The sequence below is a fragment of the Schistocerca nitens genome, chromosome 6 (assembly GCF_023898315.1).
Source record: "Schistocerca nitens isolate TAMUIC-IGC-003100 chromosome 6, iqSchNite1.1, whole genome shotgun sequence".
Lineage (NCBI taxonomy): Eukaryota > Metazoa > Arthropoda > Insecta > Orthoptera > Acrididae > Schistocerca > Schistocerca nitens.
Genome location: NC_064619.1, coordinates 194206016 through 194350194, shown reverse-complemented (window position 1 = coordinate 194350194; position 144179 = coordinate 194206016).

The following is a 144179-nucleotide window of genomic DNA, read 5'->3' as shown; positions in this document are numbered from 1 at the left end:
TAGGGAAAAAGTCTTTTTAATGCAGTCAGATGCACATACCTTGCATGTAACTGGTCATTTCAGTTGAATAATCCACAGCACGCTTTCTGGGAACTTAAATATTAGGCCGCTATCTCGGATATTTTCTCCCGGATCAAAATTTGCTCTCCTTTGAACTTCCAGGGTTGGGATTCTGTGAGCAGTTAGAACAATTTGTAAATATTCCTACACGACACCCGATAACAGAAATGCCACAAGTGTGCACCATCCTCAGACCCCCGGCTCACTGAATGTCAGAATACATCTTGTGTACATGTACTTCAGACTTCTAAGTGTTATACTACTTCAACACCTTTACTTCGCACGTCCTACTAAATGAGTCAGGATTTGCGTCGATTCGTAAGAAGCGTCGGGTGACTCAGATGGAATGTAACTAACCACAAAAGCTGCAATCTACATACGGAGTCGTAGAATGACGAAGAACTTCGCCTTAGCGGATATACAGCTAGCGCACTATAATCTTCTGTCTATGACAGTTATATTGTTTATGCAGCACGCACAATAGGTCACTGCCGTCACTCAAGCAGGTAAGTTGGCGATATAAACATCGCTGCCACAGCACAGTTCAGCGTGGTTGCGCCAGTAGTACATCGTTTCACACCTACACCGCGAGAAGTTCAAGGAGGAATCGCGATGGTGAAAGTACGAATCATCTTGCTTACATACTTCTCTCTATACGTACATCACAACTGCATACTAAATATACTCTGTAACATAACTGCAGTAACTTTGTGTTGTTCCTGTTGCGGGCATCCACACAACCTAAACTATGAAAGACGAACAGTAATGGAACCTTGGAAGCAACGAAAGATTCTTGCACGTGCAATAAACTTTCCTGTGTTTTGCGGCAGCGAAAACTTCCATCTAGCAAAGTTGTTCGGTTCACACTTACATACTTGAAAACTTATGGATTTCGATAACATTACTATGTAAAATTTTCGGTGTAATAATTTAATATCGACACTTTTGGAAAGCTAATAAATACTACGTAATTGCCGGCCGGAGTGGCCGAGCGGTTCTAGGTGCTACAGTCTGGAACCGGGCGACCGCTACGGTCGCAGGTTCGAATCCTGCCTCGGGCATGGATGTGTGTGATGTCCTTAGGTAAGTTTGGTTTAAGTAGTTCTAAGTTCTAGGGGACTGATGACCTCAGAAGTTCAGTCCCATAGTGCTCAGAGCAATTTGAACTACGTAATTCATTCACGTATGACTCGAGCCAGAATCCTTGAATTGTTAGAACGCAAGTCTTACATTCTTCATAAGAGTAGAAAGTTCTCATAATAGAACTTTCAGAATTTTATTCACGAGAAACTTGATGCGGAGGTTCTAGTGGGGAAGGAAGCATGTAGTTGACATTCGAACGTTCTAGTTCTTATCGTATGCATGTACGAGAAGGTTAAAGATTCAGTTATCTCTCCCTGTCTCTTTTTTATTTGTTTTCAGTCAATGTTCGTCGATAGAAAGCTCGTTGCCTTTCCAGCGGGAGCCAGTTTCCCATCTCCGCATATTTGTCGCAGTTAACATGGTCCATCATTCACTCTACACATGCCAGTCTGCATCATCTTTACATATTTTATATCGATATTAAATAGTTCTGGAAGCCGTAGCAGACATTTTAGCAAGCAAACTCTTCTTCCACCGAAGAATTTTCCTATCTTACTTGTGCTAGATTTACGATGTTTTCAAATTCACCCGTCTGCACTTCCCGCTCTTGGTTTTCATGTTGATACATCGTCAAACCTCTTGTAATACGAGGTTTCAAATGATTACTATTTCATTGTTGCTTATTTCGTCGCTGTCCACGTTTCATAGAATTTAGGAATATTTATTAGAGAAATAATGTTGGTACCGAGTAATGACTGTTACACAAGAAAACTTTTACGACAGTTTTTACTTGCGCTATCTCGAGTGTTTCTGCTTCTCTGACAACAAAGAGCTGCCATGTCTCCTGCTGTATGTTTAAGATGCTACCATCTTCGTCATTGGCCGCCATATCACTTTCGTATTTCTGTTATGCCTGTTTAATACTAATTCCAGTATAAATATTTGTTTGCAAATATCTCTATATCTGTCGTGTTGTGAATATCACATATAAATGACTGATTTGTATTTCGAAGAAACTGTGCTAGAAGATAATACTCAGCTGTCCAGTTTACGATTTTCACCCTATCTTTTACACATGCCTTTTGTACAACAGATTAGGTAGGAGCCGGTTGGAAGATGGAAATGTCACTGGAGGGAAAGTATTGTAAAGAACAGAAATTTGTACTGCAGTTTGCTGAGAACAGAATCAGAAAGTTCGATTGTTATTTATATCTTAAATATTAACTCAGTATGGAGCATGTGAATTTAGCATGTAACCAGTGATACGTAACAAGTTCAAAAAATGGTTACAAAGAGCCGTCACCGAAAACGAAAGAAACTGATAAAGTGAAAATTTAGTTTTGATGTTTGTTCTCAACTCTTTTTTTGCTACTTAATAAATATTCGTTATAGAAAATAAACTTCTTAGTCAAGATCATTAATAACAATCTTTATTCTTGATAACTAGCTTCGGTAAGCGACTCTATGCAAAACAATAATTGTAGTATACGTCATCAGGTACAGTATAAAAGGAAAGACCAGACCAGAAAAACAACATAGGTCGGCTGAGAGGTTATTACATGTGTCTTAAAATGTCAGTAGATGTGCTGTTTCTCATGAATTGGCAGGTACGTAACTTACGCGATAACCTCTCTGTCGAGCCATGTTGCTTTTCTGGACTTTTATATTGTACCTGATATTGTACATGACAATTGGTTTGTGCATAGTCACAATGGGTAAATACTTTTCAAATCTGAAGATTGTAGCAACGATTACTGAGACCGTTTATCCAGTATAAAAGTTGTTATTAGCAATCTTGGGAAAGATGTTTATCTTCTGTAATGTGTAATTACTGATTAGACCTTGCTTTTAAAAGGAGTAAAATAAATAAAATGGCTCTGAGCACTATGGGACTCAACTGCTGAGGTCATTAGTCCCCTAGAACTTAGAACTAGTTAAACCTAACTAACCTAAGGACATCACAAACATCCATGCCCAAGGCAGGATTCGAACCTGCGACCGTAGCGGTCTTGCGGTTCCAGACTGCAGCGCCTTTAACCGCACGGCCACTTCGACCGGCTAAAATAAATAAAAAAACTGCTAAACATCTGTTCACCGAGTTACTCTGCACTCAAGTAATAATTTTTCCCGGTTAGGGTTGAACAGGGTAGGTTACGTAGTCGACAACCATTGCTCTTTCCGTTACTATTCATGCAATCCCAATTGGGTGTATAACACGAGTGCCGTGTTAATAGGCAACAGGCTAAGGAAAGTGTAACTCTGCCCCTGTTTCCCCACTTTCGTATTTATTCGCTTCACTCTGGCGGCCCAGGCGAGCGGTGAGCCGCTGCGATAAATTCGTCGAGCAGCGCGGCACGGCACGGCCGGTGTGTCCCGCCGGGCACAAAATGATAATTTTATTTGGGCGATGCGGTGCTGGCGGCGGCGGCGGGTCGTGCGTTTAACGGTGGTGCCACTTTCATTGTCGACGCGCGCTGCCCGCCAACACCCGCGCACCCTGCGTAATTTACGACCGGGGGCTCCACTCTTCCCTCTCTAATCCCACACTCCGAAACGAGACCACGCACCGGCCGACCAGGTCTTCCTTTTTCGTTTAAACGCGGAGAAAACATATACGTAACCGAGACACTGCCCACAAGCGCAATATACGTGTATATTGTCCGGTGCCGGCGGTACCAACGCATTCACAACACCCCTCGCTGCCCCCTCCAATGAAATGTGGAAAGTGGACAATGCAGGGCAATGACTTGGCGTAGTAGGCTTTGCCTTAAAGCCGGTGCTAAGCGAACTTACGTGGCCTTAATGTCCTCGTAAATCAGTTGCGCCATCTACTATGCGATATTACGACGCCAGAGAGTTAACAATGTGACAGTTATACACCATTGGCAGCACGGTCCTTGATTCAAATGTTGTGGCTGATGAATATCAACCCACCCACACGCACACACGCGCACACACAAACACACACTTTTAGTATCTTCTAGCATGTAAGCATGCAAATTAAAAGTATCGTTTTTACACTAATGCTTGACGCGAGCGTACGTGAACTGGTCTAATAATTAGCCGACAGTCCGAGGGTGACTAGAGCAGTGAAAAGCGAACTTCTGTCACCGTATGTAATGTAATATTTTTTTGTGAAGGCAGGTTGGTTTTATTCAGGATTCCAATACACCATATTATTCCCCACTCTTTCGGCTGCAAAGCCAAATCTTTCAACGTAGTCTTTGTCCAATCCGACGGCCTTACACCAGCTTACTGGGAGAGCCTGTATGTCCGTGTGGTACCACTCTACTGGTCGACGTCGGAGCCAGCTTCTTGCTGCATCAGTAATCTCGTCATCATCCACGTGCTGCTTCTCGCAGAGTGCATCCTTCATTCTGCCAAAGAGATTGAGGTCGGAAGGTGCGAGATCCAGGTTGTAGCGCGGATAAGAAAGAACAGTGCAATGGAGTTTCAAAGCTCTTCTCGGGTGTACAGATTTGTGTGGGGCCTTACGGTGTCATGGAGAAGGAGAAATTTGTTTGCATTTTTCTCTGTAATTGAGATATCCCGTGTTGGTCATGTCTGGTATGTGTCCCACACACACTTGAGCAATATTCTAGGATGGGTCTCACGAGTGTTTTGTATGCAGTCTCCTTTGCTGGCTGAGTGCATATTTCTAATATTCTACTAATGAATCTAGGTCTGCTACCTGTTTTACCTACGGCTGAGGCTGTGTGACTGTCGCACTTCATATTCCATTAAAAGAAAAAAAAGTTTGACCTAGGCGTTTTTATGAGTTCACCGAGTCCATCTGTGAGTCACTGATGTTAGAGAATACTACGTGTTTTCGATTTTTGAAGTGCATAAGTTCACATATATGAACTTTAATCTAGTTTCGGACCCTTGTACCGTTTTGTCATCCTATCATAATCTGTGTAGTTTCTTTCAGGCAGTACTTTATTGTAGAGAACTGCATCGGCTGCGAAAAAACCTAAGGTTTGAACTAATATTGTCTGCAAGGTCATTAATATAAAAGATGGGCAGCAAGGGTCCCAACACATTTCCCAGGGCCACAACGGAATTTACTTCTACAGATGCCGTGGAGTTCTCAAGATTCCTCCCAAAAATTCAGCAATCGGTCACAAATTTGGCTCGATACATAACACAACTGTACTTTCGACAATAAGCATAGATGTGGTATCGAGTCAAATAGTTGTTTTGAAAACCAAGGACTACTGCATATGTTTGACAGCATCGATCCATGGCATTCAGTACATCATGTAAGAAAACTGCGGGTTGGGATTCACGTGATCTGTGTTTACGGAATCCATGCTGACTGGCGTGGAGGTCATTCTGTTCAAATTTCCTCATTATGTCTGAGCCCAGAATATGTTCTAATATCCTCCAATAAATGGATGTCAGGTACAGTGGACGGTAGTTGTGTGGATCATGGATGTCAAGGATAGTTGAACGTAGTTTTGTGGATCACTTCTGTTACCGTAGGTGTTTCTTGACCTTTCTTAGAAGTACTGGGCACGGTTTTTATTTAAGGGTTGGGCGGTAGATTACAACTAAAAGAGGGGCTAACTCAGCCGCGAATTCAGTAGACACCGACCCTTTAATCGGAAGAAGTTTGTCGCGAATGCGAAAGGGGCTCAGGTGTAGAAGCTACAATACGACGGGCGTTTGAAGAATGGCAACAGTCGAGCGAGCAGCGGCGTTGAGGTCATACGGCGGAGGGCGCGTGTCGGCGGCAGGGACAGCAAGCAGCAGCCAGCCGGCGCGGCGGTCTACAAACACGGAGGCGGCGCTGCAGGATGGCTTCGGTAAACAGGCGCGCGTCCGGGCCCGGACCCGGCGACGTAATCGCATCTGGAGCCGTAATCAGCTCACGGCCAGGCCGTTTAGCACCAGTTGCTTCTGCTTGACCCCGCCTCAAGTGACCGGCCGCCGCAGACGCGCTGCCGAAGCGGGGACCGCTTCTGGACGCTCGACAATCGCTTCCACTACCGGCGTCGGCTTCAGCCTTCAACATTTACTTCCCTCAACTACTCCTTCACCGAAGTCCCGTGTCATGGTTCTGGAGCATCATTGCTCATTTTCACGTGGTTGATCGTCAGTCACGGACACCTGCTCGATCACCTACTTTGCTATGTCCCGCGACACATGGCTCTTCCGACGCCTATATAACACATGGTAACGTCATATCAGTATTTAATCACTACCGTTTCATGACCGGTATGACGCACTCAACGTCAGCCGTCTAGTTTTCAGACCTAAGACAAAAGTAAAGATATGAAAACTTGACCTCCACATTCTCAATTAACCATCTAATCACAAAGGCCCTAACTAACATATTACACATTGTATGGTATACACCGACATGTGTTCTGGTGGTTTTTCCTTCGTAGGTCATACTATCTTTTCTCTTCCCTTGGTTAAGGTTCAAATGGTTCAAATGGCTCAAAAGGCTCTAAGCACTATGGGACTTAACATCTGAGGTCACCAGTTCCCTAGAACTTAGAACTACTTAAACTTACCTAACCTAAGGTCATCACACACATCCATGCCCGAGGCAGGATTCGAACCTGCGACCGTAGCGGTCGCGCGGTTTCAGACTGAAGCGCCTAGAACCGCTCGGCCACAACGGTCGGCAAAGGTAAACATGATCCGTAGTAGCCTGTAGTCTGATGTTTATTTAATCGTACGATTAGCTAATTTTGACTAGGCGTCACTATCAAGCACATTTGTAACATCTGTATCCATGTCATTTTCAAATCACTCTTAATTACAAAATGACGGAATATGGCTACTTTTTACTTTTAATTGGGAGTGATTTTCAAATGACATGAAATACGGATGTTATAAATGTGCTTGGCAATGACGATTAGTCTAAATTAACTAATCGCACAATTAAATTAACATCTCATTACAGTCTACTACAGACCATGTTTACGTTTATTAAACAAATATTTGGGGTCAAGATGCGAGTTTCATTGTAAGTGCAGAATACGACCGCCACGTAACGTAAACCTTTGATGCAATATGTATGCATTATTGCAGCGTTCCTGTACTTGTATTATTACAAATAAAACATAGTGGCACAGTATTGATGGCACTTGAAATAAAAACATTCTTATTTGCTCTTAAAACCAGTCACTTCCCTGGTAGTGTATCTAGAACGTAGTTAATGAATGGCTGATTTTGTAGTGTGTCATTTTTTTAGGGCATCGATGATGTGAGTGGCATAATTCTGTGGTGTCAAAATCCTTCTCTATTTACTAGATACAAGTAAGTTATGTACAAGAAGAGATACACAGGGTTTATTATTCTCCTGACATTTGTGAAATTTGACACTTAGAACGTCTGACATCTCCACTCTTCGTTTATCTGCAAAAGAATGTCTGTTGGAAAAACAAAGCTAGTGAAAACTATCTGATAAGGCTTTTTATGGAATTACTCCATTAGCCTACCGGACTTTTCTTTTTTTAAAAAAAAGCAACGATCTCTGGAGAGAAGCATCGACATGAAGAAGAAATATCGGATGTAACACTCCACGTCCCCCACCTCCTATTAAATATCGAAACCTATTCACAATAAACCTTCCCACGGCAGGTGGACAAAAATATTCAGCTCCCTGTTCCACAGGGAGGCTACCACAAGCATAGACTTGGGAGCCTGCACAGTGACAAACAACGGCAGCTTCCAAGCCTTTACGCTAGCGCGGACGACCCTCTAATCTCGGGACGCACGATTAGCAGCAAGTGTAGCGCATGACGTGTCTGTGTGTACAGTGCGCGAGCGCTAGCGTGCAGGGAGCGGGGGCCCTGGCAGTGTCGCGCCAATATTGCCTCTTGCCCAGGGGGCTGTTTAGCGCCCCTATCGCGCTTTGACCGGTAGGCTCGTGCGCTTACGGTCTAACAGCCGCCTACTGACGCCAACACCGGACTGCGTGGTAACCGAACATAACCCGGCGCAATAGGTGCTGGCATCAATATCCTGTTGTATCCCCACCTAGCATGTACTCTACACTACATTTAACTTTTTTCTGTTTCAGGCAGTAAGCTCTTTGTGGCTGACTAGCGTATATTGCGCAGCATATGCCATACACAATACACTTTCAATGCATCTCTTGTTTTCTATATGACTGTTCCCAGTAGGTTACAGCATCTGATTAAAAAGGAACTCTTTATTGCAGCATCAAAATGTATTCAATAAATCTGTTTGTTTTTGGTAATGTTGGACTAGAATGTGTTTACACTTACGCTAGTGTACTCTTTTCTCTAGAGAATGAATGTTTATTTTATTACAGCAATACAGTGATATATTTTTTTCGATGTAGCACTGAAACTACATTCGACAACTATTTGTACTGTGCCATTCCGATGTAACAGTTTTCAAAACTTTTAGGTGTTTTAATATACAGTTTTCCGAGTATTTCACACACGCTAGACCGTTACGGTCACAGGTTCGAATCCTGCCTCGGGCATGGACGTGTGTGATGTCCTTAGGTTAGTTAGGTTTAAGTAATTCTAAGTTCTAGGGAACTGATGACCTCAGACATTAAGTCCCATAATGCCCAGAGCCATTTGAAGCATTTATTTCACACATTTTAATTATGTTCCAACTCACTTTGAACATTTTCTAAAATGTTGGTGAATCACTTTTTTTGGAATATTTTACTGCTTCAATGTTATTTTATCCCAGAACAACACATTGATCACCAATGCAAATATTTAATTTTTTTAATACGAAAGAATGTATTGCGTGAGGATTTCGATACTAACAAAAATTGTAACCAGTGCCGATAGTTCGCTAATAACAGCCACAAGGTATTGGCAGTACTTCTTTATTGCATTACACGTTTCGAACGAAGCCTATCGTCAGATGATTTGGCAGGCATTCCTCTCTTTCATGGGACATTCAGTGGCTTCCAATTACCATCGGTGTACGAGACGAATTTTTTCACGTTCTCTTGCACAGAAAATCACACACAAGAACGAAAATATCAGCATGGTGCACTGGGGAAATACAGGCTGTAGGCGAAACGGCAAATCATTAGCTGTTCGACTGACCAAAGCTTATTTTTTTGTGAGGATCTAACTTCACTTCTCACCCATTCATATTCGAATCTTCTGTTGATTTACTGTGCGCTCACGATTTCTTACGCAAGTTCAGTTTGGCGTAATTAGATATGATTTTATTAAGAGAGCAGGACTCATTAAACTTGATCTTTTTGTCCAACTTAAAATATACTATGCCAAGCTGGGCTACATAGCAGGTAGAGACGTTTCATTTTTCCAAGAGGAGTATCGTGACTAGCCAAATGAAGATAGAGATTAAGACGTCCTGCTTACGCGTCTTTTTTGCATGAGACATCGCGTATTTTAATACTAAGTTGTATTATATTGGGACAGAGGGCTACATTTAATTACTTTTTCACAACAAGAACGTAGATAGCTATGAATTTTGTGAGTTTTTGCAGAAGATTATCTGTATCTACAATACTCCGAAAGCCACCTGACGGTGTGTGATCGAGGATGCCCTGGTAACACTACCTGATCCCTTCCCTATCGAATTCGCAAACGACTCGCGAGAAGAATGACTATTCGTAAACCTCTGTATTAGCTCCGATCTGTCGAAGACGTACGTGGAAGGAAGTAATACGTTCTCCGAATCCTCCCGGAACGTACTCTCTCGGAATTTTAATAGGAAACACACAACGCCTCTCGCCAGCCGTTGTGACCGAGCGGTTCTAGGTACTTCAGTCCGGAACCGCGCGACTGCTACGGTCGCATGTTCGAATCCTGCCTCGGGAATGGATGTGTATGATCTCCTTAGGTTAGTTAGGTTTATAGTTTTACGTAGTTCTAAGTCTACGGGACTGATGACCTCAGATGTTAATTCCCATAGTGCTTAGAGCCATTTGAACCATTTGAAACTGGTACACACAAAATAATAAGTTTACTTCAAAAACTTTCTACAGTCTAAATAAGCTGAAATGATGTTTAGTATCGTCTTGCATTTCAATTTTTAAGAACTGTAGCACTGCATGGCAGCGAATCGTGGATTGACATCAGTAGGAGAGGGAGAAATTAGAAACAGTTTAGGTGAGGTGCTCCAATATGTTAAAAATGAATTGTCAGTATGAAGTAAGGAATCAATAGAAAAGTACGACAAATAAAGAAGTCCTTCAAATACGAAGGACATTGTATGCAACGACACAGCAAACATTGATTCTGAAACAGTGTAGAAAACTTAACACATAGCCTTCGGAGGAGCCTGTAACGATAAACAATCTAATTCCTTATTTGAACTTCCCAGCAGGCAACAGCGATACGGCTCAAGACATAAAATTCCAGTAACTGTTTTGATATTAGTTGTGTTGCATCACACAGATCACTTTTTAGTGCCCCATAAGGCTACACCTGTTTATTCTGCACACTAATCCATTCATCAGGCATTCCCGAATGTCAGAGCCAGAGATTTCTGTTGTATGACCCTGCTGAGCTGCCCCTCCCTACACTTCGCCGCGCCTCGCCTACCTACCAACCCCCTTTCGAGCCTACGGCGCCTCTTTGCGGGCTTTCGCCGCAGCAACAGTAATATTTATATGTAGACCTCTGGGGTCACGGGAAGGGGGGGGGGGGATGGAGGGGAGCGCAGAGCCCAGCTTTGTGATGTCCATTCAATCCCTGGGCAGAGGCCTGGGCAGCCAGCGACCCTCTGGGGGGGATTCCCCCAGCGTTCGACAACTCGCTCGGCTCGCAATATCCTGACGAAAACTTATTCTCGGACCCAACTTCAAAACTGTATTTCTGTCCGTAGCTTTCATCCTCCTTTCCCCCTCCCACTCTTCCTCCCCTCGTCTCCTCCCTTCGGTCCGCTTCTCCTTTTTTAGGTCATGAAGTTTTTCTTTCCTAGTACTATCCCTGCCCCATCCCCCTCACACACTTGCTTGTCTATATTGAAATAGTTTCCGTCGCGATGCTGCTATTTCTTCCGCACGGGAAAGACTAAAAAGGAGGGAGGGGAGGAGAAACTGACACAGCTGCGTCTCAGAGTCGACAGCTAACATTAGATACGCTCTACGGTTCTCATTTATTCACTATCTGCATAAAGCGCCAGAAGGTACTTGTTAATTGGTTCAACACTGCCTGGACGTAATTATTAGGCTACGGTATTGGGAAATCAGACGTTGGAATCGGTTTATGCATTTATTTACTTCATGTTCGGTGGGACCATTGGAGTCGAATGTATTCGGCGGAGTAACGAATCAACACACACTTCGCGCAAGACCGATGTTTTTTTGTTTATTTTTTATATCATGCGAAGGAGAATTGCCACAGTATGCACATATGAGAACATCAACACAGCGACTGGGTCCAAACTACAACGGAGAGCTTACAAGTAGAAAAAAAAGACTGAATGTGTCATGAGAAAGGCACTTAGAGCCAGGGGTTTGTATCTATTTATTTCAATTATGCTAAAAACTTCTTGAAAACATAGTCTGCGGAATGGTGTACATGTTGTTAGAACACTGCTTAATTAAGTGCTCAGAATTCACAGAGCGAAGACCGCTGTTCGTTTTAAATGACCCATCCTACAAAGATTACGTTTTGTTCAGAACCTTATGTTCTTGCGACGACAGTGCTTTCCTCGCCACCAGTGGCCTAAAGAAAATTGGCGAACTGACACAGCAACTGATTCGACTGCCCGTTATTTACCTTAGAATAGGGAATATCTTTTATTAATGTACAAAAATAAAAAAATGGCTCTGAGCACTATGGGATTTAACTTCTGAGGTCATCAGTCCCCTATAACTTAGAACTACTTAAACCAAACTAACCTAAGGACATCACACACATCCACGCCCGAGGCAGGATTCGAACCTGCGACAGTAGCGGTCGCGCGGTTCCAGACTGAAGCGCGTAGAACCGTTCGGCACTCCGTCCGGCCCTGCATTCGGATTACATAACATTCAAAAGGAAGAAAACATAACTACTGCATACCTTTCAAACTGGTTCGACACCCGCTGTGTCGCAAAATCTCACCATCTCCAGTCTGGAAATATTTTTACGACGTACCAATGAACTACAGTGCTTCATTTGCTTTAAAAGCTTAAAAATATCTGCTGCCATTTGTCTGACATAATAAGGAAGGAAATTATGGCAACAATAATAAATTAAAAACTTAACAGTAATTCATTGATAGCATGCATAAAAACAGAAAATCTGTTTCTGCGTAATATGCCTTTATCTGCTTGTAGTCATTGAAAACTAACACATAAAACAGAGTTTTTCAGCTTGAGTTGAAGCACTGACTTTTTTGCATCACCCAAGTAATTGGGTTGGGGTTGTTTTGGGGAAGGAGACCAGACAGCGTGGTCATCGGCCTCATCGGATTAGGGAAGGATGGGGAAGGAAGTCGGTCGTGCCCTTTCAAAGGAACCATCCCGGCATTTGCCTGGAGCGATTTAGGGAAATCACGGAAAACCTAAATCAGGATGGCCGGACGTGGGGTTGAACCGTCGTCCTCCCGAATGCGAGTCCAGTGTCTAACTACAGCGCCACCCCGCTCGGTCACCCAAGTAGTAGTAGTATGAGCTCCGATCACGACACTATTTTTGAACAAAGCTTCAAAAAATTTAAATAAACAGTAGAATACTGGTGATTTTACTTTCCGGTATTCAGCTTCTCATCACTTTTCAAGAACAGCAGCGAATGGTGGAAGGATTAAATTTTCTTTTATTTGCCTAATTAATTTAATATTTTGATTCTATGCGTGTTGAAGCTAAAGAGCTCTAAATTTTTCATTTTTTGTTCGATTTCTTGGTCTCCTGTAGGAAATAATAGAAACAAAAGACCGAAAATCGGTCATCTCAGAAAAAGGTTATTTTGAACGGTTTTAACAGTCGGGCTAAACTGGCGTGGAAACAAACCGCTATAACCGAAAATCGAATGCTTCATTGATAACCAGCATCCATAATTCTTGGTCCAATAATTTGTTTACATAATACTTCCAACGTCCTACGTGTCTCAGGGCCAAAAAGAAAAAGACGAAGATATCTTTCGTGTAGAAATTAGTATAAAAAGTGCAGGATAGTGCGATCATAAACGTAGGGTTTTTTATTTTTTTAGGCAACAGATTTTCCTTAGCCTTTTGTCGTCACGTTTGTAGCTGTCTCACCGTAGAATTACTCGATATCTCGCATACAGTCATCACTAAAACGTTATGTCTCGTTTCAGTTCTTTTATCTAATGATCTGCACGAAAGTACGACGAATAAAGATTATAGTGCGTTACGAAATACCTTGCTTTGTAAACCTAAACTCCCCTCAGGTTCAAAAATGGTTCAAATGGCTCTGAGCACTATGAGACTTAACTTCTAAGGTCGTCAGTCCCCTAGAACTTAGAACTACTTAAACCTAACATAAGGACATCACACACAGCCATGCCCGAGGCAGGCGTAGCGGTCGCGCGGTCCCAGACTTTAGCGTCTAGGACAGCTCGCCCACCTCGGCCGGCCTGCCCTCAGGGATTAGTTCTTAACGCCTGTTCCGAATAGCCGACTGGTGTCTACAAGGCGCTAGGAGGAGCGAACTGCTATCGCGGGTCTTGTGATCAGCATGTCGCGAAGTCCTCGAGCTGCTATTGCCAGAAGATGAGTATCGACAATGTTGCTGCTTCTTTGTTTGTGAAGCCCCTCATTTGACGTCACCAGACTGAGTTAACCTATTTCCCGGCCATCTCCAATCGGAAGAAAACCTGAGGAGGTACCGGGAAACGAACCCATGTCCTTCTCCACAGAACGTAGCGGCGCTAATAGTTTGGTGTTGGAGGCGGAGTGCGTGCTTTTTAAGAGACTAAAATTTTCTCTGCTGCTACTTCCTGTTCCATAATTGTCGACTGCGCTTAACAACATAGTATTATGTAGGAACTCTTTGTATCCTTCTAACGAATAGTTTTGAGTTGTGGGCAACAGCAACTAAATTAATACATATTTGACAAATGCTATTTATGAATCTTTATTTTCAGAAAATCGACCGATTATGTGATATCAGACCTCATCCTCAGGTGTAAGCAAGTCATTAAAACATTAAGCCCATTATCTGGGATTGATGGAGGCATCTATCTTTTCAAAATAAAGAGCTGTTACCCGCAGCAACCTGTGCGTCACAGGTCAATGACAGTTCTTACTGATTTACGTATACCTGAGGATGTGATTTGATATCACGAAACCGATCGTGTTCCTGTAAACGTGAGTTTATATATCGAAACGGTTCGTTTTCAAATATGATTTATACTTTGTTATTAACCTTTCCCTTCTTGTTTTAAAATTTATTCACGTAAACTGTTTCTCGAACGATGACATACATTACCCGTCGTCGGTCCCTAATAGTTTCCTTTGTGTGATCTGACTGAATCGCACACACGATACAACAGCATAATATATAAAATCGACATGTGTAGGTGTAAATCTCCGTGTGCCTCTGCAATCTAACGGAACATTCTATTTTGATGTAATCATCGGTAAAAATATAATAGTTGTAAGAAAAGTTCGACAGAAAATAGTTGAATTTTGGTCCCTTGGTTCACGAAGCCATTGAAAGGAGCACTACGCAACAGTCGTCAATCAAAACTAGAGAAAGTTGGCCAGTCCGTTCCAGAATTGTCATCGCAGTGTTACCATAAGTTAAAAGAGTTTGTTTGTTCGAATTTACCCTGATTTCACAACAGATCACATTTAATGAATAGTAAGGTGATAAAAAAAAGTTGTTATTTTTCAAAGTGTTCAGGAATCAAACATGTTCTTGTTATTAATGCACCCGTCCAAAACCTGTAACAGCACAATTTAGACTCAACTTCCGGCATTCGTAGTTTCCATATGCCGTTCGTTTCTACTGACGGACAACTTTTCAGTCCGCGCGTGCGTGTGCGTGTGCGTGCGCGTGTGCGTGCGCCAACGGTGGCGACGAAAACGCTGTCGTCGCATGAAGCCAATTGTCTGCGCGGTTGCATTGTTTGCCCGAGAGACGCGCGAACGGCAGTCCATTTTAGCGATAGCATCTGACACGTGAAGAACTTGTAAAGGTAGCGTCCAGTCTCCCCACACGTCACCAGCCTCTTTCACTGCGGAACGTTGCATTCATCAATAGATGTGCGTGCTAAACCATCGCAGTAACGAGGTCCATGTTTTCTTTCTCATTATATAGTTTCCGGCATCGATAAATGAGTTGCTGGCGGAAAATATTTGTAGAATCTTCTCAGAGTTCGTAAGTACTTGAAAAATCTAAATTTCAAATTAATATTTTAGCCTCTTTTCAATGATGATGACGATGTTGATGATGATATCGTGTGGCTCTGAGACGTGATGGAATTCTTTCAATTTGACGCCGTTCCGGCGACTTACGTGTCATACCAGAGAAAGGGGACTTAAAGAGTTTAATGTGGAATCCGAAAGACTTTCCATAGCTGAAAACTTCGGTCTGTGTACACATCGGAAGAAATCAACGGGAATCAAGACGGTTTTCATTCTTTTCTGTTACTTTCAGAGGCAGTTCATGGATAAAGAGTTAGTGGCTTTTTCTTAGAACTGCCGCATCTACCAAACAAACAAATTTCGAAAACATTTTTGCAGTCTTTTTTCCGTTATTCCTTCGAAAAAATGTAGGTATCGTTCATGGTTAAACAATAAGTGGTAGTTTCTGTTATACCGTCTGTACATAATAAATTTTGCTGTTATGTCTAGTGAAACAACTCGTGAAAAATGGTAAAAAAACTCATTGGTCACCCAGATGGAAGTACGTCGTGCACAGTGAACGTACACGTGTATCGTAAGCTACGACACACGGCAAGAGGAACATTACTGTCACAGCAGTGCTGTACCAATTGTTATGCCGCTTGTTTGCTGCTCGTTTCTGTCGACATTGTTACTGATATGGCAATGATCGCTTTTCACATTTCCTACATAACGCAGTAATTCAAAAATGGTTCATATGTCTCTAAGCACTATGGGACTTAACATCTGAGGTCATCAGTCCCCTAGACTTAGAACTACTTAAACCTAACTAACCTAAGGACACATCCATGCCCGAGACAGGATTCGAACCTGCGACCGCAGCAGCAGCGCGGTTCCGGACTAAAGCGCCTAGAGCCGCTCGGCAACATGGCCGGACGCAGAAATTCAAACGAAGGCAAATTTTATGAATAAAAATGCTTAAAGAAAGATTTATGTAACAACGAAAAATTTTAGTAAAGTTGCTGTGGCTAACTGACAGCTACCTGTTATTAACAACTAAAATGGTGGTATCGATTTTACCCGGACGGTTTCTCCCATCCCTAGCGCGAAGCAGCTTCTTGCCTTTCAATCTACATTGTAAATACAGGAAAAATTCCTCACGTTTTCATAAAATTGTGAGGGGCAGCATGGGTGCTAATAGATAATGCTAGGATACGAATGTACTGCCTATGATGACGATGGTGGAATCTGCGGGGGTTAAGTACTGCAGGTAGGAAGAGAGACGTCACGGCTCGACGCAACAGGACGGTGAGCCCTTAACGCCACCGAGCAAAGTGGCGCGGGGGAAATCAAATTGTTGTCGGGCCCGCAAGCGATCTCGCGAGACAAATCCAGTAAATCAGAGCGAATACAATGGGTGCGAGAGCGGCACCTGGCACCGCCGCAACCACCTCTCCATCGCTCATCGCCGCCAAGCGACGCGGCGCTGCGAGCGCGCCGAGCGGCCGCCGTGCGAACTACTGCGACACAGTCGCAGGAAAGGTTCTTACGTAGCTTCCGATAGATTGTATGGCCCATACGTCGTACTTTCGACAGCCGTCGCTGTGAACGTTTTTGGAAAAAATGAAGTTTCCGGTAACCATTAACTTACTTTGATCGGTACCGAAATGCAAGATGTTTATGCGTGTTAGATGGCATGTGATTTGTGGAAAACCGACAACTATCATATATTTGTCGAAAATTTTGAGCCACTTTTTTCCAAGAGACTTAGTTACTTGTAAATTAGTCATCAACTATTGGTAAGCTCTGAAGTGGTTTTGAGCTGTGGGTAACGTCTACCAGGTTCATTTCCAGACTGACTGAACGATTTTGTTCAGTGCTGGGTGTTTTATTTCGCTAGTTCATAGAAATGCAGCTTCCTAAGAGTAAGAGCCCCGACAGCAATTTATATTTATATATACATAAACTTCGAAGTACACAGACACTGAATAATATACAAGCACAATTCTGTGCAACCTTAAAATACCTTTTTTTTGTCCTTAGTACCTACTGCTTTTCGATTTGTCTACAGAGTCATCACTGCAACATGATAAAAGGTAAAACGTACATTCTGAAGCACCGAACTGATTTGACCATATCGTTATCGTGGAAAGGTCAGGTGCACGTAGAAACCAAAGCATCAGACGCTGCTAGAAAAAAACGAAAATATACCATGAATCAAAACGGAAATTCGCCGAAAATTGTATACTACACTGAAGCGCCAAATAAACTGGTATAGGCATGCGCATTCAAATACAGAGATACGTAAACAGGCAGAATACGGCGCTGCGGTTGGCAACGCCTATGTAAGACAAAAAGTGTCTGGCGCAGTTGTTAGATCGATTACTGTTGCTACAATGGCAGGTTATCAAGATATAAGTGAGTTTGAACGTGGTGTTATAGTCGACGCACGAGCGATGGGACACAGCATCCCCAAGGTAGCGATGAAGTGGGGATTTTCCAGTAAGGCTATTTCACGCGTGTACCGTGAAAATCAGGAATTTGGCAAAACATCGAATCTCCGATATCGCTGCTGCCGGAAAAAGATCCTGCAAGAACGGGACCAATGACGACCGAAAAGAATCCTTGAACGTGACAGAAGTGCAACCCCTGTCGCTAATTGCTGCAGATTTCAGTGCTAGGCCATTAACAAGTGTCAGCGTGTGAACCATTCAACGAAACATCTCGATATGGGCTTTCGGAACCAAAGGCCCACTCGTATACCCTTGATGACTGTATGACACAAAGCTTTACGCCTCGCCTGTGCCCGTCGAACCGACACTGGACTGCTGATGATTGGAAACATGGTGCCTGGTAGGACGAGTCTCGTTTCAAATTGTATCGTGCGGATGGACGAGTACGGGAACGGAAACAATGTCAGGAATCCATGGACACTGCATGTCAGCTTGGGAATGTACAAGCTGGTGGAGGCTCTGTAATGGCGTGGGACGTGTGTAGTGGGAGTGATATGGGACCCCTGATTTCGCCTAGATACGACTTGGATAGGTGACACGTACGTAAGCATCCTGTCTGATCAACTGCATCCATTCATGCCCATCGTGCATTCCGACGGACTTGGGCACTTCCAGCAGGGCAATGCGACACACTACACGTCCAGAATTACTACAGAGTGGCTCCAGGAACACTGGCCACCGAACTCCGCAGACATGACTACTGTTGAGCATATCTGGGACGCCTTGCAGCGTATTATTCAGATCTTCACACCCTCGTATTCTTAAAGATTTATGGACAGCCCTGCAGGATTCATGGTGTCAGTTCCTTCCAGTACTACTTCAGACATTAGTCGAGTCCATGCTGCGCCGTGTTGTGGCACCTCTGCGTGCTCGGGGGTAAGGGCTGCACGATATTAGCCTGATGTACCAGTTTCTTTGGCTCTTCGCTGTATTAGTCACAGAACAAGATGGTACATTAGTTGAGCAACAGATACTGTATCAGGAACTCGGATCGGTAATAAATTTCCCATCGACACAACAGTGGTTCCCATGAATTTGTTCAGTCGATTGTTTAGTATTCCCTGTCAGGATCAACAAAATGGTTCAAATGGCTCTGAGCACTATGGGACTCAACTGCTGTGGTCATAAGTCCCCTAGAACTTAGAACTACTTAAACCTAACTAACCTAAGGACAGCACACAACACCCAGCCATCACGAGGCAGAGAAAATCCCTGACCCCGCCGGGAATCGAACCCGGGAACCCGGGCGTGGGAAGCGAGAACGCTACCGCACGACCACGAGATGCGGGCTGTCAGGATCATGAACGGTCCTTCGTTGCCTCTTGAACAACAGTGCAACGCCCTATCCTGACGACGATAGGGTGTCAAACATTTCTTACTTATGAGAAGAGAAGTTTGTGGCACAACTTGACTAGAAGAAGGGATCGGTTGGTAGGACATGTTTTGAGGCATCAAGGGATCACAAATTTAGCATTGGAGGGCAGCGTGGAGGGTAAAAATCGTAGAGGGAGACCAAGAGATGAATACACTAAGCAGATTCAGAAGGATGTAGGTTGCAGTAGGTACTGGGAGATGAAGAAGCTTGCACAGGATAGAGTAGCATGGAGAGCTGCATCAAACCAGTCTTAGGACTGAAGACCACAACAACAACATGTTACACATTCATGCAGACCGTAAATGGTTACAAATTTACTCACAGCCGGTTTCCTTTACTTTCTTATTATCTTTTAACCATTTTCGAGCGTAAACAAGGCGAAGAATGTGAAGTGGGAAATAGAAGTAAACATGTAGCGGTGAATATAATGGCGCAGGAATTAGGACGCACCGCGCAAGTAAGTTATTTATGTCGCCGAGACACCTGTTGCAGTATGGCTTCCTCTCAGGAGAACTGCATTCGCTTCGTTTGTTTCTCAAATATTAGAAAAGCGTATCTTCTCAGATGGCCAGTAATAAAGATACAATGTTCAGTTCGAGTAAAAAAGTTGCGACCTTGGAACTTTTTGATGTTAAGTCCAGCCTTTAATTCGACACATTTTCTTGGAGGAGACATTGGTTGCAGAAGCGTGCCTTTTGGTTGTTCAGGTAACGTTCCTGCACAAACATCAGCTAGTATTTATTCTGGAAATAAATGCCACGCAAAGATTTCTTCGTTCGTTGAAGCTAACTCTAGCGGTGACTGTTTCTCTGGAAGTACTCGTGGCACTACCTTGACACGAAGTATGTGAATAACCTACCAATGTATCATCCACGATCCATTAGCTATCAGGTGCAATGGTAAGGCACGTCTTGTCCACCTTGCACTCGAGTGTCACACTGTAACATATGCGCCTGCATAAGGTCCGACAGCCGTGTTGATAGGACCGTTCTCTGTCCGACACCCTTGCTACCAGTAATTCAGTTCAAATGGCTCTGAGCACTATGGGACTCAACTGCTGTGGTCATTAGTCCCCTAGAACTTAGAACTACTTAAACCTAACTAACCTAAGGACATCACAAACATCCATGCCCGAGGCAGGATTCGAACCTGCGACCGTAGCGGTCTTGCGGTTCCAGACTGCAGCGCCTTTAACCGCACGGCCACTTCGGCCGGCTGTAATTCAGTTGCTCGTAGGTGTACAGCTAGGAACTACGCTAGTACTGTGTGCTGAGACCCTAGCTGTTCATGTTGTATATTAATGACCTCGCAGAAAGTATTAATAGCAACCTCAGACTTTTGGCAGGCGACGCAGTTAACTAAATGAAGTACTCGCTGGAAAACGCGGAGCAAATATTCAGTGAGATCTTGATTACATTTCAAAGTGGTGCAACGAGTGGCAACTTGATTTATATGACCAGAAATATAAAACTGAGCACGAAAAATAAAAAAAAACATAGCAACCTGTAATATCAGTAAGTCCCATATGAAATCGATCGACTTATAAAAATACTCAGGTGCAACAGTTTGTAGTGATATGAGATGGAACAATCGCACAAGTTCTGTCGTAGTCAAAGCGGGCAATTGACTTCTATTCATTGGTAGAATACTAGAGGAAAATCCAATCAGGCTGCAACGGAGCCCACATGAAAAACACTCGTCGGGCCCATAGCAAATATGACCAACACAGGATACTGAACGTATACAGAGAAGGGGAATACGAATGAATGGTCACAGCTTTTTTCGACCCGTGGAAGAGTATCACCAAGACGCTGGAATAACTGAACTAGTAGACGCTTGAAGACAGACTTAAGCTATCCCGTGAAAAACTACTTAGAAAGTTTCCAGAACCAACTATAAGGCCGGCCGGTGTGGTCGAGCGGTTCTAGGCGCTTCAGTCTGGAACCGCGCAGCCGCTACGGTCGCAGGTTCAAATCCTGCCTCGGGCATGGATGTGTGTGATGTCCGTAGGTTAGTTAGGTTTAAGTAGTTTTAAGTTCTAGGGGACTGATGACCTCAGATGTTAAGTCGCACAGTGCTCAGAACCATTTGAACCAACTTGAAGTGATTAATTGCCCCCTCGTATCGCTCCCATACGGGTCGCGAATACAAGATTATCTACAGCACGAACATAGGATCTAAGCAATCACTCTTCCCGCTGTCTATGAGTGAATGGAACGGGAGAAAGCCGTAATAATTGGTACAGTGGGACGTACCTTCTGCCCTGCTCTTTACAGTGGCTTGAAGAGTATAGATGTAGGGATACTGAGAACTGTAGATACTGAGAACTATGGATGAAGGTCAAAAGGCAGTAACGAAGGTAAGAGCATATGGAATAAGTTCACATATATAGATGAGTGGCTCGAAGGTTTTGAAATAATAGAACCCAGCATGTTGCCCTCGACGGCGAGTGTTCATCAGGTATGGTCAGGAGTGCCCTAGGGAAGTGTGATTGGATCGCTGTTTTTCTCTACATACATAAATGAATTGGTGGACACGATAGGCACCAATCTGCGGTTGTTTGCTGATGATGGTGTGGCAGCTAGCCCTAAATGTGGAAAAATTTAAGTTAATGCGCATGAATAGGAAGATAACACCTGCCAAGTTCTGATAGAGTATTACAAGTGTCCTGCTTGACACAGTCAAGTTGTTTAAATACCTGGGCGTATCGTTGCAAAGCGATGTGACGCGGGACGAGCATGTGTGAATTGTGGTGGGGAAGGCGAATGATCGACTTCAGTTTATTGGGAGGATTTTAGTAAAGTGTGGTTCACGTGTAAAGGAGATAGCATATAGGACGTGTAACATCCACGAGATAAATTTTTGGCTACAGTGCTACGAGAGGAAATTATGTCTCTAACAGTTATAAACATTATGTACTCGACGTATGAAAAAGCAATGAAAACTTATAAATATTAATTATTTATATAATATTCTATTATGTAATAAGACATATCGATGTGTATCATACAAAGACAATGGTAATTGTAAATTCCTTTTTTGATCTGCGTTTGTCTTCCTTTGTTTTTACCTTTTGTTGGATGGCTTTTGTAGGTTCAGCACGCAAGACGCATATCAAACTGAGGTCTGTTAAGAAATTGTAATCATTTGTTAATTATTACTTGAAAATAGAGTTCATTATTATTATAAACATGAGTGAATAATTATTTGTAACTTTAATTCCTCTCTCAGTAAGCATTATCTGTGTTAATTATTTCTTTCCGCTGCAAGGAGCGCAGCCATTCATGATTTGTATCGCGTTTTTGTGTTTTCCTTAGAAACAAATCAAGTGTTTGCTTGATGAAGGCTAAATAGTGCACAACACGAAAGTATAGTTTCTATAAAGTTTAATAAGCATTTAAAATACTTATTTGCTCTAACAATAGAAAGTCTCTATCAATTGTCTGCCGCCATCTTAACAATTATCACAGCGGCAAATTCAAATTACGCAACTCTGCAGACATAGATGCCGAACGTAATACAAATGTGTAAAAATAAATGTGCACCGGTGGTCCCGAACTCATTTTAATGAAGACGATTCGAATCAGATTGGTTCTTTAAAAACAGTGCTCATAGCACGATCGTTATAACAAACTTTTCTAGCTGATTTATGAAGCCGAAATTAATTACGCACGAGTTGCGAAGAATATTTTTTCAGGTAACATACGTCAGTGTTGTGCACGGCTGATATTCGGTGGTTTTAATGATCATTTTGCTGAAGATAACTGTTTCCATCATAATCCATAGTTGTATAGAATCCCTTGTATGAACTGTGATTTAGTGACACTTACTCAACTTACAGACAACACATTAACACGACGTTAATTTGGAGTTCTTTATCAACTTGATCAAATCTTTAGCCGGGAGAAATATTATTTAGTAATTACTCAGTGTAATAAAATAAGATTATCATTTCCATTTACAAATTAGTTAAATACCAAACCACTGAGAAACCCAGCGAACGCCACAGACGTTATTGTGACCTATTCTTGACTACTGCTCCAGTGTTTGGGATCCGTACCAGGTCGGATTGAAGGAAGACATCGAAGTAATTCAGAGGCTGGCTGCTAAATTTGATACCGGTAGGTTTGAACAGTACGCAAGTTTCACGGAGATTCTGCCGGTACTCAGATGGTATCTCTGGAGGGAAGGCGACGTTCTTTTCGAAAAATACTATTGAGAAAATTTAGAGAACCGATTTCTGCAGCTGACTGCAGAACTATTGTACTGGCGCGAACATACGTTGCACGTAAGAACCACGAAGGTAAGATGCGAGAAATTAGGGCTCATAATGAGGCGTATAGACAGTCGTTTTTCTCTCACTCCGTTTGCAGGTGGAACACGAAAGGAAATGACAAGTAGTAGTACAGGGTACCCTCCACCTCGCACCGCACAATGGCTTGAGGAGAATCGATCTAGATATTATCTTTTATGACACTGTGGGAATATATGCGTGCAGCTCATGTTCGGGGGTATTTCACAACGGAAACGCTCTCAAGTGTTGCAGCTGACGTTTAATGACGTCTAACGAGGAATAATATTATCGCAAAAGGAGGAAAGTGAACGTAGCTCCAGTTCGGTCGTGCGGTAGTTGCAGCGCCCGTGGAGCGCAACACAGCTCGGCACGGCGCGGACACTGCAGTAAAAGCTAACAAGCCCGGCGGGCAGTTATCGCGTGCGGCAGTTACCTGTCCCGAGGCCGAAAGCGTGCAGCGCACGGCGCCAGGGACCGCAAAACCTGCTGCCCAGTGGGTCGGGAGAAAGCGAGCGAGCTACACTCTCCGTCAGCTTCCCGCTGCGCGGTTGAGGACTTGTGTGCTTCCATGGCGAAGGCGGCATCTTTCCGGGCTGCTGTCTGTCCTACTCTTTTCTTTCCTCGTTACCAAAACAGTCTCCGTTGTACATCTGTTATCATCAGCTATCTGCATCGCTGTCCTTGATGCAAAACGCTTCATGTTCTGCTCCAACACGATAACGCACTCCCGCATGCCACTGACGTCAAAAATACGGCAGTGGTTACACGTTCCCAACGGTCATTACGTACCCTCATACTGCTACATTTTTCGACTCTACGTAACAATTTTTGAACGTCTTCGAAAGCTTCAAGATAACATGCCAAAGTGGTGGTGGTTAGTGTTTAACGTCCCGTCGACAGCGAGGTCATTAGAGACGGAGCGCAAGCTCGGGTTAGGGAAGGATTGGGAAGGAAATCGGCCGTGCCCTTTCAAAGGAACCATCCCGGCATTTGCCTGAAACGATTTAGGGAAATCACGGAAAACCTAAATCAGGATGGCTGGAGACGGGATTGAACCGTCGTCCTCCCGAATGCGAGTCCAGTGTGCTACCCACTGCGCCATCTCGCTCTAACATGCCAAAGCCAGAACAATTCTGGAGAACTCTTAGCGAAACGCTACTAACTTCTTGGTAGAGATGCATAATAATTCAAGGTATGTTAACTTCGGCTTGTATAACGAATTATCAGAAACAAAAAATGTGGTGAAACGCTATCAGCAGAAAGGGGTCCCTGCCACTAGGGACTTTGCCCGTACATTACAAGATCTGTGAATTTCAATCCATCTGAAATCCATTCTATTATATGCCACAGAGGAAAAGAAATTAACGTCCCGTAGAGGCTGCTGGAGACGGATCATTATCTGAAGGAGTTCTTCTTCTTCTTCTTCTTCTTCTTGCTGTTCATTCGGACGACTGATTTTATGCAACCCTCAATATTAGTCTATTTTTCGTAATTACTACAACCAGCATTCGTCTAAACCTGCTTACTGCAATGGAGCCTCGCTCTTCCTCTACAATTTCTACTGCCCCCTCCCCCACCCTCTCTACACACACACACTCTTCCCTCCATTACGAAACTGGTGATATCTTGATACCTCAGGATGTGTCCTGACAACCAACACTTTCTTTTAGTTAAGTTCTGCCGTAGGTTTCTTTTCTCTCTAATTCAGCTCAGTACTTCTTTGTCAGTTACCCGATCTACCTATCGAATATTCAAATTAATTCTGTAGTATCACATTTCAAAACCTTATATTCTCGCCTCCAGACGAACACTTTCGAAAGATAATTCCAACCACAATTTTTTATTATGTGTTAACATGTTCTATATTACAGAAAAACTCTTCTTGCTCTTGACAGTGTGACTTTTCTATCCTTTTTACCTGATCTATCATCAGTTATTTTGCTGCGCTAATAGCAAAACTTATCTGTCCCTTTTAGTGACTCATTTTCTAGTGAATTCCCTCAGACGCGCCTGATTTAATACGACTACATTCCATTAACTCTGTTTTACTTTCGTTGCCATTAATCTCATCTTTTCAAGACACTAACTGTTCCGCTCAATTTATCTTCCAGATCGTTCGCTGCCACTAGAAGAATTAAGACGTCATCGGCAAACCTCAAAGTTTTATTTTTCCTTAACCCCAGTTCCTTTTCTACATTTCAGTTTGATTTCCTTTACTTCACGGTCAGTGTAGAGGTTGAATAACATCCGCGGTACACTACATCCACGTCTCACCATCTTCACAGTGGAGAAAGTATGGGAAAGAAAATCGGTCACTCCATTTCAAGGAGCCATCCCAGTAATGACCTTAAGCGCTTTAGGAGAAAAACAAATACAGGATGATACAGTTCTGTGGTATATGAAGTTTAATTGTAGCATCAACTAGCAGATATAAAGGAAAACCTAGCCAAAACGAAATTAAATGGCTCTTTAAATGTCATTTTCCGGTGTTTTTATTGTGCTGTTGAAATATCGGAGTATGAGCCATTGCTACGCATCTACTGACATGTAATATAGTCCATTAAAAAAATAAGTGGAGAACGCCAATGTGTAAAACAAATTTGCGCATACTTACAAGATTCCATCTCATAGTAATGCACAGAAGCAGGTTAAAAATAAAAAAGGCTTGGAGGTGTGTGTCAACCTTGCTAGTAACACATTTAACGGCTGATGTCAATGACACAAGTAACATGATACGTAGTTCTGTGATACTTACATGCAGGCTGAAGTTAGTTAATGTGAGTCAAAGATAACAACTGAAGACGCATGCTTGACTGTGGCAACTAATAGCAGAGTAAAAGTAGTTGCAACGAAAAGCAGAAAATGAATTTATAGTCGCTACGAATCTGTGTGCAACGGCCTTGCAACAGTGGATCCACCGGTTCCCCTCAGATCACCGAAGTTAAGCGCTGTCGGGCGTGGCCGGTGCTTAGATGGGTGACCACCTGGGCTGCCATGCGCTGTTGTCACTATTCGGGGTGTACTCAGCCTCGTGATGCCAACTGAGGAGATACTCTACCGAATAGTATCGGTTTCGGTCATAGAAAAACATCATAACGACCGGGAGAGTGGTGTGCTGACCACACGCCCCTTCTATCCGCATCCTCAGCTGAGGATGACACGGCGGTTGGATGGTCCCGATGGGCCACTTGTGGCCTGATGACAGAGTGCTTTATGAATCGGCGTAACAGAACATTAATGATACTACAAGTCCTGAATGAGTTCAGTGCCGTGAATTTGGCTTCGCAGCACTTTACAAAGGAAGCGAGTTGCAGGACAAGCATCACATTAGCTGTGCTAAGCAGAACTGAAAGCAGAGCGGGATGAATGTGTGTGTGTGTGTGTGTGTGTGTGTGTGTGTGTGTGTGTACGTTCGTTACCATTTTTTGATTGCGAAGTATGCAGTCCATTTATTGCCCTTGTTCGATATCTTCAAGCTGGATCCTTGCTCCGCTGTTCCTCAGGCAGAGGAAGTACTTCTGCAGTGAGAGTGTGGAGTATAAAGACGACCTCGACGACGCCGTAAGGTGGATAATTTTATGGGCACACACCATCAGTGGAGGAGGAGGCGGAGGAGGAGGAAAAGCTGGTTGGTGGCTGCAGGCTGCCGTCAGACGGTACGTAAAAAGAGCAGCCCACGTCGTCGGCTTCCTCTGACAGCCACCTGTGTTGTTTACGAGCCGCGCGCTGGAGCAGCGAGACCGGTTCGCCCCCGCCCGTCACACACACACACACACACACACACACACACACACACACAAGGAAGCCAGGTTCGTCCGAACGGGCGGACACTAAACGGAAATGATGAGCTCACAGGTAATACCCGACGGCTGCTCTGTCTGCCTGACGCGCGCTGCGCCACACACTTTCAGGGAGACGTACAGACGCTGAAGAGAGAGACGTATGGACCGACATTCGTTTTTATCCTGTGCTCCATTAACGCTGATACTACTGCCAGGAAGAGCGAACAGAGCTTTCTCCCGTGTCAGCGCCGAATAAAAGATGTAGATCTGTGTGTCCACTCCTTCCTTTTCGATACCGTTGTTTTCACGCCGTCTGTGTCCGATGACAGGTAAAAATGAGCTTCCTTTTAGCTTCTAGTCAACAAGGAATTGCTTCTTAATGGAGTGCAGCGAGTGGCAGGATTAAGGTAGCGCCTGGGAATAGTAACAAAAGAAAGTACGCGTTGCACCGAGTTCGGTATTCAGTTAAAGAGCCAACACTTCATCTTTTTAGTCATCTATATAAATAACAATTGAATGCTGTTCATTGGCACGTGAACAGTTGAGAGTAGGTGATCCATTTGGCTTTTTTTTACAAAAAAGTTTCATAATACTCTGAATAACGTTTCTAGAGAAAGAAACACTAGAAAAGTTGCCCACAAAAATGGAAAATTCCGGAAAAGTTAAAAGTGTTTTTGTACAGGATTTTTGGATGAACTATCACAACTCACGTATACGAAGATGGATATACATAATTCTTTTTTTTGTTTGTTTCGTTCGTTATGGACCTGGAACTATCCGGAAACAAGTACTGTGAGGGTACAACCCGCAACCTCCTACTACGGTGACGGTGATATGTGGAGAAAGAATGGGGGACGTGGAAGAAGAGGTTGGTTGATTTGGGGCAGGGGACCAAACAGCGAGGTCATCGGTTCCATCGGGCGAGGGAAAGATGGGGAAGGAAATCGTTCGTGCCCTTTCACAGTAATCGTCCCGGCATTTGGCTGAAGCGATTTAGGGAAATCATGGAAAAATCTATATCAGAATGGCCGAACGCGGGTGCTGACCACTGCGCCACCTCGCTTGGTGGAGGAAGCGTTGGACAGACAGGGATGGAGCAAGAGGAGATTAACTCGCATGTGGGGCGAGAGGAGACGAACAGAAAATGGGAAGGGGAGTAGATGGAGAGAGGAAAAATAGAAGATGGACACGAAGAGAGAGGAAGAGGACACGGGCTGGGAAAGGGGGCAGGAGCAGGTGGAAAGAGACTGTCTAACGCTTCCGTACGCGCCCTGATTCCTCTTATCTGCTTACGCGAGATGTTCGTTTGAGACATTAGAATCGTTCTAAATGGCTCTGAGCACTATGCGACTTAACTTCTGAGGCCATCAGTCGCCTAGAACTTAGAACTACTTAAACCTAACCAACCTAAGGACATCACACACATCCATGCCCGAGGGAGGATTCGAACCTGCGACCGTAGCGGTCGCGCGGTTCCAGCCTAGAACCGCTCGGCCACACCGAATTTCAAAAAGAACTGCGTGATTTATTCAACAGTAACAGCTTCACAAACTGAGCCACTCAGTAATCCGTTGTTCCACCTCTTGCCCTTATGAAGCAGTTACTCGGTTTGTCATTGATTGACAGAGTTGTTGGGTGTCCTCCTGAGAGATATCGTGCCCAATTCTGTCCAGTTGTCGTGTTAGATCGTCAAAATACTGAACTGGGTACAGGGTCCCACATATAAGGCTCCTAATATTCTTATTTGGGGATATATCCGGCGACCTTGCTGACCAAGGTGGATTTGGTAAGCAGGAAGACAGGCAGAAGAAACTCTCGCTGGCGGGCATTGACTTTCTGGAATGTAAAGCCCAGGGTGGTTTGCCGTGAAGGGCAACAAAACTAGGCGCAGAATATCGTCGACGTACCTCTGTGCTGTCAGAATGCCGCAGCTGACAACCAAAGGGCTCCTGCTGTGAAACGATATAGCCCCAGACCGACACTCCTGTTTGTCGGGCCGTGTGGAGGGCAACATCGCATCCCACCGCTGTTCGTCTCCGGACACGCCTTCGCTTGTTATCGGGGCTCAGTTCGATGCGGGACTCATCACTGAAGACAATTCTACATACCAAAGATAACTCTGGAGACGCCCCGGACAGCAAGGTATGTCAACCAGATTGTCGCCCACCATACAGCCCGGCAACAGCAATGACGGTCTGCGGGATTGTCATCCGTGGCACGTGAGCGATATTCTACGCCTTGTTCTGTTGCCCTTCGTGGCAAAACCGTCCTGGGCTTACATTTCAGCAAGATAATGCCCGCACTCAGTGACAGTTTGTACAGCTTGTCTTCGTACTTGCCAAACCCTACGTTGGTCTAGCAACGTCGCTGCATCTCTTCCTAATTGAGAACTCTTTGAGCATTATGGGCAGGGCCTTCCAATCAACTTAAGATTTTGATAACTCTATAATGGAGAAAATTTAGTACGATATCCCTCAGGAGGAGGTCCATCAAATTTCTCAATCAGTGCCAAGCCGAATAACAACTGGCAAAAGGGCCAGAGGTGGATCAACGCGTTATTGAGTTGTTCATTCTGTGAAGCTCTTCCTCTTGAATAAATCATCCATTTATTCTGAAATTGTAATCCCTTGTTTGTGTGTACCTCCACATCACATATTTCGATTTCAATCCCATTCGTATAATTCCTTCGTAGTGCCCAATTTTTGTGGTCTTAAAGTTTAGAAATTCTATCTAAGTCATGCTGAGTCGGCATGTAGCTTTTAACATGGTTCAAAATGGTTCAAATGGCTCTGTGCACTATGGGACTTAACATCTGAGGTCATCAGTCACCTAGAACTTAGAATTACTTAAACCTAACTAACCTAAAGACATCACACACTTCCATGCCCGAGGCAGGATTCGAACCTGCGACCGTAGCGGTCGCGCGGTTCCAGACTGAAGCGCCTAGAACCGCTCGGCCACTCTGGCCGGCGCTTTTAACATGGTCTGGTATTTTATGTGACTGGTTTTACTGATGTGACAAGCCTTTTATTCTAGGAGGCTCATCTTTTACATATGGACGTACGGATCGTTGCCGACACATTTCATGTGGAGATCGCTTTACTGTCTGTTTTCTAATGAGAAGGTTGTTTGTTATCCTTCAGAGGAAGATGGACTTAAATCTGTTGAAACCATGGTAAAGGCTAATTGGAAACCACCATTTATTGGAACTGGTTGGTTGTGTAATTCGTCTGGCATACTGTATCTTCCTACAGCCAATGACCCCACTTTCCTGTACACTACCACGTCATGTGCAAACAGTGGCAGTTTCCTGCTTACCCTGTCCGTCAGATCGTTTACGTGTATGGCTTCAGGCAGTGTTGGCTTCGGTCACACAGCTTGAGGCTGTTGCCAATGGGCATCACTGTGGGGGTCCGGATGGGGGTTTGTCGGGGACGGCCAGCTCGTCCCACGCATCCCCTGATCGGACTACGACTGTTGTTGCCCGGGATACTGCCCGCATTGAGGCTGATCCCTCACCTGTGGTAGAGTGGGAGGTCATCTCAAGGTGTGGCAGGGGGCGAAAGACATTCCGGAGGGCTGAACGGAAGGCCTCTCCAGTTTGTCTGACGAACCGGTTTCAGGCTCTGTCTCAGGCTGATACTGACCTTCGGTCTGACACAGCTGCTTGTCCTGTTCCAGAGTTTGCCCCTCAGTCTGCAAGATCCGGGCGGTCGCAGAGGGTGGGCTTACTGGTAGTTGGGAGCTCCAACGTCAGGCGCGTAATGGGGCCCCAGCAAGAGAGGGGAAGAAAACCAATGTGCACTCCGTGTGCATACCGGAGGGAGTCATTCCAGATGTGGAAAGGGTCCTTCCGGATGCCATGAAGGGTACAGGGTGCACCCATCTGCAGGTGGTCGCTCATGTCGGCACCAATGATGTGTGTCGCTATGGATCGGAGGAAATCCTCACTAGCTTCCGGCGGCTATCTGATTTGGTGAAGACTGCCAGTCTCGCTAGCGGGATGAAAGCAGAGCTCACCATCTGCAGCATCGTCGACAGGACTGACTGCGGACCTTTGGTACAGAGCCGAGTGGAGGGTCTGAATCAGAGGCTGAGACGGTTCTGCGACAATGTGGGCTGCAGATTCCTCGACTTGCGCCATAGGGTGGTGGGGTTTCGGGTTCCGCTGGATAGGTCAGGAGTCCACTACACGCAACAAGCGGCTACTCGGGTAGCAGGGGTTGGGCGGTTTTTTAGGTTAGATGGCCTTGGGCAAGTACAAAAAGGGCAACAGCCTCAACGGGTGCGGGGCAAAGTCAGGACATGCGGGGACCAAGCAGCAATCGGTATTGTAATTGTCAACTGTCGAAGCTGCGTTGGTAAAGTACCGGAACTTCAAGCGCTGATAGAAAGCACCGAAGCTGAAATCGTTATAGGTACAGAAAGCTGGCTTAAGCCAGAGATAAATTCTGCCGAAATTTTTACAAAGGTACAGACGGTGTTTAGGAAGGATAGATTGCATGCAACCGGTGGTGGAGTGTTCGTCGCTGTTAGTAGTAGTTTATCCTGTTGTGAAGTAGAAGTGGATAGTTCCTGTGAAATATTATGGGTGGAGGTTACACTCAACAACCGAGCTAGGTTAATAATTGGCTCCTTTTACCGACCTCCTGACTCAGCAGCATTAGTGGCAGAAAAACTGAGAGAAAATTTGGAATACATTTCACATAAATTTTCTCAGCATGTTATAGTCTTAGGTGGAGATTTAAATTTACCAGATATAGACTGGGACATTCAGATGTTTAGGACGGGTGGTAGGGACAGAGCATCGAGTGACATTATACTGAGTGCACTATCCGAAAATTACCTCGAGCAATTAAACAGAGAACCGACTCGTGGAGATAACATCTTGGACCTACTGATAACAAACAGACCCGAACTTTTCGACTGTATGTGCAGAACAGGGAATCAGTGATCATAAGGCCGTTGCAGCATCCCTGAATATGGAAGTTAATAGGAATACAAAAAAAGGGAGGAAGGTTTATCTGTTTAGCAAGAGTAATAGAAGGCAGATTTCAGGCTACCTAACAGATCAAAACGAAAATTTCTGTTCCGACTCTGACAATGTTGAGTGTTTATGGAAAAAGTTTAAACGCAGCCAAAACCTCTCAGACAAACAGAAGCTAAACGATGTCAAAGTTAGCGTAAGGAGGGCTATGCGTGAAGCGTTCAGTGAATTCGAAAGTAAAATTCTATGTACCGACTTGACAGAAAATCCTAGGAAGTTCTGGTCTTACGTTAAATCAGTAAGTGGCTCGAAACAGCATATCCAGACACTCCGGGATGATGATGGCATTGAAACAGAGGATGACACGCGTAAAGCTGAAATACTAAACACCTTTTTCCAAATCTGTTTCACAGAGGAAGACCGCACTGCAGTTCCTTCTCTAAATCCTAGCACAAACGAAAAAATGGCTGACATCGAAATAAGTGTCCAAGGAATAGAAAAGCAACTGGAATCACTCAACAGAGGAAAGTCCACTGGACCTGACGGGATACCAATTCGATTCTACACAGAGTACGCGAAAGAACTTGCCCCCCTTCTAACAGCCGTGTACCGCAAGTCTCTAGAGGAACGGAAGGTTCCAAATGATTGGAAAAGAGCACAGGTAGTCCCAGACTTCAAGAAGGGTCGTCGGGCAGATGCGCAAAACTATAGACCTATATCTCTGACGTCGATATGTTGTAGAATTTTAGAACATGTTTTTTGCTCTCGTATCATGTCGTTTTTGGAAACCCAGATTCTACTATGTAGGAATCAACATGGATTCCGGAAACAGCGATCGTGTGAGACCCAACTCGCTTTATTTGTTCATGAGACCCAGAAAATATTAGATACAGGCTCCCAGGTAGATGCTATTTTTCTTGACTTCCGGAAGCCGCTCGATACAGTTCCGCACTGTCGCCTGATAAACAAAGTAAGAGCCTACGGAATATCAGACCAGCTGTCTGGCTGGATTGAAGAGTTTTTAGCAAACCGAACACAGCATGTTGTTATCAATGGAGAGACGTCTACAGACGTTAAAGAAACCTCTAGCGTACCACAGAGGAGTGTTATCGGACCACTGCTTTTCACAATATACACTCCTGGAAATGGAAAAAAGAACACATTGACACCGGTGTGTCAGACCCACCATACTTGCTCCGGACACTGCGAGAGGGCTGTACAAGCAATGATCACACGCACGGCACAGCGGACACACCAGGAACCGCGGTGTTGGCCGTCGAATGGCGCTAGCTGCACAGCATTTGTGCACCGCCGCCGTCAGTGTCAGCCAGTTTGCCGTGACATACGGAGCTCCATCGCAGTCTTTAACACTGGTAGCATGCCGCGACAGCGTGGACGTGAACCGTATGTGCAGTTGACGGACTTTGAGCGAGGGCGTATAGTGGGCATGCGGGAGGCCGGGTGGACGTACCGCCGAATTGCTCAACACGTGGGGCGTGAGGTCTCCACAGTACATCGATGTTGTCGCCAGTGGTCGGCGGAAGGTGCACATGCCCGTCGACCTGGGACCGGACCGCAGCGACGCACGGATGCACGCCAAGACCGTAGGATCCTACGCAGTGCCGTAGGGGACCGCACCGCCACTTCCCAGCAAATTATGGACACTGTTGCTCCTGGGGTATCGGCGAGGAACATTCGCAACCGTCTCCATGAAGCTGGGCTACGGTCCCGCACACCGTTAGGCCGTCTTCCGCTCACGCCCCAACATCGTGCAGCCCGCCTCCAGTGGTGTCGCGACAGGCGTGAATGGAGGGACGAATGGAGACGTGTCGTCTTCAGCGATGAGAGTCGCTTCTGCCTTGGTGCCAATGATGGTCGTATGCGTGTTTGGCGCCGTGCAGGTGAGCGCCACAATCAGGACTGCATATGACCGAGGCACACAGGGCCAACACCCGGCATCATGGTGTGGGGAGCGATCTCCTACACTGGCTGTACACCACTGGTGATCGTCGAGGGGACACTGAATAGTGCACGGTACATCCAAACCGTCATCGAACCCATCGTTCTACCATTCCTAGACCGTCAAGGGAACTTGCTGTTCCAACAGGACAATGCACGTCCGCTTGTATCCCGTGCCACCCAACGTGCTCTAGAAGGTGTAAGTCAACTATTCTGGCCAGCAAGATCTCCGGATCTGTCCCTCATTGAGCATGTTTGGGACTGGATGAAGCGTCGTCTCACGCGGTCTGCACGTCCAGCACGAACGCTGGTCTAACTGAGGCGCCAGGTGGAAATGGCATGGCAAGCCGTTCCACAGGACTACATCCAGCATCTCTACGATCGTCTCCATGGGAGAATAGCAGCCTGCATTGCTGCGAAAGGTGGATATACACTGTACTAGTGCCGACATTGTGCATGCTCTGTTGCCTGTGTCTATGTGCCTGTGGTTCTGTCAGTGTGATCATGTGATGTATCTGACCCCAGGAATGTGTCAATAAAGTTTCCCCTTCCTGGGACAATGAATTCACGGTGTTCTTATTTCAATTTCCAGGAGTGTATATAAATGACCTAGTAGATAATGTCGAAAGTTCCATTTGGCTTTTCGCGGATGATGCTGTAGTATACAGAGAAGTTGCAGCATTAGAAAATTGTAGCGAAATGCAGGAAGATCTGCAGCGGATAGGCACTTGGTGCAGGGAGTGGCAACTGTCCCTTAACATAGACAAATGTAATGTATTGCGAATACATAGAAAGAAGGATCCTTTCTTGTATGATTATATGATAGCGGAACAAACACTGGTAGCAGTTACTTCTGTAAAATATCTGGGAGTATGCGTGCGGAACGATTTGAAGTGGAATGATCATATAAAATTAATTGTTGGTAAGGCGGGTACCAGGTTGAGATTCGTTGGGAGAGTGCTTAGAAAACGTAGTCCATCAACAAAGGAGGTGGCTTACAAAACACTCGTTCGACCTATACTTGAGTATTGCTCATCAGTGTGGAATCCGTACCAGATCGGGTTGACGGAGGAGATAGAGAAGATCCAAAGAAGAGCGGCGCGTTTCGTCACAGGGTTATTTGGTAACCGTGATAGCGTTACGGAGATGTTTAACAAACTCAAGTGGCAGACTTTGCAAGAGAGGCGCTCTGCATCGCGGTGTAGCTTGCTGTCCAGGTTTCGAGAAGGTGCGTTTCTGGATGAGGTATCGAATATATTGCTTCCCCCTACTTATACCTCCCGAGGAGATCACGAATGTAAAATTAGAGAGATTAGAGCGCGCTCGGAGGCTTTCAGACAGTCGTTCTTCCCGCGAACCATACGCGACTGGAACAGGAAAGGGAGGTAATGACAGTGGCACGTAAAGTGCCCTCCGCCACACACCGTTGGGTGGCTTGCGGAGTATAAATGTAGATGTAGATGTAGATGGACAGGCAGGTAATCAAGGTGAATTCCAGATAAGGATACTGGTAGGTAATTAAGCAGAGGCTGGTGACTACAGAGATGACTCCGTACTTTAGATGGATCGGCGCTCATTGGCTATTGCGAATAAGAAAGTGCCATAACGATTATTAAAACAGTGTGCTGCTTAAGTCGTGGTACTGGCGAGGCAGTACAGACGAGGTGAAGTCTGGCACCCAGGCAGGCGTTAGGCAGCCTAGCAGGTATGTACAACTAGGAGTTTCGCGCCGCCTGGGGGTGCCGGAGGTCACGGGGAGATGCGCTGAGTCCCGGGACGGCGAAAGCAGAAGATGCAGCTTGTGCCGCGACGGGACGTGTGTGACCCGCAGGGGTCGCGGAGAAAGCCGCGCTCGATAATAACAGTGGGTCTGGCCGGCTGTGCTCGGGTGCCGCTAATGAGCAGCGGCTAACTACCGCCAGCCCGGCTCTGCTGGTGGAGAGGAGAGGAGGGGGCCTAGCGAGTAATCAGCGGGGCGCCCGACGCGGGGCGGCGAAGCGCTCGCTGCACCACCTGGCCCAGGCGCCAGTTTCCCCACTTCTGGGTTTATAACAACGAAGTATTTTGTATTCTGGGCATCCGCGGCTGTTGGAAGCCACGATATTAAGAAGAATTCCGCTGACAGCTGGGCAAATTCTTGTGTTGTTCATACCCAACCGGTTTCGCGGCCTAAGACCGTATCATCCGGAGCAACAATCTTAGATCATTTGTATATCAGGTGTTCCGCTCATGATATATAGGGTGTATCAAAAATAATCATTCGACTTCAAAAAATCGTAACTATTATGTTATTTGAGTGCGTATACAACGTACTGAGGAAAAGAGCAAACCCCCGAGTTTTACGTGGTTTCCTCTAGGTAGTAGCAGTGTGAGTCCACTTCAGTTCTAGCAGAAATGGTATCGGGTCAACAGAAAGCGGTTATGTTTTACGTTTTGCGCAGTGCAGGTCAGTAATAACTGTTCATCTTGACTTTCGTACTAGGTATAGTGTGGATCCACCTACGGCACGGAGCATTAGACGATGGCATGAGCCGGCCGTAGTGGCCGTACGGTTCTAGGCGCTACAGTCTGGAGCCGAGCGACCGCTACGGTCGCAGGTTCGAATCCTGCCTCGGGCATGGATGTGTGTGGTGTCCTTAGGTTAGTTACCTTTAATTAGTTCTAAGTTCTAGGCGACTGATTACCTCAGAAGTTAAGTCGCATAGTGCTCAGAGCCATTTGAACCATCGATGGCATGAACAATTCCGAGAAACAGGTTGTTTGTGTAAAGGCAAATCGCCGTGCCGTCCCCGAGTGTCTGACACAGACGTCGAACTTACCCACCACAGTTTCACAAGGAGTCCACAGAAGGCCGATCGCCGTGCAGATCGACAGTTCAAAATGTGCCTCCGATGTCCGGCTGGCGTGCGTTGCGTCGACGTTTACACATGAGACCATACAAAATTCAGCTGCCGGAAGCTCATCGCCAAGGTCACAACAACGTGTGGACTTCTGCAGTTTCGTTCTTGGCACGATGGAGGATGACAGTTTTTTTCCAGGCTTAGGGTTTAGTGACGAGGCAACATTCCATTTGAACGGAAAGGTGAACCGTCATAATGTGAGAATGCAGGGTACGGAACAACCACATAAAGTTGTACTACATGAAAGGGACTCTCCAAAATTTAGTGTGTTTTGTGCAGTTTCAAGGGAAAAGTTGTATGGTCCATTTTTCTTTGCCGGGACCACTGTTACAAGAAGCACGTATTTCGATATGCTTGAGAACTTTTTTCCCCACATTTACAGATTGATTTGAGCGACTTCATTTACCAACAGGATGGGGCACCGCCATACTGGCATCTGGAAGAGCAGGAATTATTAAATCAAAGGGTTACTGAAAGATGGATCGGTCACAGTGGACCGAATGATTCAGTCTTAAATTACTGGCCTCCAAGGTCACGGCACCTGACTGTATGCGATTATTTGTTGTGGGGTCTATAAATGACACTATTTATGTGCCTCCATTACCAACAACAATGAACGAACTGAGACATCGCGTGACAGCAGCTGTGGAACCCGTAACTCAAGACATGCTCGCTGCAGTATGGAAACAATCTGAATACTGCGTTGACATATGCCGTGTATCTCAAATGGGCCATATTTAGACCTTTAAGCAGCGAACGAAAGGCGACAAAGGCGTCATTCACTAATTTCGTAAAAATTGACGGTCAGTGGATCACGTAGTGATAGACCCCTGTTTTGTTTCTCTGCTTCGGTGTTACAAGAGGCCAGCCCTGTGTTATGGAGGGTGGAAGCGGCGCGCACAAGCGTCTTTTACACCATCCCTTTGGAGGTGGTGGCGGCTATTACGAGGGTTAATGCTCTTCTCAAGCTGAGGTGAGTGAGTTCCTTCCGTTTCTGTACTGTTAAGCTTTTTGTCGGTACAAATCTCCTGCCTAAACTTATTTCTCTTTCCTTAACTGTTCTTTGCATATGTCTTTTTGAATAGTGTAATTGAAAATCACACTATTTACCTTACAACTGAGGGACATCGTCAGTGGAAACCTCAGTCGGAATGGATGTTTACTGTCTATTGTTTGAGTATTTGTTTTCCTCGGTTGCAGTGTTTAGGTTATCTATTCGTCTACAAATGAAACTGCCTATTTTACTAGCTTGTGTTTCTCTGTCGCGATGAATGTTTCCATTCCAGAACGTGGAAGTCGTTGAATGTACTCACTCATGAGGATTTGGAGGGGCGAGGGGTTGGTTCACTAAGCTGAGTGTGGAAACTAATCGTCCCTGCAGATGCACTAAATTTCACTAACCTAATCTATGACTGTTCTTTGCTATGTAGGGGGAGAGAGTATGTGTATTTCAGCAGTCGCATCTCCGTTTCTTATTTTTTCTGGGGCAAGATTTGTTCATGATAAAAGCGGTAAGTGGGGCGGGGTGCGATTGGTGATGGTGGTGGGATGATCTTGGGGGAGGAGCGAGGGGAGGGGACAAAACAGCCGCACATGGTGACTGAAGCAGCAGTTGCCTACAAGTTTCCGTGACTTACTGCCACTGTTCGAATTTAACTGCCGTTTCACAACACAGTGCTTCACTTACGAAAAGAAATTAGAAAGACAGTGGAAAGGAGGACAGTGGAGAGCGTCTCCCTTGAAGATCGCACGCCTCGTCCGAAGTCGCGGCGGAAATCCCTTTCGAGGGCCCGACCACGCCCTAGGAAAGTAAGCGCCGCAGGGCGTTGTCCGCGCGAAATGAGAGCACGTCAGATGCGGCGATACAGCGATTGTTTGCCAGCCAGGAAAGGCGCGGGAGCGCGCTTTAACAAACGCCGCCGTACTTTCTATGTGCGGGCAGCAGCGGCGGCGGCGGCGGCCGGGTCGACACGGGTCGCAGTCACGGATTTTTCTCCCTCCGTCCTTTTCCGCGGAGCCAGAGCCCGTGCCTATCTGTCTGCCAACAGCCGAGTAGCTCATAGTTTTCCACTCGACCTAAATTAATTTTCTTACACAGTTTTTCTCACTTGGCACGCAATGATGAGGCATTTCAAGTAACTGAACCGTGAACGATTTCCAACAATAGCTGTAAAACTTGCATGTAGGAACAGCAAGTTTCGTCACTGCCCTAATAGACTAAGACTCCGGGCAGATAAGGTTTAGCACTTAGCATCTTTTCGAGTCACGATGTGTGCAAACACAAGGTGTCCTATTCCAGTCCCAGAAACATTTACGCAGATTGCTGGATATTTTTAATTAGAAAACGGAGGACATCGAAAAAGTTTAAAGAAAGGGAGCTTTTCAGTATAATCATGACATGAGGCCCGGAGTGGAGGGGTCATAGGGGGCGGGACGGTTACCGATACTGCTAGCGGGATTGGATTGTAATCACTTAAATAAAGGGATCTTTCGTTCCGGCGAGATCACCAATTTTCTCCACTGAATTTCAAAATATTTCACCGAGACCCAACTACATAGGGGCAGATGCCCATCGTAATGAACTAAGATACCAGAGCTAGCAAGGAAATACTTAGGTTTTCATTTCTCCTGCGTGTATTCGAGAGTGGAACAGTCGCGAAATAGTTGGAAGTTCCATGCGGTTTTCGCGGATGATGCTGTAGTATACAGAGAAGTTGCAGCATTAGAAAATTGTAGCGAAATGCAGGAAGATCTGCAGCGGATAGGCACTTGGTGCAGGGAGTGGCAACTGACCCTTAACATAGACAAATGTAATGTATTGCGAATACATAGAAAGAAGGATCCTTTATTGTATGATTATATGATAGCGGAACAAACACTGGTAGCAGTTACTTCTGTGAAATATGTGGGAGTATGCGTGCGGAACGATTTGAAGTGGAATGATCATATAAAATTAATTGTTGGTAAGGCGGGTACCAGGTTGAGATTCATTGGGAGAGTCCTTAGAAAATGAAGTCCATCAACAAAGGAGGTGGCTTACAAAACACTCGTTCTACCTATACTTGAGTATTGCTCATCAGTGTGGAATCCGTACCAGGTCGGGTTGATAGAGGCGACAGAGAAGATCCAAAGAAAAGAGACACGTTTCGTCACAGGGTTACTTGGTAAGCGTGATAGCGTTGCGGAGATGTTTAGCAAACTCAAGTGGCAGACTCTGCAAGAGAGGCGCTCTGCATCGCGGTGTAGCTTGCTGTCCAGGTTTCGAGAGGGATCGTTTCTGGATGAGGTATCGAATATATTGCTTCCCCTTCCTTTACGTCCCGAGGAGATCACGAGTGTAAAATTAGAGAGATTCGAGCGGGCACGGAGGCTTTCTGACAGTCGTTCTTCCCGCGAACCATACGCGACTGGAACAGGAAAGGGAGGTAATGACAGTGGCACGTTAAGTGCCCTCCGCCACACACCGTTGGGTGGCTTGCGGAGTGTAAATGTAGATGTAGTATGAAACTGGTTTTCTGCCCACTCTGCCAAACACTTAAGTAATTTGAGGGTAATCATGTAGACGCATGTGGCAGTCTTCTCGTCTGTCCACTTAAGAGACTGACTTTGTTGGCTGTGTAGGTGAAAGTACACGTAACGTAAACCGTTGGGTTACTCAACTACTGGATGGAACATAAAACTGTTTTACTAGTCACTTTTCCGTTAGAGGCGATGTGCTCTTTCTTCTGAGACCAGCGTGACGGCTCGTGTGGGAGATACACAATAACCTACGGAAATGGAATCGCAGTATTTTTGTGGTGTCACCGCTAGACACCACACTTGCTAGGTGGTAACTTAAATCGGCCGCGGTCCTGTAGTACATGTCGGACCCGCGTGTCGCCACTGTGTATTCGCAAACGTAGCGCCACCACAGGGCAGGTGACAAGACACGGACTTGACCTCGCCCCAGTTGTACGGACGACATAGCTTGCGACCACACGTATCACGTCTTCCTCTCATTTGCCGAGAGACATATTAAATAGCCTTCAGCTAGTCCATCGCTACTACCTAGCAAGGCGCCATCTGTATCATTGCTAATTGCTTACTACTATGCAAGAGATGTATTTCAACAAGAAGAACATTATTAAAAGTTAAGTAGATGACAATCTCTCTTCTTTTCTTTATAGTTTTTCATCCAGTCTCCTGTTTCAGAATTTACGCCCGTCTGCGTTAGTTTCGCGTGCACCTAGCCACTCATTGTGTCGAGACCTTAGGGAATCGACACAACAATTTTCAAAAGTGAAAGTCTCGTTAAGTTACAGAAAAGGCTTCAACATGAACCGTGAATCGACAGCTGGAATTTACTGATTACAAATTGGCTTTGACTGACATGACAGATGTGAAACGAAATCTGAAAAATACTCTGAACATTATCAGCGCATTTAAAAGTTGGTCTTCAATAGTGTCGTGATCATTACAAAGCACGAGATATTTTCCTTGAAATGTCGCTAGAACCGTAATTTGTTCTTGGCCTGGAAGTCATAAAAAAACGCACCCTCAAGTCCTACTGGTACTTTACTCCGATGATAATTTACTACTAAAACGTGATGAATTCCCTTCTACTTGCCGGTGTTCTGTAAGGAAACGTCGTTTGTACAGTGCTGTAAACGATGCCGTAGAACGAATGGAGGCAGAGTAATGAAAGAGAGACCTCCGGGAGCAGTTGAAGAACGGTTTCCCGAACACTGAACGGTTATCATGAATTATTAATACCTCCACCTCTCTTCTTCCGTCTCTGTGTCCCTCTTTCTCTCGCCGGCTGTTGCGGAGGTGCAGCCACCTCGCCGGAGAACGTATCATTTCACCGCTAATGTGTTTGCGCTCGGCGAGAGCGTGGCAGACCCGGTGAAAGGAAATAAAACGAGCCCTGCTGTAGTACCGCCGGACTGGAAATTGCGCCGAGTTCGCCACCTCGGGCTACGGTTTACAGTTTTCATAGTCCGCTGGATTTGCGAGCGTACACAAGATAAAGCTTGACGGTTCTGTTCAATCTGAGGATTTTCCGGCCATAGCGAAGGCCCGAAAAGATTTATGAAGGGCAAGGGGGACAGGGGGGGGGGGAGGGAGGGATGCAAGCTTTGCTGTCAAATGACATCTTCTTCTGTACATTCTAGGTAAAGATATCGATCGTAATAGACATTTCTACGGGGTAGGCTGCTATACATTTATCGCGACAAGAAAACTGATTTAAAAAATCGTAATAACTTTCTTATAGGCGAATAGCATACGGAATTGTGGCAATTTCTTCCTTATCATGGTTATTTTGTGCTAATTTATCGTGGTGGTGGGCTATTTCGTAACAAATATGCTGTAACTCATATTTTGAGGAAGCTTCTATTCTCTTCCTGTCTAAACTACTTATCGTCCATGTTTCACTTCCATACATGGCTACGTTCCACATAAATACTTTCAGAATAGAGTTCCCGACACTTAACTCTATACTCGATGTTAGCAAATTTCTCTTGTTCAGAAACGCCTTCCTTGCCATAGCCAGTTTACATTTTACATCCTCTCTACTTCGACAATCATCAGTCATTTTGCTCCCCAAATAGCAAAACTCATCTACTACTTTAAGTGTCCCATTTCATAATCTAATTCCCTCAGCATCAACTGATTTAATTCGACTTCATTCCATTATCCTCGTTTTGCTTTTGCTGATGTTCATCTTGTATCCTCCTTTCAATACACTGTCCAATCCGTTCAACTCCTCTACCAGGTTCTTTGCTGTCTCTGACATAACTCACGTACCTGAATCTAATCGTAAGTGGTTTACTACGACTATTCGGACACTACTTGTGAGTGGTGTTTGTAGTTAAGCTAAATTTAACTCACTCATTATGCTGAAACCGTAGCGTCTACGGGTTGATATCTGTTCAGTCCAAGGATTTTTATCAGTCACTTATCATTTCAAGCGTCCGATCTCTATCTTAAGTGTATTGTCTTAAGGTATCGTACGCTGTTACAGACTTCGATGACACGTTTAATAAACGCCAGTGCATACCAGGTTCGTAACAGAAAAAAAGAGTAATAATTTAGGGAATTAACGACAAAGATTCTACTAATGATAGTAACTGAGTAAGTCTAGTGAGTGACCGTGAATGATTATCTCCTGAATTATTATTCTAGTAGCAATCTTTTCCCGTGATTTCCCTCAATCGCTTCACTCTAATGCCGGGATAGTTCCTTTGAAAGAGCACGGCCGATATCCTTCCACATCTTTCCCTAATTCGAGCTTTTGTTCCGTCTCTAATGATCTAGTTGTCGATTGAACATTGAACAATAATCTCCTTCTCCTCCTCTATTAGCAATCTCACATCTTTCCGTAGTTTTCTTCATCATCTCCTCATTTACCACAAAAATTCCTACATTTTCATCCTCCTCATGGAAGTAGTAATGTATTAAGAACATTCGGCTATAACTTTCTGCATTGTTTGTTAAAATAACTGCATACTGTATGCATAGGCTCTTATGTTCTTTGTACATTTACACTTGAATATTCGATATCTATCCACGCGTATAATCGACTGTGTTGTATTTGTTCATCTTTGAAGGATGCGACGTGGTTTCCTCTGAAGGCATGCTGGAGATTTAGAAATGAGGAATATCGAGATATGATTATAAGTAAATGCCCGCATCTCGTGGTCGTGCGGTAGCGTTCTCGCTTCCCACGCCCGGGTTCCCGGGTTCGATTCCCGGCGGGGTCAGGGATTTTCTCTGCCTCGTGATGGCTGGGTGTTGTGTGCTGTCCTTAGGTTAGTTAGGTTTAAGTAGTTCTAAGTTCTAGGGGACTTATGACCGTAGCAGTTGAGTCCCATAGTGCTCAGAGCCATTTTTGATTATAAGTAATGTATGTAATACAGCATTTAATGAAGAAAAGGCGGAGAAGAGACTTGATTATATATATATATATATATATATATATATATATATATATATATATCGTATCAGTGGGTGACTTTTTCGATTATAAACTGTATTCTATGGTGTGATAAATTTCAAGAAATCAATTACCTTAATGACTGAGGACTAGCTGTTTACAGCCGATGAATTTTTGCATGGAGCTAGACAGCAGAAACCACGGAGCTTCTACATGGCGTCAAGGAAAACAGCTCGTAGGAATGTTCTGAATAGCGGATGGAACGAATGCAGGTCTGTGCGAATTCAAGCGGTGTCTACGTTGAAAGTGAGCACCTCCAACAGTTTCTGGTAGATTCGAACATTTGAGGCGTCAGTATCATGTATGTGTCTGAAATAATTTTCTACTTTCATGATTAATAACAGTCCTTTGAAGCTCTAAATGCCTTGGAATTACTGTCTGGATTTACACGTGACGTAAAACTGTTTTCAGATCTTATTGTCTTGCTCTAAGCGAACTGAAACCAATTACTTTAAGGTCAGTTGAACGTCTCGTAATTTCTCGTGTAGAGAAGTCGGCAATAAAGTAGGGTACAATTCCTTTTGGCGGACTCGCTCTTATATGATAAACTGGATTTTCCCGTAAATCTGGGCGGCGCTGACGCAGGGCCCCAGTGAAGCCCGCCGGCACCGGCGAATCCCACCACCCGCGGCCGATGCGGGAAGAAGAGCAGCCGTTCAATATGGCGGTGCTAATATTTCCTGGAATATTGGAAGCGCCGTTGGCCGTGCCGTGCTGCGAACGTAGCAAAAATAAAGGAAAGGGGGAAGACGTTAAGCGAAAGAGATGTCCGAGGGGGAACTAGAGGAAATTTGCAAGCTCTTGGCTCCACCCACACCGCCTGAGGATATTTGGAATCCTAACCGGGCTTATGTCACCGCCAACGGACGGCGAAGAAGATGGGGCGCTTAAGAAATATTAAAATCCATTTTGGAATGTAATTAGAAACAACGAAAAGTTTTTTAAAAAGTACAAGTCCGCAGGCGAGAGAAATATTGTCTGGACGACGGGGGACCCTAACGAGACAACCTCCTCCCGCCCCCTCCCCGTGAAAACTCTTAATTTATTCTCCTTAAACGTGAATAATTATGTGTGGGAAAAGGTACGGCCTTCCGTCAGCAAAAATAACGACCCCCGGCAGTAATTCCACCACTATTTTGTTATTTATCATATGGTAATACGTAAACAAAGACTACAAGACTGCTGCATGTCAACATTTAAACACACCTCTCCAACATAAAACAGCACAAATGACAACAGCTATATTCTGGTATCAAGGTCTTTTATGTATTTTAGCACATCACTCGTCGCTGTCACGAAATCTTCGAGAGGACCTTTGTAAGCACGTGCGGGGCATGTTAATACAAAAAATGGCTCTGAGCACTATGGAACTTAACTTCTGAGGTCATCAGTCCCCTAGAACTTTGAACTACTTAAACCTAACTAACCTAAGGACAACACACACATCCATGCCCGAGGCAGGATTCGAACCTGCGACCGTAGCTGTCGCGCGGTTCCAGACTGAAGCGCCTACAACCACTCGGCCACACCGGCCGGCTTATCGCTGCGTGCTTTAACTTGCGTCGAAGGGAGGAATCAATCATAAACAGGTTTGTAGCACATTCTGCAACAGGGATCGAATCCTCGTCTGACCATTCACCTTTAACTTTGTTCCATGGTTCGCTTAAAACAGCTGGGGTGGAGGGAAACGCACCATTATTGTCCAGTTCGATCAAGTTCTTTCTGTGAATGGGGCCTAAAACCTCCATTACTTATAACCAAGAATAGATTGTAAAAGACTTTTTCAGCCGTATATTAGATGGCTCCTCCTTGTCTTCTACACTTCGGGATAGGATGGAGGAATGAACCAGCACAAAAGAAGCGTAGAGACATATGAGTGGGATCAATGAAGCTATAATAATTTCAGATACAGGTTTTCGTTCCCTTTCCTAACTTAATTTGGGTATGCAAACATATCCTACAGGCTCCCAGCCATTCCATCGCTTTAGATATGTAAGAATCTCATTACGTTTGAAGACTGTATCAGTTATATGAAAAGGTCTCTACATATCTTGTTACCAACAGACGAAGAAAATAGACTCTCAGGCGTTTCTGGATATGATAACAACAAAAATAAAATATGCTTATTTTCCGAAGAGGTTAGCAGGGTTTATATGTGATCCCTGCAGTCATATGTTTCCTTAGATGATATGGAGGAGGAGGAGATTAACGTTTAACGTCCCGTCGACAACGAGGTCATTAGAGACGCAGCACAGGATCGGATTACGGTAGGATAGGGAAGGAAGTCGGCCGTGCCCTTTCAAAGGAACCATCTCAGCATTTGCCTGGAGTGATTTAGGGAAATCACGGAAAACCTAAATAAGGATGGCCAGAGACGGGTTTGAACCGTCGTCTTCCCGAATGCGAGTCCAGTGGCTAAGCACTGCGCCACCCCGCTAGGTTTAGATGATATGTATGAATGTGCCAGAGAAAAACGCTGACAGAATTAGAAAATTCAACATTGTTATTTGGAGAAATTTCTTTGTGCAGTGATTTTGGTGCATCTGGTACTGTAGTTCAATAGAATTCAGAAGTAAAATGTTAAGTTGGTGTCTGGATTTGAACCCCTATTCTCCAGCTGACAATCCAAGACGACAGAGGACATGGCATGATTCTTAAGGAAGATATATCAGCTAAAGGATGAAAAACAGAACCACCATTACGTATATGTATCAAGCTGATGAGTCTACTGGTTGAACTGCTGAACGAAGAGAATTACGTTTTCTTCTTGTTTCTCGTCAGCAAACTAACAGGAAGATTAAACTAGACGTTATTTGATCTTATCAGTTTTTGAAGGAGAGGATTAGCAGAATTGTTGTTCATTGTCAGGATGCACTGGTGTACCCGGGAAATTCGCGAACTGTGCCGACATGGTCGCTTCTGATAGGTGGCATTTCTTCAGGCCCCTGTCTTTTCGCCATTTCTTCCATCACGCGCTCTGGGGTTTCGGGGTGTAAAACAGTAACCTGTATTCAGAGTTCGAGCGCGAGAGCGATGCCCTCTATTCTGGAATGACACGGTTTCAAATAGCGATTGCACCACAGTATTTAATCTGTAACACCCTTTCCGGAGACAATTGCAGAGCAGTTTAACGATTGTAGTACATTTAACATCAAACTCCAATGCACATTCACTGCGTACGTCATTGAAATGTCACAGACTATGGGACGATCAACCACCAAACCAATAAACGAACTGTGCGGCTGGTCCCGGCGGAGGTTCGAGTCCTCCCTCGGGCATGGATGTGTGTGTTTGTCCTTAGGATAATTTCGGTTAAGTAGTGTGTGAGCTTAGGGACTGATGACCTTAGCAGTTAAGTCCCATAAGATTTCACACACATTTGAAAATTTGAACAATAAACGAAATCTTTATACGAATGCTTTTCAAATGGTTCATCAAATTCAAATTTTCCTCAAGTCCTTCGGCAAAACATGTACTAAAACCAAATGGTTCGTATAGTAAAAAATTATTACTTGAAAGTAACAACGATTGTTGAAAAACATTTTTGTTGGTGGTATTCTGATTTTTTTCTCCACTTTAATTACTAGTTTGTTTGCTTTGTAGAACTCTCGTTTCTTTTGACTGGACCGGCACCTCCAATAACGCTATATCTGTACGAAGCTCATCGTCAAAAGCAATGAAAAGCACACCAACGATAAGTTTTTACGTTTTCCTTCTCATGCATATGTTTTTCATATAAAAATGGAGAAACAAAGTAGCACATGTCATTTGACACTTAAATTCTTTGTGTTATTTTCAAGAAACGCTATGCTCATATTGGTAGAACTGCTGGTTGTAACCGAAGTATCATATTTTCTCTTCCAATTATTGATGACGTTGATTGCAATGTATTTTTAAAAAGAAATTTTATGTTTCAGATGCACGGTCTGAAGAAACACTATCAGTCTTTCGTAAGTATAGATGGTTTTTTTCCGAGACACTGAATTTAATGAAACTGCCTACGTTGCTTAGTATCTTAAATTACTCCTCTTCAATCCTGTGGAAGTTTTTAACACTACATTTCTGAATAATCTAGTACGTTAGTTTTTGTTCTGAAACACCCTTTGATTGACAAACATGGGACTATTATTAATATTAATATGCTGGTATATTATTCGTCTGCTTGACACAGACTGAACCAACAAAGAGGAAAAAACATGGCGTTAAAAAAAGGTATTGGCCTCTGCTGAGCTGTTATTAGTTGCTAATTGCAATTTGAAGCACGTTCTCTGTGGCCACGGAGTAATTAATCAGTTATCACGCTCATTGTGTGGCGGAAGAGGTAGCGCAATGCGGACGCTAGCGCATAACGAAAAAAACAAAAAAGAGAGGGTGACTACCTTTTTTTTTTTTTTTTTCTGGGCATTCAAAATAACAGTAACTGATTCCTGTCCGGAGTTCTCCCTTACTTCTGCTCTGGGTGGAACACGTAGTCCGTGCTCCAGTGCTGGCTTTGACGTCACAGAGCAACTCGTCCCGGATGTCACCCAAGCTTTTTCTCTGTGGCCGATGTGGGTCTGTGTCCTTCTGTCGCCTGCCGGCGTCGAAGTTCTACAATGTTTCGCATCCGTTTTAAAGTGCGTCTATTGCTTGTAGTTCATATTTCGGCGTACATCTTCCGGTGAAGGTACAGCATACACAATGTTCTGTGTAGTTATTTTTAGGTGTGCTATGAAGAAGAGGTAAATTAATCTACAAAATACACTTACACGTCTGCTAGTGGAATAGTAGATGCGTTGGGCCGTATTTCTTTGCCGATCTAGATGATACAATAGTACCGTCATCCCAACCAAAATGAGGTTTTCCGTGGTTTCCCTAAAACATTTCTGCCGAATTCTAAATGGTTCCTTAAAACCACATTGTAAAAGGAAAACAATACTTCATTCCGGCCCTGTGCTCTACAGCTACGTCTTTACTCCAAAGGCCTCCTTACGGTGTGCGCGGAGGGTGCTTCGAGTAACATTGCTACTTCGCCCTTTTCTTGTTCCAGTCGCGAATTGTTCGCGTGGAGAATGATTACTGTCACGTCTCCGTCTGAGCTCGAAACTCTTTAATTTTCCGTTCATGGTATTTTCGCGAGAAATATGTACGAGAAAGCAATGTACCAATTGAATCTTTCAGGAACGTATGCTCCTGAAATGTCAACAGTAAACTGCACCCTGTCGCAGAACGCGTCACTTACAGAATCTGCCACAGGAGCTGACTAACCATTTCCGCTTACTAGATGAACCTGTAACGAAACGCGCTTCTCTTCTTTGGTTCTTCTCTATTTTTTCTGTCCGTTCTACCTTGTACGGATCCCAGACTGACGAATAATGTTCAAGTGCTGTTCTAAGAGGGTTTTGTAAGGTACCTGGTTTGTGAGTAGCCTGAATTTATTGAAGACACTAATAACGAATCTATCAATGAATATCAGTCTGGCATCCTCCTTACTTGCGATTAAGTATGCGGTCGTTACGTAAGCATACACCTAGATATTTAATAGATGCGACTGCTTCCCATGATTTTTCTGCAACGATGTTGCGTAATGCTTACCTTTGCTGATGTAGTGGGTCAATAACCAATTCGTGAACCAAGCGCACATGCTCTGTAGATTTCTGTAAGGAAATAAGCTGTGTGACTTTGCTGCATACAACAATATCGTCAGAGAAAAGCCACATGGAACTTACGACGTCAGTCACCAGGTCATTTACGAAAAGAGTGATCAGAAAGTGTTTGGAAAGCTTGTAACGGTGTTTCACGGTAGGTTGGGCTGAGAAGTAATTGTTACAAAAAATAAATAAATAAAATCGTACGTTGCACCGTTTCCGAGTTAATTGGCACTGAAGTTAGCCAACAAGGGCGTTGCGCACGCAAATTTTCAACTTCCCTACAGAGAAGATTGGGCCAGATGTGGTCGTTTAGTTCCCTAAAACCGAACAAGTGCGGGATACAAAAACTGGATATGAGACGAAGGCTGAGTATTTCTGTCGATCCATCGTGGATACGGGACACGGAAGGAAGGAAGATTAGGTTTAACGTTCCGTAGACATCGAAGTCATTGGAGACGGAGCACAAGCTTTGATTGTGTCGAGGATGGGGAATGACATCGGTCGTGCCCTTTCAAAGGAACCATCCAGGCATTTGTCTGGAGCGATTTAGAGAAATCACGGAAAACCTAAATCTGGATGGCTGGACGTGGGTTTTAATTGTCGTCCTGCCGAATACGACCCAAATGTGCTAACAACTACCCAAACAGGACAGCAGCAGGTCAGATTTTTACTAAAGAAAAATCACCAAACAGCAATATGTTTTTAGAAGCTGTTATTTTATTTACACGGCCAGTTTCACCATATCATTAATGTCATGTTCAGGGCCCTGGGAACTCAAAACTACAGAGATTCAAATCCATCGATGCATGCACAAACGGAGCTATCAATACCTGCGTTCAGTGAAATTCTTTTCCACAGAAAATTCACGGAATCTAGTTATTGATGGCTCCGATCTTGCATGCAATGATGTATCTTATTCTCTATTCTTGGAGTGAACAGGTACCTGAAGATGTCTTTAATGAGATGCTGAAACTAGTCGTGTAAATAAAATAATAGCTTATGGAAACATACGGCTGTATGGTGATTTTTCTTTGGTAAAAGGCTGAGTACGCTCGAGCGCCTTGAGAACACCTGGCACCAACTGTATCTGGCGGGCCGCTTGAATTTCCGCCAGCAACGCCCTGATTTGCTCCCATCAATGGTAATTAATTCGGAAACGGCGCAAAGTATCTCATTTTCCAGCACAATCTACCCTGCAACACCAATACAAGATGTTCAGAACTTTTTCTGAGCACCCCGTATATTGTGAAAAGTAATGGTCCTCTAATACTCAATTGGGGTTAACTCAACGTTACCGCACTCGTTGTTGACCGAGCGAGGTGGCGCAGTAGTTAGCACACTGGACTCGCGTTCTGCAGAATGACGGTTCAAACCCGAGTCCGGCCATCGTGATTTACGTTTCCCGTGATTTCCCTAAATCCACCAGACGAATGGCGGGGTGGATTCTGTGAAAGGGTACGGCTGATTTCGTTCCCCATCCTTTCCTAATCCGAGCTTGTGCTCCGTCTCTAATGACCTCGTTGTCGACGGGACGTTGAACACTAATATTCTACTCCTCCTCATCCTCCTCCTCCTGCACTAGTTGATGTTTCTCTTTGCTGAGAACAACAAGCTGTGTTGCATTTGGTTCAAAAAATGGTTGAAATGGCTCTGAGCACTATGGGGCTTAACATCTGAGGTCATCAGTCCCCTAGACTTAGAACTACTTAAACCTAATTAACCTAAGGACATCACACACATCCATGCCCGAGGCAGGATTCGAACCTGCGACCGTAGCAGCACCGCGGTTCCAGACTGAAGCACCTAGAACCGCTCGGCCACAACGGCCGGCGTTGTTGTATTTGGTAGAAACTCTTTAGACCAGTCACGTGTCTCGTCTGATATTACTTTGGTTGATATGTTTCTTAGAAGGCAGCAGTGTGGAACTATACCGAACTCCGTCGGGAAGTCAGGGACACGGCATCTTCACACGCGGCGGTATCTACTGCTTTCTGGGTCTCGAGGACGAACAAGACCGAGCTGGGTTGCACGCATTCGCTGTTTCCCGAACCCACATTAATTCCTAAAGAGGAGGTTTTTGTTTTCCAGAAACGTCATACTACGCGAGCATAAGAAAATTTTGACACCAGCACAATGGCGGACGCAATAACCTGTGTATCCTCGGAGAGGGAGATGGTCGCAAACCATAACAGCAGGCACACAAGCTGTCGTTACCATGGAAACCGTCGACAACTGTTCCTAACGAGCATGTACCCGCCGAGGTTGGGCGATCGCAACAGACAAGCTGAGGGCGTGGTCGGCCGCCGAGAGTGCTGTTACAGTTCCCGCTGTTGGCAAATGCCAAGGATCACGCCGGCAGGCCCCCAGTGAGTGAATGGGTGGATGGATGCTGTGCACCGGTTTCCAGCAGCAAACCACTGCGGCATCGTCGATGGCAACCGTACTGCCGTAGAAATATTTCAGCAGCAGAAGAAAAGATAGATTTGCTACTCGTACCGTGTGAACACCAGCATTGACGTAATTGTTGCAGATACCAAAGCTAGGTTGTGGGGGACACGACACTGTGCATAGGGTGTATCACTTTAATAGCGAAAAATGACACGGGTGAAGATATAAGATAGTGGAAGCATGTGAAGCAGATTGCAAGCAGATTCAATGGAAAAATACCCAGGGAATTTAAACCATCTACAGAAGAGGTAGCTTACAAAACCCTCGTTCGGCCAATACTTGAATAATGCTTGTAGTGATGGTGTTGGTGTTGGTAGTATATATAGGACGCTCAACAGCGAAGTTATCAGAGATTTTGGTTAAAGAATTGAATATGAAAGTGTTTTGGTGTATGCGGAATTTATGCGCTGAGAAGTACAATATAATTCTCAGCCACACTCCTACTTTCCTCTTCATCTCCGAGTAACTACTGCAATCTACACCCTTCTAAATCTGCTAGTGTATTCATCTCTTGGTCTCCCTCTACCATTTTTACCCTTCACGCTTCCTTCGAATACTAAATTGGTGATCCCTTGATGCTTCAGAACGTGACTTACCAACCTATCCCTTCTTTTAGTCAGTTTAAGCCACAAAGTCCTCTTCTCACCAATTCTATTCAGTATTTCCTCATTAGTTATATGATCTACCCATCTTATCTTCAGCATTCTTCTGCAGCACCACATTTCGAAAGCTTCTATTCGCTTCCTGTCTAAACTACTTATCGTCCATGTTTCACTCCCATACATGGCTACACTCCACACAAGTACTTTCAGAAAAGAGTTCCTGACACAAATCTATACACGATGTTAACAAATCTCTTTTCTTCAGAAACGCTTTCCTTGCCATAGCCAGTTTACACTTTATATCCTCTGTACTTCGAACATCATCAGTTATTTTGCTCCCCAAATAACAGAACTCATCTACTACTTTAAGTGTCTCATTTCCTAATTAATTCCCTCAGCATCACCTGATTTAATTCGACCACGGACCGTTATTCTCTTTTTGCTTTTGTTCAACTGCTTTTTCGGGTCCTTTGCTGTCTCTGACAGTATTACAACGTCATCGGCAAATCTCAAAGTTTTTATTTCTTTTCCATGGATTTTAGCTACTATCCAAATATTTCTTCTGTTTCCTTTACGGCTTGCTCAATATACAAATTGAATAACATCGGAGATACGCTGAAGCCCTGTCTTACTCCCTTCTCAACCACTGCTTCCCTTTCAGGCCCCTCGACTCATAACTGCAGTCTGGTTTCTGTAAAAATTGTAAATAGCTTTTCGCTCCCTTTATTTACCCCTGCCACCTTCAAAATTTGAAAGAGTATATTCCGGTCAACTTTGTCAAAAGATTTCTCTAAGTCTACAGATGCTAGAAACGTAGGTTTTTTTTCTTTAATCTATGTTCTATGATAAGTCGTAGGGTCAATAAGTTAGCTTATAATTAAAATAAACAGACTAATCGCACAATAACTCAAATAATAAAACAGGGAACTGTGCGTGGTTGATCAATGGGGAATACATCAAAATTTTCTATCTAAGAAACTGTTGAGAAGGTCGTAAGTGACAGAAAATCTTAAAGAACAAACGACATTCCTTTCATCATCTTGTAAAAGAGAGGGCAGGTCATCTGGTGAGCCAGTACAAGCCCTCACTGAATTTTGCTCGTTAGTGTGTGATGCGTACCAAATAGGACTAATAGAAGAAAAAGAGTACTGTAGACCCAAAGTAGAGCAGTATGTTTCGTTACAGGATCCTTTAGAGAGCGCGAAAGTGTCACGAAGAGGCTCAACTAGCTGGATTGGCAGACGTTGCAAGAGACGCGATCTGCACCATGGTGTGCTCTGGTGTTGAAGTTCCGAGATCGCACTGATATAGTGCTTCCTTCTACGTACACATCGCGAAAACCTCAAGAAAGTAAAATTCGAGTTCAAACTGAGGCTTAGCAGCAATCGCCCTTTCCGCGAACCATTCGCGACTGGTACAGGAAAAGGGGAAAGTGGCCCAAAGTACGACGCAAAATACCTTTCGGATAGTGACTTTCGGAGTATAGATGTAGATGGAGAAAACTTTCTAGTTAACTTGGATCTGCAAATGAACCGTTTAGGAGACAACTGCGAATTCGTGGTTACGAGCCACCATTTTCTTCAGTGTGAAATACAGTCATAGGTGGTGCACACGTATATGATACGTGTACTACTCTGTAAAGCCCCGTCTTCTTGGGCTCAAATTTGACTCATGACCCATTAACGCCAAATTTCGCCGCAGTGTCCGAACAGGTAAGTGCGTTGTCCGGGGTGGGGGGAATGCGTGAAATTTGCTATTCTCCTCACGCTCTTGACAACGTGTGAATCTGCTAACAGCACGACATCGCCTGCAGCGTCTCTCCTGGGACCAAGTTGTCAACAAGGTACTGTCAAGCTGGTGGTGGTCCTGTAATGGTGTAGGCTATGTTTACACGTAATAGAATGCGAATCTTTGACTCGAAACGGTTATGGCCAACTTCTTGAAGACCATTTGCAACCAGTTATGGGCTTCATGTTGCTATGACAATGCGGCATGTCATCTGACCACAATTGTTCGCGATTGGTTTGAAAAAAATTCTGGACGATTCTAGGGAAAGATTTGGCCACCCAGATCGCCCAACATTTATGGAACATAATCGAAATGTCAGTTCGTACACATCATCCTGTACCAGCAACATTTTCGCCGTTGTGGACGGCTATAGAGATAGTATGGCTAAATGTTAATGCAGGGGACTTCCAACGCCTTAAGTCCAGTCACGTCGAGTTGCTGCACTGTGCAGGGCTAGAAGGGGTCTCACAGGGTGTTTGGAGGTATCCCATGACTTTAGTCACCTCAGTATTCTTCTACTATCGCATACAATGACGTGTGTCAACTTTCGCTATTAACTTTGAATATACATACGGCAGCACGTCCCGTGTGGGGCAGGCATTACACGTGTTGCATGCTAGCTTGCGCCTATCGCCTCTGTTAACCCAGGAAAAACACAGAGGGCGTGCTGCGCCTCGTATAGCGACAGGAGTGTGACAATGCGTTCGCCAGCGAGTGCCGCCATGATAGCAGCAGCACTGCACAAGCGGTTGTAGCACAACCTCTCCCGTTACGTTGCGCCAGCACTAGCCCCCTTCTCCCCCCCCCTCTCATCGTTCGTACGTGAGCTGGTACCTGCACACGTACGGGCCAAATGCCAAGGCCCGGCGAGTCGCGGTTGCAGGCTGGCCGGCGCACCGCGATCGTATCTGGGTGCGAGACACGACTGCGCTTGCTTGCCCGATACAAGTTTTGCAGGGGACCTGGCGCCAGGCTGGTGTATGCTGCAATTCACCCGTCGGTGCGAAACAGATACGTGCGAGCGCCTTTAGTGTTTCTGTTCCGCTATCGAAAAAAAAAATGACTCTCAACACTATGGGACTTAACTGCTGTGCTCATCAGTCCCCTAGAACTTAGAACTACTTAAACCTAACTAACCTAAGGACATCACACACATCCATGCCCCAGGCAGGATTCGAACCTGCGACCGTAGCGCTCGCACGGTTCCAGACTGTAGCGCCTAGAACCGCTCGGCCACGACAGTCGGCTGTTCCGCTATCGGCCAGGCAGAAAAGAACCTACACATTCATAAGAAAGAGAGCATTTTATAAATACTTTTAAACACACCTTGTCTACGAATTCGATTCGCATCTTCGTCGAACAAGAGAACAAGGAAGAGAGCAGTTGAAGAATAACGAACTGTTGGAAGCTGTTTATGAACGAACAGATGATCTTTACAGACGATCAAGTTGTTAAAAACCATTCAAAAGCCAAGATCATACAAAATAGTTTTATTCAAGACAACCTGTTTCAACAGTCTTTACGCCCGGGTTCCCGGGTTCGATTCCCGGCGGGGTCAGGGATTTTCTCTGCCTCGTGATGGCTGGGTGTTGTGTGCTGTACTTAGGTTAGTTAGGTTTAAGTAGTTCTAAGTTCTAGGGGACTTATGACCACAGCAGTTGAGTCCCATAGTGCTCAGAGCCATTTGAACCATTTTCAACAGTCTTTCACACTTTCATAATAACAAAATTCAATCCGGATGATCAAGTGTTGAAACAAGAAATTGAAGCCATTAATTCCAACGCACCAGTAGTCCAACTTATAGCACTACAGGAGTTATTGGTATCACTGTATTCACTGCATGCACGTAAATCATAGACGATACAAAATTCTCGCAGAAGTTGTATACTATAGAGGCAATGATATTCGCACAAGCACAGGTCCCTGCCAGTATTTGGGGGGGACGAGGTGGTGGCGTGAAGTTTCTGATCACAAGACCTCACGCCGATGTCCTGGTTCAAATACCAATCACCTCCACAGTGTCTCATGAAGTGAGGCATGTGACACTGTTATTGGTGCTCCGTCCGTCGGATGGGGACGTTAATCTTAAAGGCAACTTTGGTGCTATTGGCGAGGACTACACTACACTACACTCGGGTAGTATTACAAGTACTGTAATGGAGCATGTTACAAACAAACAGCAATGAACTGATGCCACTTATCCGTGCCTTGTGACTGCAGTTTCGCCTGTCTAGAACTGAAGATAAGGAAGCAAGACACTGTCTATACACCAAACGAATATGTTAAGATAATCCAGGTAACTGAAGTACTATAAGCATTGTTGTGAGTAATCCATGAGCAAAGATTCCAAAACCTTCCTCTTCAGTGTGAAAGGGCCTGCCCCTCTGACAAACAACGGAAGTGGAAAGTAACGACATACAAAATCAACGAATTTCCTTGCTCTGTCAGCAATATCGAGTGATATGGTCACCGATACGTTTCAGTTCCGACAGAAACGGGTACTTTATCATCGACTGTTTGAATGTGTTTGTGAAGATGACACACCAGTAAAACCTCCTAAGGTAATGGGCAATGGGAAATGTGTAGTAGCCATCAATCCCCGTCTTTTTGAAGAACTGATGCTCAAATACGAAACGCTAAGGGATAAAAACATGCTGATTCAGCAAGTTAAGTCTGAGACTCAGATTGGAAGTATAGATGTACTATTCACACTATTCTGAACACGTGTAAGCCAAAATATATGTAGTTTCTCTCTTTCTACCTTAATTTCGGCTACCTTATTCTGAAGTTTCACAACATGGATTACAATGAACTGTACTTAAAACGGCACATAAACAAAATTTTTAACATTTCTTCGCATTTAGTCCAGCCATTGGATTTTAATGATATTGAACAAGGTTTCATATACACACATATTAGATGCACTCAAAATATCAGTATAACAAACTAAATAGTTCAGAGATATGCAAAAAATAATCCCATTTTTGTCATAAGTAAGTTTTGTGGACTTGTGCTGTTTTGGAAGTTAATGGCTTCAGTTAATGAAGAATTTGGGAAATGTTTCTAAAACCAAAGCATATTTCTGGTAAAATAGGACTTACAATTTACAAATACACAGAAAATGGGCCTGATGAAGAAATCGTGCGTCCGGCACAGAGAAATATCTGCCACGAAAACTAAGAGAATAACTTATTTCAATGTTTTCATTGAACAACATCGCCCGATGGATGTGAGCAAACGAATGGGAGGAAGTTTCGTTGACACTCAGGTCTTTAGAGTAGAAGTTAAGATCGACAAGATTGTGGGAGAAACATCAACATTTGTTTGATCTATTATATGTAAACTATGTAAATCGTAAAGCGAAAATGCTTCACAGAGATTGCAATCCCTGTAACCTATTTCTACATACTAATATAGCTGAAGCTTATAAGTTAGAGAAAGGAAGTAGATTGACACGCTTGATATGAATTCGTTGAGAATAAAAATTCCACAATACAATAAAGATGTCAAACGTCGGTAAAGAATGAAATTTCGCTTCAGAAAGACACTTTAAAATCTTCCACTCGTCTGTTTCTCAATCAAGTGACATGTTGCGGAATGTGAAGATACGATACGCATGGAGGGGAATGAAGCTGTAACACCAGCGGAAATAAAGTGATAAAAAATTATCCGCGGGAAGATTGGAAGCCAAGAGATTTACAGTGAAGATGTATTTCGATGGGAGAATTTTATTTCAATAGCTGTTGACTATGGGCCAAAATCAACAGAAACATAGAAATTACGTGTGTCACTGTTAACTCCATCGATTGGTCCTGTAGTGTGAAATGCAATATTAGCTAATTATGGGGATTGTTATGTGGCTAGTCTTAATACGTTGATATCTTGCGAAATAATCTAACGTCCTGTCAGCATCGGCTGACAGCTTAAATTTATTACTGCAGTAAGTTCTGAAGGTTAAATAAAAGTACTGAATGAACAATTAGATAATGTACGCTATTCCTAAATTTCTTCGTAACTATAGTGAACGTTTACCTGGGTATGTTCGACGCTTGTGGCGTCAATTTTTAAGTAGTTACTATAACAGTTTCAGTTCCAAACTGCAACAAATAATAACTGGTTTCGATCACTTAATGCTGGTCTTCAGGTACAGAAATAAAAATGAAACATTTTTATTATTATTAGATCTGATCGAAACTAGTTATTTGTGACAATTTCCAGCTGAGACTGCTACAATAAATTATATATTTTTTAAATTACGCAGCTGCGGCATCTCTCATGACAATATGTCATCCATTATCAAAATTTCTCTTTCGTGATTAGAAACCTGTCAATATCAGAATAATTTGCGAAACACTTGTCTGCTCTAATCGCCATTAACTGGAATTTGTGTTTCTCTGTAATCCCTTTCTTCCATTCTGTTTACTTCTACTTACGAGGTAATTCTTCTTACGAAGTAGACGCATGATGTATTTCTTTGTAATGGAGACTGGCGAAAAATAAAACTCGGTGGGTAGATAACTTTTTTTCTGTTAAAAGGCTTGAAAGTATAATTGCTGCACTGAGAGTTTAAAACCGTGTCGGACCAGCGCACGGTTTTAATTTGTCAGGAAGTTTAATTACAGGATACTCTCTGGTACAGAATAAAAGGTTGATTCGAGAACTGTTTACAAGAGAAAGAGATTACACCATATTATTATTATGATTATGAATAAAGAATTAAACTTAATTTCAATCCATATTTGATGACACACTCGTCCAGAAAGTACGTGGATACCACTGACAGCAACAGAATGCGCTGTGAATTGCTTTATGCACACAGGAATTAATTAAACATTTCTAATGGAAGTGGGCACCATTATAGCGGGCTCAAAGAGAGACGATTTGTGCTTTCATCTAGTTTCCTGTCGTCAAGGAAATTACTACAGATAGAGGATAAAACTGTCGGTGTTCCCATCGAAGCTCCATACGGACAAACACTTTAAACTGTTCGTAGTGTATGGAAAACCTGCCACACCTTTGAAGACGTGACGCCACCAGCAGTCGACCACATGTTCGCCCTGAAGATGGCCCCAGCGATGGGCTGAAACCGGTCGGCATTAAATAAATAAAAAACGCGATTAAGACTGTTTTCTTAATACTGAGTCTATTTAAGAATCACTAGAATGAGAACCGATGCCGCTCTTCTCGAATACGTACTTGGTGGCTTATCTTTGGGTGAGATCTCGAGGTGACAACGTTATTCCATTGAAGAAACGTTAGGAAAGTGTTTTGATATTCTTGTCATCTTCTGGTGCGCGAAGTACATCGGAACTGCACGTTACTCTGCCTTTGAGGTTGGAGAGCGTCATACAGCATTCCAGGCAACATCTCCACTTACTGTCTTACATTTGCATCGAGATTAGGTAGCAGTTTCCTTTCAGAGATCTATGACGACTACGAATCAAGCGTGACCTATTGGAAGCACAAAAGCGAGGCCTTGAGAATTGAACAGACCGCGGTACAGGTTTCCATACAGGGCAACGCTTTCCCGTGTCGGAAAGTGGACGATGTGGCCTCACATGAGCGATCTGCTTCCGTGATACGTACTAAACGAAGAGCGAAGGCCGACTGACTGTGGCGAAACAGTCGAGATACTGACCCTGCGTAATACAGGAATATATTAGCGACAACAGTTGTAAGTACATGTGTATAAAACATGGAATGGTGCCATCTCATTAGCTGTCTTGAAAATCAAGTATAATGGGGTGAAAAACAAGTTGTTCTCTGATTTATAATCTATACAAAAACCGATAAAATTAAAGACCGACAACGTTACTTAACAAATATTGCTGATGTTGTGAAATGCCAGTAGAATTTTACAGTCAATGCGCTACATTAATGAAGCGATAATGGACCATCTCTTCGTTCGTGCTTCTTAAAATGCAGTCTATAGCGAATGCCAATAGATGGTTTACTCTGTCGAGTTCTGGTATCAAACAATATTGTTACTTTTATGCGGAAAATCGATCAGATACCCTTCAATGTAATTCCACGGAGGTTTAATGTCAGTCTGTCCAAGAATGTTCTTTTATTGTCTTAGTTCAAGCCCGACACTAGCTTTGGTAATGAAAAAAATGCTGAATTTCACCTTGATTCGGAGACGGAAGTCCCCCTACAATGGACCGAGCAAGCCAGTTCAAAAATCAAAGCAGAGTAAAGAATTTAGCGACAAAGAAATATAGAAAGCTACACTATGTGACACCCCCAACGAAGATACGTTTTTCATATTAGGTGCGTTGTGCTGCCATCTGCTGCCAGGCGACCTCAGTAGTCATTAGACATCGTGAGAGCACAATAGGGCGCTCCGCGGAACTCACGGACTTCGAAAGTGGTCAGGTAATTGGGTGTCACTTGTGTCATACGTTTGTACGCGAGATTTCCACACTCCTGAACATCCCTAGGTACACTGCTTCCAATGTGATAGTCAAGTGGAAATATGAAGTTACACGTGCAGCGCAAATGCGTACAGGACGACCTCTTCTGTTTACTGACAGAGACCGCCGATAGATGAAGAGGGTCGTAATGTGTAATAGGCAGGCATCTGTCGAGACCATCGCACAGGAATTCCAAACTGCATCAGGATCCACTGCAGGTACTATGATAGTTAAGCGGGAGGTGAGAAAACTTGGATTCTATGGTCGAGCGGCTGCTCACAAGCCACACATCTCGCCGGTAAATGCCAAACGACGCCTCGCTTGGTGTAAGGAGCGTAAACATTGGACGATTGAACAGTGGAAAAACGTTGTGTGGAGTGACGAATCACGGTACACAATGTGGCGATCCCATGGCAGGGTGCAGGTATGGCAAATACCCGGTGAACGTCATCTTCCAGCATGTGTAGTACCAACAGTAAAATTCAGAGGCGGTGGCGTTATGGTGTGGTCGTGTTTTTCATGGAGGGGGCTCGCACCCCTAGTTGTTTTGCGTGGCACTATCACAGCACAGGCCTACATTGATGTTTTAAGCACCTACTTGCTTTCCTCTGTTGAAGAGCAATTCGGGGACGGCGATTACATCTTTCAACACGATCGAGCACTTGTTCATAGCGCACGGCCTGTTGTGGAGTGGTTACACGACGATAACATCCCTGTAATGGACTGACCTGCACAGAGTCCTGACGTGAATCCTATAGCACACCTTTGGGATGTTTTGGAACGCCGACTTCGTGCCAGGCCTCACCTCTCCTCAGTGCAGCAGTCCGTGAAGAATGGGCTCCTATTCCCGAAGACACCTTCCAACACCTGACTGAACGTATGCTTGCGAGAGTGGAAGCTGTCATCAAGGGTAAGGGTGAGCCAACACCATATTTAATTCCAGCATTACCGATGGAGGGCGCCACGAACTTTTAAGTCATTTTCAGCCAGGTGTCCGGATACTGTTGATCAGATAGTGTATATCTGGGAAACTTCGTAAATTCTCTTAGCTGGCTGTGTTTCATAATTTTTTGTAATCAAACTTTTTAGTTTTTTTCCTAAGTAAGTAGTGCAATCAATTCTGGGCATAATCTTACATAATATTCCCAATCGTGTAACGAAAAACGAACGAACTCAAACCTGCAAATACCTAGGTATGATGCTTACGGTTTGTTGAGAGCATACAAGTGCCACAGACCACGAAACTAAAATCTGGTGTCCATGCTTCCCTATTGACAGCTAAAACCGAAAGGAATTAAATGAAAGAAAGAGGTTTAGAAAAAACTCTTGGCCAACAAAATATGAGTTTGACAGTGAATCAGTCAGGCCAACGTATGCAAACTGATGATTATTAAAAATCCACAAAAGCGAACATTGGTAAGCGAACAAGCACTGGCCAGTATCTACTTATTATTGCGTAATGACTGGTGACTTTTGTGTCATCACCTGTAGCTTAATTGTTCTAGATACATACCGATAATTCTTTCCGCAGCAGCGGCAGTGTTATTAACAGAATGACTGTTAATGAAACACAATCGGGACAAATTATTGCGGTTTTATAACTCAGTGAGGAAGAAACTACATCAGCTGAGTTTCATCGATACTTGAGAGAACTTATAATGGCTGTTAGTAGAGTGAAGAGTGTAACGGCGCATTTCAGCAGCAATTAAGCAGCACAAACTGCAAGTAATGTTTAGCGCAACTGCACACTCAACGCTGAGGTTATAGATCGACTAGTCCCGTATGCGCAGGCCAATATCGGTAATAAAAACTTTACGACGTACGTAACAGTATAATAATGAGATGGAACACCATGGCATCTAAGTGCGACAAGTGACTCATCTTAACATGGTGTACGGAATTAGTTCCTTCAGAGTTCTAGATTCCTTATGTGGAATAGAATTACTTGTTGCTTCTATATGTCTTCTGGAAACGGTGCCGAATTAATACAAATCTTACAATTAGTTTGAGAATCTTCGTTAAGTACTTCATTTTCAACAAAATATATGGACTACGCTACCAACATTTCTCTATTAAACAAGCCCTACGTTCAGTAACATGGACACTGTTTTATAGATTCGTACTGACATGGACTTTAACACGAAGAAAAACTAGTACGCCTGCAGCGACTGAGTAGCGCCGCTGCATGTTGGTACTGGTCAGAGAGAGTCACAGCGGCGCTGTCCCTGCTGCAGCACTGTTTCACCGTTCCTGTTAATACATATCGATAAAACAAATACCCCATTAGACTAATTTGGGGCCGCTCCACCGAAAGGTCACGTAAAATTAAAATTCTGGTCTAAAAATAATTTTGTTTGTAAAGAAAAACAAACCAGATGCTTTCCGTCGGGAACAGGCGTCACGTAAAAGATATGATGAGCGATATTTGTGCGGACTGACTTCAGTTACACATTGCAAAAATAAAATTGCAATTATCTGCCGAAACACCAGAGAAAAAGTGCATCACGACTCTTGCGAGGGACAGTATGTCCTTTTGGCGATGCTGGACAAAAACCGTTACTTGCAGCTGTTCTGAATATGAGAGTTTCACAGAGTTAAATCACTGGCATTTAGATACCAAAAATGGGAATTTAATTTCGGAACTAGCCTGTTAATGAAAAGACAGGAAGAAAGAAATGGATGAGAACAAGACGAAATAAGAATTATAAGGAATCATGTGTTTCGTGTCGTGTAAATAGTGAATCTTCTTTTTTCGCCTTTTAGAAGTCACTCAAATCTACAATAAGTGTCACTGGGAACCACGTCTTAGATGGAAAATGATATACGCTACGTTTCGCTTCTAGCTGCGGTGAGTTTATGCGAAATTTAAAACCATCAACAACGGTCACGGTGATGCCGTTTGCTGATGGCTCAAATGGCTCTGAGCACTATGGGACTCAACTTCTGAGGTCATTAGTCCCCTAGAACTTAGAACTAGTTAAACCTAACTAACCTAAGGACATCACAAACATCCATCCCGAGGCAGGATTCGAACCTGCGACCGTAGCGGACTTGCGGTTCCAGACTGCAGCGCCTTTAACCGCACGGCCACTTCTGCCGGCGTTTGCTGATGTCAAATAAACAACTCTTAATCGACAGTGAGGAAAACAGAAATACGAGAAGTATAATTTAGTACCCGACGACGACAAAAAGACAACGCAAAGCGACGTATGCCACAATAGGATGGCTTCTGCAGGAAACCTCATTTAACGAACTTCCACCGTATCATCGTATAGTGTTACCTACAGAAAACGCGCTTACGGGTACGGAGAGGTCCGCTACGCTGAACGCTGAGATCTTCATGAAGTATCTCTGCGGATCCAAAACAGTGCAGCGTTCCGCCGGCTTATAACATCAGCATTGTGTCGCATGCCTGTCATTACGCACGTTTTTTTCCTCTGAGCACCGCACACAAACAACACGCACAACACGCAGACACGCGCGCACACACTGCTTACCGCTCTAATAACAAAGTGGTTCTCGCTTCCGCCGCTCGGCAACCCAGTCGCAGAGAAGCGGGGCGTGGCTCTGGAAGCACGGCATCCGGTGCGCGCGTATCCGGGCGAGTTAAGGCACTTTTGTAGTGAATTCCGCCCAGTCATCGGGAGCAGCTCCGCGGATCGACGGCGGCCCGCGGGTATAAAGCGCTTGTAAAGCCCCGAGTGGTCGCCGGCCGCTTGTTGTTAGTGGGGTACTGCGGCTGGCGCGATGCGATGCTGCTCTGTAATTACCGGGTCGTGTTTGGACGCGCGTCCGCGGCCGCTATTAAATTTTAGTAGCCGGCTCCCGCCATGGGGCTCCCGACGTCCGAAATGCCGCCTGGCCCTACGGTCGGTCTCTTTTTATTACTATTTTGCTTCGCTCGCTACGTTTCGTTTCCGCTGCCGACTGCACCTCCCACTGCAGAGAAACGACAGCAGAACCGTCTTCACCGTCCTGTTTTACTTCTAAGCAACCTACAAGACTGCCTGCCTCGTGTCCCATTCTTACAAGGGAACCTCCCCATCGCACCCACCCTCAGATTTAGTTTAAGTTGGCACAGTGGATAGGCCTTGAAAAACTGAACACAGATCAATCGAGAAAACAGGAAGAAGTTGTGTGGAACTATGAAAAAAATAAGCAAAATATACAAACTCAGTAGTTCATGTGCAAGATAGTTAACAACATGGAGACTGTGAGCTCAGCAGCGCCGTGGTCCCGTGGTTAGCGTGAGTAGCTGCGGAACCAGAGGTCATTGGTTCAAGTCTTCCCTCGAGTGAAAACTTTAATTTTTTATTTTCAGACAATTATTATCTGTCCGTCCGTCCGTCCGTCCGTCCGATGCGAGGTAACTGCGCCGTAGTATCGGGCAAGGCAGAAGAATCTTTTTACCCATTCACCAAGTGTACAAGTCAGGTGGGTCGACAACATATTCATGTCATGTGACGCACATGCCGTCACCAGTGTCTTATAGAATGTATCAGGCGTTTTTTCCTGTGGAGGAATCGGTTGACCTATGACCTAGCGATCAAATGTTTTCGGTTCCCATTGGAAAGGCACGTCATTTCGTCTACTAATCGCATGGTTTTGCGGTGCGGTCGCAAAACACCGACACTAAACTTATTACAGTGAACAGAGACGTCAGTGAACGAACGGACAGATCATAACTTTGCGAAAATAAAGAAAATAAATTTTTCACTCGAGGGAAGATCTGAGCCAACGTCCTCTCGTTCCGCAGCTGCTCACGATAACCACGGGACCACGGCGCTCCTGCGCTGACACTATCCTTGATGTTACCTATCTTGCACATGGACTACTCAGTTTGTATATTTTGCTTTTTTTTTATAGTTCCACACAACCACTTCCTGTTTTCTCGATTGATCTGTGTTCAGTTTTTCAAGGCCTATCCACTGTGCCAACTTATAACTAAATCTGAGGGGGGTGCGATGGGGAGGTTCCCTTGTTAGTTGAGCTCCCTGTAGCGGACAGCGTAACGGGTGGAGTTCCGTGACCGCAAGTACAAGAAAGCAGAATGGACCTTCCTCTGTGGGTGCGATAAGCGAATCCGAAGGGTAAGCGACAGATCCTGTGGCATGCCAGCCAGTCCTTGTGGAGTGTTTAGTTCATCTTCACTCCCGATTCGGTGAACACTGCACAAGCTTCCCCCTCTGGTTTTGACATCCGCTACATACAAATGGGAAGCACGAAATGCTGAGCTACTACACAGAACAAGCGAGAGTAGACGCTTATGGAAGACAGTAACTTCAGCCGTCCGAGGTGGCCGAGAGGTTCTAGGCGCTTCAGTCTGGAAACGCGCGACCGCTACGGTCGCAGGTTCGAATCCTACCTCGGGCATGGATGTGTGTGATGTCCTTAGGTTAGTTAGGTTTAAGTAGGTCTAAGTGCTAGGGCACTGATGACCTCCGAAGTTAAGTCCCATAGCTCTCAGGGCCATCTGAAACAGTAACTTCAGCCCACGGTATAACGAGACTATATGCCCGTGAGAAAGCCATTATCAAGATCCTCTTTAATTATATTGTAAACTGTGTCAGAACTCTCCATTACATTGATTAAATATTACATTGAGTTTTGGAAACAATATAGACAAAGCTATTCTTTGCATTGTGTAAGATTCTTCATTTCTCTACGGAAATAAATAAGCACTCAGATTTCGATAGTAACAATCTGAGGGCAAAACATGGGATCGCGATTCTAAGCATTGTTGTGAGACGAGGTCTGTCTCCGAGAGTAAAATTTCAGTAGTGTTGGTTGAGAGCTTGGAGACAGAAGACGTGTCACGCTGCCCTCACGTCGGTGGTGGCAGATCTTGCCACACTCAAGGAATGATTTCATTTATATGGCCAGAAGAGATTTAGATGGCTTAACTACGCTTGAAGATGGAATTCATGGTAAAATTCGCAAGCATAGCGTGAAGCGCAATACGAGGGTTAGGCTGGTGAATGTTAGTCCGAGTCTGCAACAATCCCATGTTTTGCTTGTCAGTTATAAAAGCCTCCTTATCCTCTAAATAATAATAATTATTCTCTGCATGCAATTCATAAATATGCTGTGGTTATTGCATGTTAACGCAAATTTGAAATTGAAAGCCATTATTGCTACTTAAAAGGTAATTGTCAGGCATTTCGCCATTATTAATACTTGTCAAACTATTATTAGTTATGATGATTTACGAAGTTTTTAAGTAGACTTAGTTTATGAAATCCCTTCTTACAAGCTATTTAGCAGTTAACAGGACCCAAGCAAACACCTTTTTATTAAATTCATTCTTAGTAACAATAAGCTTTAGCTGCTACATGCTGCTGCGAATTGCTGTAAACCACTTGGAAAAAAGACAATCGTCTAAAGAGTTGAGGGCAAGACTTAGGGGCAAAATAGAGACACTGACATACCAGAACACGCCATGTACTCTAATCCAGTAAATTCCGTTGCACAAGCCAGATTCTGTATCACTTGTAAATTCATATTCAAATATGCAGTCAGATAGCTTATCCAAATTTTAGTTTTAAGTTTTTCATGTAACGATCTGTTGAGGGCTTAAATGACCGTGAAACTGATACTCATGCAACATGCGCACAGTGTTATGCAGGTTAGATGCCGATTACTGATAGCTCAGGCTGCTTATCGAGTTCATTTTCACAGACGAACATAGGCTTTATTTGTTTTAGGTATGTTACAATATCATACACCTGATCCCGAAATGTTCTGCAGTTATCTGCTGCTGTATACGTAAAAAACGTGCATGATACAGCAGTATCTGACAATATTTATGATACATATTTCAATAGTTTATGTAAACCATTTCTTCATCAATTGAACGGATTGTGCTCTATGTCAGTCATGCTCCAACGTCCCGAGCTTCCCACCAGATACACACTATCTTATGCTTCTACATGGTATAGGGCAATCAATTGTCTCTGAGAAAGAATCCAAATAATATCGAAACACAATATCGCAGTCTGTAACTAATAGCTAAGAAACCGTATCTGCACGAGCTGAGATTTTTGTATATTTTCTGAATGTAAGAACAGCTACTACGATAACAATGAAATACCTTTCTGATTAATATAGAGGGTGTGTCTAAATTAGTTATACGAAAGTAACCTTTAATTGAGAAAAAGGCAAATAACTTACAGTTATGTTTGATGCAATACTGAATGCAATGTATCTTCAAGTTTTGTCTACAAATGTTCTATGTGGCTAGTTTTCGTAACACGACAAATGTCCCCTGTGTAATCACTTTCCTGTCGAATCCTATGAAGCAAGTCACAATGTATGCTGGAAACTGCCTGTGGCATCCATTGTCGCGGCTCGACGGCGTTTCTCGGAAGCGGGAAAACGATCTCTGTCTTCAATATAAACGTATACACAGAAGTCCATTGGAGTTAAACCAGATGATCATGTTAGCCAAGATATTGTTCCACCATGTCCGGTCCGACTCGGCACATTCATACAGAGATACACGACAACTTCACAATGATAATGTGGTGGCGAGCCATTTTGCTATAAAATAAATGCTGTATACATATCCTGTTGTAACTGACACATTAGATAATATTGTAGCGTGGCTAGGAACGATATTCTGGCTATAGCTGATTCGACAGAATGACATCTTGTTACAACTTACAGTGCAAAAAAAAACATTCACTTTAGGGGACTCCCAAACACTTTCCATTGCGTGACGTGATTTCCACTCACCATTATGCCGATTCATTTTGCCGCCAGCATGGAAGGTCGCTTCGTCATTGAACGCAATTTTGTTAAGAAAATCATCTTTAGTCTACATTTTGTTAAACTTTTCTACACAAAAATAAATTAGTTTTTCTGTGTCACTTTCTCTTAAAGCTTGCAACAGTTCCACTATGTAGGGTTTGAATGACAGGCGTTTCCGTAATACTTCCCGAGCTGTAACACTAGTTCTACGCTGGCACGTCTCCTGGGTTTGATTTGCCGAACTTGTTCAACTGCTGCGTCAGGGACTGCTGGCCGACTCTGACCCGCCCAGTTTCGGTGAAAGGATTGTACCGGTTAGTTTGTCTTTGAGGTGGTGGCTTCTTGTCATATTTAGTCCTGAATTGTCTCTGAACTCTAGTAGTTGATTTGGATTCATGAAACCATAAGCAGCACTGTGCACCTTCTGCACCGTTATGCGACTCCTCGGTAACTGAATAATTCATTCGCTTATGCCACCTAGTGGAAACGTCGGGAACTAACAATGATAGGCGAGAATAAAACTTTAAGATATATTGCATTCAGGGCTGTGTCAAACATTTCTGTAAGTTGTTTGCCTCTTTCACAATTATAGATTAATTTGTACAACCAGTTTATGAACACCCTGTATGTTGGAACGGTTGTAGCTGCAATTGTTATTGTAGCACAGAGATTAGGGAATTACATGCGTTTCGGAGGTTCAGCCGCATCTTCAGGTGATATAGTATATTTGAACAAAGTGTGACAGAAAACGTGGAAATCGGTCGTACGGAGACTAAAGTGACGCACGATGAAGACATCGATAGAATAGTACTAGAGGCAGCTGTAGGGTGTAAAACCTGTAGAGGAAAACAGAGACTGGAATACATACAACAAATAATAACCGAGGATGCAGAATGCAAGCGCCACTCTGGAGTGAAGACGTTAGCGCAGGAGAGGAATTCGTGGCGGTTCGCATCAAACCAATCATAAGACTGAAGACTCAAAAAATGGAATACTCAAGTTTCTACATTGCTTTTTGCTTTAACGGGGGTAAGTGTGAGAGGCTGCTGGCTTTCCCTGCGCGACGTGGCGCTATTGGGCGGTGTGTGCAGAGTCGCGGGGCGGCGCTGTAGGCCGTGCGCCGCTCGGCCAGCTCCCGGGAGGCCTACTACGGGAGTTTGCTCAACTAATCCGGCCATCTAGCACCACCGGCGGAGCGCGGACCGCTGCTGGCGGCGGGGGTGGAGGCGGAGGCGGGGACAGGGGGTGGGCCCGCTCATCCTGCTGACGAAAACTTGCACCTCGCGCCGCCCTTATCTGAGCAGCCCCCGTAATTGTCGTGTTATCTCCCGGCCAGGCGGGCACGCCCTTTTGTTTTCGGGCAAACTCCGGGGCGCCCCGCCCTTCCGCCGTCTTCAGAACCCTTCATCTGCGCCCGGAGACGGCGCGCCGTCCGCAAAGTTTTGAGCGGTCCATCGGACGCGACGGCCTGACCCGGCCTGTTCGCTGGCGCAAGCAAGTATGCGCGACGCCTAGGCTCTTTGAAAATTTCAACAAATCGATTTATTTTGCTAAATGTTCTCTGAGGTATCTACTTTGCCGTAGTGATCATCTCAAGTTCACTAGAGACTCCATTGTCGAGTTACAAGGCGATTTATAAAGAAGTGTCTCCGAAAACCATTCACAACGGGAAAGAAAATAGTCGACACCAAGAGCAGTGTGGTAGTATGTAATTTCAATGAAGGCCTGATAGGCATTGTAGATATTATGAACCTACTCTAACTCGACGTCGGATCAGTCTGTTACAACTTACGCACAAAAGCGAGCGAAAGCGTATCCAACGAACACAGCAGCGCCGGCTGGAGTGGCCGAGCGGTTCTAGGCGCTACAGTCTGGAACTGCACGACCGCTACGGTCGCAGGTTCGAATCCTTCATCGAGCATGGATGTGTGTGATGTTCTTAGGTTAGTTAGATTTCAGTAGTACTAAGTTCTGGGGGACTGATGCCCTCAGAAGTTAAGTCCCATTGTGCTCAGCCATTCCAACCCATTTGAACACAGCAGCGGATGATAGAAGCTGCCAAAGAGACTCACAGGACCATCATGTCCACGAAGAAGATGGAGGAGGACCTCCTTTTGGATCTGGGAGGACTGCTGTATGGTCAAGCGATCGCCGATAGAGGTGAAATGAAATAATAATAATGAGCGTATGGCATTCGTGGCCGGGAGACCCATCGCGGGGCGGTTCGGCCACCGCTCCACAAGTTCTTTAACGACACTACGGCGACTTGCGAGTGAATGAGGATGAAATGATGATGAAAGACACAGAACACCCAGTCATCTCGAGGCAGAGAAATTCCCTGGCCCCGTCGGGAATCAAATCCGGGACCCCATGCGTGGAAAGCGAGAACGGTACCGTAAGACCACGAGCTGCGGACGTGAAATGAAATGATCGTACGGCATTTATTGGCCGGGATATCACCTTCGGGGTTCGGCCGCCGTATTGCAAGTCTTTTTGGTTGACGCCACTTCGGCGACTTGCATGTCAATGATGAAGAAAGATGCACAACACCCAGTACCCTGTCGGGAATCGAACCCAGGCGCCCTTGCGTGGTAGGCGGTAACGTTACCGCTGCGCTACGGAGGCGGACCAAATAGAGGTATTTTTAACGTGACTAAAAAAATGTAAGCCAAACCATCAAAAGCGTTTTTCTCGAAACAGTATTCATCAAACTGTCAGGAAACGTATCTTCGGAAAGGCGAATACGATTCTGATCGGAATTTGATACCGGATTCTAAATTGAATTGTCTATCAGCATACCTAGCCATTTAGCGATATCTTCTACGGTATTTTCTTCGCACACTTTTGTCGAGGTTTTGGGCGAAACAAATCACATTTTTCTCAACAATTCTCCATTTCGTCCGAACTTTATATTTTTTAAATTATTCTACGTATGCTGACAGAAAACATGTTGAAAATGACTTACATAAATTATTTTGCTACACGTCCAATAGGAGGGCCTCGGCAGTTACCGCTGACGACCTACGTTCTGGATGCAAGATGTTCTCCCACCTGTTGCAGTGGTTTCGGGGAGGGTCCGATCTGTACCCAAAAATAATTCCCCAAAATGAAAGGAAGAAAACTATATCGTCAGATTAAACTTTACTTTTTATTTTACTGGAAAAATAAATCACCAGGGTCACCTATTTTTCATGAGTTCAAGGAGGGGTAACCACTTAACATATTCGCGACTGGTCTGAGTCACTCAGAATGGGGCATCTCGACTGCGGTTTGTAACAAATTTCTCGGAAATCATAACTTTCCAGGTGTGAACGCAATAAATGTGTTCGACGTTTCAATTGAAAAGATGAAACCTGGTTTACTTGGCCATAAAAAAATCTTACCATGCAGACATATGAAATATTTTGCTGAATCACGTTTTTATTCCCAAGGGAACTCGGTACACATAGTTCTTACCCATAATTTGCGTGAGTGTGGTGTGTTTTGAAACATTCAAGCATACAAAGAGCAACATCATAGTTTCGACACGTTTTCTCTTTCGGCTTTTACTGGCGTCGGAACACGCTTTGCAGACATGTGTTGGGTGCGCTTTTCTATGATACTTTTTACTATCAGAGTTGTTGTACGAATGTTCATTTAGTTTCTGTCCTTGTGAATGGAGGTCTGGCGGACGATTGGCCGTTCACTTATGTATACAATGAATGTCATCGTAAGGACGGCCGAGGGGGTTTCATTTTCTTACATAATGTTCATTTAAGTGATATTTCACAGGCTCCGCTACATTATATTCTTTTGCAACTTCCCCTTCTGGAACCGACCACTGCTTCTTGCAGGTCATTGAAATCATCGTTAGCATCAAAATTTCCCATGTCAAAATTATTGTAACATCCACCTCTCTTTTGTGTGTACGCAATGGACGCTACCATTGTAAAGATAATGTTAAATTACTGATGCAAGTCCGTCGCCTAGCTATTATTTCACGTTGCGAGATTCTTTTTTCGCCTCTCTGCAGTTATTCTTCCTGTCCGAGCCTTCATACGAGCAGGACGCAGATATCGACTGCTCCATTATTCTCACATATAAACTAACTTACAGGTAAAACAATGTTGAAAGACACACTAAGGAGCACGTCACTCGTAAGGAAGGTAAAATTTTAGTTTTTGTGTACGTAATTTTAGTGCACCGTTGTTCTCTTATGGTTCATTTGGCACTGAGCACTATGGGACTTAACATCTGTGGTCATCAGTCCCCTAGAACTTAGAACTACTTAAACCTAACTAACCTAAGGACATCACACACATCCATGCTCGAGGCAGGATTCGAACCTGCGACCGTAGCGGTCACGCAGTTCCAGACTGAAGCGCCTAGAATCGCACGGCCACACCGGCCGGCTCGTTGTTCTCTCATCGTTACAAATATTGTATGTGTTTAACAATGTTAAGTGCAGGGAAGAAAAGATTTGTTGTGTTGTTCATGATTAGTAACTCCGAGGGCAAATAAGTGAGTTTCAACGCATTGTCCCTAGATAGAAACAGGTCTCCTACTATTTTCACAGATATCGCAATAAGTGAGAAGTCACAAAGTAGGGTATTTGAAAAAGATACTTCTAATACCACAAGACTACACTTTCTACATAAATGAAGACGAAAACTCATTGTGGTCTTTAACTTACGCACGAAAACTAACAGTATACATTGGAGCCAGTTGTAAGCTGTCCGTATATGTTGCTGATAACGGTCTCGAAGTTGCATCTCCCTGTAAGGGCGTGCTGAAAAGCAAATTTTTTTATGTAGAAACCCTTAAATATTTTTAAATAAATCAAACGTTATTAACATCCTACATCTTAATTCTATATGTCTGCGTATTTATTTCTCAACATAGTCACCCTGGCAACAAACACACTACTCAAACGAGAGCACAGTTTGTTGATACCGTCACTGTAGTATGTTTGACTTTGGTGACGGAGCCACAAACTCACCTCTACTTGCTTCGCGTCATCACTATCAAAGTGAAGTCCTCGAAGGTGCGGAAAAAGATGAAAATCGGATGGGGCAAGCGAGATTTTATATATATATATATATATATATATATATATATAATGATCGATGACACTGAAGACAAAGTGACGGATTGTTGCAGATATTGCAGAGCTGGTGTGTTGTTTAGCATTGCCATGGTGAAGGAGAAGGTGATTCACATATAGAAGAACTCTTCGAATTCGGAACTCGATTACAGTACGTTGTTTCTTAAGCAAAGACATCTTACACGCTACAGTGCGGAGCACTGTAGCGGCAGAGGCTGCGCATATGTAGACATGAATACAGATGTAGTATGAAATAACATTTGTTTTATTTGAAAAGGCTTAAGAGCTTTCACATTAAAAATTCGGAGCCATTACTTCGCAGCACGCCTTCGCAGCTCGCTCGTTCATTGCTCATCTGCGTCGAGTTACGGTGCTGGTAACGCAACGACGAAAGGCTCCTCGAGTTCTCCGTTTCAACTAATGCAACTCAGTTACAGATACGCGACATGACTTTCGTCGAGCGTATGTAGCTGTCTCAACGATGTACCGTTTATAAGAGGCGTAGGCATATTACATTGCACCATTGGCCTCCAAGGTCATCGCAAACCACTGTAATTTTTTTATGGGGGGAGGGGGGGGGGCTGTAGAAGACTCTGCCTACGTCTCTCCGCTTCCAGTAACTTTGGGTGAAATGCGACCAGCCGGAATAGCAACGACAGTGCATGCAGTAGCTGTAGAAATGTTCGCAAAAGTTTGGTACGAGCCTGACTATCGTCTGGATCTTTGTCGTGGCTCTTGTGTAAAAGGTAAATGAAAACTTGGATCCTGAGGATCAGTGAGAAAAACATCCTTCGGTGCAAATTCATAATGACAGACAGACATGCTATTTTAGCTATGTTTGTGTACACGTGTCACGCTAAATGTTGAAAATAATATCCCGCACTGGAGCAGTAGACCACTGTGAATGAATATGGCTGATCAAAGTCTAACCGACTAGATACGTGTTTCCACGCAAAGCTTTTTTGTTAGGGTCAGGTAGACGAGTTAAACAGAGGTGAATAGAGCGTGCTACGCCAGTTCTATCTTTTTTCACCTGATAAAGTAAGAAATTACCTTGAAAAATTGCTGGAGTTGGCTTGTGGGAACCAATCCCACTGAGTGCTCTCGGGACCTCGAGAGCGGTAGCAACTGATGCGTATAGCGTAATTCGTTATCACGATCGTAATTAAACAGCCCCACAGAGTAATGAATTTTCGAACACAGCCAATCTTGCCGCGAGGAAAAAAGATCGCTTTTATCCCGAGTTATCACTGATATGAAATTGGCAGCCCGGGCAGCGCGCAGCACGACGTCTTCTACACTTCAACAAATTATTATTGGTCTTGCGAAGTTCTTTGGCCGCCTTCATCTCAGAGACAGACAGACGGAAGAAGATCCAGTTGTTCTCCTTACTTCGGAACTTCCCGCAGAAGTTCTTAAGCGCGTTTTATGAAATTGGTTCCTGAAATATTGGACAAGATGCGATTTATATCTCAGGCACATCCCTCGATGGCACAATTAACTTCGGCGATCGTCAGTTATTACCTCGAGGCTCCAGAAATTCGTACAACCTCTGGCCGGTTTCTCCTCCAATCGCTACCGTTCACGCCGGTCATTATAAGACACATACTGCGGGGTTGCGTAACAATACTTCAACACATTCAACGTAGTTATGAGTCACAAAAAAACCACACACACACACACACACACACACACACACACACACACACGTTTTTCGGAATTAATACATTTTTTTCTGTGGAGGTAACATTTAGAGTAAACCAACAAAATTCGAAATCCGTTGGAATATTAATACCGTAGATAAAATATTTTGTTGAATTCAGAGAAGTCGGAAAAATCATTAGATGAACGTCGGCCGAAGAACCCGAGACAGAAGCCAATAGGCAGTTTGTCAATTAGGGAACTGTTCTACTTCTTTGTCATTGCAATAGAGGCCTTAAAATGATAAATTTCGTATGCAAGGGGGCATAACCAAAAAAGGAAGGGTACTGGAGACCGCCGGCCGGGGTGGCCGTGCGGTTCTAGGCGCTCCAGTCCGGAGCCGCGCTGCTGCTGCGGTCGCAGGTTCGAATCCTGCCTCCGGCATGGGTGTGTGTGATGTCCTTAGGTTAGTTAGGTTCAAGTAGTTCTAAGCTCTAGGGGACTAATGACCACAGCAGTTGACTCCCATAGTGCTCAGTGCCATTTGAACCATTTTTTTGGTACAGGAGACCAAGAAAAATTTCTTTTCAGATGTTTCTCTCTCAATTACGTATTACTTCAAGGAACGGCGATTTTTGTAATTTTCACAGGATACAAGAGCGAATACATCGAATCCTCGCAGAAAATTCCAAGTCGTATACATACCTTAGCGATCAAAGAGGAAGACAACGATAAATAATGCGTTTACTTTCAAAATGAAGCTTTTGCTATTGTTTTCAGAGCCCCCTGCAATAAGGACTCCGCATTTATATAAAAGACGGTTTGGATATTATTGTGTCCTCTGTAAAGGAAAGACCAACACAAGCGCCAACAAAGTCAACATGAACACACTCTGAACGTGAATTTTCAGAGATTTGTGGTATTTCTTCATGTAAGGTCCGTGTATAGTGACTTCTTTAACTTATGGAAAGTGAAATAGTTCTATTAGCGGTAGAGATCTTAAGCCACAGTTCTTTAGTTTATAATAAGACGCCTGTTGCAAAGACATTTCATTCGCATGTAGATACAATGTGTATCAGCAAGAGTCTAATCGGATGACGCACAGACCACAAAACGCTTGAAAAGGAATTCCTGCAGAGAAAGCAGCGCAAGAGAGGTACGGTTCAATTGAATCTGTGACAAGAATCACCATTTTTCGGGGCAACCAACATTCTGGGTCAGCGACTGCAAGAGCTACAGTAAGATTAGTAATATCAATGGACATTCCTCTGTCATTCCAGTTGTAAAGAAAAAACATGTCGACCAGAGTTTTTTGAAAGTGAATAGACCCCTCCACTCTACGCTAGTAATTTTTTTGTGTGTGTAATCCTCGGTACCGTCAGAATAGTACACTCTTCATTGTAGTCTCACCGCTAATAAAGAAGTGCTGATTCTTGCCCATTTGGAAGTTGCCTCGAGAGCCCGTCGCAACTTCGGCGTTTCTACGCTCCGTAAAATGCTCGATTTCCGCGTTCTAGGAAATGATTGAATAGTCTCATTATCTTCGACCCTTTACGCAACGAAAGTAAGTTAAATTAAGGGCATACGTACAACTCAGTGATCACTACAAGAAAGTGACCGGCTTGATTCCCAAGAGTTTGCTTTAACAGTAACTATAGTGTCATATACCGAGATAACATGTAATTATTACAACCGCAGACCAGTATACAACAAACTTTAAATGAAAATATTAAACGATAAATTCTCTCGACTGACTAAAAAAACAGGGTTTTTATTGAGCGAAAACATTAATTTCGAAGCACAGCTTAAGCTTCCAGGATATAGATCATCAGAGAGAGAATACTACGGCAATTTCAAATTGATGAAACGTGTAAAGTTACATGAAGGTTGAACTACTTGATCGTTTACGAAATGTAGGCGTAACTATACTGCTTTCATTTAACATTTACTTTATTTACTAGCTTACGTCGCCAAGGAATTTCGCTGTCACATAATAGTTACCTAGATTTTGATGACGTTTTCAATCGCACTTTTAAGTACTGGTAATGCAAGACAGAGTAATTTCGCGAGCTCGGAAATTAAAGGAAGACAGTTGGTAAAGTGGTAGGAACACGCGAAGAGGGTGCGGTATATACGGGGTAGGCTTGAAATTTGAATGAAATATTCCTCACAACAAAGGGCACTTAGGAGTGGGCGCGTTTCATTTCGGCGAACAAGGCCCCGGCTGGTCGTATGAGCAAAGTTTGGGCCGGCATACGCGTCGGGCCGGGGCGCCCGCTTTTAAAGGCGAACTGGTCTCGGGGCTGTGCGCCATTGCGCCGTCGTCTTTAGCGCGGTTTCAGCAGCCTAGCAAGTAGTCCATCCTCTCCCTGACTTTCGTGCGACCCCCGCCTCCTGCTCTTTCCGACTGGAAAAGCATCCACTTTCTCACACGTCGTCGACACAAGAGAAATAACCGCCTGTCAGTCTTTTAGCGCTTATAAATTGATGGCGCCTGCTGATCCGGCAACCTGCACAACAAGTGCTGCACTCAACAACAAAATATACAGTTTCGTTCTGAGTTTGTGACCATTTTATACGAAAGCTCAAGCGGCAAATTACAGCAGGAGTATCAGAGCTATATTACTGACATACGCTAACCGCTCTTAAAGCTGTTTAAACTAGGAAAACTGAACCTACGATTCATGATTTCTATAGTGATCATTCTTGGCAAAAACAGTGCGTAATTAATGGACATCTTAATAAGATAATTAACCTACTGCCGTTTTATGTGGAAGTTGCTTCAGTGTGTCCTCCGTCATATCTGTATTACTGAACGGTTAAGCCGGGGCAAGGTCGCAATTGCAGGCTGCCTATCAACCGGCTCCGAGGGGCAACTTCATATGATTACTGACCGGATTTAAAAATCTAAAATACTGTCACAATTTACTCATCAAGAGCTACACTCTTCCGTTAACGATTTTACACAGTAAGAGAAGTATTACACTAGAAACTGTGTTTTATTTATTTTATTATCCCTCTTTAGGCATTAAAAATGCAATTGATGTCATTTGTGTACATATACAGTATACATAACTAACAGAAATGGTGTAACATATTGTAGATCATTATTGTCCAATAAGATACAAAAATTTGTCCTTGATGCTGCACAAGGTATATGCATTATATTTACATGTATAAGTTTAATCTAAGTGAACCTCTATTAGTACCGGTACTTAAGATCATCTTTAGTGCACATTATAAACTCGTCTATTGTATAAAAAGCTTTTTCGCTAAGCCATTTCTTTGTGACACTTTTAAACTCATTCAGTGACACATTATGTGCTTCTATTGGCAACTGGGATGTCAATTTGCTGTTTTATACGCGTGTCATGGTGATGGATAGATTGTCGTAGTTTGTGACTGTGTTGGTTTTCTTTCGTGTGTATCAGACAACTTAGTATAAAGAGGGCCGCAACTGTTAGTATGTTTCACAGTACGAAAATTACCCAAACTGTATTCATCTAGTATTTGAGAATGAGGGCGCTCAGCGACTTCCAGCAAACTTCGTATATTATTTCAAACCTATACAAAAGCTGTTTCTCGCTGAAAGTCCCCACAAAATGATGAAAGGAAAAAAAGTCTACCGCTTACCACTTGTTCGTTTTCATGCAGTAAAACTTCAGTATTCAGGACGATGTTTTAATTTATTATTTCTTTACTAATAACTCTACCCGCAACATATTTTGCAGACAGTATCCATAAATATTATTGAATGCACCTGCAAAATTATATCACTACAAGATACATAATTCGGAAGATGTGGCTTTTATACATGGGAGCTCCATTCTTTAGATAATAGGGGTGTGTGTTTAGTGGTATAACAGAGATCAGAAAAATCTACAGGCATAAAGTCTGCCAAAAGTGCACAGGTATTTTACTGCAATTCTATATATAGTCCACAATAATTTCGGGAATACATATGTAGAGTGGACTACAGCTCTCACAGAAGCTCGTTTTGGAATGTTGTCATTGTAACGAAAGTCCTTCAATGTATACTGAATCTTTGATAATTGAGCTCCGTTTCAAAATGCTACTGAAAGGACTAGACAGATTTTATTAATCAATTTTCCGTGAGCATGTGTTAATTACGTTGAAGTTTCAGTTAAACGTTGCAAACGAGTACACAACACATTGATGTAATTACGCAATTTGATATCCACAAGTAAAGTAGAGCAAAGTCTTAACAAGGGAAAATCAGTAACACGAGTGTTTGACGAATGTGCAAAGCAATAAAAATATTGTATGAGACCTTTCTTTTCTCTGAGGGAATGAAGAGGAGTTAGCAGTAACTCTGATAGACGAAACGTTAGAGCTGAATTGTTCATAGAAAGGGAAGTCATCAGAAACAAAATAACTTGAATAGCGAAAGATCAGCAAAGAGAATCAGCTGTAGGTTTATCAAACACACCATCCAGACTTCAAGAAAGAAAGCAACGAGAAACTTCGAGTCGCTCTGGTCCATGCCCAATACAACAAACAAAAGTTACTAAAATGGCTCTGAGCACTATGGGACTCAACTGCTGTGGTCATCAGTCCCCTAGAACTTAGAACTACTTAAACCTAACTAACCTAAGGACATCACACACAGCCATGCCCGAGGCAGGATTCGAACCTGCGACCGTAGCAGTCGCACGGTTCCGGACTGCGCGCCTAGAACCGCGAGACCACCGCGGCCGGCAAAAGTTACTAAATACTACACATGTTATAAAGTATATAACGTAAAACTTAAAGCCATTCAGAAATGAAACTGCTTTTGTCTCCGCAGGAATTGCACAGTTCTGGAATTTTTCACTAGTATTTCAGCAGCAAAATACCTTCTCAGAATTTTAGAGTTACAAAAAATTCTCCCGTGTGGGCTTCGTATGGGACACTAAATTCCCTTATGTAATTTTTTCATCTAATTTACCTTGTTCGTGGCACCCTTTTTGCCAAACGTACGTCACTGTTAAGCCTACATCTCACTGGTGACTATACCGAACTATGTACTTGTCTTATGACTTGTTTATCGTCATCCTATTACTTACTATTAGAAAACACATTTAAATCTGAATTTGCCTTATTTAAACTGCAAGTAATAAAAATATATATGTTTCTCAACAACACTTTGAAGTTTGAAGAGGTGCGACAACAATGAACGATGTTTATTTAAACGAGCCAAGAGTAATTGGTAACGACAGTTAACGAGTAAACAGCCGGACGTGAATCGTCAACAGTCAACATGACATCAGCTCTTTGTTGGAGAAATATAATTTAGATCAAAGTAATTAGGTCCAATTAACCTTCTAAGGGAGTTAAACAGCTACGTGTTTATTTGGAAGGATGGGGAGAAAATATCGGTGACTAGAACGCATCAAAAGCCATTCGATCAAATGCATAAGTTGGAACTGACAGTTAGAGCTGTAACAATTTTTTCAAAATTTGTTAAGAGTAACGAGAAGCTTTCGACTAAAGCAAAATAAATAACTAAATACGATTTTGTCAGAGATTAGCCTTTTTGTGGAATAATGTATGTTAATGTTCTATCTTTAACATTTTGAACATTTTTAAGTGTTTCAACAAGCTCTGTAGTATTTACATGCAATAAATTCAATAATCATACAATAATTTACATTAAACTCAGTATTGTAAGTTTTCTTGTTACCGCATTATGTCCTTCCCCTATTAAAATAGCAGCTGACTGGAGTAAAAACTGGTGTCCCACATCGGGATGTCGTAGAAATTTGCAGTCCTAGCAATGTTTGACGTACAAAGAGTCGTCCTACCTTAGTTAATTTCAAATAAAAAATGGCACATTTTCGAAAGTGTTACTCCTGAGGTGGGGAAAGAGTAACGTTCAGTTTAATATTTCTATCTAACATTTGCAAGCAATAATCTCTAAAGGTTAGCTGCATTCTCATTTCATCGGTGCGTTTGCATTTTAAAAAAACTCTACCACTCCGCAAAAATGTATTATTGGTCCAGCATTCAGGAATCGTTGCATTTTTGAAATAACTTTCTTAACAGCTCTACGAAACCAAAGTAGTAAAGCGTGCCGTTGCATTCTTTGTGACTGTCTGCTATGAGAAATTCTGTTGTCTTTTATTTCGTTCTCCTTTTTTGAAACATGGGTAAGTAGTGTAAGAAATATTTCATTGCATCCGTCTCTTGTGGGTCTGTGGTGAGAGTTGATGAACACGGAGTTGCTTTTGTATTTCAAATATTCGTCAGTTATGAAGACTAGTATCGAGGAAATTTCGCAGGAAAACCAAAAACTACCTAACTATCTTGCAGATAATATGGCGTACAATGGAGGAAAATTTGTATAACATACTTCAAATTGAGACACACGTATCATCATAGAAATCTTCCAGTTTCATTTAATTTGTTCTGCGCACATTTCTAATTACCCTCAATGAGCTTATTTATTTTTTCCCGTTTTTTGCCTATTACAATCTTGCCTGATTTTCTACTTGCATGTAGACATGCCTTTAAATGAAGTCTCTCGATGCTGACAATATAACTGAATTAAATCTACTTTTTAGTAACATCTGAGGAAGCAACTCTACAGAATATCCTGCAAATGTCTAAGCCAATTCGACGGAATTAGTCGCGATTTCAACAAAGTGCAGTCCTCAAATGACGATCAGACACTCAGAATCGCATAGCTACTGCTACCGACGCAAGTGTATAATATCCTTTCGAAACGAGAGTTCGCGTTCACGAGGCAATGAAGAACGTAAGGAGTCTTTAGCGAGCAGACAAACTTCTGAGACAGTTTATATAAATAATGAGATGGATTCACTTAAATAAACTGAAAGTGGAAGTGTAATCGGAAGCCAAGGGATCTGAATGTTGCTGAAGCTGTCTCTCGACTAGAATGTGCTGGTACAAGCTATCATTCGCATTCATGTTCGTTGAAACGTCAAGACTCCACACGTACTGCATATAACACATGAAAAGCATTAGGAGAACTTCACAATAACGGCTGCTTTACTCGAAAATTGCGAGAAACGCAAGATGTGCTTGTTATTTAGTTCCGGACGGTGGTAAAGAAGCACAAATATTTCGTGATCGCTACAACATGAAGTTACTGACTATGTGAGATATGTAACTATACTCAGTGTAAGACGGATAGCAGAAAGACAGCTCTGTGTAGCATGAGAAACTGCGGTCTGTAGTAAGATGTGATCCTTATCTTACAATCTAGGATGTCGACAACGTGACAAACCATCCATTTCGAAAGGTATCTCCCCGTATACGTTGCAGACTAGACGACTTATTTTATATTGGTGCAGCACTAAATTTTCTCACCTGACCAGCAACATAGTGTTAGAATTGACGTAAGAAACATATTGGCTAATGACCAAAACGTTAACACAATCCATGACAAAAAATCATATTTAAAAAAATCAAATTACTACAGATGGTGGTCTATATAACGAAAAAACCAACACTGAAGATAGTTCCTGCGGTCGGACTGAGTACAAATGTTTTACGTCTGTGCTGCACAATGTAAGTCATCAGCGGCCGGATGTACGCTTTCTTATAGCTACATAATGGAACTCCTCGCTGAATTAGATTTCAGGCAAGTCAGAGAGTGGTTTGGAGCTTCTCATGCGTGCAGTGGAAATGTAATACGGATTCCTCATCTCATTCGTCGTTTAGTAGGCAAAAGGATCGACATGAATTACGCTGCATTTGTTTCAGTCAATTTACAAGAAAATCTGAGAAAATGGCTTTACCGCAACATTGTGCAATATTTTGAACCATACCAAAAGTACACCATAGCAACTAATTTCACTGTCGTGTTATTCTCTAACAGTGTCTCGGTGCTGAACTGTCAACATTACGCTGACAATACGCTGGTTTGCGCAGCTCACATGTCAGCCTTGTCTATAGTGCTGATTAAAACTAGCGCCCATGAAATAAAGGGCCGTAGGTTCGAATCGTCTTTTAAGGCAGAGTGTCGACCTCAATCTGCATTTCCTGCTTACTGTTCTGGCCACAAAGGCTGTCTATTATGTCAACGGTTAGCAGTGTGAATAAAAAAAGGAAGTCTGTACACCAGGAGGCAGGGAGTCGCCGCATGGCAATACAACAGAATTCACGGAAACAGTTTTCACACACGACTTTTAACTCCCTGCACCTCGCAATTTGAACCTTTCTCTCAACCGTGTAGAGTACATGAGAAGAAAACCCGTCGGTAATTAACGACGTACAAAGTGGAACGTACAGTGAAACAAGCCAACAGTTTGCTCTTTGCAATTATATTGCAATATGCCAACGCTGGTGAACACACTTTATTACATTTATTAGCTCCTACTGAAACGTTTCTGAACTTCTGTTTATTCAGAAAGTGGCGCATGTACAAATTATGAAGCATGCTGTACAGTAGCGACACCTAGTGCGCCGTACATATCACGACTTTTACTCGTGGTAACAGTTTTGGACCAAACATCTATATCTCTTGGAAACAGATGCGGGCCAAATATAAATGTCACGAGTCACACTCTCGGGAACCTATGTAGGGCCAAGCATAAACATCACAAATCCAATCTAAGCAACAAACTCATGGCAGTTTCAATCGTAGTTTAGTTCTTACTACTAGGGTGCGAGAGGTGGTCGCAACGGTCGCAGGTTCGAATCCTGCCTCGGGAATGGATGTGTGCGATGTCCTTAGTTAGGTTTAAGTAGTTCTAAGTCTAGGGGACTGATGACCTCAGATGTTGAGTCCCATAGTGCTCAGAGCCATTTGAACCATTGTTGGTCGCAATTCGTTATACCTGCGTCACAGGGAAAAAGTGCTAGTGGTTTTATACCTTCGTTTCCGATGAAAACCTTAATAAAACCTTATACAATTTCAAGTGAAGGGCGTTTACATGAAAGTGGTGAGGAAGTCGCGTGATTGTTCAAAAGAGCAAGAGTGCAAAACGGATAATTATAGACGATGATAGTCAAGAGGAAAATGTAATACCTATATATGTATTACGGGTTTGGCAGGAAGCGAAAAAGACACCAGTCATTTCGAATCATTCTGAGACTCGTGGCATAAAAGTATCTGTTTAATATAATGTATGTGAACGCCCAAAATTATTAGGACTGTGTTCTATTATGTTTGATGACTAACTGTGAAAATATTTGCTATGAAAACAAAATCTGTTCGCACATTAGGTAATAGACAACGAAGGGACACCTTGTTACTTTCGACGAAATGAACGTCTACTATGCACCACGCAGTTTGATGGCTGAAGTCAGAAAATCGAATATCCAAACGTATTTGTCTAAAAGATCAGTAGCAGAAACGCCAGTATTTCAAAAAGTAATGGCGCTTAAAAGATTTGGACTAATTTGGAGATTATAATATTTTTGGAATGATGAAACCGCCTACAGCAACGACAAGCTTCGATGGATAAGCTTTAAAATGAAAAATTTAAAGACGTTTACACATCAGATGGAAATGTTAATATAGACGAGTTGGGGTGGGGTTGTTTGGGAGTCGTCGGTCTCATCGGATTAGGGAAGGACGGGGAAGGAAGTCGGCCGTGCCCTTGCAAAGGAACCATCCCGGCATTTGCCTGGAGTGATTTAGGGAAATCACGGAAAACCTAAATCAGGATGGCCGGACGCGGTGTTGAACCGTCGTCCTCCCGAATGCGAGTCCGGTGTGATAGCCACTGCGCCACCTTATAGACGAGTCCTTAATGAAGCAAGAAGGGCGTTTAGCATATGAACAATTTAATCCATTGAGAACAGAGAGATCTGGTTTAAAAATTTAGAAACTACGTGAGGCAAGCGTGAGTTATTGTTACGGTTTCAAAATATACGCTGGCCAAGACAAAAGTGACCGGAATGATACTGTATCAGAGAATGTTATCATGAACTCGTCAAAATCAGTACTGAATAAGTGGTATATTATGTTTCTTGGCAACTGGTACCCCTCCCTGAAACACTTTTTGAAAATTACACCATGAAAACACAGGTAAAATATACCAAACAATATTTTAAAAAATTAGAATAATTTGTCGGTTTTGAGATGTACAGACAAGCGTGGCCTATATATGATGTTAAAAAACATGAAAATGTAGGCAAACATGAAGCCAAAATGCATCCTGGGATACAGCAATGGAATTGGTGGAAGTGATCGAGGAGATCAGATGTTAGCCTGTTTCCCAATTTCGAGAAAATTCCTAAGAGGATGGCAAGGATATTTTTTACGTCGGATACGGCTCTTTCCGATACGTAACATTATCTAGAAAACTAGACATGGGCAAAGAAATGAAGCAATTGTTTATTACCATATAAAAATAGCAAAATAATTTTTAAAAGTCTCCATTACCGGACTACGAAAAGGGTGGAAAACCTACACAACGTGAAACACCTCTTCCACTCAAAGCTCAATAATGGGTCAATTTCCCAAAACATATCGATCTTACGCCTAAAATAAGAGAAAAACACTCAGCAAGAATGAGCCAAGTATGCACTAAGCACGAAGCGAAAAGACGCGGGAATGCACGGAGTGTAAAGTGGATTTACATCCATCTCAGTGCTTCCGAAATTATGATACTATGCAGGACCATTAATTTTTAGAGTTGTCGGTGTTTTGCTTTTAGAAATTCGTGTAAGTCACACCTGAAGACGCCTAACAAGACTGTAGTTTTTATTTAAATACTGTTTACGTACGGGGTAATTCCAATCCTAACGGCGTTATGGTAGAGGATGGGAATCACCAACAACCAATTCGTTATCAAAAACTTCAATGAAACGTAGAAGAACGATGCAATGGAACAAGTCGTAATAGCACGCAGACACAAAGACAAAGAGAGCAGTGTCAGAGATCATAACATCAAAGATGAACGATAGTTTCCTGGTGGTCGAAGGTCGCCTCATGTGCAAAATTTACATTTATGTTCTTAAGTCTTGTTTGGGTATTTGAAAGTACACGATAGTAGAAGCAAAAATGTCTCAGTTAACATAGGGTCCAAAATGCATACCTTAAGAACTACGAGCATTTTTTTATCATCGACACTGTGAAGCAAATATCTTCTACTGCAAGCTCTCTGTTTCCCATATTTTGGGAAGTGATAATATGGACTTTCAACTGTATGGGTTTACGCTGTTAATTACGATACACCCTAGTCAAGTAAACATGAGATGTTAAACGCATACCTTACGAGCTGTGAGCAATTATTGATCTTCGATACTGTGACAAAAATCTCTTCTACTGCAATCTCTTTGCTTTCCATATCTTGGGAAGGGGTAGTATGGGCCAAAAGAAGAAAAAAATAACCAGTAAACACGTGCTCTAAAACGCATACCTTGAAAGTTATGAGTACTTATGCATAAGTAGGGTTGTGTTTCAAAGTAGTGAAGATGAACAAGTGCTTATAGATCTTAAGGTAAGCATTTTAGAACTCTTTTTTATTGAACACTTTTTTCTTGTTTTGCTCCATATTGCCACATCTCAAAATATGGAAAGCAAAAAGCTTTCAGTAGAAAAGCCTTTTTTCACAGTATGGAAGATCAGGCTCTTAAGACATGCGTTTTAGAGCCCATGTTTAGTTGACATTTTTGTTTCAAATTATCATTCCTGTCATATCCATGAATATTGACCATTCCTCCTGGGGAACACCCTTATACTATCTGGAACACAATATATAACACGAATTAAATTAGCGTTGAACGTCCACAAGAGCAGTATATCTACATGACAGGTATCAGCTTGTACTGCGTTTGTCTTACATAACACGCTGGGTGGTTTCGGGTACGTCGTTTCCTAACACATGGGCACGGATTTCGCCAAACAGAGGTATGGCACAGTGTTAATATTGGTGCACAGCAGTCTAATAAGATCGTCCATAGACCATAATGTCTGCTAAACCTGTATATACGGTACTTAAATTTTATATAAATACTACGAAGAAACTTGTTTTGTTAATTAGTTGGCAAGATATTTTTATTCGGCGTGACTAGAATATCGTGCGTACTCAGGTATGCGTCTGCGTCTTTCTAGCTTAAATGAATTTCCGATACAGTGCTTTCTAAATTTGACGTATTTTGTACATGATACCTCTGTGTTCTCCAGGTCATAAGATGGTCGTTGACGACCGAAATTAGCATTCCCGTACAAAATTTTGCGAACCGTAACTGGAATATATATGTAAAAAATAGTTACATATTTTTCGTAATAACTGTTCGCAGCTATTGTCAGATGATGATATTCCATAAAGCTACAGCTCTCTTCGTCAAATTTCCCGGAGTTATGGAAAGATAGAAAGAGAAAGCCATTCGGTAATTGTCACTGATGAAGCAAAAATACGATTATTTCAGCAGAAGATACGAGGGAATTAAAATTGCTAATTGAAGATGTACTGAAACCGAAACGTTACGGGGCAATTAAATTGATATATCGCATAAAGTGTGACTGATTGCAGTGCTTTGTCGTCATTTCTGCTCCTACAGTATTTCTCATGCAACCGCTCGCTACTGTACCTCTCGCATTCCGTAGCGGGTTGGGGCAACGGGTCGGCTACGGTGTTACTGGTATTCTGGGATGCGGTTTAGCGAGCACTCGGCGCTGCTGCTCCGTAAGCAGTGGCAGCAGGCCGCAATGGAACAGCCGAGTCAGCAGAAATCCTGCGGCGTGCCGCAACCGTACGCCGCCCGCTGGAAAACGGGCAAAACGGCCACGGCGAAGCGCAGCGGCTGCAGGGGACCCTGTGCTGCGCCGTGGGACTACAGCACGCAAGTTGCACAGCAAAGCCACCCGGGGAATGTTCGAAACAACACCACCACCTCTCGACTCTACACTTCGCAATCCAACTTACAGTGTGTGGTGGAGAGCACTGCGCACTTCATGTACAACTACCAGACACCTCCTCCCCACCGCCATTCCAGTAGCGTATAGTGCTCTAGAACGCCGATTTCCGCTAATTCTTCACGTGAGCTGTGATCTCCATAGTTTTAGCGTCTTTTCACAAGATAGATATAGGAAGCGATGCTGAGCGAATCGATTAGGCAATGAGACTAAAAGTAGCATATGAATTCAACTATTTAGGTAGCAAAATAGCTGATGACCTAAGTGAAAATGGTTCAATACGCAGACTGACAATAGCGGAAAAACATTTCCAAACACAGAGGAATTTATTGACATTCAATATGAATTGTTTTAGGAAGTATTTTCTGAAAACATTGGTCTGCTGTGTAGCGAAGTGGATCGTGGACGAGAAGCAATCAGACAAGCAGGGAAACAGAAGCATTTTACATGTGGTGCTATAGAAGAATGCTCAAGATCAGATTGGTGGACAGGATAATTAATGAAGACGCACTGAACTGGGAAGAAAATAAATTTGTGGCGCAACTCGCCTGAAACAAATGACAGGTTGTTACTACACATCCTGAAATATCAAGGAGTAATCAATTTGGTAATGAAGGAAAGTATAGTGTGTATAAATTATAGACACGAATGCAGCAGTTTCAAATGCTTGTAACAGTTCTTGTCAGATGAAGAGAGTTGCACAGAAGAGACTAGCATGGAGAACTACATCAAGTTATTCTTCGGATTGAAGACCACCACCACCACCACCACCACCACCACCACCACCACAACAACAACAACAACATGCTGGAGAAAGCAATACACTGCGTGACTGCTCTAGGAACATACGCTGTCGGAATTTGTAACAGTAAACCACATCGTGAAACACTCCGCTGCTCTTACAGTGTGAAAACTGTAATATCATATCATTGGGTTCAAAGCAGTAACTCCATACGTTTTGCTTCCGAGACATTTAGCTCTTAGGACTATTGTCTAAATACTCCCTCGGTCATTGCTCAGCATCATCGACATATCGCTGTGACTGTGTATTACCCGTTTTAGTGCAACCACCTTAAACCAGAGGTTTTTGGCCTGAATGCCATTGCGATTTACTCTGTACGGTCTTACTAAAGGTGCTGCATACTACAAAAATCGTATGGTCGTGCGCTTTTGTGAGTGGTTCGCTCCTGCGACAAATCTGAGGGCAGCAGGTCGAACATAAATGTTCACACCACAGCCCATCAGAATACCAAATATTTGTAACGTCCACTAAAGAATTTCTTATATATAAATCTGTCCTACAATCGTTCTTTAATCAAACAAGCTCTTGAAATTCCACAGAGTTATTGGGAAGTCTCCACACAAGTAAAACGAACTATCCTACGACTGAAAGGGGGTCGCACGAAGAAAAAACTTGGCTTTGCCTGTTAGGAGGAAAGATTCGGTACTTCCTGACACAGTTCAACAAAATTGTCCCTCTGTTTACTTGACGTAAATAATTTGTTGGAAGACGAGTGCCCTAGAGATCTAATAATTAAGATTTTGGCGCAGTTTAAAAAATAAAATTGATCTTTTAAGTGATACCTCGCGGCATTGGTTCTTGCCTTATGAAAATTCTTTTACTACTTTCTCGGCAGCGAAACTATTTTTGATGTCAATTTGTAAACGCTCTGTTATGAAGTACATGATTTGACAGACAGTGAAACATTATTTCCTCGGCCAAATACTGCCATGAAAATTTTTTAATAGCACATTTTGTAACGCCATCATCACTACCCCTATATTTGAGCGTTCGGGTATTTTTTGTTTGTCCTCGATAAGATAACCAGTGAATATATAAATCTCAGGAAGTAAGGTTCCTTGTAACATTTACGGACAGAAATGCATTGATTTATCTTATCGTAAGTGCTCCTGAGATCCAATAGCGAGGAGGATAAGATAAGCAAGAAACGGTACAAATGCCATGTTACTCCCTCCTCTCAGACCTACAGTAGGTAGCTCTGATGTCGATCGTGTACATTACCGCATATATCATAATGCTTCTTTTCCCGTTGAAATGTCACACTCCTGTTCGTATTGATCAAGGCCTTTGATAATTCAGTAGACAGAATTCACGCCGCATGTCATCTTCAGAGTCTCGTAGGAAGGTGTCCACAAAGTCGAAAGTAGCGTCATATTTCAACGTTTCACTTTTTGGAATCCACCTACGCTTTCGTTTGCATTTCGGGAGACAGGTGACGTTAAAACCTTAACTAAAGCTGTCTAAAGCGCGGGTAAGGTAATCAGTAGGGGGTAAAAGCGAGCAGACACCGATCATCTGACACACATGAGTACCGAGTTGTTTTCGGCGCAATGAGGGCTAATACAGATAGAAGTGACTAAGTCGTAAGAGACATGAGCGACATATTTTTTTTATGTTACTGTTACTAACAAAATCGTCTGAGCTGTAAGCATTCCTTAACTCCCTTGTGTCCTCTGTTGTTCGTCAGAGACACGGTATTACAGACCATGTCAATATTTGTTATAGTTATGTGTAAACAAGGTTTTAAATAAACTATGATTTAGATTATCTAGTCTTATTCCATTTTCCCACGAGTGTAGGAGAAAACTACTACGGTATGCTTCAGTTTTGCATCACAGTGCTACTTGTTCTGAACAGCCAACATAAAACAGCAGTCATACGTGTGAAAATAATATTTCAGTGTACTGAACGGAATAGTAAACAAATCTCTACAAAACACTGTGCGTTGTTTACGTTAAACTTCTATCCAGATACGAATGCGTTATCTGAGACGCGCCAAGCGATATTACCGCCGGAAAGGGGGACACTAAATTCCGCAGTTTAGCTATATGAAAGGACTTACTGGTTAAACATTGGTGTAAACAGTCACAATACAAATGCACCACTATATTCTTATACAAGATGAATCAATGTTGTGCTTACCATTTCAGGCGAAATTTCCTTTCCCGGAAGATGATTCTGCGACAGTAGTTGAAGCGTAGAGCACATATCCATGAAGCTTAAAAAGCCTTCTGCGCCTTTTCTTTTTCCTCTCCACTTTCAAAAACTTTTCACGGCTTTCAAGTGATGGCTAAATATATGATAGTAAAATATCACACACCAATATACCGACAGATTGGATGTACGTTTAATGACATAAGCTCGTCACTCGCTACACCAAAACAAAACATCCACGATGAAAGAAACGGAGAAAACAAACACTGGGAAACGGAAGAGTGATAATGCGAAAAGCGGTTTCACGGAACATGAAAACACGGAAACAGAAAAAACAAAAATGTTGTTGACACGTCGTAGTTTTCGCCTGGCGAGAGGAAAGATCGTCGCGGCGTAGGCGGTCAGCGGGAGGTGTGCCTACGTAAGACGTCGCACGGTGTCATCGTCCTGGTCATCACTGCTCGGCGTCGACGGCTACAGCGCCGGAGGCAGTCCAGAAGCTGGCGGCGGCAGCAGCGGCGTCGCGGCGGCGGCCGAGCGTCGACGAGACAGGCCACAAGCTCTCCCACTCTCTCCCTCCGACCGTGCACGAGCGCTGCTCGCAAGCGACTGCTTTGGTCGGCCGGCACAGTCACAGACTCGGCCGCCTGCGGCCCCCACCTCGCGCGCAAAGATCGTGGCTCGCGCAGACATGCCACACACACGCACACATTCGGAGCCGCGGGGGCGCGCGCGGTAAAACAGCTGATCGCCGGCGCTGGGCAGCCAGCGGCGTGCATAAGGGGTGGCTGGCTGCTGCTGCTGCGACGCCGGCGCGGACCGCCGCGGGAGGGGCGGACCGACGGCGCGGCGGGGGGGGGGGGGGGGTGGGGCGGAGGGGTTGCACGCTGCGCAGTCGTCGGGTGGCGCTCTTGATGCGCGGTCGGCGCAGTAGTGTTGTCGCCTGCGTCCAAGCCGCAGTCGGCGTCAGTCTGACAATATCTGAACTGCTCTGCTGTTTCCACGTAGACACCTCTCAATTTAATTTTACTCTCTCTAATTGCGAAATGGAAACTTTCACAGCCGGAACTTTCACTTCTTAAAATATTCCGTGCTATTCTGCCTTGGCCGAATGAATTTCATAGTGAAATCCCGTTATGCTTAGAAAATGTGCAAGGGGCGTCTCTGTGTGTATAAAAGTCCGACTCTCACCCTGATTCATAGCGATGCAAGCTTTGCCAATCGGACCTTCGTAGTAACTGCAGTCCCCTCTGAAGATGTCCTCTGGAGAAGGGGACGAAACATCGAATTTCTCCAATAAATTAATTCGACCAAGGCGTAATATCCTGTAATATTTTAACACGCGTTCACTTTCTCTGTCGCGTCATTCTGCCACCTTCAGAGGATGTTGAGACTCTGCAATTACGAGGAATCGGAAAGAGGTTAAGAGGCGAACATACGGCCTAATCTCAGTGTCAGATATCAACTAAACACACTCTCTATTTTAAAAACTTTCCGAATTACAGGTATGTCCGACATCCAGTGAATGGAACGTTGCAGATCGTTATTTCATGTCTTTCATTATCAATGTTTCTTTGTAGCTCATGTTTCAAAATATCAACTCCAAATTCAACGAATCTTGCAGTTCGTGTTGAGAGATGTGTCACTAGCTGCAATTTGTGTCAACCACACATAATATGTTGCACAAATACTTAAAATGCAAGAGCGTATATTTTCTCCGGACTGCGCACTTTGCCTGAAGACTTCAGTATTTAATCGCACTTGTAAGCAAATGTCATGTAGGACGAGATCCTTGACAATGGTCTTCCATCAACAAGACGGTTGCAGACGATGTTAGTCTCAAAACAGATTTCTTTCGCATAATGTAGCACCTCTTATTGCCAGAGGAAGACCACCACTCCAAAATCCTCCAGGAACAGGTATAATCGCAGACGCAGGTAACGTGCTCCATGAAAACAGTTACTAAACTATTCGCAGTATTTACAACTGTTGCAGAACTTCATAACTGTCCATACTACCTACCATTTTTTAACGTACCCGGTTTTTCGGGAGAAAGTGGACCCTTTATTCACGGCTGTTTGTAAGCATAGTTGTCCACGTAATATGTAGAATATGGTCTGTCTTTGACTTAACAACTTCGTGCATTAGTGTGACTGAACTATGGTGTCTGTTTTACATGCAGAATATGAGTAAAAAGCTGGCAAGTATTATACTTATTTAACTTTTGTTTCGGATAATTAACAACTGACAACAGTAATCATTATGGTTAGCTTGGCTTACAATGGCTGTTGTAAAGTCTTTATTCGAATTTGCGGCAAAATTCGGAAAAAATGTTAAGGTTTTTGTTATATCTCAGCGTGAAATGTGTCTTTCTATTGTCGGTCTCTTAGTCTTATCCCAACTGGAAGAAAGCATTAGAGCTGAACTCTCTAAACGAAGAACGCTGCAAATACCCGGCGTATGTCAATAGAAACCAGTCTAGTAAAATCACACATTAAATAGCGTGATCTGAAGCTCTTTCTTTATGTTGAATATTTCTGCAGTTCGTTACTTTCATGTTTCATGGATCATTTGCACAACAATTCGTAGTGATGTGGAATGAGTCATATTCAATATGAACCATGATGATCCATGCTCTTCAGTACATGCTGTTGCTGGTTCTTTTCCAAGTTCATCATCTCATGGGCAACATGCGATACGAGTAGATAGTAACATCTGTGTTCAGAACCTTTGTTCGCTGATTAGAACTATTCTGTGACAACTGTTGGTTACTCGTGTACAAAAACCAATCATCCTAATTTCTTAAAATGTGCAATAGTTCAAAGAATCTCAAGATCTGTATTTCGTTTCAGACAATTCCATTACTCCTTACGCATACCAATTTTTGAAGATGACTGGGGGCTTTGAGTTTACTTGGAATACAGAAATGCCACCTTACTCTCACTTGCCGATCACAGAAATTGTAGAACTACCAATAACGCGCATTTTGAAGGTTCTGAAGGTAGATCTTTCAATTCATCCTTTAAGTGCATCTATTACGGGTCTTTTGCTACTCTGTACGACATCTATTGTACTACTTTGTACTGTAGTGAAGCTTCAATTTAAAGCCGTTCTTCTCTCTCTTATCATGTCATAGATTTATCCCTTCTCATCTGGACATAATTATAGACTATTGCTTCTATACATTTAAGTTAAAACGTGATTTACTTCTTGGAGTTTATTGCAGTTTATGAAAATGTCACATTTTTACATATATTACTGTGTGTCACGTCACATTTATTCCAGATAATTTCCTAAAAACTCTAGTTTGCACATCAGTTTATTTTTAACAACCGTTTCATCTAGTTTGATTGACTAGTTCAAAGCTCTTCTCTTTCAAAACCGTCTCCTTTACTAGAGACAGACTTATTACAGACACAATTTTAAGCCAATAAATTTTCTGATATATCTATTTAAATGTAAGCTTCCATTGTAAAATCCACAAACAAAATTACGTTGAGACCGAAACAAAATGGAACTGATAACATGAAATTAAATTTAAACACGCTAAAATGATTCTGCAAAACTACATCAGTGAATAAGGAAATTACTTTCACTTAACGTTACGCCTGAAGAAGAAAACTACAATTGTCGGTTATAAAGTCGTAGCACATATTGAAAAGCGCAGCGTGAAAGCAACTGCTTCTGAGTGTGCTCGAGTTTACTTGCAACTGTATACCAAGTTTCAGTGAGACTAAGCAATAGTTGTTGAAATTTTAGCAGAGGGCTGCTTATTGTATAGCCAAATTACTGTCGTGTAATGGGAACGAAAATTTTGTTCACTGAGATGCGATCGCTGCTGAAATGTCTGCAGTCATTAGAAAGTACTGATTTTTATCCCGCAATAAAAAAGTGTCATTTTATTTTCCCTTTCTGTAACAACAGTCATCTGTCCTGACAACATTTATTTTGGGTTGTGCAGAACTTACTGTTTGTTAGCTCTTCGGGTAGTAGGCTTATACCAAGAATGCGGCTATTTTGTAAAATGGTGTCTGTTATGTGATGCAACATGTTTATAAGAAAAACTCTAATGACATTTCGTTTAGTTGCCCTTTACCACTCTTCAGCAGTTGTCTGACTTTTGCAGGAAGATGCCCGGGTACTGAACCTACAGTAACGTCACGTTGCTACTACGATTACATAACGCGTTCTACGCATATTTTATTACCCCTAAATGAAAACATGTAAAGGGTAGTTCCGAAGTTTTGACGTCAGGTTATGCACAAGGCATCATTTTTTGTCATGGAATAACATATTTAAATTTCCTTGGTTCACAAGTTAGCCGTATGAGGGAGGGTCACAATCACAACGCTCCGTGTCTAAATCGCAGTTCTCTTATTCTGCTTCTATGCCTTCAGTGTGAATTACCAGTTATTGTTGCTTGGATGGGAAGTTCTGGATTCCACATGACCTGCGCAAGTGTTTGAGGTCACTGACGATACTATGTGTTAGGATGACACCACAGGCCACTGACGGGACAGTAGTCGTACTTACGAGCTTCGTTTTCCCAACAGGAGATAGCACAACGCAGTAACTTCGTTGTTCTATGTTGACGCTTCCGAGAATCTTGCAGTTTTCATCATGAGCAAGTTAGCGAAGGAGTATGTAATAAAAGCATATTGGATTTAGAAGATGTGACAACAGAAAGATTCACTAACGCACTTCAGACTAGTACGACTGATGTGACATTTGCTATGGACCAAGTTAACGTCATACTCTGGTGGGCTTTGCAGGAGTTCACTTACGCGAATATCACCTTTAGAAGACGCCAGCACTAAGATAGGATACTAGCAGTCTTGTCCAGCGGTTCATTGAAATGGCGTTAATGTCTCTCCTCCTAACTAAAACGTGTCCACACATAACATACACCATTTCACAAAATAGCAGTTTTTCTCGTCTACATCTCCTACTCGAAGTGTTAACAAACACGAAGTTCTATGCAACCTAAAATAAACGTCGATATCGTGGCTTGTGACTCGCTCGTCCACCTTCGCAACTCGGTGTTCGCAGTTATGTTTTCTTTTTTCCCGATGGGTGTCTGGGTGCTATGCGGAATGCAGCAGATACGAGCTGGATTCTAGGTACTGCAAGGGACTTTTCCTTAGTTGGAATACTGGAACAGAATGCACTCAGCATTGTGATGCAGATACTTAAGTGAGCGAGAAGTAGCGGATCCGAGGCCAAGAAAGCCAACAACAGCCGGTAGACCGGTGTGCTTACCCCATGACCGAATGACGCCACTACTAGAGGATGACACGGCCGTAGGTCGGTGCTTTGCTTTGGACTTGCTACCTCTAACGCAGCAGCAGAAAAGTTGCTCATAGATTACAACTGAAACCCTGGGTTCTGGACTGGTGTAGAGCGGTTAGTGCATATAGGGACTAGGAATTAGCTTCAGGAGAAGAGGGAGGGAGGGAGGGAGGGAGGGAGGGAGAGAGGGAGGGAGGGAGAGAGGGAGGGAGGGAGAGAGGGAGGGAGGGACAGAGGGAGGGAGGGACAGAGGGAGGGAGGGACAGAGGGAGGGAGGGAGAGAGGGAGGGAGAGAGGGAGGGAGGGAGAGAGGGAGGGAGAGAGGGAGGGAGGGATGAGAGGGAGGGAGAGAGGGAGGGAGAGAGGGAGGGAGGGAGAGAGGGAGGGAGGGAGGGAGAGAGGGAGGGAGAGAGGGAGGGGGCGGGGGGGGGAGGAGGGAGTTTCATTGTCTTCAAGCGGAATGCCGCTTCCATGACAGTACATTTAGCGCAGCCTTGGCCAACATTATCGGCTTTAGACCCTGAATTGTTTTGGTTGGCATCAGTACTGCTGAGACTGGTGTACTTTCGCATTGAATTTGACAGTTCATATTCACTCACATGAACAGTAAACCTTCAATTTGCAACCAGTTTCATCTGACAATGTGACATTACCATATACCGTGTAGAAAGTAAAATGAGAAAAAAAATGAAATATGGAGAATATATACTTAAGTCTGATGCAGTCCCATGGTACAAAGATGGTAATTAAATTACTGGCATTTGTTGTGCACTGATGGATTCAGAATAGCTGATGACGTCAAATGCGTGAGGATAAAATCTAAGCAGAACCTTTCGTACAGACACAGGAGTAAATGTGTATGATCCAAACAGTTCCTATTATGTACGAAGCTAACCTGGTGTAATTGCCGAAGAAATGCATCTTTATACTAAAACGATTAGATTGTTGGCTACGGCAATCCACACTATACGAAAGTACGGGACCGGAGAAGATAGTAAGATTCAGCACCGCGCTGGAGCGCACAGTGTGGCGGTTGCTGGACTTAAAACAGGTCACTGTATTGTTTGATGTGAATATGGACAATAAATCTCTGCCGGCGACGTCGCCACAATGTCAGTCGTTCTAGAAAAAATTGTCAAGAACAGAAAATGCGGAAATACGAGTTTTCATTCTAGGAAGCGTTCATTACAAAAACACTTCATCTCTTGATGGCAGGAAGTCCTCATCGCTGCGAGGCTCCACCATCAGACTTTTCCCCTCGGCATGTATGGTCACCAGAGCTGATGAGCTAAAGGACTTAGAAAGATTTTGAGGTCACCTGAACTTATCCGCTGGCGAGGGTCGTCAGGGTGACGCCAGTGAGCGATTCTGCAGCCGATGCAGTCTCCGCCAACAGTCTGACATGGTGAGATCGAGCAGCAACTGTGAGATGGTCATAAGCACAATGTAGCCATTTTTATAGATTTTCAACAACCTCAAGCTTAACTCCAAAGTTTAGTTTTCAGGTTGAAAGGGCCACTTACTTCGAACTCCTGCCACAGATGCAACGCATTCATTTCTCTAATACTAACTTTATAGAACTTCGTAGCTGCAGTTGTTTCATTTTATTTGTGACTACTAGAATTTCATCTCAGAGCCTTTTATCAGACGCACAAAGGTTGTATAATTGAATATCATTATTGATTGTCAGGTTATATGTGAGTCATTTTATCGTAATAAACCGGATAATTGTGATTCTTGCTTCATGTAGTAGTCATTGGATGGTGTCTAAGTAATTCATGTCAGATCACAGTGTCAATTATCAGCCATGTTAATATCAGCAGCTGTGCTCAATCTTCGAGATGTCCTTAAACGTAAGGCTGCATGATGTTTTCCCACTTATCTCGATACTGACCATGACAACTACTGCCCTAGCCAGAACGTCATCCAGAACTTTGTGTTCGAACATTATGCATTACCTGGAAGAAAACGATTTATTGACACATAACACAGATTTAGAAAAAATCTTTCTTGTGAAACACGTGTACCTATTTATTTGCACGACGTAATGAGTGCTGTAAACAGGGGATCTCAAACTGATTCCATATTTCAAGATTTCCAGAAGGCCTTTGACGCCGTTCCTGACTAGCAACTTCCTATGAAATATTGTCTCAATTGTGCAACTGGTTTCGTGATTACCTGCCAGAAACATCAGAAAGGTAATAGTAATGGATGGAAAGTCATCGAGCGAAACAAAAGTGATAACTCATGTTCCCCAGTGAAGTGTTAACAGACCCTCTGCTGCTCCTAGTCCGTTTCGTAACGCCGCAGAAAGAGAACCATTGCTCAGAATGACATCAAATTTGAACAGCGTATTACCGACACAAGGGAAAGCGTCATGAAATAAATCACAATTTTACCATTAGATGACGCTGTAAGCATCTTAACGTACATGGGAGCGGCTACAAATGACATGAATCACAGTACGACGACTATGGTTTGAGTGGCACATTACACCAATTGTAATGTTCAGTGTGCATGCCTGGCTGCACAAGTTGGCAGTCAACAGTTGTGGTGCTGGTGGTTAGATAAGCCCGTCCACCAGTGCAAGGATGGGAAAAATCGGATTTTAACTGTCGTGGGGCCAAAATCCTAATAAAACGCAAAATGACATCGATTTTTAATTCTTCTGGGTCCGAAAATATCATAAAACAAAATGAAATCGGTTTTTAACTGCCGTCACGCTAGCAAAAGACATTTTCAATATGCTGTCCGCCGTTTTCTGCCACAAGCAGACATCGAGAAACAGCACGTTCCACAACAGATCGGAGTGGCTCGGGGGTCACGTTCAGAATGCGTTGCGCAATTCATGCCTTCAGTTCAGCTACATTGGTAACTGGAGTACTGAACACATCTTCCAGATACCCCCACAGTCAGAAGTGCAACGGATTAAGATCAGATGATCTAGACTGCCAGGCTGTAAGAAAATGACGTGTGGTAATTCCAGCATGTCCGAAATGTCTCTGGAGCGGCCCCTCTACTGGCTGTGCGATGTGCGGAGGAGCGATACCCTGCATGGAAATGATCCACGCTGTTTAATGGTTGGAAAGACACTGGTGCCCAAGACTCATAGCGTTTACCGGTAACGGGACTCGCAGGACACATCTACTCGGAAACGCATCACCCCACGATAAACGATGCCGTCAACCCGCACCACACAGTCATCTTTGCCGGATGAAGCGATACCTGTTGACGTGCGTGTGGATTTTCTGTTGCCCATATTCTGCAGTTACGCGTACTGACATGTCCTTAGATGTAAATGGGCTTCGTCTACCCACAGAATATTCCATGGCCATTCATTGTGCGTTTCCATGCGAGCAAGAAATTCCAGAGCGAACGTTTGTCTTGCTGGCAGATCAGCAGGAAGCAACTCCTAAACATGGTGATTTTTTTATAGATAGCAATGCGTGATGTTTCATAGGTCTTTACCCACCGTGTTCGCAGACATGTTCAACTTTCGGGCAATTCCCGAGCACTACATGATTGCATTCCACCGCTCGACTCCTCCTGCAATGCTGTGGCCATATCTTTGAGAGACGTCTGATCAACTGCTTTCCTCCCTCCCTCTGCCATACTGCACTTCAGAATAACCTGTCTTTTCGGATTTAGCAATCATTTTCTCGAGGCCCTTTGTAGACATCGTACCAATGAATTTTTTCGTACACTTGAGAGTCCGGAACTTCTGCGGAGCTACCGTCACACAGTCACCTTTTAGTAAAACAGCTTCGTCAACCGAGCGAGGTGGCGCAGTGGTTAGCACACTGGACTCGCATTCGGGAGGACGACGGTTCAATCCCGTCTCCGGCCATCCTGATTTAGGTTTTCCGTGATTTCCCTAAATCGCTTCAGGCAAATGCCGGGATGGTTCCTTTGAAAGGGCACGGCCGATTTCCTTCCCGATCCTTCCCTAACCCGAGCTTGCGCTCCGTCTCTAATGACCTCGTTGTCGACGGGACGTTAAACGCCACTAACCTAACCAGCTTCGTCAGCAGCGAGTGATCCTTCATGGAGACAGTAATGTTGGGTGTTTCGGACGTAAAGTGAGGAAAGACCGTCTGCGGCTGCCGCTTGTCTGTCGGCGATCATGTTCTGACGCTCATAGCGCCTTTTAGTGGCCAAATTTTCGTAATTTTTGTTGTTGTTTTTCTTTGTTCCTTACGTTTCCTCCTGCAGCAATAATATTTCTGCTCAAATTCGACATTGTCTTGAGCAGCGGTTCTGTTTCCACAGCATTTTGAAACTGGAAGTTTAATTAGGCACACCATATATATACACAGTTTGGGAGACGATCTGAAGTGTCCTCTTAGATGGTTTGTAGATTATGCTGTCATTGACCATCTAGTAAAGTCATCAGAAGATCAGAACCAATTGCAAAAAAATTTACATAAGATATCTGTATGATGCGAAAAGTGCCAAATAGCTCTAGATAATGACAAGTCATCTACATGGCAACTAACGTGGATCTGTTTCATTTCGATTACACTGTAAATCACACAAATCTGAAAGCCCTCAATGCAACCAAATACAGTATCTAGGTATTACAATTACGAACAACTTAAATTGGAACGATCACATAAAAAATGTTGTGGGAAACGTGAACCAAGGACTGCCTTTCATTGACAGAGCGGAAGATGCAACAGGTCTTCTAAAGAGACTGCGCTTGTCCGTCCTCTTCTCGGCTATTCCTGCGTGGTACGGGATCCTTACCAGATAGAATTGACGGAGGACATCGAAGAAGTTCAGAGAGAGGAAGCTCGTTTTGTATTATAGCGAAACAGGTAAGCGTGTTGCGGATATGATACGCCAATTGCTGTGGCGGTCTTTACAACAATGGCGCTATTTTCCCTAAATTATATTCGCCAACTTTCTCCTCCGACTGCCTAACTATTCTGTTGCTGCTCACCTGCACTGGGAGAAATGACCATCGCAATAAAATGAAATTAAAGCTCACACGGGAATGTTGAAACGCTCGTTTTTCCCGCACGCTGTTCGAGAATGGAACGATACGGAAATGGTCTGAAGTTGTTTCGATGAACCCTCTGCCAGGAACTGTAGTGTGAATTACTGAGTAGACATGCAGATGCATGTAGATCTTGATGTATCAATTTAAAATATCTTTTGTATGTGTTTGAGAAGCCAACATGGTGTTGTTTCCTACGAGTGGAAAGTCTTCTCACTGTATAGGTGGCTCGTACGCATGTTAATAAGAATTTTCCAAACATCCGATGATGACATCAAATTCTGTCTAAGGCGATCATTCAGAAATAACATAAAAATACCAAGCGATCTTAGCTGCAGGAGATTTTCCTATTCATTGAAAACATCTGGTCATGGGTTGCCGAGGCACTGACATGCCACCATTATCCAGTGAGAACGATTGATGAACTCTAGCGCGCAGATGAACCAGTATGGAATGATGTTCCCGTTTCTGTCATCTAATCTCATTTCGACTTGATCCTCAGCCGGTTTAGAGTAACGTTGTTGCCAGATCTATGTACTAAATTTCGCACCATGTACCCCCCAAACTATTTACAAATTGAGACATGCATTTTTGCGGCAATGCTGTGTAGGCAAAATAAGTAAACTTTCGTTATTCGCTATCTTTCCTGGTGTTCCATCTTGAGTAGGCAGCGGTGTAAATCTTTTCCGATGTTTTCTTATGAGACTCCGTGCATGTGAGATGTTATCCTGATGCAGGAGACTAATTAAGAGCCGGCCGTGGTGGCCAAGCGGTTAAAGGCGCTACAGTCTGGAACCGCGCGGCCGCTACGGTCGCAGGTTCGAATCCTGCCTCGGGCATGGATGTGTGTGATGTCCTTAGGTTAGTTAGGTTTAAGTGGTTCTAAGTTCTAGGGGACTGATGACCTTAGAAGTTAAGTCCCATAGTGCTCAGAGCCATTTGAACCAATTGAACTAATTAAGAGCTGGACGTGCCATTAAGATCAAAGCTGTAATTCAGTCTGCAGAACTTTAATGAATAACAGGAATGATATAAGGTTCTAGATATATATCCTAAAGTGAAGGTTTGCACACAGAAAATATTTAATGAGAGTGGAAAGTGTGGAACAGAAAAAAATCTTTCGATTTATTCAGTTAAAAGGTAATTACTCCAAATCATGAATGAATACGAAATAATTCGCAAACTCTTTCTGTAAACTTTAACTAGTGGATTTGTTGATTTACAGAATTACTTGAACCAACGAGGAACATACTCATCTGACGCTAATAGCAGTCAGACAATTATATTAGAATCTTTTTAACCCCAACCAAAAACAGTGAGTGTGCCTCTGATATTTCTTGAGAGACTTATACATTCACTACACCAATGCTAGGCCTGAGACAGGTGTTCATACCTATTCCTGCAAGTGTGGATCAAGAAAAGCCCTATCAAGTCAGTGCTGCTAATTATGCTTACCGTAATTATTCACCAACAGCCACGCAGATAATTACGCCCATGGTAATTATTTACCAACACTCATGCAGAGTGCCTCCATGCAGATGCTTGTAGATCTTGATCCTCTGCAGAAGAGCACGATTGTCGCACTGTCACCGTAACAACTCTGGAAGCCGTTCGTCTGCCAAGATGCGCGCCTCTCTCCATCTTCGATGTACGCAACTGACACGCAGATGACGCGCACAGCCCCATGTGTCCCGCCACCTCTGATTATCAGATGTGCACAAGATCTACACTCCTTGTCTCTATAGTGACTCTCGTAATTTCTAGCTCAATCTTACGCCCTGTTATTTCTTCCCCCATACGGGACATGCCTGCAAATACTGGAAAACGCTTACACATCTACCCAACAGCGAGGTTCCTTCAAGCGCGAAAAGTCCCGCGAAGACAATGTCTCACGATAAAATGCTGACCACGTTATAGTACCTCCTTACACTTCTACAAAACTGTCGCATCAGCTCCATCTCTGTGATATCACTGAGAAATTTACCAATGGTGTGTTTTCGCACTCAACAACTAGCCGCACATTATACGTTCTCTGAAACTGGAAAACTCTTATTTTCTACAAACTATGTTTCTTTTAAAAAGTGCAAGATATTTATCTTCAAAGAGCTCTCTCCAAAGCATGAGAAAGTGCCGCTCACGTTTTGCCTCCTGGCTTCAGTTCGGCCACTGCCCAGGTCTCGGTTGTAAAATACACAATAGCCAGCTATCCTCCACGGTTGATCCCGGCGTCCCGACTTCTGTAAAGAGAACACCTTAGGTTCCAGTCTGAGATGATGGCAAGGGGCCGCCATTTTCGATGCGTTCTCTGCTCTGCTTGTCCCAAACCCAGTACGTCGTACCTTTCCATGAACACAGAAATCATCCAAAAACTAGGGAGACCAACACCACGGCAAATGTAAGGAAATGAAGCTAGAAAGAGCTCAGTACGTACAATCACTGTAATTCGATTTACTTTAGTAACATATTGCTGTTGAAATCTACACCGTTAGTACACACCAATAACAGAATCACCCTCACATTAAAAGAAATAAGCATGCGAATTTGTTTGCTGTGTTTCACCCCGATGGAGATGCAGACGCATAGTCATCCTTTCAAGCACGAAATGATTATAACAACGTCTGCTATCGGTATATTTTCACTGGAGAGATTTTAGTGTTCCAAAAAATTTTCCCTTCACCCAAGAGCCGGTGATCATCCTTTTAGATAGTTCAGATAGGTGAATTGTTGTACCTGAGACAGCAATAAGCGATATTTATATATACACTAAGATGGTATCTGTTCTTTCGGACATCTCCGAAAGAACAGATATCATCGGTGACCATGCAGTTCGTTATAATGAAATTGCAATGAAAAGAACACCCTTAGCGGGGACAGATGAAATGTGTGTCCCGACCTGGACTCGAACCACGGATCTCCTGCTTACATGGCAGACGCTGTATCCATCTGAGCCACCGAGGACACAGATGATAGCGCGACTGCAGGGATTTATCTCTGGTACGCCTCCCGCAAAACCCACATTCTCAACGTATTGTCCTGCACTACATTCGTAGTGCCCCTGCCCATTATACTCATTACTCGCGGCGCGTTGCCGATTCCCGTAAGAGTTCGAGCACTATTTGTGCATTCGTACAATGTGGGTTTCGCTAGAGGCGTGCCAGAGATAAATCCCTGCAGTCGCGCTATCCTCTGTGTCCTCGGTGGCTCAGATGGACAGAGCGCCCGCCATGTAAGCAGGAGATCCCGGGTTCGAGTGCCGGTCGGGGCACACATTTTCATCTGTCCCCGTTGACGTATGTCAACGCCTGTAAGCAGCTAAGGGTGTTCATTTCATTGTAAGTAGCAATAAGCGCTATTTATCGTGACTACTTTGATTCAATTTATTTTCCATCTGGCCTAAGAGGAACGACGAACCGTATTATGAGAGACATACATTGCTAATCTCATACTTAGGTGACCGCATTTGAATTACGCTATAGTCTACAAGTACATTGCTATAAACACAGAACTTCCCCATAGTTGAGTGACCTTGTCTGTCACAATGTCATTTTGCAATATGTATAGCTAGGAACCAGAGCCTGTCGTAGTGCGAGGATTTTCAAGGCATTCAAGTAGCGTTAACGTGATCGCGTGCCGGCGTGTGATGAAGAAGAGTGTGATTGTGTGATCAGTAACTTCACTTAGATAACAGCTGTTCCAGAGACAAATCGTAGTTCACAGATTCCGTGACTGGTGCTGACAGCCAGATGCGACCTACAAATTACGTTGGTTATTCGGCGATTATACGCCTATAAATATAGCTGCTGCCAATCCACCCTCCACTCAGTGCATTAATAGGCCCGATGAAGATTGACGTATCAGTGATTCGAGATCGATTTGCAGCGCGGACTGTGAGCTTTTGCACTCAAATCGAGGAAGCTTTATGTTTCAGTGAGAAAACTCTACGTATAGACGACTACACATCGTTTATAATTTTTAACAAAAGAAGTTTCCACTTCTGCAGAATATTGCTGAAATCCGCAGGAATAGGAGAAGGATTGGAACTCCTCGTTGAAGGCTACGTCCCGGTCATGGCATCATTCATCACTTCTCATAATTTGAATTTTTTTAAGGAGATAATCACAATTGAAAGATGGCTAATTTTCCGCAAAGATTTCAAACAATTTTGAAACAGTTAATGACACCACAATTTCAAAATTGTGCTCCACAATCGAGTTTTATTTTTTTTTTAAAAGGGAGCAGCAAAAATTTTAAATTCTTAGCTGAGGCAGTGCTAAATGATTAATTAGAACAATTACAGAACTGACACGTAAGTTTCTGGACAAATATTGTGAATTTAACGAACCAAACAGTTATAAAAAGATTTACAATTGTATTTAAAGCAATACCAGGTTCGCAGTGGGCACCGAGACAGTTGCAGAACAACAGCGTCTAAGAAAGGTCCCTTTTAAGAGAATAAATTGACCAGCAAAAATACAATTGAACAACAAGTAGCTGAGTCAAGTGCAGTAAGTCCTCAATATCACAGGATTGCACCAGCAAGGGGTTAAACAGAATCTCGGTACACGAGCCACTGAGTAACATACATGTGGCTAAAGGTTACAGAAGGAAAGCCAAACTCGACTTAGCTGACGAAGTGGTGTGGAAGGTGCCCGCAGAGGTAAGAGGCGGTGTCAGACCTCGCGCTGCCCAACAAACAGCATGCCGGGGTTCGCACCGCGCCGAGCAGACGCACGCGGCAATAAGACAGCCACTTATTATAGTACCGGATGCTCCCAGGCGCCGCAACCGAGGCGAAGCCGACCGTAGTGGCCGTGCGGTTCTAGGCGCTGCAGTCTGGAACCGCAAGACCGCTACCGTTGCAGGTTCGAATCCTGCCTCGGGCATGGATGTGTGTGATGTCTTTAGGTTAGTTAGGTTTAACTAGTTCTAAGTTCTAGGGGACTAATGACCTCAGAAGTTGAGTCCCATAGTGCTCAGAGCCATTTGAACCGAGGCGAGAAGCGCTATCAGGTACGTAAGAGGGCTGCGAAGGATTCACTAAGCAAGACATGTCCAAATCAATCATACAGGCACAATAAGGTAGCAATCATACAGGCATAATAAGATGGGTTCAAATGGCTCTCAGCACTATGGGACTTAACTTCTGAGGTCATCAGTCCCTTAGAACTTAGATAACTTAAACCTAACTTACCTAAGGACATAACACACATCCATGCCCGAGGCAGGATTCGAACCTGCGACCGTTGGGGTCGCGCGGTTCCAAACTGTAGCGCCTAGAACCGCTCGGCCACTCCGGCCGGCTCACCAAGGTAGCGCAAGATAGACACGTAATCCTCTTCAATTAGCTGTAATTAAACGATATTTTCTTAACAATAACCTAAATCAACTTACTGCCCACTAAGTTAGAATTTGAGAATCCATTAACTTGTGTATTAAACAAATTCATTCAGTAAAAGTGAAACGCCTGGTTAAATCCGCAGAACAGAACAGACAGTTGAGATTGTGGAAAGGGGCCAAAAATGAGGGGCTGTCAGTTACACTCGAACACACAACTTTATTTAGTTGCCCAAACATTACAGCGCAAATATCCGAACTTAACTATCGGTGGAATATGTCACACAATCTTATGGCTTAAGGACGCAACCTCTTTAATTTTTAAAACTGCTGAAGGCCCATGATTTAAAAACACAACTACATTAAATTTTCAAAGGCAGAAGGCCCAAAGTTTTATCCTTAAATAATTTTTAAAAAAGGAGGCTGAAGGCCCAAACAATGTAAGACTTAAAAATAAGGAATTTTACTTTTAAAACGGCTGAAAGCCCATGATTCAAAACGCAACTATAATATTTTTTTTAAAATGAGGCAGGAGGCCTAGACAATCTAAGATTTAACAAGTAAGGAATTTAAATTTTAAGGCAGCTGAAGGTCCATGATTGAAAAACAGTACTACAAGCATAGAACTTCAAACCATCGGCTATGAACCATTAAAATACACAGTCAAACACCAATAAGAAAAGGCAGTACAGCCAGTGGCGGTCAGAAGTTTCCGAGGGTCGGTCTGCACTTCAAATATTAACGTTCGCTTAAGGGAGACAGGTAGTCGGTCCAGCTATATCCGATCCGCCGGAAACCAGGAGACAGTCAACGGACCCACCGACAAGACGACTTGCTTTCCACCCGACCAGTACACAAGGAACTCCAAAGCCAAAACGTAAAAGGCGTAGCCGCCCACAACCAAGCATGCATAAGCTGTCAAAACTACACACACGTGTTGGACAGCGACAACACGGTGAGGAAAGGACATTGCCTGTATTTTACGTCAGCGGCCAGGGCAGGTAACCGGGACACTAACGGCCACAAGGCAGAAAATTCCGCAGGTGCACTTTGACTTCAAAATACAGTTACACTCCACCGGATGGTGACCAAACTTTCGCCAACTCGAATACTCACTGTTGCTCAAGGGGAATACCCTCAACAGCCAACCATGAAAACCAACGGTACAATATGAACAGAGTGGCTTCGGTAATTAAATCACCACTCAGCTTTGATGTCCTGGGTCGGTGAGCCACGAACTTCGTTGCAATCGGAGCAGCTCCCACACACTCCTACACTGCGTAGAGACCGCCAGCGGGCCCGGCCCACTGCGCTGCGCGGAGGTTTCCTGGCTGATCCACTAAAACCGACCGACTGCCGCACACCGGCTAGCCGGAAACTACACTCCTGGAAATTGAAATAAGAACACTGTGAATTCATTGTCCCAGGAAGGGGAAACTTTATTGACACATTCCTGGGGTCAGATACATCACATGATCACACTGACGGAACCACAGGCACATAGACACAGGCAACAGAGCATGTTCAATGTCGGCACTAGTACAGTGTATATCCACCTTTCGCAGCAATGCAGGCTGCTATTCTCCCATGGAGACGATCGTAGAGATGCTGGATGTAATCCTGTGGAACGGCTTGCCATGCCATTTCCACCTGGCGCCTCAGTTGGACCAGCGTTCGTGCTGGACGTGCAGACCGCGTGAGACGACGCTTCATCCAGTCCCAAACATGCTCAATGGGGGACAGATCCGGAGATCTTGCTGGCCAGGGTAGTTGACTTACACCTTCTAGAGCACGTTGGGTGGCACGGGATACATGCGGACGTGCATTGTCCTGTTGGAACAGCAAGTTCCCTTGCCGGTCTAGGAATGGTAGAACGATGGGTTCGATGACGGTTTGGATGTACCGTGCACTATTCAGTGTCCCCTCGACGATCACCAGTGGTGTACGGCCAGTGTAGGAGATCGCTCCCCACACCATGATGCCGGGTGTTGGCCCTGTGCGACTCGGTCGTATGCAGTCCTGATTGTGGCGCTCACCTGCACGGCGCCAAACACGCATACGACCATCATTGGCACCAAGGCAGAAGCGACTCTCATCGCTGAAGACGACACGTCTCCATTCGTCCCTCCATTCACGCCTGTCGCGACACCACTGGAGGCGGGCTGCACGATGTTGGGGCGTGAGCGGAAGACGGCCTAACGGTGTGCGGGACCGTAGCCCAGCTTCATGGAGACGGTTGCGAATGGTCCTCGCCGATACCCCAGGAGCAACAGTGTCCCTAATTTGCTGGGAAGTGGCGGTGCGGTCCCCTACGGCACTGCGTAGAATCCTACGGTCTTGGCGTGCATCCGTGCGTCGCTGCGGTCCGGTCCCAGGTCGACGGGCACGTGCACCTTCCGCCGACCACTGGCGACAACATCGATGTACTGTGGAGACCTCACGCCCCACGTGTTGAGCAATTCGGCGGTACGTCCACCCGGCCTCCCGCATGCCCACTATACGCCCTCGCTCAAAGTCCGTCAACTGCACATACGGTTCACGTCCACGCTGTCGCGGCATGCTACCAGTGTTAAAGACTGCGATGGAGCTCCGTATGCCACGGCAAACTGGCTGACACTGACGGCGGCGGTGCACAAATGCTGCGCAGCTAGCGCCATTCGACGGCCAACACCGCGGTTCCTGGTGTGTCCGTTGTGCCGTGCGTGTGATCATTGCTTGTACAGCCCTCTCGCAGTGTCCGGAGCAAGTATGGTGGGTCTGACACACCGGTGTCAATGTGTTCTTTTTTCCATTTCCAGGAGTGTATAAGCACCAGACCAAAGATGGTACAAGGTGTGAATATCGATACACACCGCTGCTGCTACACGTAGAAAGAGGAAGAACCACGGCATACCTTCAATAACCGCGGGAAACCAAACGCAGAGTAACAGACAAGGTTTAAACCAACGCATAAGCCGGGGCCAGCCCCGCTCAAAAAGCTCTAAAAGAGACTAATCAAATTTAATACAATTTGCAACACCAATTAATTAAACTGAAAGTTGTTACAATTACTTTCTCGGAAGGATAGTGATGAAGGTCAAATAGCAGCCTCACCCCCAAAAATATTGGGTGCTGATGCATGAATGGAAGGCTCTAGACGGGTGCAGACACATTCGAAACGCCAGTCAAGACCATGGCGAGCAAGTAACCAATTTCTCCCTATTTACAGCCTCAATAAATACATTGAGGATCTGGCCAGGCTGCGCATCTAAGACATAAATAAAATCATTACATATTATAACATGAACATACATTAAATGAATAACCAGGATTAAGTACAAATGAGTGGGCTGATCCATTTATCCTATGAATGAAATGCACCAGAAAAACACCTCTCCAAACACCGATCTCTCTAGATTCCCCACAGATCAACCTACCACTCTTAGTTTAAAGTTTTCTGGTGTGTTGCAGATTTGCATCAGTGTAGTCTTTCAGAGCCTGTTGTGAGGGGTCGTACAGGCTCCCACATGGATGCCACAGAAACGAGCAGCTGTTTCGTAGAGAAACTTCTGAAAGAGTTAAAAAAATAACTCCTCAGATTCGGGTGAAATCCGTGTTCGGTTTTACAGAAAGTACTCCGTGGCATTGGCCCCATACTTAGTTTGCAATTATTGCGAATTCCTCGCTAGCCTAAAGTTCCAAGCGATTGCAAAATTGTGCATGTGACTCCTGTATATAAGCACGACAAAATAACGGACCCGCATAATTACAGACCAATATGCTGATCAGTTTTTGAACGCTTTCTGTGTTGGAATATAATTTATTATACTCCTTTGAACAGAAAAGCTTCTGTCCATAAATCAGCAAGGATTTAGAAAGCATCACTCGTGAGAAGCTCAGCTTGCCTTTTTCTCGCATGATATCTTACGAACCATGGATGGAGGGTAACAGGCACCTTGCATATTCCTAGATTTCCGGAAAGCGTTTGATACGGTGTCCCACTGCAGACAATTGAACGTCCGAGCATACACTTTAGGTTCCCAGATGAGTGAGTAGATAGAAGCCTTTTTAAATAATAGAACTCAGTACGTTCTCCTCGACGGCGAGTGTTCGTCAGAGACAAGGGTATCGTCAGGAGTACCACAGGGAAGTGTGATGCGACCACTGTTATTCTCTGTACACGGATATGGTAAGTAGCAAGAATGAAATTTTCACTCTACAGCGGAGTGTGCGCTGATATGAAACTTCCTGGCAGATTAAAACTGTGTGCCGGACTGAGACTCGAACTCGGGACCTTTGCCTTTCGCGGGCAAGTGCTCTACCGACTGAGCTACCCAAGCACGACTCACGTCCCGTCCTCACAGCTTTAATTCCGCCAGAACTTCTCTGAAGTTTGGAAGGTAGGAGACGTGGTACTGGCGGAATTAAAGCTGTGAGGACGGATCGTGAGTCGTGCTTGTGTAGCTCAGTCGGTAGAGCACTTGCCCGCGAAAGGCAAAGGTCCCGAGTTCGAGTCTCGGTCCGGCACACAGTTTTAATCTGCCAGGAAGTTTCATATCAGCGCACACTCCGCTGTAGAGTGAAAATTTCATTCTATAAACATCCCCCCAGGCTGTGGCTAAGCCATGTCTCCGCAGTATCCTTTCTTCCAGGAGTGCTGGTTGCGCAAGTTTCGCAGGAGAGCTTCTGTGAAGTTTGGAAGGTAGGAGACGGGATACTGGCAGAATTAAGGCTATAAGGACGGGGCGTGAGTCGTGCTTGGGTAGCTCAGTCGGTAGAGCACTTGCCAGCGAAAGGCAAAGGTCCAGAGTTGAAGTCTCGGTCCGGTACACAGTTTTAATATGTCAGGAAGTTTCCTGGTAAGTAGCAATTTGCCGCTGTTTGTTGATGTTGCTGTGGTATACGGTGAACAGTGGTAAAAATTGCTGTTTTGAAGAGCGCGCCGCAGCGCGTAGTGTGAAGCAGTCGCCCTCCGTCTCTGGCGGTGGCGCCGCTGTAGCAATCGCAGCTTTTGTGTCTCCCTCTGGTGGCAAAGGGGAAAGGTTGCCTGTTCACGTCCATTTAAGGGGCACTATGAGCTCGCCAGTCGTTCAGTCTGGATCAGTCTCCCGTCCCCAGCTTGCTAGTCTGTCTCTCGTCCGCATTTGTTAGGCAGCTAGTGTCTGTGGGTCTGTCTGTCGGTCGGAGTGCTAGTATGTCTGTCGTTCGGATCAACCTTTAAAGCCGGCAAAATGGGAGTCTTTCCAATCCGCCAGTTACAGAACTCAATGAGTGGTCGCCCGGTCGGGGCTTAGTTCCTGCATCTCAGTCTGCGCGTTAGGCAGCCAGTCTGCTCGAGTCTGCTAAGGCAATGGTCATTGGCGGTTGGATCGATCAGTTGGTCGGTCGCACACTGAGACACAGGATGACTTGTCCGTCTTGAGCGTCGACGCATGTGAGGTCGCCACGTGAGTCCACTGGGCCGCGGCGTATAGCGAGGGGTAGTGACTTCGCGGTCGACACGAGAGCAACAGGAGTCAATCCAAGACATCAGTCTGGCCGGTGCGAGCTGGGACGCCGTGAGACGGGAGATCGGCGCGCCTTCCTGCGTCTGTTGAAGCAGCTGGCAGCGGACGGTTCGGGAGAGCGATTTGGGGGTGCTGCGCCAGGTCTTCTCGAGAAATCGCAGTTTATTAGAAGTGATTGGGGATATCTTGTTTGATTTACTCTTCTTAAATTCTACTTGTTGTCTTGCTGAGGTCACCAGTCGTTTTGCTTTGGGATCGTCCCTCCAGTCTTCTCCGTTTGCCCACCCGTGGGAAGGTGGTTGTTTATAAATTGGGTGGTCCGTTTTTCCCTTGTGGAGTAGGGGCGGGTTAGAGTAGCCTGCGGTTCGGGTTGTTTGGTAATCTCCCTATCAATCTACCCTACGTTAGTACCTGCCTCTGTCATGTTTGTCGGATTTGGTGTGTTAACGAATTTATTGCTTGGAGTGTAACGGCCTAATTCCTGAAATATGTTTTGATCTTTTGAAACTTTGATATTATTCCCTATGATCTTGAGAGGCGGTATCTGTGCACTGTAGAGCATCTTAACTGTTGTTTGACCAACCTTGTAGAATTTTATGTAAGACTGCATTTCATGGGCTTTTATTTAAATGATCATTTTAGTATATAAAATTGCCACCCTTTTACCGTAAGACTGTTCTTAGAAGTTAAAATCAAGTTTCACCTTCGGTGTCAAGGTTAAAATCTTAATTGTTAGTAGTTTGTACCATTTCCATCCCGCCAATGGGGGGGGTGCATAGTTTCTGTGCTTATGTAAATTGTCGAAAGGGAGCGGCAAGGATCTCTGCCCGAAAGCTCATACAGTCAAAACATGTTTCTTTCTGCCTCTGAATAAATTGTAACTTTGATATTTAGAGGGTGCTTTCTGATTACAATTTTAAAGCTTTTTTTTTTAATGCTTTTAGGCACTATTAAAGTGAATAAAATTCCCATTTGTTAAATGGAATTTGGTTATGATTTCATCAGTTACTCCCTGGCAACTACTTCCATGCTTACATAGTGTGATTAAATGTGTTAGTGTTCATGATGAATCGCTAGTAAATAAAATAAATTCTTTAGAATATTCTTTGAAAATAAATCACGGTTCATTACTGGTAGCAGAGCGTGTCGCCGTTGATTGACTGTAGGAATATAAAAGATGACTTAAAATTTGCAGTTGGCGTGTTGAATGGCAGCTTTCTCTAAATGTAGAAAAATGTAAGTTAATGCCGATGAGTAGGAAAAACTATCCGGTAATTTCCGAATACAGCATTAGTAGGGTGCTTCTTGACACAGTCACTTCTATTAAATATCTATGCGTAATGTTGCAAAGCGATGTGAAATAGAATGAGTTCGCCAGGTTGGTAGTAGGAAAGGCGAGTGCTCGGCTTCGTATGACCGGGAGAATTTTGGGAAAGTGTAGCTCATCTATAAAGGAGACGGCGTATACAGTGTTTGGGATCCCCACCAGGTCGAATTATAGAAAGAAACAGAAGCAATTGAGAGGCAGGGTGCTAGATTTGTTACCAGTAGTTTCGATCAGCACGCAGGTATACGTATTATGGAGATGCTTCAAGAACTGAATTAGGAATCCCTGGAGGAAAGACGACGGTCTTTCTGCCAGGCAGTATTGCGAAAATTTAGGAAATCGCCATTTGAGACCGACTGCAGAATGATTCTACTGCCACCGACGTATGTTTCGCGTAAGGACTACGAAGATAAGATAGATCAGAGTTACGTGGAGACGTAAAGATAGTCGTTTCTCCCTCGCTCTGTTCGCGAGTGGAACGGGAAAGGAAATTGCTACTAGTGGTACAGTCTACCATCCGCCACGCACCGTACGTAGACGTAAATGTAGACGCCAGCTAAGAACCAAATGACAAGAATGTCACGTTCGCTGTTATCAGTCCATTTCTCCTCGAATGGGCGGCAGCAGTCTTGTAGCCAGTGTGACGAAATTTGGCTTTGAGCATAAAAACGGGGGAAACGCTTTACACGGTTTCTGATATAATGTACAAATACGTTTAGACAGTTTCTAAGGTTGGTACCGCTTCTTAACAGCCTTTTACTATTGTTGCCGAAGCGTATTCAGTGTGCGGGATTAGAAGAAGAATTTTGTTGAGAAGATAATACACTTCTCACGTTTCATGGGAACGGAAAGGCAGGATTCTTGCTGATATTCGTGCCAAGAGTTACTTGCAGCATCTGGGACTAAGGCACGGTTGCGGTCAGGCATCAGGGATTAACACCCGGAAACTGCAACTTCAGAACGCACCGAACAGGCCCTGGGACCCTCCCCTGGATGCCTCCCAACTCTTGAGCAAAGTTTTGTCGTACACGTCAGTGACCACTGGTAGTTCCACAATCCTCTTCCTTGGTTGAGAACCTTTCGGCCACCACCCAACAATCTGTACTACCCTCTTTAATTTAAGCAGGAACGTAACTAAACGCCTTCAGAACAGGGAAACCATCTGTGTCAATCATATTGCAGTTTCTCCAATTTTCATACTTTACAAGAAAAAGTTATTGAAACCATTCCTTCGACTAGAGATCGGTTTCAACAGATAGGCTGCTTAATTACTCAACTATAAAACCAGTTAGTTGGTTTAAGACAAGATTAACATTTTCTCTTGTGATCTTCGTTTCATTTACACTTGCTATTACAGCTAAAAATGGAACCTAGCTCTATACGGGGCAGAGATCTGAACTCGCGGAAAGACAGGCAAATAGGGTTGGAGTAATTAGTAATATCACAGGAAATTCGAGTCATTTACGACAACGTATTTTTTCTATTGTTTATCAGTTTATTAAGTAATTAATTGAAAGTCTCTCATCATATACACCAATGAACTGTAAACATAACATGTAGTGGCGTGGAAAGCTATTTGTCTAAACGCTTTTATTTTGTCTGCACAAAGTTGTAATTTTATTTTTTATTATTTTACCTTACTTCTCTTAGACGTTTCAGTAAAATGCATTCAGCAGAATGTGTATTATATAAAAAATATGTAAGTATTTTTTAACTTTTGAAGGAGGACTGCACTGTATAGGCCAAAGACAGTATTTGTTGTTGAAAGAGTCGAGCAGTTGCTGTAAGTTGCTGGCAGCAGGTTTGTGGTTTGAATACAGCTGTGTGCACTTGTGGTGTATAGAGAAAAACATGTGGTCTGGTATATGTGTGTGTCCGATGCATTGAGTAGATGCAGGAATACATTCATTGTCATGGGTTGTTAAACATAAAATCTCCATGGAGACGCTAAGGGGGAGAGAAAGGTACCAGCCTGTATCTGAATTCATGAAACACGCTTCAAAAATAAGTATACACGGACAAGTCGACCAATAAACTTCGCAGAGCGAGCACTCAATTTTTTCGATTTTGTTTCACTTTCATCAATTACACTGACTTCAGCAAAGTTCAATTTTTAAATCGTTTCTTAAATCCATCATAATAAATTAAAACCCACTATAAATAATATGAAAGTAACGAAAATGGAAAGATACATTTGCTCCATTAATACTATTAGGCAGTGAAGTTTGTTATTTCGCATCAAAAATACTTTCTTACTAAAAGGGGATTGCACTCAAAAATGTCCATATGTGTGTGAATTCCTAAGGGACCAAACTGCTAAGGTCATCGGTCCCTAGACTTACACACTACTTAAGCTAACTTATACTAAGAACAACACACACACCCATGCCCGAGGAAGGGCTCAAAACTCCTGCCGGAGGGGCCGTGCAATCCGCAATATGGCGCCTCAAACCGCACAGCCACTCCGCGCGGCGTTTACTGTCACGTCAATGAATCTTACTAGACGCACACCATATCTTGGTATTGCAATAATTGTAGCATTATTTTCGTGCATGATTATAATATTAATAGTAACAACAATAACAATAAAAATTTCGAATATTTGTGGTGTAAAAAGTCCACAACAAGCTAGGTCAACGAAGTAAAAAAGGATTTAGAAAGAAACAATATAAAAATAGAATATATAAACAACAGCGAAGCCTTTTGGGAAAAAGTATTGAAAATGGAAGGATTCCAAGGCAGAAAAGCTAAAAAGACTGGTTCAGAAGAAACATAGTTTACAGATGGAAGCATACTGGGAGAAATGAAAAGAACAAAGAACTGAAATTTTAACGTGGTCCTCATATTGCCTATTCGCAGTAAAGTAAAGAAATGATAATATTAACAATAATAACAGTGATAATAGACACTAATAATGGCAATGAAACTGACACTAACAATGAAAAAATTATTGCCACTAATAATAGTGGTAATTGCAGTAAAGGTCAATAAGCATGATATAAATTCCTTTATAACAAATTTGAATACATGTTTAATATCTCAAAAGCGGAATGCGTGAAGTAAGAGCAGAAGATTGAAATGACAGTGACAGTGATTGTTAGGAATGAACCGAATTTAAATAAACAACTCTGCCAACATGGAGAAGGAGAAAGATGTGGAGGGATGGGGGGAGGTACTGGCGAAAGTGTCTGCAGACTAATATATGGGGTGGGTGGCTATTATGATTGAAGGTGGGCCACTAACTACCTTTTGAAGTTTGGAAGCAATTTAATTTCTCTGATTTTTTTGAGGAAGATTTTCTAAACGGTGGCTTTCTAACACACAAAATGATTTTGAGTACATGGCAGTGTTATCTGATATTGAAGACAGGATTTTACTTTGTTGTGAACGAGTATTTCTGCTGTGATGTTCAGACAGTAGTGTAATAGAGGAAGATGAGTAAGAGGGAGCATTGATCGGGAAGACAACAGACCAGAGATGGAGTATGATAGTCTCTACGCTCATCGGCGCGCAACCACGATAACTATTTGTAGGCGGGAGAGATATGGTCAAAATAGCGTACGTTGCAAGCATTCATCACCAGTTCTATCCTGCTTGAGCTTTCGTACGAAACTCATTGTAAGAGAGTGTCATCATAGTCAAGTGTGGTGGGTATTAGCGACTCTTAGAACTTCTTTTTAAGCTTGAAAGAAAAGGTATTTTTTTCTGTTGCAGTAGTGAATGAACTGACGCTACATCTTCTTATAGCTGCAGTTGTGTCACTCTCAGTGATGGTCAAGAACTAATCCCAAGTCCTTTGTAGAACTAGAAAAAATTGTTTTTGCGCCATTCAGGATTAAGGGCGAGAGAGATTCTCTGAACTGCATGGTAATAGTCTTTTATGAGAAACTAAGACTGCTTGCGTTTTAGATGGGTCAAATTTCAAACAAATGTTCTGCACCTATTCGGATAAGGAAGGTAGATCAGCATTTACATACCGAATGTCTGTTCACGAATTTGTTGAACTTTCACTTAAGTATAAGTGAAGGTCGTCAACGCGTAGGTGATATTTGTAATCGGAGGCAGTAGTTAATACATCATTAGCCTGTAATGAGAAAAGTAATGGGCCCAATACTGATCCTTGTGGGGCCCCTGGTGATATGTATGTCCACTGCGATCTTCTAATTACAATCATTACACACTATAGGCGGAATGTAAGGAAAGAGTAGAACCACCGTACAGTACTTGAAAAAAACTATCAGTATAACGAGTGCATAAGTTGTGCATATCTTGGTGCATAACTTCGTAGCGTTTTTCCATAGGTTTAATAAACACAACAGTTACACATAATAAAGACGTTGGTCATTAATAATATATTCTGCTTCATTACTTACAACAAACTGCCAACGCCGGGGTAATTTTTCGATTCTGCGACCGTAGAAATCATGTGTTCTTGCGGTGAAAACCTCGTCGAGCCATATTCGGAGCACTTTTCATCCATAAACGAAGTTTCTTGAAAGTTGTTCGATAGAGAGCTACAAAGGTGAACGTCTGACGGAGCAAGATCAGTTGAATAAGGTGGGTGTGGAATGACTGCCCAACCAAGCTCCTGTATCGCGCGTTTTGCCAGTCTAGCAGAATGCGGGCGGGCATCGTCGTGGAATAACTTCACTTCACGCAGTCTTCCTGGTTGATGTCCTTGGCTGCGTCTGCAAGACGTCTCACTTGTTGACAATGCATGTCAGCAGTGATGCCCACACCTCGGGGAAGTAATTCATAGTACACCACATCGTTGCTATTCCACCAGATGCATAACATTATCTTGCGTGAATACGTGAAGATCTTTGTAAGGGGAGTTGCTGCTTTGTTTGCGCTCAACCATTCCTTTTTTTCTTGATGTTAGCATAAAGACACGGATTCTCGTCACCAGTAACTGTAGGGGATAGGAGTGGTTAGTGTTATGTGAGCCAATTGACGACGAGCTATCAGAAATGCACATACGGCCTTCCGCTGATATTTGTAATTTTGGCTTGAAGCATGCGGCACACGTGTACCCCATATTTGAACCTTCCCCATTGCATGTAAATGTCGCACGACGGTGGAAAGCTCATTAGATCCGCCACTTCTCGGGTACACTGACATGGATTAAACGATTTTCATCACATTTGCCAGTTCTCTAGTACACGGACGTGGATTATTGTGGATTAATGAGTTTAAACGATTTTCACTAAACCACAAAGATCTTCCCGAACGTGGAGAGTCATTAATGTCGAAACGATCCTCCTTAAAACGAAAAAAGCATTTTCTTGCCGTGCTCTGTCCAGTGGCACAATCCCCATACACGGGGCAAATGTTTGATTGCGTCCGCTGCTGTCACCTCTCTACTGAACTCAAATAGAAGAATGTGTCGGAAATCATCCGATTTCTCCACTTTGTACATCATTTTCTAAAGTCCGCAGCTTCACTCACTGTCTCCAAGAGACAAAATGAAAACGCACACACCCAAACAGCAACAGTGACCTACAAACAATAATTGGCAATCGATAAATAAACGCCTAGCAAACGGAATACCAACATGCAAAACAAAATTACTATGAACTTAAGCACCAAACTAAAGAATGTCAAGGTCAACAGTGTGGTTTGCTGACATCCAAAAAGCACATTGTAGTCGCATGTTGTATAATTGTAACCTGTTTCAATTCGTCTGTCATTTTTATGAGAGCGGTCGTCGTTGTGCGATTTTTCCGGACAAGACTGGTATTGATCTAAAAGGTTATGTGATGTTAAGTATTTGGTATGATGTTCGTGGACTAAGCCTTGGTTAATGCTTTCAGAATGCAGGTGGTCCTGTAATCGGAAGGCTGTTTGGCGGATTCCATGTCGGATAATGGCTTTATGAGGATCTACTTCCAGGCTGTTGGAAAGATGCAGGAGGTCATAAAATGTCTCAAAATAACCGCTATTTAGGGTAGTATTGAATACACGAGGAAACTGATCATTTGCACTGTTTTATTATCATGTCCAGCAGCCGCTGAACGAATACGTGCAACTATATTAATGACCGTTGTCTTTTGTAAGAATTACTGATACTTTAAAGGAGTCAATGGTTTGAGCCCTTATGCATTCTTCGAGTCGGCGTGGCGAAATTATCGTTTAAATCCTAGACAGGAAGTAGGGGCTTAGCTGCAGATATAGGTTTGCCTATTCTTAGACCTCGTAGATTTTTCCACAGGAAAAGTCAGTTAGCGAATGGGCATACCTGAGTTTTGTATTTCAACGTTGTGCTATAAGGAAATGAAGGAAAATTAAATAGGTCACCCTTGAAGAGGCAATGTATTTCAGTAAGGATTTAACGGGTAGAGAAGGGAATCGGAAGGAGAGGAAGAAGATGATATCAGTTAGAAGGCAAGATGGAAAGCTATAGCTACGCGGAACGGACGACCCGAACTGAACCTGCTACAAGGCTGAATGTTCTGTCGCTATATTCGACGGAGTCGCTGCATAGTCCTTCCCTCGCTACAGGTATTTGTACCCCAGGGACAATGGTCAGCAGGTAGACACGCCCGAGGCCGCTTAACGGTACACTCGCGACTCATGAGAGAACAGCGCAGAACTGAACCCCGGTCGGCCACCCGTCGTAAGCTAATGGTCTGAGCGGCACTATGCAGCTGATTGCCTTTGCGAAATGACAGACAGGCGCGGGTACACACACACTAGTTCACAGTTGACGCGGCGCGAGTCCCGACAAAGGCGAGTATAGCTCTTGGGGAAGCGGCTCGTGAAGCTGTTTGACCGGCAGGAGGCGCTTCAGCCTCTGCTATTGGCGAGATGTGGGGGGATAGGAAACTGGCGGGCTGTCAAAAGGGCAGCAGGTAGTAGAAAGGCTTACTGCGAGTGGTTTTCCCCAGACGAGTGGCCGCTGCTGCTCCACACGTGGTGTGTGGTGCTGCCATAGTCCAAACTGAAGAAACAGATAATTCCACGGCAGCCACACATGTAAGTAAAGTAACAGAACAGGCATTGGCATCACGTGAAAAAGTGAAACGAAGTGAGAAAGCACATCTAAACACTCACTCCGTAGATATACTAATACTGTAGGTAATACCGATGAAAGATACGGCTGTACGTAGTTTATACAAAACTTCAAAAACTTAAAATTTTTTAAGCCGTATTAAAGAGGAAGTTGTGATGACGCAAACTGGGATAATTTTACTTCACCTCTTGTTTTTCCATCTGCCTCCTTCAATTCGTTGTTTTTTACCTTTAACTAATTAGCAGTAACATACATGAATATAATCTGCATTTTCATGAAAGAGAAAGATTGGCTCTCAGTTTAATAAATGTAACACAAAATCTAATTTTGTGCTTAGTTTTAGGTATGTAATTGATTTTCTAATTTGTTTCAACTGTTCCTAGTTAGTATGTTTAGTTATATGGTGAAATCAGTAATTGTTTCGTAACGTATGGTCTTTTCTTGACTTATGAACAAATATAAATTCTGCACTAATAATGAACATTTGGAGGAACAACAAATAGTATTCTTAAAGGATCTATTTGGCTCTATTCGAAAACATGTTAGCAAAGCCAGCCCTTAATTAATTCCAAAATGATTAACTGTTTTGTCAAAATTATTGATTACATAATTATATATGTTAATTTCACGATTTAAACAAATAATTCGGCTTAAGCCTTGTAGTAGAAGGAACTGTTAAAAAGAACCAATTTTTCGATGTATTCAGTTAATTTAATGAGTTAATTTTTAATTGTAATTTCTATAAATGTAATGATACACGGCACTTTCAAGCGCAATATTATGTAAAAATCAACATCTATTTCTTTCAGGCACTGTTTATAATGTAGATGTTTTACAGATTTTTTGTTGATGTCAGGTAATACAGCAGACCCTCTAAACAAATTAGAAGTATTTTGAATATTTTTGTACCTCCTTAGGTTTATTAAATAAATTACAAAGAAATGGATGCAATTCTTTTTCCAAGGTGCTTCCTCAAATTGAGGTACCATTTAATCCAAGGTTATACATTTGAAGGAGACCAAATTTTTACCAGATATGCATGACTTATGAATACACTAAGCAGATTCAGAAGGATGTAGGTTGCAGTAGGTACTGGGAGATGAAGAAGCTTGCACAGGATAGAGTAGCATGGAGAGCTGCATCAAATAAGTCTCTGGACTGAAGACCACAACAACAACAACAACAACAACAACATGCATGACTTAATAGCTAAGGTACTACACTTATTTAATTCCACCTATTATGTATATTACAAGGATAAAAATATTATATCTTACATTTTAATTTTTATAATTTTTTCCTAATAAAATGTTATTTTTTCTATAATTTAATTGATTCGGCAATAAAGCTCTGTTCTGTTACATAAGTATGGACTATTGCAAGTTACAGAAAAGATTAAAGCAACGCTTAATAAACTTTAGGAAATATTTTTACCTGAAATCTGAAAAATATAACTTGTGGAAAATTGTGAATGAAGACATGAATCCAATTAAACTGTGCCTCAGAACACTCGTGAAGCATAGTCTTCATTGTCTTCATCCTGCAGCATTTCTTCATCTTCAACCTTCCTTTTGGCATTCCTTTTAGCACTTCTTTGTTAACTTGAAGAGCGAATCTTTCAGCTTCATGCATCCATTGTCTGTCACACACAAGCAATTGATCTTCCACATTAGAGCCACATTTTATGCCTAAATTTCTCCAGACTTTCAACCTACCTATCGATCCATCAATGAAACATATCACTGCATCTAATACTTTTAACGTATTTAGTCTTACAAAAACATTCTTGGGTAATCTTTCCCATATGCAATGGTTGAAACTTTCATTTGTATTCTGACTGTCACCATGAAGACATCTACTAAATAAAACAGGGTCACTTAGGTCTCTGAAAATTGGTTTTATTTTATTCATAACAGGCTCAGCAAGATAATGCTTATGATGGTACATTTGACTACTTTCTTTTGCTTTTTGGTAACCACACCAAGAATCTGCTCCTTTAGGGCAAAGTCCGGGAACAGGGTGGTCATCTGGATAAATTATGAAAGTAGGTGGCCCTTACAGCTTTTCTTATTTCTGTAACATCATTACGAGGTGCAGTTCGTGTAATGGCCAGTCCATAATAGCTCTGAAGGAGGTCTATTTCAGTTTCTGTCAATCTGCCTCGGCCAGACAGAAATTTTCCATCAGACAGCAACTTTCCTTTCATTTCTCTTTGTATCTTCCTCAATGTAGCACCCATCCTCTTTTGTACATGTCCACAACTCCAAGGTGTCACCATAAACATTGAACTCATTAATTTTATTGACCATTACACACCATACCTCCACTGTAACCATCATAATTCTTAGAACACTGATGATCAATATGTCCTTCAGTGCTACTATGTTAGGTGTAACAGTACTTAGATAAGCACTCAGCTTCAACAACTTTTCCATTCTCCAGAGAAGTAGGACTTACAACACTATTCAAGGAACGATGTCGAAGATGCCCTGTCCCATCAAGTGCAACAGCAACGTCCCTGTTTCCACTAATATTTACGGTTTCTTCTACTGCACGTTTCATAAATGCATTAGACACAACCGTCAAGGCATGAAAAAGTATTTTTATGTTCTTGCTGAAACTACAAGGAGGAGGAGGAAGGTCCATCTATCACAAAAACGTTTGAGCTGCCTTTTTCCATTTTCCTATTGCACGCATTGCATGCACTAACTTCAAATTCACATCATATGAATTATGCACAATGCTCGAAGTCATTTTCGAGAAAGTTTTAATGCAGGATCTACACAGAAAAACTAATTTTGACGCTAAAGCTTCTCTGATTCTTCGTTGTTCAGTTATTTCCAGGCAGCCTAAACCATCACATTGTTTGTATTTCACCACTTCCTTTATCACAGAAGATAAAATACCCATATCAACAACAAAAAAATCCACTACAAACAGTGTCATCGTTAACATAAAAATTTCAATCACCACCAGGTGTGCCATGTGGGAGTTTCTGCTCTGAAGAACTGATACATAGGTTACTTTAAACAGTGTGGCTTGCCTTGTTTGTGAACTGGTTACCACGGAATTTCCTTCTACAGAATTTCTTGATGCTTGGAATAGTTTGTATTTATTGCCCACTAAAAGAATATGTACTTCCACAAATATATGTAGCACTTGGACAACAAACATTCAGTAACACCTAACAAACTGCTTCAGGGAAATAAATCAAAGATAATCATTTACAGATACTAGAAACCTGCGCCGGCCGGGGTGGCCGAGCGGTCCTAGGCGCTACAGTCTGGAACCGCGTGACCGCTATGGTCGCAGGTTCGAATCCTGCCTCGGGCATGGGTGTGTATGATGTCCTTAGGTTAGTTAGGTTTAAGTAGATCTAAGTTCTAGGGGACTGAGGACTTCAGAAGTTAAGTCCCATAGTGCCCGGAGTCATTTTTTTAAGAACCTGCACTGTTAACAAATAAATGAAATATAATCGCTGGAAACAGAAACCTCACAGTCATTTTCAAAATAATACTGGTTTCTGTAACAGAAATAAAGGGGGTGTGGCAGCATACATGACCGTACCTTCAAAATTTGGTATATATAGATTATTTTTCATTTGAAACCCCACAAGATAAATATCAATGTAATCAGGAAAGGATATAGAATTTAATAAAGTCGTAAAATTTTTGATTTTTCCTCCATTTGTAAGTACTCTGTATCCTTAATTTCAATGTGTAGTTTCAGCACAATCAGCTTAACAGCTCATGCATCGAAGCTGCTTACAAGAATAATATACAGAAGAATGGAAAAGAAAATTGAGAATGCTCTAGGTGACGATCAGTTTGGCTTTAGGAAAAGTAAAGGGACAAGAGAGGCAATTCTGACGTTACGGCTAATAATGGAAGCAAGGCTAAAGAAAAATCAAGACACTTACATAGGATTTGTCGACCTGGAAAAAGCGTTCGACAATATAAAATGGTGCAAGCTGTTCTAGATTCTGAAAAAAGTAGGGGTAAGCTATAGGGAGGGACGGGTCATATACAATATGTACAACAACCAAGAGGGAATAATAAGAGTGGACGATCAGGAACGAAGTGCTCGTATTAAGAAGGTTGTAAGACAAGGCTGTAGCCTTTCGCCCCTACTCTTCAATCTGTACATCGAGGAAGCAATGATGGAAATGAAAGAAAGGTTCAGGAGTGGAATTAAAATACAAGGTGAAAGGATATCAATGATACGATTCGCTGATGACATTGCTATCCTGAGTGAAAGTGAAGAAGAATTAAATGATCTGCTGAACGGAATGAACAGTCTAATGAGTACACAGTATGGTTTGAGAGTAAATCGGAGAAAGAGAAGGTAATGAGAAGTAGTAGAAATGAGAACAGCGAGAAACTTAACATCAGGATTGATGGTCACGAAGTCAATGAAGTTAAGGAATTCTGCTACCTAGGCAGTAAAATAACTAATGACGGGCGGAGCAAGGAGGACTTCTAAAGCAGACTCGCTATGGCAAAAAAGGCATTTCTGGCCAAGAGAAGTCTACTAATATCAAATACCGGCCTTAATTTGAGGAAGAAATTTCTGAGGATGTACGTCTGGAGTACAGCATTGTATGGTAGTGAAACATGGACTGTGGGAAAACCGGAACAGAAGAGAATCGAAGCATTTGAGATGTGGTGCTATAGACGAATGTTGAAAATTAGGTGGACTGATAAGGTAAGGAATGAGGAGGTTCTTCGCACAATCGGAGAGGAAAACAATATGTGGAAAACACTGATAAGGAGAAGGGACAGGACGATAGGACATCTGCTAAGACATGAGGGAATTACTTCCATGGTACTAGAGGGAGCTGTAGAGGGCAAAAACTGTAGAGGAAGACAGAGACTGTAATACGTCAAGCAAATAATTGAGAACGTAGGTTGCAAGTGCTACTCTGAGATGAAGAGGTTAGCACAGGAAAGGAATTCGTGGCGGGCCGCATCAAACCAGTCAGTAGACTGATGACCAAAAAAAAAAAAAAAGTTTCAGCACCTACTACTGAGATGATATGTAAGGGCCCGATTTTTGTTCACGAGGCAATCAATCCGTGGCCAAGTTTCAGACGAGAAACCTGTGTTTGTTAGAACAACAACAATGCATCACATTAACTGTGAAATAATTGTTACACAACTACGCCATGTGTTGAAACAATGACAGTGTATGTTCCATATGTACCTGTTTATTGTTCAGGAAATGTGAACTATGTGGTTGGGTTTTTCCTGCTCGTAGATGTTCAACAAGAAACTATTGTAGAAGTATGTGGATCTTCACCTGGAACCTATTAATGAGGCTTATCGAAAGTTAAACAATAGTGCACTTGCCATACAACTGTGTAATAGTGGGGGCTGTGATCAGTAAAAGCAAAAGACTGTGAAACGCAGCTGTGTATCTGTTGGCTACATCATTAACAGTAGACAGTAGTTACTCTCCACAATCCATTTTTCAGCCGGTGTAGTAACGCAGAACGTCGACACCGAGAACAACAAAAGAATAAATAAGGAAAGCAGGCGAATGTCGTCACAGAATTCACGAACTGTGACGGTGACGTGTGAACTCGAGCGGTTTACAGGGATTTAAATGGAAGAGATGCTACAGCCAGTCGGTGTTGCGGTTTCATGGCCGCAGTATATCAGCAACCAACCCGCGAGTAGGTTCTATGGAAGCAGCCACTGAGTACAGGAGCAGCCAATCAACACATAGGTGGACACTGCTGACTGGAATAAACAAGACCCCTAGCCGAGAGAATTACAACTTTCAGCACACAAGAAATCGAGAAGAAAGCTGTAGCAGCAGCAGCAGAAAAGTTATTAATAAAACAAGGTAATTTTATAGCAAAAGCCATTTTATATTAAGTGATACATAATGAGTGACCTTAACAAACAAGACAGTGTGACTGATAAGTAAGCTGTAGAGGTTAAGTTGTTAAATGAATGGAAAGACCTAAGTGGGTCTGGTTCTGTAGATGCTTATAAATCAAACATGAATGTAACTTTGAATGATGGGGACAAAGTCCTATTGTAGATGGAATGATAAAAGCTTCGTATACATTGTATGGTGATGTGAGCGAAATATATGAAAACAGTACGGAAGTGGATGAAATATTTAAGATTAAGGAGAAGGAATCTAGTAGCGAAAGGCAGCAAGAGCAAAAGTGTATGGCAGACGCAGAAGTGGAGGTCATGTTAAGACAAATTATGAGTCGTTTGAATAGTGTGGAAATTAGTTTGAAAGAAGACATTAGGAGGTGGGGAAATAGTATAAAGGAATTAGTACATAATACTAATGAGAAATTAACACTGAGCTGTAAATGCATAGAAGAGAGAGAGAAACTTTGTGATGACAATAGTAGGAATGTGGAAATGGGATTAAACCTGACAGTCAAATCGATCAGATTAAAAATGATTTTGAAACGGAGGCAAAAAACAAGTGTGCAGAAATGTTAGAGGAAAAACAGGTAAAAGTAAATGAAAATGTAGATTCAAAATTATTTGAAATTGTGATAAACGTGGAAGAATTACAATATCTAAAGTGTAGAGAAAGTGACAGTGGGTCTGACTCTGACAGTAGTTGTGATGATAATAATGATGAATCCAGTAATGATAATGATGGCAACATTGTAAATAAAAAGGAAGTGTGGCACCCTGTAATAACAGCAAGTGTACAAAGTATACAAGTTATGTGTATACTGGGTAGTGGTAGTGATATGAATGGCATTACACAGGCAGTTTTTAAATCTATTAAGAACACAGAGGGTATAGCAGTGATGCATGTTTCTGGAATAAATATTATTGGTGCTACTAGTAAGTTATCAAATAGTGTGAAACAAGAGGCACTATTAAACATAGAATTGGCAGGACAGCTGCTGAAACACAATTTCTTGGTGATTCAAAATCTCAGCAGTGATGTAATAGTTGGGTCCAATTTCTTGTGCAATTAGTCAGTAACATACTTTGTCGGATTCATTATGTGGCGAAAATGCTTACCCCAGCTGTCTGTCTCAATTTTCGTGTTTCCTCAAGCTGTCAAACTCTTCTCTTCTCCTGTCTGTAGTTTATAAGTGAATCAGAAACATTGTATCTTCCACTCTCATATGATTTTGTACAGTAGGATTCTTTAGCATAATAATATTTTAGGAAAGGTTTCTCCAGTATTATATATATATATATATATATATATATATATATATATCATGTTGTGTTATTGATAAGTATTGTAATGATAAGAGGATGGAAGAAAATAAAGTGGTACCTTGGTTAAAGAATTTATGTTAAACAAGGAGGTAATGTAAACAGAAAATGAAATGTGTCAGCATATGTGGAGGATAATTAACATCTGAAGTAATCAGCTCATTGGTGCAGCAGCAGAGGAAATACACAGTAAAAACCATCTTAAACAAGAGATTAATATAATTGGGGTGTAGTAGAAGTACTTGTGTTTGGTGAAATCAGTATATGTGAGATAACTATCTATCTGTGTCATGGTACAGCATTTTCTAACATTAAGGAATTTACAACTTCAAACATAGTTGCTGGAGTAATATGTGTGGAAAGAATAAGCAAGGTATGTATGTATATCCCCCTTCAGGCGGGAATACTAAGCAATGTGATGGAATACAGCGAAATAGTAGTTTATCTAAGTGATAGTTTAGTCTGATCAGTAATGAGAGTTAAGTTTGCTCTAGGATAAGGATCTGTTACTGTGGAATGTTTTTCAGTAGAGAAAATTTTATATTAGATAAGCAGAGCAGGTGTTTGTTTACTACATAATGAAACAAAATTGAAATAATAAAATAATGAATGATGTCAGGTTCTTAATGGTTAGAGAGTCTGTCACTGCAGTAGGGATATTTTTTGAGAACGCACTCCACTATCTAATGAGGTAAGAAAGGTAAGTAAAATAATGGAGCTGACAGGTATGATTAATGTAAAGGATAACTGTGTACAAACAAATGTGGTGCAACCATGTTGATGATATAATTTTGAACTAGCCAAGCTTGGGTACTGTTTATATTGTGCCATTCATGACACTACAGCTATAAATGAGAGTTTAACAGAAATAGGAATATTTTAGTGAGATACAAGTCATATAATGCTGCATCATTGGATGTATATGTTATCTGAAAAGTTCTGTGTGCGTAATGAGCTTATGAGCCTAAAGTGGTAGTACTGTAACAAAGAACAATATGTTTGCTTATTAACTAATAACTGTGGTGCTAGACTGATATGAAAATTCTGACAGGTCAACTTTTTGGTAACATCTAGTGATTTTTCGAGTATTTAATTTTCTGGTTGAATGAGAGTAGTGCTCAGAGTGGAGTAGACAAGTGGGGCAATGATTTGGTACAACTTCCATCCCCTTAATTTTGATTTGAATAGTAATTAATGCATGTAATGGTGAATCTATTCTTTTTCCATAAGATAAAGATTAGTAAATCTATGCTACTGCACATTTTGAGTTTTGCTATTTTGCAAATGGGAAAGAAATATCCTTCAAGTATAGCCATTTATCAGACAGTTATGACTTAGAGTAATGTTTTGTAGTGTAATGTGCACCTGATTTAAAATATCCACAGTACTATAGTCAATTATTGTACTGTTATAAGAAGTATGTATTTATTTATGAAATAATTACTTTAATTTGCCATTAGTGTTAAGCATTTTTTCTTAGACTTAGTTAGAAGTAAAAATAAGTGTACTAAAGTAGGGTAAATATCTAATTTTTTCATGTACAGTGGCAGAGGAGAACCACCTCCAAGGGAACTGGTAGCAGTGCTTTTCCTTCTGAACTGCCTCTTGGACCTGTTGAAAGCGTGGACAGTTTCGTGAGAAATTATGTTAAAGGTCATTAAAAGTGTGAAAGTGCTTGTGAAAAATACTAAACATTAAGCAAGTGAAATTTTCTGCCTGAAAAATGAAGTGCAATGCACAGTGCACTTTAACTTTTTGCTACCCATGAGGATTTATTATTTGTAGCAAGACATATAAAACAATACATATCTTTAAATGTAATCTTCGCTTAACCAAAAAGGACATCACTAATGATGAAGATGCCTAATTTTTTAAAAGTATAACTTGTAGATATTTTGTGATATTGTATAACAATACACTGTATGAAAATATTTTGTATGGGAATTTTCATATCATCAGTTAGTAAAAGTATAAATTTGAAAAAATGAATGTAATTTGGTTTTTGATTAAGATTTCTTATGTAATATTTTGTGTGTGTTGTTATGCCCACTTTCTGGAGTTACTTTTAGTCATTGAATTGCCCAGTTAACTATTTCCAATATCTGTCTAGTGAATCCAGTGAGGGGGTAATTGGATGAAGCAAGGTGGGATAATTTTACTTCTCTTCTTCTTTTACCATTTGTCTCTTTAAATTCGTTTTTCTTACTTTTAACTAATTAGCAGTAACATTCATGAATATAATCTGCATTTACATAATAGAGAAAGACTGGCTCTCAGTTTTAAAGAATACAACACCATATCTAATTTTGTGCTTAGTTTTAGGTATGTAATTGATTTTCTAATTTATTTCAACTATTCCTAGTTAGTATCTTCAGTTATATGTTGAAATCAGTAATTGTTCCGTAATGTAAGGTCTTTTCTTGATGTATGAACAATTATAAATTCTATACTAATTATGAACATTTGGAGGAACAACTAATAGTATTCTTAAAGAATCTACTCGGCTCTATTCGAAAACATTTTAGCAAAGTCAGCCCTTAATTAATTCCAAAGTAATTAAGAGTTTTGTCAGAAGTATTGTTCACATAATTATACATGTCAATTTCATGATTCAAACAAATAATTCGGCTTAACCCTTCCAGTAGAAGAAACCATTAAAAAGAACCAACTTTTCGATATATTCAGTTAATTTAATGAGTTAAGCTTTAACTGTACTTCTGCAAATTTAATTTCGGACAATGTGTAGTTTCAGCACCTATTATTGTGATGATATATAAAAGCCCGATTTTTGGTAATGAGACAGTCAGTCCAATGCCGAGTTTCAGTCGAGAAACCTGTGTTTGTTAGAACAACAACAATGCATCAAATCAACTGTGAAATAATTGTTACATAATTAGGAAATGTGTTATCACAATGACAGTGTCTGTTCCATATGTACCTCTTTATTAATAAGGAAATGTGAACTATGGGGTTGGGCTTTTCCTGCTCATAGATGTTCAACAAAAAACTATTCTAGCGGTATGTGGAGTTTCGCCTGGAGCCTATTAATGAGGCTTATCGAAAGTTAAACAATAGTGCACTGGCCATTTTACTGTGTAATACTTTGGGGTTGTGATCAGTGAAAGTGAAAGATTGTGAAACGCAACTGTGCAGCAGCCTGCTACATCATTTACAGTAGACAGTAGTTGCACTTCCACAACCCGTTTCTCAGCCAGTTTAACAACGCAGAACATCGACACCAGGGACAACAAATGAAATAAAGCTGGCGAGTGTCATCACGAAGTGTTCACAGATACCAGTCGAACAGCATTGTTTAGGATCAGAATTTCTGCTAACGCTAAACAATTTCAGCTATGAGGTGGAATGTAGATTTCCAGGGTTCAAAAACACGTTTCGGTGCTAAATAAATTCTACAACAGTAAATATAGCGACAGTATCAGATAATAGACTAGAATAACAATCTGGCTGCGTCTGAATTTAAATTTAGTTTACTATAAGTAATATGAACGAAAGGCTACGAAATCTCTCGGACGCAATTTTAATGAAGGAATAATCAAGTTTTCGAAAAGGAAGATCGTGCATAGTCGACGTTTGCACTCTGAAACAGGTAATTCAAAAGAGACCAGAATTTAATCCGGAAATTCATCTAGCATTTGTGGCTGCGAAAAGCGTTTGCCAGAACTCATAGAGGTAAGCTATGGGCAACAATGGAATAAGAGGAATCCCTATATATGAACGCCAGAATTAGAACTGACACAGATAGGGAGACAACACCTGAAATACCAACAAATCATGTAGTTAAACTAGGATTTAGTCTCTCATCAACATTATTCCAGATCTATTTGTGTTAAATGATCACAGAATGAAAAAGAGATAGAACATCGTAAGGCATAAATACCGGGACGAATAAACACATTAACACGATGTTATTGATGGACAATCAAGTTGTGGTACAAGACAACAAATAAATTTGCAAATGGCGTTACATAATCATCTTGTGGATATTACTCCCTATGAGAATTGGAGGGGAAATTTCAGAACAGCTTCGTGGAATTCGAAAAGTTATCCAGAAGCGAATTTCGAACTTATTCCGCAAAACTAGGGTTGGGATAATTTCGAGGGAACACATGGAAACTATACACACATATTCCTTCGTTTGTTGTTTCATGGAATACACTTTATTATTAAACAACACTGTTAAGGTTACAGTTTAAAAAATCCTTGTTAAAAGAATAACAATGCTCAGAATCTTTAAAAAAAGAAGCTTGAACAGGCTCAATACATTAAAAACTAATTTTAAGCCTTTATACCATTAAGAGCAGGGCTTCAAACCGGATGTATACAGATCCCAAAAACAAGAAAGAAACCGGACCAGCTAGGCGTGGCTGCAAGCAGGTTCAACAAACAATTTTATTAGCAAAATGCGTTACAATGAGAGCCACTAAATGTGCTAACAATTTGCAAGCTTGGGTAACGCGTTACACAAGTGGATAACATGCATCCAAAGTACCGAAAGGATAGCAAGTCACGTCACTGATTGTTGGAAAGCCCTTAACAATGTATAAGCCTTAGTAAAAATCTCTTAAGCAATCAAATACACAATCCCCCAAAACACAGACGAAGTGGGAAGTCATATAATTTAAATGTGACTTCCAACTGGTACACACCAACAGGAACATTGATAACGAGCCTTGAATAAATATACGGTTGCCCAAAATACCAGATAAAATGGGAGGACATGCAACTTAAGTGTTACTCCCACCTGGTAGACACCAGCACAAACGTCGACAATGACCTTTAATGAATGTACAATTGCCTGGAGTTCAAGGCAAACTGAGAACTACAGCAGGCGGCTAGCACAGCCAACTAGAACAAGTCGGCAAGTTTCGCAATGGGTGGAGTTAGCTAATTGCTGTCTATCAAAGGAAAGATTCAACAATTTGTATTGATAAGTAAAATATTTTAAACTTAACACACTCAGAAGTAGTAATAAAGGTGCAAAGCTTAAGCATGTTGTTAAAGAGCAGGTATAGCGAGGAAGAACTTTGTGATAGCAGAACACGCTTTAAGTCTCATGAGCTTACTGAATTCTCGAAATAGGGCAGACTGCTGGTTCCAGATTAACCGCCGTCACTCGGCCATGGCACGCATCAAATGAGCAACTTCACTTAACTTCAGTCACCACGACAAGTCTAGTAGAGGGCGCAGATTGCAGACCAAGCCAGTCGAAATGCGACGATGGATGTACTGCCACAAGAGAAAGAAAAGACATCTCTGCACTGGGCTCAAGGAACTGCGACGCGTCGTCCACTGCCAAAGCTACCCTGCCAAAACACATCAAAAGAGAACAGTAATCTGTGCAAATAAGGCTAAGATGTAGAAAATCTCAACTAATCGCGCAAGCGACTGCACAACAAGCTACAAGCTTCACACTCCCAAAAATTAATTGTTATTTGGAAGTGGGAATATCAGCGCCTGCTGATGCCATGTTCAGGCATACTCATCTACACTCCTGGAAATTGAAATAAGAACACCGTGAATTCATTGTCCCAGGAAGGGGAAACTTTATTGACACATTCCTGGGGTCAGATACATCACATGATCACACTGACAGAACCACAGGCACATAGACACAGGCAACAGAGCATGCACAATGTCGGCACTAGTACAGTGTATATCCACCTTTCGCAGCAATGCAGGCTGCTGTTCTCCCATGGAGACGATCGTAGAGATGCTGGATGTAGTCCTGTGGAACGGCTTGCCATGCCATTTCCACCTGGCGCCCCAGTTGGACCAGCGTTCGTGCTGGACGTGCAGACCGCGTGAGACGACGCTTCATCCAGTCCCAAACATGCTCAATGGGGGACAGATACGGAGATCTTGCTGGCCAGGGTAGTTGACTTACACCTTCTAGAGCACGTTGGGTGGCACGGGATACATGCGGACGTGCACTGTCCTGTTGGAACAGCACGTTCCCTTGCCGGTCTAGGAATGGTAGAACGATGGGTTCGATGACGGTTTGGATGTACCGTGCACTATTCAGTGTCCCCTCGACGATCACCAGTGGTGTACGGCCAGTGTAGGAGATCGCTCCCCACACCATGATGCCGGGTGCCTTGGTCGTATGCAGTCCTGATTGTGGCGCTCACCTGCACGGCGCCAAACACGCATACGACCATCATTGGCACCAAGGCAGAAGCGACTCTCATCGCTGAAGACGACACGTCTCCATTCGTCCCTCCATTCACGCCTGTCGCGACACCACTGGAGGCGGGCTGCACGATGTTGAGGCGTGAGCGGAAGACGGCCTAACGGTGTGCGGGACCGTAGCCCAGCCTCATGGAGACGGTTGCGAATGGTCCTCGCCGATACCCCAGGAGCAACAGTGTCCCTAATTTGCTGGGAAGTGGCGGTGCGGTCCCCTACGGCACTGCGTAGGATCCTACGGTCTTGGCGTGCATCCGTGCGTGCTGCGGTCCGGTCCCAGGTCGACGGGCACGTGCACCTTCCGCCGACCACTGGCGACAACATCGATGTACTGTGGAGACTTCACGCCCCACGTGTTGAGCAATTCGGCGGTACGTCCACCCGGTCTCCCGCATGCCCACTATACGCCCTCGCTCAAAGTCCGTCAACTGCACATACGGTTCACGTCCACGCTGTCGCGGCATGCTACCAGTGTTAAAGACTGCGATGGAGCTCCGTATGCCACGGCAAACTGGCTGACACTGACGGCGGCGGTGCACAAATGCTGCGCAGCTAGCGCCATTCGGCGGCCAACACCGCGGTTCCTGGTGTGTCCGCTGTGCCGTGCGTGTGATCATTGCTTGTACAGCCCTCTCGCAGTGTCCGGAGCAAGTATGGTGGGTCTGACACACCGGTGTCAATGTGTTCTTTTTTCCATTTCCAGGAGTGTATAAAGGGTGCTTTGCCCCCAACACAGCTTATGTTGAATCTTCCTGGCAGATTAGAACTGTGTGCCGGGCCGAGACTCGAACTAGGGACCTTTGCCTTTCGCGGGCAAGTGCTCTACCAACTGAGCTACCCAAGCACGACTCACGCTCCGTCCTCACAGCTTTTGTTCTACCAGTACCTCGTCTCCTACCTTCCAAACGTTCTGCAAGGTTCGCAGGAAAGCGTCTGTAAAGTTTGGAATGTAGGAGACGAGGTACTGGCAGAACTAAAGCTGTGAGGACGGGGCGTGAGTCGTGCTTGGGTAGGTCAGTTGGTAGATCACTTGCCCGCGAAAGGCAAAGTTCCCGAGTTCGAGTCTCGGTCCGGCACACAGTTTTTATGTGTCAGGAAGTTTCATATCAGCACACACTCCGCTGCAGAGTGAATATCTCATTCTGGATACAGCTTATGTTAGAAATTTAATTCCGTCCATTGATTTTATAACAGCAGTTACTCGTACACGTGCACGGGTTATGGCCTGGAACACAAATTGTGATCAGTTACACTGACCGATGATGATACACAGCCGGCCGGTGTGGCCGTGCGGTTCAAGGCGCTTCAGTCTGGAACCGCGTGACCGCTACGGTCGCAGGTTCGAATCCTGCCTCGGGCATGGACGTGTGTGATGTCCTTAGGTTAGTTAGGTTTAATTAGTTCTAAGTTCTAGGCGACTGATGACCTCAGCAGTTAAGTCGCATAGTGCTCAGAGCCATTTGAACCATTTTTGATGATACACACAATCACTCGTTATATAACAACAGGTCCAATTGCACATGATACAGAGATGGCCTTGCAATAGCAAATACCCAAAAAATAAGAAAACAACACGTAACTCCACTCAGATATGAAGGAGCCGCGACTTGCAGGACTCCAGCCAGGATGTTATTGCCTCCAGTCCGTACAGGCGGTCTTCGACGAGCGCTAAAATTTAAGCTTGCAGAGTAAGCCGGAAACTTACCGACCAGGCTGCACGCGACGTTGGCTGCTCTTTCCACAACTCGCCTCTGCCAATCCTTAAGAGAACCAGCAAGGCTTGCCCCCGACCGATTTAACCATTCGCGGCTTCTCGAGGCCCTTACCGGACATCCAGAGTACCCCATAAGCTACAACTTGCCAGGCACGTGCCCTTCAGCCAACTGACTATAAGAGAGCCCGCCAAATCAACAAAACACGCCTCGACCAAAGACCCTACCTCGCGACATATGATGAGATCGATATCGGCAACCGAAATAATTAGTGGCGCCAGCGGAGTGACATGCTGCCAAAATTAAAGCCGCCAATGTTCACGGACTCTGGGTATCAACGTGGTGTATCGGACTCAGTGAATGCTTGACTAGCTGGTGACTCGGTCTGTCGTTGCTATCACAGTATTAAACAAGGGTCAAACAAGCACTTTCATTACTATACACGAGGACATTTATTCATTTTGCCAACCACGTTCCTGCCTGCAAGTTAATCGAAGTATAGGAAGTTTACAAACAACAACGGGGTAATGCAACAGGTGTCTGGCCATCCCCTAGACACACACAGAGCCGACGAACTTTCGAAATGGAGCACGTACTCAATCAAACAATATGACTCACAGAGACAGTCTAAACCATAAGCCATACAGAGAAAGTGTACCTTTAACAGGAAGAACATGTTTCTTGATTGTGTATGTTCATATTATAGTGAATAACAATTGGGTCCAGGAAAATTTCGCATAAAAGGTAACGCAAGAAATAACGCTAAAACGGCGGTTTCAACTGACATTACGCTAAAACGGCGGTTTTTACGAAATGCTAGCAATTTTGCATTTTTATCGTTGCCGGTTAAAAAATGTACATCTACGGGAAGCAGTTTACTAAACTGAAAAATGGTTGTCACTGAAAGTTAAAGTTAGATTTTCACATTCTTCTCAACGCTGAGGCTCGTGTATAATTTTAAGACGACAGTTCCTTTACCGCGTAGAGGACTACAACTCTAGATGTGTTGTCAAACGAAGGTAACCCCGTTGCAACGAAATCCATTCTGGTAACAGTTTTAATCGGCGACACCGACACATTTGCACAACAAATCGTACAAAAAAAGAGAAAAAAAATGATTGTAGCAGTAATGATGCATTTTTGAGCCACTGTTAATGCAGTGCGTCAATTAAACCGCTCGTTGGTGTGAACGTATAAATATGAAAACACTCAAAGAAGCCACTTAAAATTGAAAACACTTAGGTGAGACATGACGACATCCAAACATCAGTCTCTTCACAGTGGGGATTTATAATGAGCTGCATAAGTAGTATGATAGTTTATTACGGAAAAATGTCGTTTACAAAATAGGAAAAAATAGTACAGTGAAGTGTTGATGCGTCAATAGACTAATGTCTCATAAAAGATACGATAAAGCTTTTTTTTTTAAAAAAAAGAAAACTTTCAAATATATGGACACCGAGTTATTTTTTCGTAAACTGATTATGTTTACTAGATTTCATGTGAATGTTATTTACTTCTTAGTCTTCCGGACAGCACTCGGTAAAAATGGAACCCACACAAGACCACTTTGTTGTCTGTATGTCCGTTTGTCAGCTCGACTGTTAAAAACCGTTTTCTTATGAATGGGTACACGTATGAAGTTGAAATTTGTGTCAATACTAACATCCATGATCCCTTGGTGGAATAATAATCGTTATCTTGTAAGTTAATGCAGTCAAAAGATATGGCCATTTATGTCACATATTTTGAAACGAACTCGCTCATCAAAGACTCTGGGGTACTTCCCTTCCGCCTATAATTTGATATTTCGAAGGAAGTAAGCCGTTGCAATATAACTAATTTGTAATTATCTTAAACGAGAAAAAGATGTCATTTGTTATCTGTCTACCTGTCCGTCGGCCTATCAGGACCCCTTTTTCTCAGGGAAGGTTAGACATGTCACATTGAAATTTATGTTTCTTGGTGGTGTGAGAAACGCAAGCTTCTAAGTCAGTGTAATCAATAGATACGGCCATTTACGTCACGTGTTTTGATACTCCTTAACTGACTCATCAAAACCTGCAGGGTATTTACCATTGACCTAGGATCATGAAATTTCGCAAGAAGCGAAGTTTCACAGTACACGTAATATAAAAGGAACGAAAACTGTTGATTAGGGACCATATCACCGGAATAAAATTATTTTTATCATTTGTTATCCGATTGTCCGTCGGTCCGTCTTTTTTCAATAAAAGGTAAATGTAAAAACTTCAGATTTATGTCAGATATTAAAGGATGCCATTTGTTGGTGATGTGAAAAATTTGAGCTTCTATGTCACTTCACTCAAAGGATATGGCCATTTACGTTACATATTTTGATACTCGCAAACTTACTATTCGAAACCTATAGGGGCGTAGAATCATGAAATTTGGCAAACAGCAAGATTACACAGTAAAGTAAAGAAAAAACAAATGATCTGAAATGTCTGTTCTGACCCCTTTTTCTCAGGAACGGGTAGACGTATGAAGTTAAAATTTACATCACGTACTAAGGTTTATGGTGCCTTTTCGGTGTAAAACATTTAAGCTCCTACGTCAATGCAGTCAGAGGATAAGGCCATTTACGGCACATGCTCTGAAGCGCCAAAGAAACTGGTATAGGCATGCGTATTGAAGTACAGAGATATGTAAACGGGTAGACCACGGCACTGCCGTCGGCAACGCCTATATAAGACAACAAGTGCCTGGAGCAGTTGTTAGATCGGTTACAGACACTGCATCCCCGAGGTAGAGATGAAGTAGGAATTTTCCCGTCCGACCATTTCAAGAGTGTACCGTGAACATAAGAAATCCGGTAAAGCATCAAATCTCCGACATCATTGCGGCCGGAAAGAGATCCTGCAAGAACAGTGCCAACGACGACTGAAGAGAATCCTTCACAGTGAAAGATGAAATGAAATGTCGTGTGACGAGGGCCTCCCGTCGGGTAGACCGTTCGCCTGGTGCAAGTCTTTCGATTTGACGCCACTTCGGTGACTTGCGCGTCGATGGGGATGAAATGATGACGATTAGGACAACACAACACCAAGCCCCTGAGTGGAGAAAATCTCCGACCCAGCCGGGAATCGAAACCGGGCCCTTTGGATTGACAGTCTGTCGCGCTGACCACGCAGCTACCGGGGGCGGACTACAGTGAAAATTGTGCGACACTTACGCAAATTGCTGCAAATATCAATGTGCGTTATCAAAAAGTGTCAGCGTGCGAACCTTTCAACGAAACATAATCGATACGGGCCCATTCGTGTACGCTTAATGACTGCACGACACAAAGCATTACGCGTCGCCTAGGCTCGTCAACACCATTGGATTGTTGATGACTGGAAACATGTTGCCTCGTCGGACGAGTCTCACTTCAAATTGTATCGAACAGATGGACGTGTACGGGTATGGAGACAACCTCATGAATCCATGGACCCTGCCTGTCAGCAGGGACTGTTCAAGCTGGTGGAGGCTCCGCAACGATGTGGGGCGTGTGCAGTTGGAGTTGTATGGGAGCCCTGATACGTCTAGATACGACTCGGACAGGTGACACGTACCTAAGCACCGTGTCTAATCCACTGCATCCATTCACGTCCATTGTCCATTCCGACGGACTTGGGCAGTTCTAGCAGGACAGCGTGACACCTCACACGTCCAGAATTGCTACCTAGTGGCTCCGGTAATACTCTGCTGAGTTAAAACACTTTCGCTACCCACCAAACCCTCCAGACATGAGCATTATTGAGCGTATCTGGTTGAAACTTCCTGGCAGATTAAAACTGTGTGCCCGAACGAGACTCGAACTCCGGACCTTTGCCTTTCGCGGGCAAGTGCTCTACCATCTGAGCTACCGAAGCACGACTCACGCCCGGTACTCACAGCTTTACTTCTGCCAGTATCTCGTCTCCTACCTTCCAAACTTTACAGAAGCTCTCCTGCGAACCTTGCAGTATCTGGTTGGTTCAAATGGCTCTGAGCACTACGGGACTTAATACCTGTGGTCAACAGTCCCCTAGAACTTAGAACTACTTAAACCTAACTAACCTAAGGACATCACACACATCCATGCCCGAGGCAGGATTCGAACCTGCGACCGTAGCGGTCACGCGGCTCCAGACTGAAGCGCCTAGAACCGCACGGCCACACCGGCCGGATTGAGCGTATCTGTGATACGTTGCAACGTGCTGTTCAGTACAGATCTCCACCCCCTCCTACTCTTACGGATTTATGAACAGCCCTGCAGGATTCATGGTGTCAGTTTCCTCCAGCGCTACCCCAGACATTGGCGAAGTCCATTCTTCAGCACGCTGTGTGCCCGCGGTGCCCCACACGATATTAGGCAGGAGTACCAGTTTCTTTGGCCCTTCATTGTTTTTTAATACAGTGGCAGTATCGCTATCGGTAACAGGCAAAAATCGTCTAAATTCTCGAATCCCGGGACTTATGAAATATTTATGTGCATAATTAAGTTTTTTTCTTCTTTTGGGCTAGCAGCGTAATAACAGTCTGAGAACGACATGATTATTGGAGTAGATGCACGAGGAAAGCTGCTTATAACAACAAAACTTAAATTACGACAAACCATTTTGGCTTTTATCGCCTTTGCCAAGTACGTCTAGACTGGTGTAGCCGGCCGCGGTGGTCTAGCGGTTCTGGCGCTGCAGTCCGGAACCGCGGGACTGCTACGGCCGCAGGTTCGAATCCTGCCTCGGGCATGGGTGTGTGTGATGTCCTTAGGTTAGTTAGGTTTAAGTAGTTCTAAGTTCTAGGGGACTTATGACCTAAGATGTTGAGTCCCATAGTGCTCAGAGCCATTTGAACCATTTTTTAGACTGGTGTACCCATTATACGTCGTTAGTGAACTGTCTTATAACTGTCACTGTTGTAATGAGGTGGTAAAGGTCGTAATAAATCGAAAAGAAGACGTTAATTCCGGTGTCACAGTAGTTTGCCAGTACCACTTTTACGACGCTTTATGCTTAGAATCAACGCTTTAATATCAATATGTTACGTATCTACAACCTTATTGAAACAGCGGCAGTTTTATGACAGTTCACTAACGACGTATAATGTTCGTTACATCAATCTAGACGTACTTGATAATGGCGATAAATGCTTAAGCAGTCTGTCGTAGCCGCGCGGGATTAGCCGAGCGGTCTCAGGCGCTGCAGTCATGGACTGTGCGGCGGGTCCCGGCGGAGGTTCGAGTCCTCCCTCGGGCATGGGTGTGTGTGTTTGTCCTTAGGATAATTTAGGTTAAGTAGTGTGTAAGCTTAGGGACTGACGACCTTAGCAGTTAAGTTCCATAAGATTTTGCACACATTTGAACAAGTCTGTCGTAAATAAAGATTTGTTATTAGAAGCATCTATTTTGGTGCATCTATTCTACTAATAATTAAGTTCTTACAGAAACCTCGGTGCGAGAAGCCTGTTCGCAATTACACAGATTATATTTGTAATACTGTAAATGTATGTGGCGCTGGTCTCAATAAATGTGGTGCACTTGTGAGACATATTTTTATGTTCAACGTAACGATGCTAAACAACGAAATAGTTGAGAAATGAAGAAAATACGCTACTTCAAAAATAAGCTTTCAGAAACAAATAGCAAAATTGACCAAAAGGAAGATAAAAATCGGCAGAGAATGGAACCGAAAATGGGAAAAATTTACACTGAAGTTTATCAAAAAATAAGAATAAAAGATTTTTTGTTGTCACTAATAATAAGTGCTTCAACAGAACATCTCGTCGTTCATTGTACTGTGGAGGGATATAGACCAATACCCAGTTTCGTCTACGGTCGCGAACACGGAGCAGCTGCTAATGACGCCGGCCATGACAGAGAATGAGCCGTGTATCGACTCGTGCTACACCTTGTGTTTAGATTGCATTGGTTTTCCTTTTCTTCCCCTGACATGTTTATTTGATATGTTGTCTGGCATTAAGTGGCTGCTTGGCTGTCTTTTCCCTCTGCTATCGAAATCTGCGTTTTTGCTTCCGGGAAACTGCTATGGAGGAAGTGAGATCTTTGACCGGTTGTAACCTCGTGTGGTGGCGAAGAAGTAGGGGCGTTGCGCGCAGAGTGTGTGTGGTGGACACGGGAGGGAGTGTGGCTCTACAGCGCGAAGCAGGCGTGATCGGTTGTATCGAGTCGCCACGTGATGTATGTCGGTTGTGTGTAACGAGCGGGTCGAGTTGACGGAAGAGCTCCCCGCGTGTTGGTTGTATACAGAATCGCCCCACGAATAGTTGCTGTTCATTTCGCCTTGGTGGGACGTTAACAAGCTTCTTTAAATCCTCCGTTTCAACACTGGAGTTTAAAAAGAAGACACCTAACATGTAGGAGCTGTCACTACTTGTCAACGTTGCAGAGAAGACGTGAACTCCGGTGACAGAGCGTGTTGTCGCGTGACCGTGGCGTGTTGGGTACGCTGGCGACGCGTGCGCGGTCGGATGTGTGGATCCTTGCCATCGGAGGTCGTGTACTGCCGGTTCGAGCATAATTACAAGTTAAGTTCGTGGAAGGTTTAATCATTAAGTGATAATTTTGTGTAACCAGCGTCTCTTCTGCCTTGTGGCCTCCGGCGACTGGGTTTCCTGTCCCTGCCACCAGTGTAATTGAAAATAGTGACCTTTCCTCCTCCTCTCGTTACTGTCCGATGGGTGGCGTAGTTTTGGCAGTTTAATTGTTTCGCTATTCTGTCGTGGGTTATGAGTAAATTCATGCTTCTTGTTGGTTGGTCATGTGGTCGCTCATTCGTATTTCCTTGCACGAGGTTAGCTCTAATTCTGTCAGCAAGTTAAGCCATCTTATAACAAGTTTTCGCTGGCTAAGAGTCGGTGCAGTGACCAGCCCGAGAGTGGCAATTGTGTTTACGGGCGTATTTAAATTGGTCAGTATTCTGTCTAGCCTGAGCATCCCAGAGTGGGTGATTTGTGGCCGCCTTACACGGGTCAGTCATATCTGTTACGTTGTAATAATATTCCAGGACTCTTTTGTTTAAATTTTTTTAAAATTTCTCCAAGTTCGTAGATTCCTTTTATTGCCATTAATCGTGTGTTTGCCGAGACCTGTTTAATTTTTTTAATGGTGGTGTTGGTAGCTTCACTACCTCACCGTACCTTATTAACAAAGTTCTGTATTTACTTTAGTAGCCTATTTACTAACGTTTTTTTAATTTTTTTTAAAATTGTTGTATTGCTATAAATTACTTTGATTGGCGTAAGCAGCTTGTGGTATAAGGTAGTTTATTGCCGTACTGCTAGCTTTGGTGTTTTTTAAAAAAAATTTTGAAACTGTTGTATTGCTATAAATTACTTGATTGCCGTTAGCGGTGTGTTTTAAAACGTTGTTTATTGCCGTACTGTTAGCTTCTGTGTTTCTTTTTAAAACATTTTTAATTGTTGTATTGCTATAAATTACTTGATTGCCGTTAGCGGCGTGTTTAAAAGGCTGTTATTGCTGTACTGCTAGTTTCTGTAAGATACGAATAAAACATTTGTGAAAATCTCGACAGTAAACTACTAGAAATTTGGTCCCGTTTCCCAACTTGTGGTGTGGCTTGTAGTAACAGTTAGAGACGCTGATGTAGCTTTCCTGACGGGAGGCCGCCGTCAGCCTGCCCTCTCGGAGGCCGCCGCAGCCACTGTGGGTCGGCCCCACTGCCTGCCGCTCCCACGCGCCGGAAGTGGCGTTAGCATAGAATGCCGTCACGGGAAGCGAGCCGCGGCCTGGGAACCGTGGCTCCGCCTTCCCAGCGCCGCCCGTCACAGCCGCTCCCCCGCCGTCTTGCTCGGTCCAAGTCTCTCGATCCCACAGTGAGTCCGGCTCAGAGATCAAGCTGTAGGTCACGTAGCGGCCCTCTGGAAGACTACCGAATTCAGTTGAATTTTGGCGCAATACAACGCACTTACTGGGCTGAATAATTCGTATTCATTATTCTGCATCCTCACCTAACACTGCTGAACAACGGCTCAGAATCTTCACTCCCTAACGACTAATAAATTTGTGGCCGTTCCGTAAGCGCGATTCCTCAACTGTCATCAACATTTCAATCGAACTACGCTGGTGTGCAGAAAATAAGGGCGAATGTAGCTTATGCATGATGTGTCATTGCGAAGTAACACAGCAGGACGAATCTTGAATCATGCATAGGAAGAACTGCCGCAGTATACTTTGCAGTGCAGTACAGTACAGAAGCTTATAGACAGGCAGTGAGACGAACAGAAAGGGCACTTCTAATGAAAGTAAACAATTTCACTGAAATCATCGCAATTTATG